The sequence below is a fragment of the Leptosomus discolor genome, chromosome 2 (genome assembly GCF_034619465.1).
Source record: "Leptosomus discolor isolate bLepDis1 chromosome 2, bLepDis1.hap2, whole genome shotgun sequence".
Classification (NCBI taxonomy): domain Eukaryota; kingdom Metazoa; phylum Chordata; class Aves; order Leptosomiformes; family Leptosomidae; genus Leptosomus; species Leptosomus discolor.
Window position 1 is genome coordinate 25704530 of NC_141392.1, and position 144179 is coordinate 25848708.

The following is a 144179-nucleotide window of genomic DNA, read 5'->3' on the forward strand; positions in this document are numbered from 1 at the left end:
TCGCCACACGGTGCCAGGCCCTGAGAGGAAACCCGAGGCAGGCCTGCAGGCCGCCGCACCGCTTCCCGCCGTTCGCCTTTTGGAAGACCCACAGGGCGATTCCGAAGCGCAGCCTGAGGTGAAGCCCCTTTGTTCTGCGGAGGTGAAAGAGGAGGAGGAAGGTCTCAGGCGGCTGATACGTGTGTACGTAAGGAGGTGCCGGCGGGGGCCTGCAGAGCGCAGCCTGGCCTGCCCGCCCCGTCCCAGCCCTCAGCGCACCAGCCGGCAGCCGGCCCCCGCCGCTGGGCGGCCGCTGGGCGGCGGCTTCACGGCTGTGTGCGGGCGCCACCTGCCGGCCCCGCCGCCGCCTTGCCCGCGCGTAGAGGGGCTACCGGCGGCCCGTAGTCGGTCTTCGCGCCCGGGCTTTGTTTCGGAGTGAGGCGAGAGGCCGTGTCGGGCTTTCCTGGCCCCGGCCCCTCCGAGAGCGCTGGCGGGCGGTGGCGGGCCTGTGCGCCTTCAAGGACTCGGAGCCCTTTGGGGAATACACCGAGGGCGAATCGTGAGGAGACCCGGTCGGGAAAGGAGCAAACGTGAGCGCTGTTCAGTCAAGGACACTGGGGCGGGCTTGAGGTGATTTGAAATTCTGGTGACCTGACCGATTCTGTCTTATATGCCACACATGTTTGTCCCACATTATAGTTTAAGTTTCTCAAAGGGAGAGCCAAACTTTCAGCCTCAGATGAAAATGTTAGCTGTATGAGGCTGTCCTCTGTGCTTTCTGTGAAGAATTTCTCTCAGGTGTGATGCCCAGTCATCTTCCACTGTCTCTAATTGAGTTAATGCAGGCAATGATTTCATTTAAGGGAACCTGCTTGCCATTAGCAGCTTTACTGTTACCCCCAAACAGGGCTGAACTGTCAGTACTCACAGTGTTTGGTTTGTGGTGCTAGGATTCACACGCTATTTGAACTCTTTCTGATGGGAACATCTTTTCCTAAGCTGGAAGAAAGGCCTGGACTTGCCCTATCTAACTTGAGGGTAGCTCTAGCCCTGTGGCCACAGCTGGCGTGGACTAGGTAGCCTCTCAGCCCTCTGTCCCCAAGGGCCGTGTGCTGGGGGTGCATCCAGAGGGCTCTTGGAGAGTTGAGCCATCTTCTTTCAGGGCCACTCTCTCATGGAGCACATAGAATGACCACCTCCCTGCGAGCACAGTCAGGTAGGTGGCAAAAACTAAGGATGGTTAAGTCTGGGTCAGCATTTCTAATGAAAGCCAGGCATAAAGAAAGTTTAATCTGTATTTGACTGAAACAGGGAGGAATATAGCTCTTGGCTCCTCGTTACATCATATTTTATTGGTTATTTTGTTTCTAATTTCTGTAACTTCATTGCTAAGTCATATTAGTGTTATTTTTTAAAATGGCAATTAATAACTCAGTTTTTGTGTTTTGTTTTGCCTTTTTTTTTTTTAAATAAATATTTACTAAACAACAAATTCACGAAATTCACTAAGCTGACTGAAGTCACTCCACTGCTGAGTTCTTCACTTCTCATGCAGTACCTCTCACGGGCAGCTGAGGCTGCTATGCAATTGTTTTCATTTTGGGGGAGTGCTACATGAGGGACTGTCCCTTCCTTCCTAAATACTCACTGAGGACTCTCACAAGCTAGATCTCTGCTGTCTCTCAATAAATCGTTAGGCTGCCTTCGTGACTCAGTGTGTGTGAAGCTCTGGGGAACAACAGTCCCATATCCTATCCAGCAGGCACCTAGCTTTCAGCCAGTGCTCCTTGCCGTGTCCAAGCTGAATTTTCATAGTTTCCCTGTTTGTAAGGTTCCGAGGAGAGGGCACCCCAGGAAAGCATGATAATAGGAGTTCAGTTTGGAGCTTAGGCATATAGGAATGAAAAGCACTGGAGGTGCTATGGGCAATCATGTCAGCTCCCGTTGTTGAAGAGATTGCAATATTCTACAGTTCTGTTATGTTAACAGCCCTGAATTCCTGGGTGGCAGCCTTAACCTCAGTGTGGGTGCTTCCAGCTTCAATGGCGGAGGGTTTTGCAAACTTTTCTTTCTGTTGCAGTCCTTGCTATAGTTACCCCTGCCTGGGTCCTTCTAGACTGGATTACTATAAAGCAGAGTAACAGAGGGCCGTTTACCTTTGAGGACTGCTCGGGACCTTTAGGTGATGCTGAAGATGACCACCAATTCTATAGGCTGATACTAGCACTGTGTACCGATGCTTCCCTTTTCAGCGCTGGCTGTCATGTCGCTGACTTGGGCACACTGAAACTTTGGTTTCCATTTAGAGAGTGCTGAACTGGCTGAAAGTCATCTGCCTCAAGGACTGCCTTGCCCCTCTTCTGCTAAAACATCCTTGCCTCCCTGAGATGCTCCTGCTGTTTTTACCATAACATTAAGCTTGTAGATATTACAATAAAGCACTGTCAGCTGAAATCCCTGGCTCCACAACTGACTCCTCAATTTGTAGTCTGGCCTTAAGCATTTGCTTATGCTAAGGTTATTTAGGTTGTTTTGCAAGTATATGGTTTAGTGACATCACCAGATTTCTGTCTAATAAAGAACTTTCCAGAAGCAAACAATAAATGTCAGCAAAGCATATTCTTGAAGTAGGTTTGGGTACAAAAGCCTGAGCCTTAGCGCATCTGTCTCTTCAGTAATGTGATAAAAAGAACAGAATCAGCCTTTAGGATCAAAAATATATCTCCTTGTTCTACATGTAACACATGGTACAGGAAGATGATACATAGCGAACAGCACACCTGACACTGTCTGTGGGTGAGTGTCACCATAACGAAAATCGCTGTCTCCAGGCAGAACTCATTTGTACCTTTGTAAATCCAAAAGAAGATCAGGTAGTTAGTGCAATGTCTTGTCCTGAGAAAGGGCATCTAGTTACAAGAGACCAAAATGTTGTTTTTGTTTTTCTCCAAGGGAATATATTGAATGAACTATATTATTCTCTAGATAATGGGCGAAAACATTCTCCTTTATGAAAACTGTATGCTTTTTCATAAGTGTTAATAATGCTGGGGGTGTGTAGGTGGGAGAGCAGGTGGGTAGAAATGATAAATGGAAAAGCAAAATGGGATAGCTATGCGTCTATAATTTCTTATGAAATATTTCTCCATACAATAAGTCTTTCCTTTAGAACATTTTTATAAAAGGGAAATACTTTTAATTTCCTGCAGTCTTCAGGTTTTTACTGCTCTTTGTAGTGCAGTACTTCTGAAAGGCAATGAGAAGGGGATGGCATAGGAAAGCCTTTATTTATCCAGATGATGTACAGTACTAACAGCAATGGAGAATTCCTCATGCTCTGGGTCAGTGAATCATGTCTAAAATTCGTCTCTGGGGCTCAGAGCATTATTCCTCTCCAGTGCTTTTTTATTCTCCAACAACTCTCCCAAGCCTACCAAGATGGGACAAAGTTGCTTGCTCTTCTGAAAAAGTTTTGCAGGTCTTTAGAAATTGGGTGGGTTTCCCTCATTATCTTCTTCAGAGGTCACCAAGTGACAGTAACAACAGTAGCTGCTGCACACATGGATGGATTCAGGTGGATTCCTGGGGTGAGGTCCACGTCAGTGAACCAGGAATCCTTCCACCTTATGTTTGCCTGGAAAATTCTGTCATTAAATCCGATTCCTACATTATAGCAACCAAATATTTCAGCTTCAGAGTTCTGTCTCAGTGTGGCAGCAATGGCCCTGGATTTTTTTTTTCCTCTATCAACCAGTTTGCCTTACTATTGCTATTGTAAAATCTTCCTCACAGTAGTAAAGGTTTAGGATTGACCTGCTAGTGAGAATTACCATTCAGGGTCCAGAAAACTTTTTTAAACACAGTTCGTTCTTCCATGGCATGTACAGAAATGCTTTTCTGAAGTGATCAATTGCATTTTGATTGAAACTTGTCTTTGTAGTTGTACACTTTTTTTAATGGCTGAAAGTAAAATGCAATGAGCTTGAAATATCGCTATGTAGATCTCACTAGCTAGCTTCTCTTTAAATTAAAGAAATATTCCATTTTAAAGAATAATAAAAAAATTAATTAACACAAGAATGGATATTTGCAGCCCTATTAGTCAGAAGTGAATGATGTAATGAGCAGGATTAAAATCGGTTCTGGCCTTTCCTGTTAGAAGTTTATGGGTATTTTATTAATTTAAATGGAAAAAAAGAATCTAATAATTGAATTATTAGTAAGGACTTTATTCAGCAGGGTTTGAGTCATTTCTATTGGCTTTCACTGCTCTCCCCTTTCTTCGTCACCTCGACCTGTGTGCTGGAAATGTTAGATCTGTATTTATTTATGTAATAAGGAAGACATGAGAAGCATGCTACTGGTTTCATTCATTTGAAGCATGTAGCTAGCACCAAAAGACAGGTTAGAATGGGTAGCAGCTGCTCAGAGGCTTCTGCGGCCAGCTAGAGTTAAGATATGAGCAGAAAAGGCATTTGAAAGAGTAACTGAATCAGGCTGGATAGATGCTTTTGTCCCTCTGTGCTTACAAGTTCAGTTGTAATGCTTGACAATTATGTGGGGACATGCGAAAAAAAGAGATTCTTAGAGGAAACTCTACCTGGGCAATTTGCATTGGTCCATAAAGGAAGATGGAGAACAGCAGAGTGAAGAGAGTCTCAGCCTGCATATCTATCAGGGAAAATGCTGCAATATGAATTAATTTTCATTATAAAGGTGTGCGAAACAGCAGGAGGACAAACTGAAACTCTCTGCAGATGGAGAGGGCAGTGGTAGGAAAGCATCAGCAGGGAGACCCTGTGCTGCAAATTGCTTCTGTGGAGAAAAGGCAAATGCATTTACCCTGTCAGCTGAGGGAGGTTTCTCTTTATTGTAGGCTGTGTATGACAGCTAGTGTATGTGGGTGCTTATGGCTTTGGGAATTTTTGGTTTGATTTTAGTACCTGAAAACACTTGAAAACTATTGGAAAAAAACTAACAACTGTGAGTTACCCCCGCACTTGGTCTGACATCCCTGCAGAGCTGTGGCCTGCAAAAAAACCCAGAAGGAACTTTTCCCTTCTCAAAAAGGTCAGTCTGCTAGCCACAAAAACAACAGATGTTGAAAGGAAGTAATTTAAACTGTAAGATTTAAATTGGCAGCAGGGGAAGATAAGTTGCCAAACTGTGTCTTTGTTTTGTGTTTCTGAAAGCCTCAATTCCTCCTAATGGAAGGCTTCCATGTTTGGCCCCCACACAGCTATACTTGCACTACATCTAACCCGCTGTGGCGCAATCAGAAGGCTCCGGCTTAAAAAAAAAAAAAAAAAAAAAAAAAAAAAAAGCCAATGAAGCGGGTTCAGAGCAGTGGGCCTATGGCAAGCTTTGTAGTGCTCGGGTTTTAGCACTTACGGTAGTAGAAGTGGTGATTTTTGAGGCATATCGGTGAAGGCTGCAATCGCTGGGAGCCAGGTGAGGGTACTTCCACCTGGGAAGAAGCGATAGGGGTTTGGTCCCTGGAACTGCCCAAATCCACCTTTTGTGTCTGCATGTGAGCACTTCAGTCCCGAGGTAACAGCGGCCCCAGTGGTTTTCCTGCAGAGCTTTGCCTTGCTTCTGGTGCGGCATAGCTGTTGTAGGATTGAAGTTACTGCACAGAATCCACCTGTGCATGAGCAAAGTTTAAGAAAAAGAGATTATGTTAACAGGGGTCTGTGGAAATCAACTAAAAAGGCAGAATTTTAAGGTGAGTAAGAAAGCAGTTGTGATTTCTCCTTGACTGTACAGGACGGTTCAGAAGCTCTATAATTACTTTGTTATAAGTTGTACAGATTCCTTTTTAATTATTACACTTATGTGCAAAGAAATAAGAAGCATTTTGTAAACGTAGTGGCCAGGGAAGGAGAGTAATTGAAATGTTAGTTCTAAACATATGCTATGCTCAGGCATTGATTTTTAAATCCATGTTATCCATTAATTAGTTAATGCCTATAAAGTGCATTGAAGATAGAAAATGCTATAAATTACTATGTACTATTGTTACTATTGTTATCACTAGGTTTAATTAGTTCTTGTACATTTTAATTGGATTATTAAGATGTAAACTTAGAGAATATGATTTTGGACCAAATGCTGTCCTCAGAATCCTGGTGAAGTGAGCAGCTGCAGTGCCTGTACATACAAATAAGACGACTAGCTTGTTTATGCGCATTGATACATACAACTTTCTGTATTTGTCCTACATGAACATGTGCATCTGAAGGCTTCCCTCGTCCCTCAAGTTATCCTTGTCTAAGACTAGGCCGGGACACATTCAGCCTGGCCTAGTGATGGTATTTCTACAGAAGAATGTGTCACAGTGCTAAGCAGTGATTTATGGCCCTATAAGACTAGAGGAAAGGAGCTTATAGGACAAAGATGAGAAGATTCTCAGTTTCCCTGTGGGGCCAGCACATTTCTGTCACCCTTTGAAGAAGAGGGGATGGCTCTAAACCAATAGTATCTTTACCAGTATCTGGTTGTAGGTTTTTGTTTTGGTTTGTTGTTTTTTTTTTTTTCTTTCCGTGTTTATAACAATGAAACCTGCTGACCTTGCCCTTCATTCTTGCCTGTGGTTCAGAAGGATGTATGGAAAATAACTGTTTCTATTCAGCCTTTATTTATTTATTTATTTAGAAATAACTGCTTTGGAGGGAAGTATCAACATCTGATCCTTTTAGAAGAAAACCTTTGGGAGGTTTTTGTTTCAATTTGGTCCAAACTGCTTCCCCCCACCCCCCAAGATCAGGGACTTTCTGGGTTTGTGTAAAGTTGTAGATGGTCTAGTTCCAGAGCGTGCTTTATTTCCAAATCCCTAATTGGGCAACTGGCAAATCTTCCCATGTCTGCTTGTAACAAGGCTCTGCGTTCTGCGTTTTTTCAGAATGTTTTGGGTTTAGTGCTTGTAAGACCCCTCGCTTAAAAATCCCCTCTGGAAAAAAAAAAAAAGTGTTACAGTGGAACAAGGAATACATTTGCTCTTATTCTAAAAGACATTTATCAAAGTTAGATCAGCTGGGATTTTCTGATACGTGGCTGACTTGCAGAATTCTCTTCAACATCTTTGCATTTTTGGCAATGTAAGGAAGAACTTAGCACTTGGATGACTGGGACTGTAAGGAGGTCCCAGTTGACAAGAGAAAAAAGTAGGCAATGTGATTTTTGTTTTTTGTTTTTGTTTTTTTCTTAATTTGTTTTTTGTTAGCTATTTCCCTCTTCTAATTTTTTTTCTGTCATTTTCTCTGTGCAAATGTCAGACTGCTTCTAATAAGAAACCAGCAGTAAGGGCAATAGGTAACTGAGCAGGGTGGCAACCTAGTACTGCTTGCAAATAATGGAAAGTCACCTATTGAAGCCAGTGAGTTTTGGACAAATTCTAAAACATCCAATAGCTGTCTGTTTTGATAATACTGAGCTCCTGATAAAAATATATTGAGGTTTGTCCCTTTTTTTAGTCATAGCTTTCAGTTCTGGGGTATTATGCAATGGCATCTTATCCTTGGTTCTTCAGACTTCATAGGAATGAACCAAATTGTCCCTATCTTCAGATATTAGGAAGTTAAAATCTTTTATTTAACCTTTGATGATGTTTGCTACGTCATTCTAGGAAATCAGGTTTCTGGATTAGATCCTCTTTTATTTCACGTGGTGATGCAGTTGCAAGAATACCCTATGCAGTGATCTTGCTCTGTGCACACTGTTTAGCTAATGTTACAAACAGCAAATGCTCATCACTTGAAGATCGAGGTTTTCTTTTTGGCCTCTAATATTTCTTTGTCGGAAGCAATTGTTTCAACTGCAGCCTATCAGTTTATCTTCAGAAACACTTGCCCTTGGCAATTGTCATACCTCAGCTGTGACAAAATGTACAGCAATTTGATTCTTTCCTTTCCTCTCCCTGTATATTCCAAACGTTACGGTCTATGTCATCCTTAATTGCTGGGAATTGACTGAAGTCGGCAAGATTTTGCTGGCAGTTCTTAAGCAATGGTGCTGTACTTAGGTTAAATGTTATTTCTCAGAATCACTGAGTTGCTCTTCTCTCCTTTTTATCTCTGTTTCATTCAGTTTAAAATGTCCACTATGGTCTGTCGTGCCTATGGCTATGCAAGCCACATACAGAGGTTTTCTCTACCAATAAATTCCCACTCCACTTAAAAACCCAAAAAAATGCCTCACCTCAATGCCCATCTATTAGTGCACCAGCAGTTTCCAGAGTTCATGCATCTCCTCTTGAATTGATTAAATAATAATAACTGAAAGGAGCATGCTTAGATTAGAAATCCTGATTTGGGTGTTCATTTTCTTTTTGCTTTTACTGTTCAGAAGCAAACAGAACAAAATCTTCAATAATGTGCATATCATTGCAACACTGTGTTGTGCAGAATGTTATCATACAGCATGTAATGTTAAGCTAACACTGGATAGAATAGTTCGCTTACCTAATACATTGAACACAGCTTAATTAAATATTTAATGGATTTTTCCTGCTGAGAGGAATCAGCAGAATAACTAAAGAGTTGTTCACGGAGATGAAAGTTGCAGAGGAAGGTGATCTGTGGGGATCACTGTTCATTCAATAATCTTGAGAACTGCCTTTCCAATTACTGTATACCTTTCTTCCAAGTGTGGTATTGCATGCATTCATATGTATATGCATGTTGCAGTGGCCCCAAACCAGTAAAGAATTTAAAGTGTTATTGCATGATAGTAAATATTAAGTTGATTACTATTTGCTGAACTGACAATATAGTTGGAAGCCAATACATCGTCTGAACACAAACAAGGAGTCGAAACAGAACATGGAGTGAAGATGATTGTAGCAGTGATATGGAAGCAGAACAGATGCCTGCAAGCATGGGATTCACAGGCCGCTCTCTGCACATATAAAACCGCTGCAAGCAGCAGAAATGCTGTTAGGAAATCCCAGACCAATGCACAGTGTCACTGACAAGGCCACCTCTGGCATCACTGCACCAACTAAACAGTCACTTGAACCAGACTGAGTGAACCGATGTGAGAACACTGCCTGTTTGAAGACAGTCATTTCTCCCCTGCAATCTCTACAGACCCTGTGGTCTCAGCTTCTAAAGGCTGCTGCCATTTGGGACAGCAGGCCATTCTCCTCTCAACCATTTCACATCAGCAAATCTCCCTGTCATTGCCCAGGTTGAGGCATACTCGCAGAAGAACCACTCTTGCTTCAAGGACTTTAATACTTAAATACTTTTGTCATTTTCCCTGTTACAGGTCAATGCCTCGTGTCCACAGTGTTTCTAAGATTTTCATAAAAATCATCTGCCCAGGCATTTTGAGGTAGCTTTTTGGTTTTCCTATCATGGACTTCATAATCTTTTTCAGGTTACATTACTGGGTTTGTAAATGTTTGACATAATTCTCACTAATAGACTCCTTAGATGACTTCTTTGTCTCTTAATACCCATTTTTCTTCTCATTGCAAACTTTAGAATCCTTCTGTTTGACTTTTGATACTTTTTTAGTTTGATTTGTTCCTTCGTGAGTTTAGTGTGTGGGTGGGTTTACAGTGAAAAATCACTGTATATTAAATGGGACAGTCTTATTTGACTAGTTCTGCCTCTTCTCCTGCACTTTGCAGGAACCAGAGGTCTAAGGTGTAGCTTTTAAATTCTAGGAGCATTGTCTTTTTATGTACTATACTAAGGACAGTCTTCTCATTTTGTGGTTCTGTAACTCCAACTCAAAGGTGGTCATACTCCATAGCTAGAGGTCTCAGATGCCATTGCAATACAAATAAATAAATAATGCTGAAGATGACTAAGTATGATACAGTCTTTATTCCATCCTGGATGGCATTGTCAGAACTGATAATTAATTGCTAGAATTGCTAGAGCCAGTGGTATCTGTATAAGGCTTGAGCTAGTGAAAAGTTTATCTTTTAGCAGGCAGCTTCCTTCTACATTCATGTAACTTCTAACTGATGTGAAGGCAATGACTGTATAAAACTGCTTCAGTTCCAGCTTAAGCTTGCAACTTCACTAAGCATTGTGATAGTTTCACTGACATATCATTAACTCTTCTTTCTTCTCCAAGGATTTTCCTTTTCTCATAAATAATTTTGAATAACATTTTTTTAAAAAAATGACAAAAGGTGTCTGCTGTCCCATGTTGCTTTCACTGGACAAAATGAGAACCAATTGAGGTTTTGAACAAGCCCAAAGGGCTCTGAATGCCAGCTTCTTCATCCGTATTATTATTAGCATGTTCCACCAGACCACTGTGAGGAATTACCAGTGAAGTGGACCCTGAGCTTTTGATCAGATGTGTCATATACTCTAAAAAGTATCACAATAGCTTTTAAACTGCTGTAGCAACACAGGGAGTGCATTCTGTAGGAAGTATTGCTTTCTGTTAGATAGGCTCAGAATGCTTCACTTCATGGGAGCCCAGACACTGAAGGTTGTTTGGGTTTGTTTGTTTGGTTGGTTGGTTGGTTTAATAAAAAAGGAATGGGGAAAAAAAAAGCTCAATCCTAAAGAATAGGAAGAAGGAAACAGGAATTATCAGAGATGCTGCTGGTATAAGGGAAGTGAATGTTATCACAGCCACATCTGTTAGAGAGGTTGTGTTACTCTTGCTGCTTTTTATTAGATAAAAGTTGAAAGGTTTTGGTCTTGGAATTCCATCTTGCAGGCCGGCAATGCAACATTGCAGGTTAACTGAAAAATACTGATTAGGAAATTAACTGTTCCTAAGTTGCTATGAAAAGCAGCACTGTAGATGTTATGGTCTGGCCATTGGCTTTGAGAAGTGCTGTAGGTGAACTCAGAGTTGCACTGAGGGCATGAAACTGATGCAGACTGATGTGTGAATGTCTTCAGTGTGGATTCCTTGGTTTTATGCTTTGCTTTCATTACTAGGTTTCCAATTTTATACTCAAGAACCAATGCTTGCCTCGAAAGAATAGTTTTGTTTGTTTTTAAGCTTAGGTAGTAGTTAAATTGAGTCTAGGGGAATCTTCAAAAGAATCTTATTTTGCTTCTCTGTAAATAGGTAATCCTAGTAAAGACGTGAACACCTCAGAATGGGAAGTTGAGAAGTTAGAAGTCTCTGGAATTGTTTCCCACAGAGCTCCACTATGGAAGCCATCGCTGTGAAGCAGGAAGAGATAGGGAGAAATCAGCTTCGGCCAGCATCTCTCTGACAGAGAGGTAAGTGGTGGATAAATAACCAAGGATTTCACAAAAGCCCACCTTATTGAAGACAACTGAATTTTGGGGAGATTTGTTGAAACTGCAGTCTATTTACAAAATACTGTCCTACCAAGGAAGGAGTTTGGTATAAAAGGCCATCATGTGGCAGTCAGAATGAATGGGTGGTGATTGATTCAAATATTTTGGGATAAAGGAAGGTGGTTCTAAATGAAAGATACTGTGTTACAAACCATTGGGGATCTGTCCCATATACTCCTGTTGTAGATTAGTTTTATTTAAGCGTACATAGCTTTATAAAAAAACAGTTAATATTTTTCATAAAAAGGTTTTGTTTAGAAGTAACAATAATGCCACTGAAGAGACAGACTAAAAAGAAGTTTTAGATTGAAAATACAGTCTTTTGCCTTGTAGATTCAGGGAAATGATAATAGAGTATGGAGACTTTCCTCTTCATTAGATAGCTGGTTTGGATCATGGTTCTTAGGTCTGTTTGCTATGACAGCTTATGTGAATGGACATGAAGTCTGCGAGTACTGTTTTTAGTATAGTTCTCAAGGAACCCATTGTTCCAGTTAATTTGCGTCAGTTTTCATTCATGATACCAGAGCTTAAACTTGAAAAAAAAGACATAGGAAGGAAGAGAGGAGGAGGGGGAAAGAGCTCACGTAAGGTGTTCAGTGTCCATCAGGGCAAGGGATTTTGACATGTTCCTCCTTCTAGACAGTGGTGCCTATCTTCCTGACATGGTATTGCTTAATTTTCAAAACTTTTAATTTTTTTTTCCAAGGACTTATCCTACCTTAATCTCATTCTAATGCTTGTGCTTACTAAGTATGTTGTAAATGCTTAAAGGTATACTTTACTACAGTTAGTTGATGTCTCAGAGGAGGACAGAAGATCCCCATCTTCATCCCTGTGGATACTGTGCCAGTATTTGCCACTCTTACAGGGCTGGGGAAGCAAAGGATTATGCTGTAGGGCATCCACCTTTTCTCACTTCCTGCCACATAGTCATCTACTTTACTTCCATCAGCAGTAGTGGAAAGAATCATCTGGCCCCTTATTAACTCACTAATCAAATGTGAACACAAAACCAAGTTCAGTGTTACCCGAACGATGAACAGGAGTACAATTAAAACAAACCCACAGATGCTCTTGTTATGCATCTATGTTGGATCCCAGCCAGAACAAACTGTTAGCTGTGCATAAAAGTTGCCAAGTTCTTAACGATAAAATCAACCCCATAAAAATGTTGTAATTAACGATTTCGTTGTAACATCTTTGGATGCCTTTAAGTTATTGTTTCAGGTATGTTTCTGCTAAGTTGGAAAGGTGCCTGTTTCTATATTTTGTCTCTAAGGATCAGTCATCTAACCACTTGTTTAACCTTGAGCAGTTATAAAGCATGTTCATTTACATGTACCTCACTGAAAGTAACAAACGGGTTTAGGAGTATTGGCCAAAGCTTGCGAAAGCAACTTCTGATTCAGTTTGAGTGGCAGTACCTTTTCCAGGCACCTCCTGTGAGTAATCCATGACCTGGGGATCCCAGGTTTGTCCTGGAGGAGGGCCACAGAAGTCTCCAATCGGTTTTCCAATTGAAATAAAAACATGAGCTTTCAGGATTTTTAATTCTTTTATAGATTCCAAGTCAAATCTGCAAGTCTGGCTGAGCCACAGCCACCACATGTGCTCAAGCAGGAAGTGCTAATTGTTCTTTACCCCTCTTGCCTGGGGCGTCTTTGGTGGCTATCCTGGAGGCTCCCTGTCATGGTGTGTTTAATCTGCTCTGAATGCAGGCTGCCATCTACAGGGCTGGTCTTGCTCCACCTCCATCCCTGGGGTTGTGTGTTCCCTCCACCTCCCTTGCATCCAATATAGATACTGTGAGCTGGTTCAGTGCAATCATCCCCTGAAAAACCAGTCATTATTTTTGAGTGGTTGATATTTTTTTTTTTCCCTTGACTCATGAGGCTGATCCAGCTCATGACACGGTTGCATGATAGCTAGATCATAAGAAATGTGTAGGTGGCAGTAGGAGGAAGTTCATAGCAAACTTTGTTTTGTGTGAAATTCTTAATTTTGAAAAAAGGAGATAAACTTTCCCACAATTTTAAGAAGAAAAAAAAAGTTTTTATTTGTTTTTTTTTTTTCTTACAGAATAAATAGAAGCTATTTATCATAGGTAAATAAAGGATTTAGAGTTGAAACCTTCTGAAGTTTTAAAAAGCCCAATGACTAACTCAAGCTGAGCTTTTTTCCCCCCTACAGATTGTTAATTTCAAAACTTTTTTTTTCTGGATTTCTATTACATTGTCTTGTAGCTGGGAGTACATAAACCTTTTTCTCTCTCAAAAATATTTCTGGGATAAGAAAACTGCATGTTACCTAGTTTAAAAAAATGCTCAGAGTTGCACTGGAAATTGTATTTGTGGAATTGTTTGTCATTGAGGTTGCAATAAAGCTGAACCATCAGCAAGAGGGTTTTAAGAATTGCACAGTGGTCCCTCATGGAGCCAGCCTTGTCCTGAAGTCTGCAGTCTCTGCTATTTCCACTCTGTTTTCACTCTCTGCAGCTGTTAGTGGTGCGTCGGCTTTGCCGTGGCGCAGTGCTTGGGAGGGAGTTCATGGAACCCTGTCAAAGTAAGAGAATGGTGAGAAGCATTCTGAAATGCCAAGGGCATGTGGGCACAAGAGCTTTGGAAAACCAACTGATATTCTGAGTCACTTTGACATAACATACTGTCTTTCATCTCATTTAAAGCTGAAAAGTGTGCTGGTGTACCTATGCCTGTTATAGATTTATTAAGAAATACGGTATAACTAAACCACACCTAAACAATGGGTTTAAGCCAGAGAATCATAGAACAATTTTGATTGGAAGAGACCGAAGAATGTGAGTATAGTTCACATTGGGTTGTGAAGGTAATGACATTTGGGTTTGTTTAAAGTTGGCTGTTTACTTTTACCTAGTGTAAAGTCAGGAGCAAAAGATGATGATTCTATCTGTAAATGTTTTGAATACGAAGGTGTCTGTAATAAAGGATCTTGTTTCTGGCCGGCTTTAGTTAGATGGCATTATCCCTAATATCCCTTGTGTGACGGAAGTGGCACATGCAATGAAGTAGAAAATATTATATGGACTGCCTAGTATCAGTCTATTAATTTTTATAGGTACTAACGCTCTATGAACACTGTATGAGACTCCATTAGGAAAAGTTTTTCTATATTGTATTGTAAAATATTCTTATGTGAATGCATTAATCTAATTTATACTGGTATAGTGAATAAAGGAGGGGCAGCGGAGGTCTGTGCTTGTAAGGTTGGAAAAAGAAGACCCCTATGATGGTGAAAGGGCTTAAGGAGGAGTGGATAGATCCTGTGGTCAATGAGTGCTTGTACAGCTGGTGTTGACAATAGGGATTTGGCTTTTATGACCATGGGACCCTCTTTGAGTGTCAAGGGCTGTTAGGAAGAGATGGGATCCACCTGACCAAATCAGCCAAAACCATTTTTGCCAACATGCTGGCAAACCTGATGAGGAGAACTTTAACCTAGGAATGGAGAGGGAAGAGCTGATGACAGACAGACAAGTGAGGAAATAGTGGATCGGATTGGTAAGTGAGGGATGCAGAGTGATGTGGATGAGAGAGACATCAGAAGTTACACACAGGACTGAAGGGTGTCCACCTCAAGCATATGCACTTAAATGAGGTGCTGAAAGGACAGCACTGCAGGGGAAGCTCTACCGCTTTTCCTGGGAAATCAGCACAACTGGGTGCCTCTTTGAAATGCCTATACACTAATGCAGACAGCATGGGGAACAGACAGGAGCAGTTAGAGATCTGTGGGCAGTTGCAGGCCTATGATCTCATTGGGGTCATGGAGGCACGGTGGGATAGCTCACATGAGTGGGATGCTGCCATGGATGGATAGAGGCTCTTTAGGAAGGACAGGATGGGAAGGTGAGGAGGGGGAGTCATCTTTTTTGTTAGCAATGGGAAGGTATATGGAGTTCTGCCTAAGGACAGGTGATGAGCTAGCAGAGAACTAAAGGGCTAGGATTAGAGAGCAGCCAGTGTGAGTGATGCTGTGTTGGGTGTCAGCTACAGACACATGAATGATGGGTAGAACATCTAGAAGCAACTATAACTAAAATTACTTGAACTTTTCATTTTTAAAGCTCTTTCCACTTCCTTCCAATTTGGGAATGACATTTTTCAAGTCTGAACTCTTCTCAAAAGTATTTTTGGAAAGTCTGAACAAAAACAGTTTAGCCATCTTTGTGTAAAATGACTGCTATGAAAGTATTCATTTGTTATGACACATTTTTGGCAGACAGCTACTGAACAGCTTTAGGGCCTCACTGTAAATGTCCAAAAATGTTTCTAAAATCGTTGTATAATTATTATTGGTTATAATAATGCTTAGAGACTCCGCCCAGCAATTGGCGACTTAAAGCACTAGACAGTCTGCAAGTGGCAATGAAAAGCCAGCGCTAGCCCTCAAGGACTTGCAAGAGAATTTGCCAGTGACAATGGCTGCGTATCCAGGGTGGGCAGTACACAGCTGTGAAAATGTTACCGAGTTGGCAAACCATGGTCAGCTGTGGAGATTTAATTCGGTGCAGGTCCACATTGCTGCTAGCATTTGGCACGTGGTGCGCAAGAATTGCAAGGCGGGGGACTGCTGTTCCCCTTGCCACTGGACAGAGGCTGTGGCGACCCCAGTGCTGCAGTCCCCAAGCTCGTTTGCCCAGTCTTTCCGCTTCAGCCTGTGAATGAGAATTATTCAGAGGAGTAAGACAGTATTGCAAGAAATCAGCTTTGATGTGAAAAAGGATGTGTTTGTTTCGGGGCAACTGTTGCTGTCACCACGGGTGGTAACAGCCAGGCATAGGGAAGTACTTGGCATTTGAGCCAATACGGTGGGCTATCTGAAAGTGAAGTTTTAAAATTGCCAGGAGATAGGAATAATTATGTCGCACTTCCCACTCTCGTTTTGATCTTGCTACACAAGCGTGAGTGAATGTGAAATTAGATCCTCTCCTTATAGAAATGTTCCAGATTAGTTTCACTTGATATGTTTTTGGTTCCATTATTAGAGCTACATTTGTTCCAAACTTTTGAAGTTTGACTTTATTAAACTATTTCTAATGGCCATACTACATGAATTCTCCTGTCACATTTGTGTCTATACAATCAAGCTGTGCCTCCTGAAGACACAAATGTGGAGGCGTTTCATATTGGTGGAGAACGCAGTGTTCCCTGAAGCTGTTCATCTCAGATCCCTGCGTTCCATGGCACCCCATGATCAAAAGCTGTGAAATGCTACTCCTGACAAACACTGTTAACGTTGAGGCGAGTGGACGTTCTTTCCTGAAGCTTTTAGATTAAAAATTTTCAGACATTTTTCAGTCAACTGTTTATTTCATGGAAAGAAATACATTTGAACTTTAAAATAATCTAACATCATATGACCTTTCAACTAATATACTGCTGAATAAGAAGAGTAAGAAAAGCCTTTATTTATTGCTGCTTTTTCCCCAAGCTGTTCTTTTTTAGTTGCATTAAAATGGAATATATTTGGGCATAAAGATGATAGCTCCTTTTTATGGCCTTTTACCATATTTTTGCTGTGGCTGGTCAGATGCTTTTATCTAAAGCTTTGTTCTTTACAGTGGAAAAATTTTCAGAGGATTTAAGAGAGCAATAGGAGAGTTTTTGGAGAAGATAAAATTTTCACACAATACTTAGTGCTGATCAGGAAATGGGATTTTGTGATGGCAAAGCTCATGCTTTGTCGAAACTCTTGTTGACAGTGATGGACTTCAGGGTTCATATTGCAGCTCGGCAAACATGCCCATCCTTTTGCGCTTCGCTCTGCGGCTCAGGTACTGCCTGTGGTAGGAGTGGTGGGTAATTCTCCTGTGTCCTGAGTAGCAGCCTGTACCTGTGGTAGCAGTGCAAGTGTGATTCCCATGCTGGGACTTTGGCAAGTGGTTGTTATGGGAGGAAGCTGGTGTGGGCTGCCCTTGCTGGGTCATCCTGGGACCCGGCTGGATGGAACCAGAGGGTCTGGCATGTCAGTGGGAAACGGGAGGTACATGAAAAATGGATCAGCTGAAAGAATATCTCTGAATAGCGCTTGGGAAGGGAAAACATGTAGGAATTTTTGGCATGGTGAAAATGCAAAGTGTAGCCCAAGATGGATAGGAGCAGGAGAACTTTTATTATGTCCAAGTGACAGCTGATAAGTTCAAGGAGAAGATCAGCAATAAGAACAAAGGAATAGCATTTGATTTAACTGTTCTTGTGGCAACTTTTAAATAGGACCAGAGCAGGAAAGATTCCTTGGCTAGTCTGGTCCTGTGGCAGCAGGCAGGGCAAAGAGTTGCCAGAGGCAGCAAAACACCAAGGGAGCCAGCTGGGACAGTGACCGTGGGACGGGCAGGTCATGTGTTCTGCAGCTGCCTTCTGCAGAGCCAGCTCTGCTCATGGGGCTACAGCCTCATGATCTGCCAGTGCTGCTATTAAGTACTTTAAATTTTCCCCTCAAGAATCAGAAATCTTCTTTAACGCTAAGTAATTATAAAATTGAAAACTTGGAGGTAGTAAGGACCTATTAAGTGAGGCACCTTCCTCTGCCTGCAGGGGATTGTTCAGGGGGAACTAGGTGATTTAAAAATGGGAATTCAACCAATTATTCACCTAATAGTTTCGCTTCCTTCACTTGTGCCACTGAGACCTATCGTATCACCTTATTTGTAAGGGGCATGAACGGCTTATCAAATTTCATTCTCAAACCATCTGCAAGGCAGATTTATGTAGAGTGTTTGTATCTCTAAGCAAGCTGGGAAATGTAAGCCTCTTGCAACACCGCAATGGAATATTCTGAAGGAAGAAATATGACTATCCCAATCTTAATTCCTGTGGGGAGCTCACTTCATGGCATGCAACCTTCGGCTCGAGTGAAGAGTTGCAGTAAGGAACTGTGTCCAGTTCTGCTTGATGACTGCTCTGTAACGCTTAAGCACTCTCGCTGTACATGAGATGAGGTGAAAGCTGAGGCAGTGCTGGCTTTTGGTGACGTAACGCCACCTCTCGCAAGCCGCCCCGGTACAGGGACCAGCCCGAGATTGGCGGGGGGGTGTCGGTACCTTTATTTCCAAACGTGAAGCTGCTCACCGAAGGGCCCCCCCAGACGGCGGGCTACAGACGCAGGGCCGCGGACCCCTCGGGTGTGCCTAGGGGCGGGGCCCTCACCACGGGCGTTCCCGCGCACGCCGGCGAAGCAGCAGCAGCCGGCGGGACGCGAACCGGCGGTGACCGCCGAGCCTCCCCCTGCCCCGCCCCGGGGCAGCCCCTGCCGGGCTGGCGGGCAGCGCGCGGCAGGTGGCGCCCGCGAGCCGCGCGGGGACAGCGCCGCCCTCCCTCGCTTCGACCATTCAGCAGCCCCCGCCCGCCCGCGCGGGCCCGCACGTGGCGCGCGCCCCGGTGAAAAGCCGCGAGCCGCCCCGCGCCCGCCACTGGCGCCGGCAGCGCTCGCCCGGCCCGCTCTTCCCGCTGCGGCGGAGCCGGGCCGCCCGCCGCGCATCCCGGCCCCACCGACCCTCCCTCCGCCCGCCATGGTGCGTCGGCTCGGGACTTCGCATCCTGCCCGCTCGGCGCGCCTGCATCCCTCCGCCGAGGAGCGGCGGTTACCGTGAAAGGCACCGTTTCCAGGGCCGGGCAGCCCTGACGCCGCAGCGGGGACCAGGCGAACGCCGCTGACCTGTTGCAAGAGCCAGGCTTGTTGGGGCTTCCTTTGTCTTGGTGGTTGTTTTTTTGTTTTGTTTTGTTTTTTCTTCTCGACGGGGGAAGTTTGCTCCTTAGACTGTGGCCCGGCTTCCTCCACACCCTTTCCTCCTCCTCTTCCTCATTTTTTCCAGGATCCGCTGCCTGGGGCCACCAGTGGTTTCCCTCGCAACCCCCAGCCCCGACCCCAGCCCGGCCCAGCGCTGGAGCTGGGGCCACCCCCGTCCTCCCGCAGGAGCTGCCCGCCGGCTCCGGGTTCGCCCTCTCCCCGGCGGTGGGGCGGCTCCGGGAGGGCTGTAGCCCCTCGGCGGCGGGGTGCCCCCTCCGCGGGCGCTGCCGGGCCGCCACCATGTCGAAAGTGGCGACGGAAAGTTGCGGAGCGGCGCCGGCCGAGGACTTGTCCAAGGTGTCGGACGAGGAGCTGCTCAAGTGGAGCAAGGAGGAGCTGATCCGTAGCCTCCGCCGCGCCGAGGCCGAGAAGATGAGCGCGATGCTGGACCACAGCAACCTCATCCGCGAGGTGAACCGCCGCCTCCAGCTCCACCTCGGCGAGATCCGCGGCTTGAAGGTAGCTGGGTGCGCGGGGTGGGAGCCCTGAAGTTTCTGCCTTGTCTCCGTGTGCCCCCGCCCCTCCCGCCGGGAGCGATCTCGTCAGGTGGATGGTCTGGGAGGAGTCGTTACGCGAATCGCACGAAAACTGAACGAGGACTGGAGGGAATAGCGTTTGATCCCGCTTAGAAATCGAGATGACCAAATACTCGGCAGGCTGTGGAGCACAGCTGTTGTATGCTCTGCCCCAGTATGCTTTGGGGTGGTGAAAACACTTGAGTCTTGTCACTTTTGTGTTAGACTTAGTCGTTTTTTAGTAAGGTTAACTGATCCTGTTTGAAGTGCGTGTGAAAGAGTAGTGTGCAGACCTGTAGACGTTCGAAAGGTTTTGTGTAGCTTATGCTGTTTCCTGTCACTATTTTAAGATGACTTACTCATCCGGCAGGCAGTCTGCTGGGCTGCTGGAGAGAGTTGGTCATGTCCAGGATGCAGTGCAGCGCATGGCAGGTGATGGCAAACCCTTGGGCTCACTGTCGGTGTGATCAGAACCGGTCCCTAGTTTATCATCTGGAAAAGATGTCTGATAATGCATCTCGGAATGAACTGTTTTCAATTGGATGCTTGTGCAGACCACAGTCAGAGGCAGACCAAGTCTGTAATGACTTAGCCCTTCTTAATTTCACTCATGTTGCATGAGAAGCATAGTTCCTAATGTTTCCTTCTCAATTCTGAGGATTGGGAAGATAGTGTGACTGTTTACAGGTAACTACCCTAATGTAGCATGTACACTTGTATTATAGACCTAGAAAATTACCTCAAAGCAGGCATGACTACAAAACATTTTATGTCTTCTTGCTTTGAGAAAGGATATTGTTTTTAGGAAATTCCTTCAGTGGGGTGAGGTTGGAGGGAAGGAGAGGAGAGGCAGAGATGCAGTGTGGGCTTTTGAATTATTCCATGGGAGTACATCAGAAGAGAGTTCTTTGCTTGTAGAATGGCCTTAAATTCTTGAGAAAGCGCCTTTAAGTGTGGCACAAAATAAACACCATGTGAGGGAAGATTGTTCCTGTCTCCCAAGTCTTGCTGTTCTGCAAAGTATGAGGGTGTGTGTCCTCCCTCTTTTTGACAATATATGGTGTCTGGGGGTAAAAAAGACCCACTCATGATAGTATTTCAGTAAAAATAAAGCTTACATTGTAAATGTAAGTTAAATTACAACAGTAGTTTCTTCCAGTTATGTGCAAAGGTGTGACATTATAGGGATTTGTGCATCTTCCAGATAAGTACAAACCACACCAAGATGTGTAGGAAGGAGCGACAAATTCCTCTCTCGGTTCCAAACTCCTCAAATGATGTTTAACTTCCGCCTTTTGTTCAGGTGCCTCAGCTGGAACTTTCGAAAGGAACTTGGGAGAACGAGGTTTCAAGCCCTGTTGGTGGCTGGACGGCTACCTCCTTTGCCCTGTGTGAAATAACTGGTGCATGAGTAAGAATGTCCAGCTGTGCCTGGTTTTGGTGGATAGGTGCCTCCTGCTTCTGATGGATCAGTTGTGGGCTTCCACAACTTTTTAATTCCACCATGGGGTCATTTTAAGTACTTCTCACCAGCACAGATTTTTAAGGATACCTTATAGCCTCACTGAGAATTTTCCTTTGTCAAATACGGGTTGGAATTGGTCAAGCTCAAAGTCATTTTGAGGCAAAGATCAGACAAACGCATGCGTGTGCACAAATCCAGTGGAGTTACAAAAGCTTCCTTTTCTTAAGAAACAGTGCTAAAATGGTCTTTCCATAAGGCTAGATTTTTAACAATTGTGGCTAATCTCTGCTTCTAATACCATACATTAGAATGAATGGGAGAAATATAAATATGGTCACAAGCCCGTTTAGTAAAACTAGGAGGATGAAAACACTGAAAATAGTTTCTTTGTCATACTGTTCTGCTGTAGTAATAGCTTGAACATTTTTGCTTCATAGCATTTGCTTCAGATTGTTGCTCACTTAGAGGAGGGCATGGAATCATGTACTTACTTTTGTTAGGAGTGAAAAATCTATTAAAGCAGATTATTTCATTTCAGAGTGGTTGAAGCAATTCTGATTAAGTGATGACTGACGAGGTTCTTTTATGCAAATCTGAAATAAAATCAAACAAAATCCCAATTTTTAAAATCTCTAAAATGTTCATCTTTATATATTAATATACTTTATGGAATACAGAGTATAAAAGTTACTAATTATTTAAGTGACATTACAATTTCTGATGTACCTTGCAGTATTATTCAGCAATAACTTGCAGGTGAACATTTCTCAAGGGACTGAGATCATCATGAGAGTGCTTACGATCTTTGCCGTGTTTAGGAGCTAAATTACGCTGATATTTAGCATGCAGATTAATTAAGCACCTGAAACTTTTATACTCAGAAGTTAGTCTTTGAACCCTTCAAGACTAGCTCCATGTTGTAGGCACTTTCTACTGGACAGCAGCTTTGTTTGTTTGAAGCATGATGCTGTTATAATGTGCCAGATCTACACACACAGTTATTGATGCCTCACCTGAGTGCTTAGATGATGGGTTTCTAGCAGTGCTGTTCACTGGCTTGCATAACGGTAATGGTATAATGTAAATTCTTTGAGACACTTCTCTGTCATGATAATCTTTCTTTTAAAGGATATCAACCAGAAGCTGCAAGAAGATAACCAAGAACTGAGAGACCTTTGCTGCTTTCTGGATGATGACAGGCAGAAAGGCAAGAAGGTATCCCGTGAATGGCAGAGACTGGGCAGATACAGTGCTAGTGTTATGCACAAAGAGGTTGCCTTATACTTACAGAAGCTGAAAGAGCTGGAAGTGAGACAAGAAGAAGTGGTTAAGGAAAACCTGGAGCTGAAAGAATTATGTGTGTTGCTGGATGAGGAGAAGAGTGGTGGAGCAGGCAGCCGGAGCTCTATTGACAGCCAAATCAGCCTGTGCCAGTTAACTGCGACGAGTACTTATATACGAGATGTTGGTGATGGGAGTAGTACTTCTAGCACGGGAAGTACAGACAGTCCAGACCATCATAAACATCATCCAAGTACTAGTCCAGAGCATCTTCAAAAAACTCGGGGTGAAGGAAGTCCTGAGCACCAGAAACACAGGAGTATCAGCCCAGAGCACCTGCAGAAGCCTAGGAGTTCTGGCAGTCCTGATCATCACCTGAAAGGACCAAGTCCGGAACATCACAAAACCATTGTCAAAGCACCTGAACAACAAAAGCACAGCAGCAGCAGTCCAGAAACTATCCCAAAACATGTTTTGAGTAGTAGCCCTGAACACTTTCAAAAGCAGAGGCCTGGTAGTAGCCCTGAGCATCAAAAGCACAGCAGTGGCAGCCCAGATCATCTTCAAAAGCACACGCCGAGTGGAAGTACAGAACATCTCCACAAAGTGAGGGGTACGAGCCCTGAGCATCTCAAACAACACTATGGAGGGAGCCCAGAGCATCTCAAACATCTCAGTGGAGGCAGCAGAGAAGGTACCCTCAGGAGACAAGTAACAGATGACCTATCACCTCACCACAGAAGTATATACAATGGAATGAATGGTGGGTCAATACATTTAGTGGAAACTCACTTTGAAAATTACTAGGGTAGTTTTAGTGCTATTTCAACTATTTCTGGGAAAGGACTAATGTTTTGTGTGAAATGAAATGTTATAAGTCTGGTGGTAGCATTATTCCTTTAGCAAGTGAATTAACTGTTTGTCCATCCGGCAGGTGTTGGGTAGATTAAAAAACTAGAGGAAAAGTGTGTCTTGAGTATTGGTGTAAGGTATCAAGAAGCAGCTCTTGGCCTTGGTCCTGCTCTGTGGTTGGTAGATGTAAACCGTTTGTCCCTAGGTAGATTTTTGTTTACATCAGAAAGGAATTGCGCATGTTTCTTGTCCTGTGTGTATTTGAGTCAGCAGAATGGAGGTGAATGTCTTGAATTTCATTTCCACTTTCCTAACCTACCCTGTGTGTAGCTTAAAAGATTCTAAAATTTCCTGTTTATTGATGGAAGGCTCCTTTGCATCGTTTTCCATAACTCTGGAGAAGACCTCAGATGAAGAGCAAGGCTCAGTATAAATGAATCTGATAGCTCCTAAAGCTTTTCAAAGCCTTGAGTTTGCATATGTTTAATTTATAACAAATTAAAAATTAAGGAAGCTCTTAAGGGGTGTTTTTTTGTGTTGTTATTGCTGCATTTTAGAAATGCAGCCAATAAACATGCCTAGCTTTTAAGAGTTGTGTATCCTCATTGATTGAAATTAATTACTCTTTTTTTAAGATAGTCACAGTTTAAGTATTTTGTTATGTTGAAAGACAGGCAGTTACAATCATATTGAAATGAATGGAATACAGCAAATTAAATGATCAAAACCTAAGTTCAAACATCCTACTATGCTGTAGAAGTAACTTTTTATAGACTTAGCATTTCTATAGTCTGTTCCATTTTGTTTCTTCTATGTGCTTTGAGATGTTTTTGTGAAGGAAATTAGCATCATAGATTAAAGGTCTAAGAAATGGTTTTCAATTTAGATTTGAAGCCAAGCTCTGTGGAAAGTGAGAATTTTGCCTTAGTAAATTGTCTTGGATGGAGTTCATGTGTTTCCATTTTATAAGCAGCTATGAGAGTTGTATTGACATCAGTGGAACTGACCACTTGTTGTTGGATCTGCTTGTGAGATGGAGGAAGCAGCGAGCTCTGTGCTGGGTGCTGTCCTCATCATTTATCACATCGCGCTCTCACATCGGTCCATTGACCTGTCGTGATCACTTTACAGAATGCCTTCAGTTAAGATAAGCTGCTCTGTAGGGGTAAATCCAGATTACTTTCAGTGAAATTCATATACTTGACAGGGCTGACGAACCCCAAAGTGGTAAGTGTAGAGACTTCTCTTTTTAATGATTTTGAAATGATTAGTAAGATGAGTGTATGACAACTGTGTGAAGATGTGTAATACATGAGTTATGAAAGTTGATCTTGCAAAACTTTCATTAAATATGTATTTCTTTCTCCATTCAGTTATTTCTGTTTAAAATTGACCTGGTTGTAAGTAGCAGGAAGTATGGAACCAGACTTCCTAAAAGTGGCTTTTTACTTGCACTCATGATGTTCAGCAATCCAGCAACTGGTTATGTAGAAAGGTGATCTAAGGCTTTAAGTATATATTCTTAAAACTCGTGCACAGAGATATGGTTTTTCTGCTCCCAACATGATGGGCTTTCTGATTATTTTTTTTTTTGTCCAAATAGTCTTGCTAAGAACTCAGCCATACTATTAACCATGCAATGAAAGCAGTTGTTACTTTAAACCTGAGTTGACCGGCGTCGTTTGTGCAGAGTATTTCAACTATCTACAACTTGGACTGAAGCCACAAAATGCTGGAGAGGGCAGCTGGTGATTTGGGAGTCTGTTTATTGACTTTAATCAGAGCTTTGCCTGTCCTATGCTTTATGTAATCAGAGTGTGCAGAGGACTTCTCTCACCCGTAAGTTGTCAAACCTCTCTTCTTTTGTATTTATACAATTTGATGCAAGCATGAGGTTTAATTCTGACATTTGTCTGACCTTGGTCAGTGGTAAAACTCTTGAGAGCTTTGCTCTGAGGAAGAGGCCTTAAACCCCAGGAAAATACTTGGTCTTTGCAGCAGGGCTGAATTGTTTTGGGTCTCTGGTGTTTAGATTTTGTCAGCTACTGTAAAGTTGTGGAGGAGAACAGTGAATCTGGAAGTGGTAAAAGTGCTGACCACTATCACTTGTTATTGTGAAAGTAATGTGTAAATCTTTATTTGCACGGTCTTTGTGTACCTATATATGTGAACCTGCCAGTTGAGTATAGATGGGGAATTGTGCATTGAGCTGTAATGAAAATCCTCATCTTTTGTGTCTGTTATAAGGAATGCTGAAACTGAAAACATGAGTTAGAAAGTGGCATGGAAACCTGGCCCTAAGCTCTAATGAGCAGTATAAAAGGGTGCTGGTTTTGATTCTTATCACAAAATCATGTAGTAAGTATACTATGTCATGTTGGTAGAACCTGGTTTGTTTTAAAATTTGGAGTATATCTAGCTAATAGATGTTTGATTGCACATCTGTGTGATTATTTTGCAGGGCACTTTTAATCTTATTGCAGTACTTGGTGACTTTCATTTGAGCAGCAAGAATGAAGTGCTTGTCATCCTAGGTGACAAATAGCAAAGACTAATGTCTTTTGACTCCTCTGTAAATAAAGGAGTAAATAATATATTTTAACTGTGTAATCAGAACTTACCAGGCTCAGTACAAGCCTGTCCCATCTTCCTTGGTCTTAACTGGATTCTGAATCAGGTCTGAGAGGAGAAGGTATTCCTCTGCATGTCAGACCTCATTCTAAAAAGTACCATTTACTATCTACCTGGAATTGCTGTTCCTAGTTGGAAAGCATGTTCGCAAACAGCCTGGCTATTCCTGTTGAAATGAGAGCTTCTGTATGCTGCAGCAGCTCCTGTTTACCCAGAATTCTGGTCTTGTCAGCACTTGTGTGACCATAGGGCAGCAATGTGTTCGCTTATCTATAGCAGAACTTAGACTGTATGTAAAGATGTGGGGAACAGAGTTAGAGTATTTGCAGGTTTCTGACAAACTCTTAAGCTAAACTTAAGGCAGTGGCAATATAATACTACAATGCCATCAGAAATATGATGTGTAGCTGTAGTCTGCTTTACAGGATATGGTATATGCATTAATCATTTGGGCTTCATTCAAATTTTAAGCTGTCATGAAGTATGCGGGAAGTTACTTCAGTCTGAAGCTATCCTTGGTCCATGGGCACAGCTGAAGGAATAAAGGATGAGATGATAACATTTCCTTTCATAATTCTTCTCATTTTCTATGCTCAAAGGTTTGATCTTGGTATTTTTTCTTGTATGATATGTTAGCTTTCATTATACGATTTATAAAACTTAAAAAAAAATTACTTCTGTGTTCTCCTATATACTTTTCTGAAATGGGTGTCCTCAACCTTTGGAGTGACAGAAAATGGGATGAGAGCACTAAAATTGTCTTGAGGTGTGTTAATTGAAAACATATGTATTTCATTTTAAAGGCTTTAACCAAATAAAACATAACAATCTGTTGCTGTGATCACACCTAAATGTTCTGGATAATGATCACAGAGGTATTTGGGATAGAAAGATTGCTGACATTAGAAGAGAAAATACCAGTGGTGGAAACATTTTGAAGAGAACATTTATGCAACCTAGAATAATATATGACAGTTTAACTCTGACAGAAATATGTGGGGTATAAGTGCCTCTATACAAACTAATGTGCTTTCAGCATTTGCAATCTAAGTGGTATTTTTTATTCTAAGCAATTTATTGTAAACTTTCTATTTTAAGAAGTCCTTTGTTTTACTCTGGGCTTTGACTTTTGTGTGAAAGGAAGCTATCAGAAGGCTTTCATATGTGCTTTTTGCTTCCTGCTGAGGTTATTAATGAAGAGAAGTAAAGAGTCTGACTAACACCATATATACTGCTGGAGGTGTGAGGATTCTTACAGAACAAATTCAACAGCATCCCTCCTTGAGCAAAGGTGTTTGTAGGCGAAATGGAGACTCAGTTTAAATTTTGAACAATTTCTGCTATAAATGTACTTCTTATAAGGAAAATAAAATCAGAAAATACTGTGCTGAGTGAAAAGGGGAAACGGCAGTATGACTTCAGAGAGAAAATGTGACTGAGTTAACTGATATCCTCTCTGTGGAAATAGCTCACTTCTTGCTGGCTGAATAGATGATGTCATGTTTCAATGTAGGTTTGCTTACATGTTACATTTCTTAAAGTTGAAATGGAAATAATTTGCCTGTCATTAATAGCAGCGTACAGTACTTAGTGTGTGACTTGAGCCTTCCTGGTGGAACCCACCAATGTACATCTGCCATTGGGAGCCTGATACAGCATTACTTACTCTTGAGAGTAACCTGTTGTATAAATAAAGGCTACAGGACTGGTAGAAGTTTTTGCTTGCCAGTATGAAGTAATCTACTATTTATTTTGGAAGTTTATTGTTCAAAGTGTAGAGCTCTGAAACTTTATATCAACTGGAGTCTTCCAATTGAATTCTGTAGGTTTTATGTCAAACTTGTAAATTAGTTGTAGCTGTTACACACTGTAAGAGAACTGGGGAATGATAGGTGAATATGTATGTGACTAGAGTGTGCTGTATTTATTACCAAATAATTTATGCATCTTGTGCATCTTATGGTGGAGTGATTTATCAAACTGAAAATGTGACTTGTAATATCAAAACAATGACCCTACTAGAAACTCGTGTTGTAGGGCTTTTGGGAGAAGTTTACACTTACATCTCCTTAACTTCACTGACAAAACCAGTTTGGGTTTGAATGTTTTAGTATAAAGTGGATCATCCTTCCAGCAAAACTATTGATACGTTAATGGGAAGAGAGATGCCTCTCCTTATAAAGAAACTTGCCTAGTTTCAAACAGCTACATGGATGTTCCAGCACTCTGATTACTGAAATGTTCAGGGGATGATCAAAGTGGCAAACAGACTGGTGCTGATCGCAGAGGTTTGCTTCTATCCCTGTCTATTTGATGACAGACAGGCAGTGGTACTGCAGGATACAGTGGGAAATATAGGAAGCATTCAGGACGCAGCACTTTCTGTCAAGTCGCTACTTTCAAGTTTTATACTTTTTGCTTTTTCCCTTAGGTTGCATATCCTGTTACACAGATGACTTTGTTTTGCAGTAGACTCTCGATGCTAGTTCAGCCTTTCTTTGATGGAAGCAAGAATCAGAGTAGGGAATATAGGTATATTATCTTTAAACCACCACTGGTATATCATGTATCTTTTAGAACAAGGTCTATGTTAGCCTGTGATGAGTGTGTGTGTATGTTAATAAGGTTGGAGTTGGTGCTGACTATACAGCTTCTGCTGACGAGTTAGTTGCTTGTGCCCCGTTCACGTGGTCTAGCACAGTTACACGTTCAGTAACTCTCCCTTCAGACTTGTGAATAGTGCCCTTATCTTCCAAGCATTTAACCAGTATGAAGTGGAGGTTAGCAGCTGTGCTGGCTGCCTAATTAATTTGAGATGTGTGGCCATATCTCTTGTTTTGAGTGTCTGTTGGAACTTCACTGACGTTTGACCACAGACCTCTAGAAGGAAAGGCTAACAATAAATCACATTGCCATTATTGACGGTGTCTTGACAAACACTCTGCCAGCCAGCGCTTGTGCACATCCCTGACTTTACTAGTGTTACACCTGGGATGGATCTGACATACTGATTTTTCTTTTGTTTTGTTTACTTCATTGTATGTTTTTAAAAATAATTTATTTTCTGAGTAGTGTGTGGGAGTTTGTTTTGCTATGTACTGAAGACAATAGAAAAGCTTATTTATTTTTTATGGTGATTGGGTCAAGATGCAAGACATCTGCCTTTACCTCTGAGAGCTCACCAGGAGCTTGCACAGCTGTTAGTGTTGTCTGCCTGAAATATGTGGGCAGATTTTTATTTTATTCTATTTTTTTTTAGTGCCAGAATGGAGAGTCCTCACATTAAAGCCTTGTCTGAGTCCTTGCTTGGAGAGAATACCTTTAACCTGAGGACAGGACCTCCTGTAACATAGTCCTTTGCACAGCTTTCTGAGTTATAGTGTTATGATTTTATAGTAGTAAAATGTTTTTAGAAATATTACAGTGATTAAGTTGTCAAATTCTCTGAACTCTGGCAGTTATAATGCAGAGTTAGAATATTATAATAACTCTTGGTAAGTGCTGCTTGCTTAAGAACTTCAGCCTTGTGGGTTATATTATATGTGTTAATCAAAGAGTGTCCTGTCTTTTTTGCCCTATCCATGGAAATTTTTTTTTTTGAGGCTTTTAAAATTTTATTAGGAAATTAATAATGGAGAGTTGCTGCCAGTTGTACAGGGATTGGAGATGAATGGGTTAACAATTAGGGAAGAGCATAGCAGTCAGTATAGCGTGGGGTTAAAATTTCGTACTACCATTCACACACAAAGTGCATAGCTGTTGACAGGAGTCAAGGACAGTGAGGCATTCCAAATTACAGGATATCTAACTAGATATAATAAAGCTTTGTGTACATAAGAAAATGACTCTAGCAATGAAAATTCATTTGCTTCTGAGCTAGTAAGTCATGTCTTAATTAGTAAACTGAAGCTCAGCTTAACTTAGGTCTTATTGTCATATACACAGATACATAGTTACTGAGAGAGCATTGAGAATTATCTTCAAGTAGTGATCTTGATATAAATCTTGTCTGCATGTGCTTCTTGAGTAGTTAAAGGGTGGTCTCTGTTAAGAGAATCAGCTAGGACTGAAACACTGAGCTTTGAATTTTGCTTAATACAGAAAGAAATACTCCTTAATATACCACATCCATACTTGTGAAAAGATTAAAACCAAATTATACGGTGCTTGTGGTATGATTGGTTTTACCACAACCTTATACTTAAATCTGTAGAAGAGTCTACTGTGTAACCATCAGTGTTCTTGATCTGAAGATAACTGCCATATTAAGCCTTAGTAAAGAAAAAGGGATAGAGCACTGCACAGGGAATTTGGAGAAGTATCTTGATAGGATGCTCAGCTCTAACTAACTCTTAAGCCACACTAGCAGATTTAGCCAGACCCTCATTGCTGTGAAATGGCGCAGAGCCCAAAAATGGTTGTTGAAGTTCTGAGAAATATCATATGTTCCTTTGGATAATACAAAATGAAAGATAATACGGGAATCAATGGTGTTTGGGAGAAGAGATCAGATTCATTTGGTCTAAGGTAAACATCAGCTTAGTAATGTAATAGTAAGTTAGAAAGTAATAGAAACTCAGGGTGAATTTCACTTTGGTGTGGTGTTCGGTTGCTGTTAATGGCAGAAGTTTTTGTGTGCCTCTATCTAAAACAGCTGGTTCCAGTCCCTGTTGGGATGGAGCGGGAGAAGATAAAATACTAATTCCATTGGTCTGACCCAGTGTGGCAGTTTCTAATTTCTGGTTCTTTGGGTCATTGTTCCTTTGTATGTGGATGCAATTTTTTCCACACACGTTCTCCAGCTGTGGCTCGTAATATTCCTTGGGGACTTAATAATATGGTCTTCACCATTAGTGCAAACTTGAAGGACTGTGAAGGGGCTTAGTAATGTTCTTCGGTTCCTTTAGGTACCTGAATTAAGAATCTTCTATAATCTGTGGGGCATTCACAATCAAGAAATCTGAAAGCATATTTAAGTGAACAAGGAGAAAAATCCACCCTTCTGTCTTTCCCCATTTTGTGCTATTTCGAGTTCTTCTTTTGAAATCTGATCGCTTGTGATGGAATTTTTAGACAGTGTCATAACAGAAAGATACCAAACGAATGAGAAAAGGGAAGGATTAGCCTGGAAGAGGCCTTGGACAGTGGGACTGAAAGCACAGTGAGATACACTAGTAGTAACAGCAACCTATTTCAGAGGAAATGAATTATACAAGTATAAATGGGGAGAAGGATATATACTAAAGTTGTCTTTAATAAAATAACTACACTGATGATTCTAGTCTGTGCGTATTTAGTAGTTTTGTAAATCTTTTTTTTTTTTCTTTGGTGCTTTCAATTCTGCAAGATACACAAAAAAGAGTGAGGATTGTGGTTTGAGATCTATCCATGAGCATTTGGTACACAGCATGTAAATGCTGCAAATTTATTGATTGTGAATGGGAAAGCTGCTATCTTGAGCTAGGCTGTCTTAAAAGATGAACAGTTATGTGAAGACTATGAATAACAAATAGCCTTAGTTCAACTTGTCAGTTCTGCTATAAAACTTTTGGCATATTTGCATTGTTTCTGTACCTTCTTGGAAGAGGAAGAACTCAGTAGTTCTGCACCTTTACTTCAGCAAGTACAGGTTTCTTCAACACTTTATTTTTCATTTGCGTGATATGTGTGAAATTTGCACTGAATTATTACAAATATTATGTCAGGTTAGAGAAGGGGAAAAAGGATGACAGGGTTTGAAATATTGATTTGTAAAAGTCCATATAATAATTTAAGTGGTTATTTAGACTAATCAAACCCAGTAGTGTTCAAGCACTGTCAAGCATAAAACATATGTTACAGCTGAAAAAGCACAGTGAGCCATGTGATAAGCAGCAATGTTGAATGTCTTCTAAAGGTCTCTATTTTGGTACTTCCTCAAGGTTACCCAAATTATTCCAGAGCTTTTATGCCTGTAATATCAAACTTCTCTAATTTGATCAGTAGTGAGATACCTCCTTCAAATGTTTGACCTGAAAACTCACTAGATTTCTTTCATAGCATCTCTTTTAAGTTCCTCTGAATTGTGAAATTTGCCTTGATCAGCACTTGCTGTAGGCTTTTGGAGCATGTACTTGTAGCTTAGATTCAAAGAAAAGATATATATATGCTTTTTACAAAGGTTACAGGGCTGATTCATCACTATGTGGCTCGTGTTTGTGTGAAGTTCAGATAAGCCTGGAGAAAAGCATTGATAGGTGACCCACATCCCCTCTTGGTTTCTGAGACTATTTTTGTTTTACAGCGAATGAATCCTAATGATAAAAATCCATCTTATGATTTTTGTGGTCTGAAAACATTACCAATGACATTAAGATGGGTCTCTAAAAGTGTTTGATTGAGAGAGAAAGAATGTTTCACTGACGGCAGCTGAATATGACAAGCACAAGCACATGAATGCTATGAGGTAGAACCAGAAAATTGGCTTAGATCCTTCAAAGTATTTGAGCACTCCACTCCTAGTTGGCACCTGACTTGCACTGAAATTGGATGCCCAGACAGAAGCAAGATACTTAAATATCCATGCTTTTGCAGTGCTCTGAATGAAGTCACATGTCTGTTACTGTCATTCATCTTGCTTGCTTGTGTCCATTTTAGAATTTTTTGTAACCTGAAGTTAGATTTTGAATTTCAGATTTTTGCAATATCATTAAGTCCATAAAGAAAACATGAAAGCAAAGCATTCCAACAATGTTTTTTTTCCTAACCAGCTCTCCAACCACCAAGACCAAAGGCTCTGCAGTCTTAACTAAACAGCAGAAGATACCAGATCTTCTCCAGGTACAGGTGCTAAGAACTTTTTGATTTATTCCTTGTTATTGGAACTTGACACCTGGTCTACACTCCAGTCAGTAATGCTGAATGCTACATTCTGACCGCTTGCAACCATAGCATGCGCAAATACTTTTGAGAACTAGGAGGACAAAAGCATCCTGAGTATATTAAAACAAATCCTTATTTCTGCATTAAGCCATTGGTAGTTGCGTGTTTTACCTTCTCTGTGAACGTAATAAAATGGAAGGATTTCTTGACCTTTTAGAGTACACTGAAAAGTTTTATTCAGACTGATAAAAACTAATTGCTGGATTGCCTGACAGCATGGAAGTGACTGATCAGACTATCTTGGAAGCTTGATTCTCAGAGTTTTATCCTCTTGAGTCACTCCATCACCCTGGTTTTGTCAAGTATGAGTTGGATAGCGCTAACTCCTTGTATTGATCACGCTACTGCAAGTACATCCAGTTGTAGACCCATGGAACACTGAAAAGATACTTGGGGAAGTCCAAAAAGAGATGTAGTGCAAAAAGAATTGCTTGACCCTCTTTGATGATAAATCTACAACAATCCAAATTAAACAAAGTGTATTGTACTTAAGTGACAAGTCAATGCTTATCAACTGCCACCTGGAAATGTGTACTTCAGGCACTGAAGCAAAGAGTTGGTTTCCTGGGCAACATATTCTATTCCACCTCTATTGCTGGATGGTGTTTTGTTTTGTTTTTCTACCTAACAAAATCGACAGAGTTGATTCTGATATCAATTTGGGAAAAGGACATTTGAAGGATTAGTGAAGAACGTTTGGATGAGAAATATTTTTTGTTTGCTTTAAGAGCAAAATATCTGTTGAATTTATTAATTTGAAAAGATCTATACTTTAAATGTAGCAAACCTTGGCTCTGTCTACTTTGTGTGTGGTAGAGGTGCACTTAGCAGATGTATTTTTCAGTAAATTGAGGTTAGATACTAATCCGACGTGTCATTTAAACCCAGTGTGCCATTTTTGGATATTCATTGTCCTTGTTACAGGAGAAACAGGCTGTTGACTGCAAAGATGCAGTCAGGTGACCCTTGATCTCAAATTTAACATTTTAAATTAAGTGCTTTTAATACTCCCAAAATTTTGTTAGATTTTAATTGATTTGTTCTTGCAGTGCTGCTCAGAAATACATCATGATGCATAGGAAGCAAGAGGCTCTTGAAACTCCTGGGAAAGGATCTGTAATGGAAGATGAAAGTGATTAGTAGATTTTCACTGCCCAGAGTGACAAAAATCGAGATGATGTTTGTATTCTGTTTATTAGGAAATGCTGTTTCTCAGGGAACCAGGAGCATCTTAATTCCAAACACTGGTCTGTGTTTTTACCCATCAGTGTAGTATTCCAGTGCCTTAGCAGTGTGAATAGTTGTGCTAGCTAGATGATAGGTAAACTGGCAAGTTGGTTTGCTCATCTAGCTGGCATGACTGTTGATACAGTGTTAAGTACTAAATTCGTGTCCCATCATGTCTGGTGAAACACAGTGGGAAAGAGTCTTTGAGACAATTTTCGTCACTGCTCCAGAAGTCTGATCAGGAATCTGGAGAGGATAAAGCTGAGAATATTCTCAGTTTTAGCCACATCCAGAGAGATCTGTTGCATGTGCACAGAGACATATTTCAACAAATGTAGATATCTCTGGTATAATGGTGTAGATCAGAAGTGTCTCTTTGACCTACAGATTGCAGGCCCGGTTCTCTTCTGTATGTAAATGCCATCCTTTTAGCAATTGAAATGTATTTGTAATTCAGGGCCTAAGTCAGGTGCAGATCTGTGAAGGTCCAGGGATGGATGAGTGTAGATCTTGGCTTGGCAAGATGCTGACTAAGCTGTAATCTGTGGGCCTATCTGCATTGAGCTCCATTGGTGCTTGTCCTCCACACCGTGCAAGATGTGGCCTAGTAGCTGCAAACCAGTCAGCTGGGCTAGAGGCTGACTCTGTGGAGGCGTGAGATTTTAGTGATAGGTAGTCAGATAAGGCTCGGTATCAGTTTCATTGCATGCAAGTTTGCTGATGCCTGTTCCCATAGCATGGGGAGTGTTCTCAGATCTGAGCGTCCTCTGCCCTCCTCAAAACCAAGGTGTGCTCGCTTCACCTTCTGGTACGGCATCACTGCAGCGGAGTCATTGGATCCTGTATCCTGTTTACCTTGCTCTGTTTTTGTGAACACATGTTTTTAATTGTGTATTGTGCAGAAAAGCCTTAAAAACACAAAGCCAAACTCTGAAAAACCCAACCCCAAATATATATTAAATCTGAAATCCAGCAAAATAAATGTTCAGATGCCTGTTTTGTGTGTCTGTGGTGTGTTTAAATTTTGCTGAATTCGTGATCATCTGGCAGAGAGAAAGACTGAAAATCTGTTACATGTTGGCCAGCAGACTAATGATGCTTCTGGAAATTGCCATAGCAGTATGTCTGTTTTTTTCAGGCCCAGTCGGTTGGACCAAAAATTTTTGCTCTGGTTCGTGCTGCAAAAGCTTGCTTCTGTGTTTCAGCGAGTCTTGTGAGCTTCTGAAAGGTCCAAAGCAAGTCTGTGATCTCAGGGGTGGGCGGACTGTGGTACCAGCCAGGAGTGCTAGAGGAGAGGAGGACATTGCTGTTTTTCTTTGCTCACTTGGTTGCTGTGGAAAGCCATCAGGAAGTCCTCTCCTTGCTCCAGCTTCTAACTGTGGAGTTTGAGCCTGCAGAGGCTTGTGGACCAGTCTTGCATGACTGTTAGGGGATAAAGCAGCTGACTAGCGCACTTTGGCTTTTCAGCTGGAAATGGATTAACTCATGGTGGTTCTAGCCCTGGAGATCTCTTGTGTGTTGACCAGGATAACATCAATCCGTGGAACCTGATTTGAGTTACATGTGTGAATGCTTCCCTGATTGTAGCTAAAGAATCAGTTGCACAAAGTCAGAAAAAATGGCTTTGTGAAGTTGAGACCTTCACATGTATAAAGCGCTGTTAACCTGAGTAAACTCTTACGCCTATTAACAGTGCCTGGTTATTACTTCGCTTTTTATCAGTAGTTGTCAAAACAATTTACCAGAGAAGCAAACATTGTGATCATCATCCTGGGTATGAAGAACCTTGAGCTAAACAAACGACAAGACAGGATTAATCAGCCACCAACTAAACCTTAAATCCAGATTTCCTGACTTTTAGCTACTGATTCCATTGCATCATACCACTTTTCTAACAGCTTTTTTCTTAGATTAGTCTGTTTTGAGTGTGGTGTAAAAAGTGGGGCTGAGGTTACTCACATGCCTAGAAAACACCTTTATGGACAATCATGATACAAACATTTTCAATGTGTTTCCTTTCAAAATCAACTTTTAAGGCAATGTTTCCTTCCTTCCTGAATTTCTTGAATTATGCTAACCAGGCCATCTGGGGAACAAAGGTATTTTTAATTATTTTTTGTGTATGAGTGCAGCAGGCATATTAGAAGATGTTAATGTACCCTTTTGCATTTACAGCGGTGCTTAAAAGTGTCCTTGCACATAGAGAAAGTGATTTACAATGAATCCAAACTTGAAGTTCTTTGATAGCTTTACTAGAGGAAGCTGTGTTTTTCTGTCCTGTTTCTTGTGGCCTGTTTTTGCAGAATAGTTGTGTAGCTGTAGTTGTCTTCATTTGCGAAATCAAGATGCTGCTATGAATCAGAGGCATGGTCAGCTATCAGCTGAGGACTTCAGATTACAAACTGATACAATCAAAAGGAGTATTTATCTTTCATCAGAATAAACTTTGAAAATGAAAGCTGTTATACACTAAAAAAAAATGAGAACAGAGTATTTTGGCAAGGTGGTCATTTGGCCCTCAATATCAATCAATCCTTAGTGTGGCATCTCGTGAATGTGCTAGGGAAGAGGGGAAGTGGTACTTAGCAGATATAAATCTCCACGACGAGTCTCAGTCTGAACATCTGTGTAACTTGGCAGATGTGGAAGATAGGAACTTAGTGAACTAGTGTATTTTGAGAATTTTTTTGGCTGAATGCTGGTAGACTAATTTCTGGCAGGTAGGTGGTTGCTGCTACTGTCTATCAAATACTGCAGTCTGAAATGTTTACTTAAAGCCATGTGAAACCGTGGCTGTATTTGAGGGAAGACTGGGTAAAAGTTCTCGCTGTCTGCCAAAAGGTACAGGTTTCCTATACAAAGTAACTGTAGCAGAGTCATTGCTAAAAACGTTTATGAATGGCACCGATCAGAACTCAGTCCAGGATTTTAAAGCTCCGTAGTAATGTACACTCATCAGGGAATCAGGCTTTGACGTTCAAAAATGACAGCCTAAACATTTCCAGTCAGTGATATGTGATGACAGGACTACAGTAACAATTCTTGTTATGAGTAGAAAGTTACTGCAATTACAGCAGCTTCCTGCCATGCTAAGTAGTGGGTTTTTAATGGCACTTCTTAGGAGGAAATGTGCTCTGAGTGCAATTTAATGTTTCAAACCAGTGCAGAGATTAAAGAGACGTTGGTACTGTTACTATTTTAATCTTACTTATAAACTAGAGTGAACACCAGGTTGTGTGTCCTGAGCATGATTTAGCAACCTGTTGGTATTTTAATCATCTTCTTCCTAATCATATTGGTCTGAGTATTTGGTACTTGAAATAAGTACATATTTTTAAGTTCTTGGGGCAGCAGCTTTGGAAAAAAATCATTGCTTTTCATTTTACAGGCATTTTGTCTTTCATGCTGGGAACATATGGTGCTACTTCTGATGTAGCACTTGTCTAAATATCTTTGCTTGTAAAATTTTCTGCAGAGCCATATAATTTTCTCCTGTAAAAACATGCCGAATGTATTTAACCAATTTTATAACTACATCATGGGATTATCAAGTTTTTGTCGTTGTAAACTTTTACTGGATGTAGGTCAAGAAATTAAACTGTGAACCTCGAATAAGAAAAATGAACAGTAAGTAGTTAGAAATCCAAAAGAGACTAGTAAGAAATATAATAGTGATAATTGCATAAAAAATAAAATAGGTTATCAAAACATTTCCCAGATATTTTGAAAGGGTTGAAATAGTAATTTTTTTTTTAAGCTGAACTCTTGGGGTGTCACCGATAGTCAGTAGACACAGAGTCCTCTAATACGTTGTCCAGAACACTCACATGGTAACTGTTTCACCTTGTGTTTTTGTGTTCAGTCTGGCGAACACTCTTTCCAAGTGATGTTTTTTCTTCTGCCTGAGCCACGTGAAGCTTGAGTCATGAGCATGCTTTAAAAAATGTAAAATAGCAACACATTCATCTATACACAGTGAAGGGAAGCTGAAAATGTTCCTGAAACTGAAGAGTTTGGCATAGCTGGCAAAGTTAGAGGGGTAGAATAACCAGAACACTTTTGTATAGTTTTGTCTACATTGCTAGACTGTTATCCAGCATGAGAGATGATTAGCAGGAGGCTAACTGGCCTGTTAAATAAACTTCTTTAGAAATGAGCAAAAATATTTCTCTTGGGTAATGATGCAGATCTAAAACTACTCTTCTTACCTAGTGGTGGGAAAGGAAGGGTTCTGATTATTGTGGTCCTCCTGAAGTAAAGTAGGTTGCCAAGACATGGGTATGCAATGAGCATCACCTGTATTCCCTCCCACTCTAGGAAATGCTCTGAGGTATAGGACTGGTGCCAGACTGATGATGGGGACTTGTGCTGCCTTGTTGCTTCCCAGCAGCTATATTATCCAGGAGCTACCAGCTTGAGTGCATATAAGGATGGAATTGGGCAGACTTTGAAAGACAAGCTGCCAGAAAATATCCTAGCACGCCTTCTAGGAGTATGGGCAGGTTGTATTAAACCAACACCTGAAGCACCTCTTGCTACTTAGAATAAATGACCACTTGCCTGTTCTAGACTCTTGTGTACTGTGCTATAGAAATACATGTGTGTGCGGATATGTGTGCTGTAATCTTGCTGCTTCTGAAAACAAAATGACTTGCCATGTTGGAGATAGTGATCTAGCTAATGAAATCATTTAGGGTTTGATACTGCTTCTGTTTATGCAGGTGGCTGACTTCATACACTTGCACATTCCCACTGAGTTCACAGGCTTTTAGAAGCAGGGAGGGTTTTTTTGAGTGGTGTCATGGAAATATGAGCTGGGACTTGGAGATTTATTCCAGGGAAAGCAGGCAGCAATCCCTTTTTGCCCATAATGTTCTGATCTGAAAGAAATCTTGCAACTTTTCTTTCAAGAAGTTCTGTTCTTCCACTGTCCGCTTTCGGTAGGATTGATACTTGACATGTAGACTCTCAGTCCAGGTTTGAATAGAGTAAAAAAAATCTCTGTGGCCTTTCTCTCCCTGGGGCGCTGCCTCATTGATCACCTCAGGGCTGGGCTCGTGCCCTTGCTGAAGGTGCAGCAGGAGCTGCCTCTGCAGCTTTTAGTAGCAGGGAAGCATGTGAGGCTTCCTCTTGGCTTCACTGGAAACAATGAACTGAGTACAGAGCTCTTGACAACTCATATACCTTGTAAAACCCTACAAGGGATGAAGCATCTTCGGTCTCCAGGAAAGGAGAGAGCGAGCAGCTCCACCAGTCATGCCTGGGGGGCTGGAGTGGGAAGGCAGAGATCTGTCTTCCCTAGAGGGATTGCAGATGGAGTAGCAAGTGCACAATTGCTGGAAGTGGAAAGGAAAGAGCAGGATGAACTGAACAGGATCTCCTTTCTCTGCTCTCCTGAAACTGGGTTCAGAAGCTGATTGCCATCTCTAGGGAAACATGTGAAGATGTGAAGGTAGTGTTGTAGCTGTAATGGGAGCAGGCTGTGTTTGATGCTGAAGGTTTGAGTCACACCCTAGTGAGCACAGGCAATAAAGTTGCTCAGAAGGGAATCTGTAGTTTCTGAGGGTTTTTTTTGAGGAAAAGAAGCTAGATGAGGTTAGACAGATTCAGAGTTATATTAAGGAGTGCATAGATTGTAAAGTGAAGGACTCTGAAGAAAAGAAAATGTCAAAGTGGAGGACTGCAAAGAAGGGAAAATGTCATAATCCAGTTAGCCAAAGTTGGATTATGGTGAATTTGTTTTTTAAAAGTATCCCTGCTTCCAGAAAATGGAGGTGCAGTAGAGCAGAATTAAATTATAGGGGCAACCAGAGCTCCAGCATTTCCGAATTTGAAATGGTAGGAAATGATGTAGGTAATGACCACTTATATATCACTTTTTTTTTGTGAGTGATAAAAAGAATAATTTAAGGATTTTATTAATTACCATGGAGTTTCTTAGTCATTTGTAGATACCGGGTTGATAATCCTGTCCCCCTTGTTCTACTATCAGATGAAAAATAGGAGATTTATTACACGATCTGCCAGCCACGGTGTAGCTGCTATCATGGTAGTGCTGATCCTGACCGACTCACGGTGGACACTCAGGATTTTTACTTCTGTAGCGTCTCGTGAGTAACCCATGGCTTTTGCGGTCTTGAGTGCTTGAAGGTGCCTGCCACAAGTTTTCTCTTGTGATTGAGATTGGAGAAGTGGAGCTACTTTAGCAATCCTAGCAGTTGATATTGTAGAAATGTGAATTTCTCTTCATATACCCTCTACTCCTCTACCAGAGTTTTCTCTAAAGAAGGATTCTCCCCCTGCATATTGGAAGGCAGAAAAGTTTCATTATGAAACATTTAATTTTTCACACAATTGCTGCCATGACATTGGTGAAAAATCTGTGTTTGTTGAACTCTGCTGCTAAAGCTGAGCTTTCCTGTTTAAGAAGGAGAAAGCAAAATATGTTTTCTATCCACTTTTTACTAAATTAATAACGATTTGTGAAAGTCATTACTATGAGTCCTTTGATTGTTACTGCTGTTGAAAAAGCAATTACATTGGAAGATCAACTAAAAGTCTAACATGAGATTAAAAACTAGAGTGCTAATTTATCAGTTATATGGGGCAGAGATGGTCTTGCTGCCTTGTATAAACATGGTTTAGACTATCTGCAGACAAGAACAGAAGTAATCCAATTATTTGGATTTTCAGTTTTGCTATTATATAGCTAAGTTCTTATCTTTTTGTATTTGTTGCTGCAACAATATATATTCTTAAAAATTAATTTGTCAGCCATCTCTCTTCAAAGTGTAAAATCCATTGCACCTGTTTTAACCTGGTGGGGTTTGACTGAAGATTCAGTGATGAAATTGGACAGATTCAGCACTGTGGCAAAAGAAGTACAGAAGGATCTAATGAAGATTTTCAGTGGACAATCCAGGTGGCTTTCACTACATTGTTCTTTCAGCATGTAGAGCTGCTTAAAAGCTTAGTGATGTGCATGTAAGCATAAAGGGAATGATCCATCGGGCCAGGGACAATGCAGATTACTCTGAAATAAAAAAATAGCGTGGTAGATAGGTTTGGTTGCAGTCACTTCTTAATGCATTGAAGTTGTGATTCCAATGTGTAGGGCTGTATAGATTTGGCCCTGAATTGCGGTCATTTACAAACAGCTCTAACCTAATGTGCTAGTGATGCTGTTGTCTTCTGTGAGCTTTTCCATGTGTTTTAAGTACAACCACAGCATTTGTGGATTTGAGGAGTTGGTCTTTTAAAGGGCAAAGCATTCTTCGTTAAACTTGGCAATGCAAGAAATCATGTGGTTCAGGGAGTCTATTACACGCTTAAAGTTCAGACCATGTTGATAAGTAAACTTTAATTAAATCTATGTTTGAAAACTGTGCTTTGGGCATTGCAAAAGAAATGTTACGTAGATCAAAGTCATAGATTTTGTTGACCAGAATCCTTGAAAAGAAGAATGGTCTAGCCTTCTTTTCTTAAACAACACAAACCCAGCTGAGTTTGGTGTGAGAGTACTGTCTGTCCTTGTAAAACACTGCATCATCCTCAGAGTGCTGCTTTAATGCAGCACTTAATTGATGTTTTCTATTTGGTTTTTGTTTTGTTGCCTTTTATACATTAGGTGCAGTATAGTAAGAAATAGGCTTAATTTCTTTTGCATATTGGTAAAAGGTGAGTGCATGTGTGTTCTACCTCTGTATAATGCAGCTTGTCAAACTTGGGACCATACCCAGACCTGACGTAATTTTTGTAGTTTCAACAGCACTGTTCCCTGTTCAGAAGCCTGTTCCCATATGGCCAGCTTTCACCTGTACCAACACTGAGATGTATCACTGCAAGTCTGCTAGCGACTAAAAAGATAAGACTCTTCTAAAATGTTTTTCTTGATTTATTTTTGGTAGTGGGTGATGTATTATTCATCTCGGAGTGAGACAGGGATGCAGGAATTCCTCCTGGTTTCTCTTGTTAGTCCTTGTCTAGCAGCTGTTTAAGTGATAGAGTGCCTGCTGCCTGATTAATATGGCAGAATGAAGTTTATGGCAGTATGAAGTTCCTATAGGTGCCTGTGCTTTAGCACTTGGAAAAAAATCTCAGATTAACTGAATGGGGAAGCAATCTGATGATTCATTTCATGTGTCTGCATACATGGTAGCATTTATTAATTTAGGGGGTACTTGCCTCATTTTAAATCAAATAGAAAATGTTCATGCAACTGCACAAATAGGACTATCCATCTGTATACCTATTATCATATCAGATTAATTAAAGTAAAAGCAGTGAATTAGCTTCAGTTACAAAGGTTGCTCTGTGTTGCTTGATAATAATTTAATTGTATGTTACATAAATATAAGGCACCATATAACATGTTAAACTACAATTTTTTGGAACAATCATTACGAGGTTTGTTTTGTTTTCAAGATTATCAAGAAACTTAGTTAAATAGATTTACAGAGGTGGTAGGTTTGAAAACTTTCTTGAATAACTTTTAATGCTTAGTTTTAGCATTACGACTATTTTAACTATAGCTTTAAGTAGCTTTAATCTCTCAGTTTGTCTAAATAGTAATTATGATAAATTTAACATGAGCCAAAGGTACTGTGGGATTGAAAACATTCCTGGAAGGTCACTGAGAAGAGAAATAGATATTTTTTTTATTATTATTTATTTGTTTTTTAATTGTACAGAACTAACATGAAATTGCCTTTCTGTTCCAAAAAAGTGCAATCTCTGTCTGAGGCAAAGAAAGCAGAGAGTAATCCAATGCAGGTGCCTGGATAGTGGCATCCCACTGCTGGGGTATTTGGTGAGAAACCAAAATGTTTATCAGAGAGGATTTTTATATTTCCAATTTCATTGTAAGGTAATACGTGCTTTTCAGAAAAATACAAAATTGTGGGCTACATTCATGCGCATGCACACCCACCCACCCCCTGCCTTCCTTCCATGCAGCATGTATGATTTTGTACAAAACTCCAGGTAGGATGTGAACCTATTTGTGGGTAATTCTAAATCTGTTTGAAAAGTATAGGTCAAACTCAAGAAAGTACACAGTGCAGTAACATACAGGTTATATTTAGCCATACAAATAAACTCAATATTCAAATATACAGGCTGTCTGAGATTCAGCAAGAGAGAAAGTAGAATTAATACAAGTGTTGCTAATCTATTACTGTACTGATGGCAGGAAATGAGGCCTGCTCTCTGCAATAAATTAATATTGTGAAAGTCTGTGAGACGTGCTTGCTGTACGCCAGGCTGTATCTAATGCTTCAAAAGAAGAACTATACGAGTAGCATTTGAGCAGTTATGTCACGAACTATGATTACGTTTCTGGAGATTGGAATAATTTTTTGCCTCTTTCCTTTTGACATTGCTTTGGTGACAGCTAAGGGCCAGCAGCGCTTGCTTGCTAAGCAGATAATGGTAGATTGATAAGATGACTGTTCTTGACGAAATGCAGATTTTAGTCATTGGTACATTGAAAGTCACAATTACTGTGAATGTGATTTTGGCTATGGTTTGGGCCTTCTTCCTCTTAAGTCAAGGAATTGCATGAAGTATTTCACTGCTTTTTGGGAAACTAGAACTAGATGGGGAAAGGCAGTGGTGATGATTGTTGAAGTTGTGGAGAGAGAGAAGTACGGGATTGTGCAGCCTTTGGATGAGGTTCTGCTATGTGGCAGTTATTCCTTTATTCCTGTCATCACTTTAGGTGAAGTTAAAGTCAGTGGAAAGACTCACATTTCTCCTGTTTCTGACAGTTGGCCTGTGAACAGGCATACGGAGAAAGCCATATGAGCCGGACTTACCTAGCAGTGCAGAGTAAAAGCAAACAGAAATTTGTGGTAGGTACAAAGCTTTATAACTCCATGGAGATGAAAAAGGTCTTTCTAAATTTATCAGAGACATTTCTTTTGAAAACTTTGTTTTCTTAATATCTCAGATTGGGGGGAGGCAGGGGTGGGGGGGAAGCCAGGAGAGTTGTCTTGGGTATGCTTTGGTAGCTTCTGACTGTCAGTGTGATGAGCATTTCAGATCCCAGTGCTGTGACCCTGTGTTCATCACAGTAACGGACATGATGAAATGATAAGCCCAGAATCTTGAGGGTAAATCAGAACACTGTGAATTCATTGAACGTATCTTAACATAAGATGTTCCTGTCCTTAAGAATCTTGAATGAAGTGAGCATAATATGCTTTTTCAGTCACCCCTGTCACTAAAGATGTAAGAAAAAAAAAAAAGAAATCCATATACAAGTGTATCTATGTTATTTCTTATACACACGCAAGAGAGAGAGATTCAAAGTAGAATCAGTAAGATACTGAAGTAGGATTGTTGGGCCTGTTGTCTTGCCAAACAGCAGAGTCCTTGAAGCAGGAATAAGATGATCGTCAGGAGCAATAGTTGACCTCACAACACTTGGGGTGTGATGATATGGTAGTTCCAAAGTACCATTTCTAACCTGTTCAACCCAATTTGATTTTTAAGAAAAATGACACATCATAAGGAGAGAGGAAGTTTATCTTGCTGTAAAGAACTGGTCACACAAGAATTCTCTTTTGATTTTATTTTCGTGGGAACATGTTTCATACTTGATAGTCAACTCTTTCCCTAAATCTTTGCTTCCCACAGTAGTTAAAGTATGAAAAATCAATATAAAAATAGTGAATGGGTGGGGTTGGAATAAAGCCTTGGCACAGTTGGCCACATGCAATACGTCCTTTAGACCATAAGCAGAAGAGAAAATTTCATTTCCTCAAAAAAAGAATGGCCAGTAAACCATGGAGAGAAGGGACAGAGGGATTTGGAAAATGCTTAAATTGCTTTAATTTCATTTTTGGTGGGAAGAGAAATGAATTTGAATGAGAAATTGATCATACATGGTTTGATCCTCTTGTAGAAATATTGCCATTGATTTCTAGAGGAACAAAATACAGCCACGTTGTTTGCCCGTGACTGTGTTTTTCTGTTGGTATAGACTAATTCACTGACACTCACAAAAAACCCTAACCCAAACAAAAAAAGCCTCACTACAAATGAACAAACAAAATCTACCTGACTGCATGGAGACTAAATTAACTTTTTAATATGTAATACGATTGTTATGCCTGAGCCATGGGGACGGAGGAGAGATTTTCCTTGAACTTTTAGTCTTCAGACTAACCACATGCTTGCTGAGTAGTTCAGTAGTTGGAATTGTTAAGTCGTTTTCTAAAAATCACGTAGATATGTGAAGCTGAGACTTTCTGGTTTATTTTGACCTCTGAGGAATACAATGTGAAAACCTATTCAGGTTCTGGTAGCTGGCCAGAGACTGCAGTCAGTTTAATAAAACACGGCTAAATTTACCATAACAAAGCTCTGCTTCATGCATGAAATAGATGCTGTGGTCCTGTGCTGGTGATTGATGATTTATTACTTTTAAAACTGTAGAACCAATATGCAGAATTAATTTTCTGTGGATTATTCATGTTAGCACTTGTTTGTACCCCCTGGAATCTTATTTGATTGATAAACATCACTTAAAAAAAAAACAAACTCAAAATATGAGAGATTTTACCATTGTGCTATTCACAACAATACCCCTCTTTTCCCCATGAGATGTTTTACAAGCCTAATCTAGCAGCAGTTTATGCTGCAAAAGATAGTTATAGCTTGCTTTATTCTAGTTCCTTATCAAATTACTGGTCTTATTCTTTAAAGCTCTCAGGGGATTGACTTCAGCTGAAGTGAATAGATCATCGCTCTCTGCCTGGTTCCTTCTTGCCCACGGCAGTTTCTGGGCTCAACTCAGCTCTCAGGCCTCAGTTTGAAACCCCAGGCAGTGGGAGACCAGTCATTGTGAAATGGTCACATCAGGGCTTGCTCAGCTAGGGGAATTTTTAGCTCTAAGTTTTGTACCTGGTTTTACCCTGTAACTTCTGGGGAGAAAAACCTGTTTAGGCATAGGATTAGCAAAAACTAGAAAACTGAGAGGAGAATCTATCCAACAGAAGATGGAGAGGGAAGAGGTATGTTAGAAGCATCCTTTCTTAAAGAAAATAATCAGCTGTGGTATTGTGTTAACTCTCAGGAGGGCAAGCACCAAATGGCACAGTATTTTGGGGTTTCTCCTGGTGCAAACAAGACTTGGGTTTGACTCTGGCAGGGTGGGGATTTGAAAATAGCCATACTGCTTCCTGAGTGGGTTCCTTAAACTCAGAGCTATAGGAATGTATACAGCTAGCCTGCATGGGAAGTCTCACTTTAGTAATCTTGACTGTATAAAATGAGCTGATGACATGCATGGGATCCTGTAGGTGAGCAGTGCGTGTTACAGAGTCCTGCTGGAGCGAAGAGCAGCTCAGCTAGTGAACAGCTCGGGCAGCATCAGGCTTCAGGGTTATACGTGTCTGCTGGTGGAAGTATCGGCATCGACCACACTTCATAAATCCATGGAGTTAGGCAGTGTAGGATATGTGCTCTGCCAGTCTCAGTAACACCTAAATATTGGACTTCGGTGGAATTTTTTCAGGTGCTTAGTGGTTTTGGTCCTTGCCCTCAGAGATCAGGTGAACCCCATGACTCTGCGTTGTTCAGAGGTGGTTTCGTAATCCTCCTTTATACCTAGGCTCTTGTGCAGTCCCACAGTGACTGAAGGGCTCAGCAGTCTTAGCTAACAAAAGCAAAGACTCAGTGTTTTATTTAATTCTTTATTTATTTAAAAGAAAAGAAGCTGTACTTTTGCAAGCAAGACTCTTCCCAGCATTTGTAAGCTGAGCAGGGTCAGTCTGGGTCATTACCTGGATTTTTAACCTCTGGAAAGAACACAAGTGTATTAGTGATGGAAAAACCATTATCTTTTGAGGCAGGCATAAATACTGTGAGGGTAAAGGTTGAAATATCAAGCTGAGATGAGATTCTTTCTACTTGTTATTTGAAGTCCCAAAGACCAAGAGCTTTAAAGTTTTTCCAAGGCTCTCTGCAAACATCAGTGGTAGAATGTATTATCATTCACTTCTTGTCAGAAACTGCTGTATGATGCTGCGGTGTGCTGCTAAGCAAACACAGCCCCCTGTGCCCGTCTGCTGCGAGTCCTGAAGCAGATTCACTTTCTCTTCTTTCATCATAGCACTTCTTTATTCTCTTTATCACAACCATCTTTTGTCTTATACGGTCTCTTTGCCCCTTGTCCCTGCCACTCTTCAGTGTTATATTTTTGGGAGATAAAATAGATTTAATTATAAGCAAAAAATGCCTGCTGAGGATGGAAATGGTCCAGGACTATGTCAAGAAGAAATCATTCCCATTCTGGGGAAAAACCTCCCTTCTCTGACCTGTTTTCTTTCTTGGAAGTGCTGTTTCCCTGCATATCTTCAGAAAATTCAGTGCTAGAGAATTTTAAAATATAGAAGCCAGATTTCTGGCTTTCATGCCTGGTAAAGTAAATAACTATCAGGTGACTGTGCAATCCCCCATACTCTCATTCCATATGAACTGCAGTGCCCTCTGACTCTGAGCTGCTCACACCTGTTTACTATACATTGCAGATACCAAGGCCCATGTGCAGCAACCCGGCGAATATTCTGTTTGGTAAAAAGCAATCATGGCTATTCTTTCTACATCTCCCTGTTTTATTATCTGTCATCTTGGATTTATCAGAGTGATCAGTGTTTGGACTTTCATACTTCCATCTGGCTTGACTGTCTGATGAACAACTGCAGATATGAAAGAGACAGTTTCCTTAAAGGGCTGTTGGCATCTCAGTCTTCACCCTTGGAAAAACTGTAAAAAGTGAATGAATGTTGATGTTGCAGCAGACATGGGGCTGTTTTCAAGGACTAAGCTTTATGCTCAGTGTAGTCATAAAGCAATGATTTCAAATTATTGACTTGTGGAATGTGAAGTCATCAAATTTCTGTAATGGAAAAATCTTTTTATATTAGAGAAATGTGTCTTAGGTCAAAAATAGTTTTATTTGTCTTCCTCAGCAGCCAGACCTGAGAGCTGTGGGCTCTTTATGAGCTCTCAGAAATGATCCTGACTTGGCTGTACTGGTACTGTATGGTCTGAACATAGAACAAACCTGGCCAAATCTGAGATCTGTTTGCTGTTCTCCCTAGTATAAGCTTCCCTTATTTCCTATAGGTGTACTGCCTTATCATTCAGGATGCTCAAGGCATGAACTCTTTCAGAACCTCTCAGCCTTGGCTTTGCTCTCAGTGATAGAATATGTTTTACTGTTTTCTTTTGCAAGTACTACTTCAGTTTCTCTTCTGTCTCCATGGTGTGCTCCTCGCTTTCTTGACAACATAAGGAATAATAATAATAATTAAAAATGTTTTATTATTTGTTATTATGATGATAACTAATAGGGGAAATTCTCTAATTTGGAATCGCATCTTAAGTTTAAAATACCTTATGGCTGCTAACTAAAGAGATGCTAAAATCTGTTACTATCCTTTAGACAGGATCCTATGATCACTCTATCAAAGTCTAGATGGGTGATGATCAAACTAGCTCACTTTTGCAGGAAGTGTTAGGTGTGGCAGATTGAACAGATGGCAAATTGGGATTAAGTTTTATGTAAGACAAGAAAGATAGTGTGTATTTCAATGCTGGTAAAAGTGTTCCTTTGGACATTTTAGCATCAGATTTAGGACATCAAAACAGAAATGGTTCTGTGGGCCACATAGGTAGAAAAAGGGGTAAAAAAGCCTTTGGCCAAGAACAGTATATGTATGCATGAAAAATGTCACTTTTTGGAATATAAATAATTAGTAGAATTAAAACTTATAAAAAGCTAAAAGTGTTGTCAGACAGCAAGAAATGAGAGACAATCTTGAAACAGGATAAAACTTTGGAATAGAAAACAATGAGGGACTAATAGACTGGTCTTTAGCTGCCTGTGAGCGCAGGGAAAGGAGGTTGATTAGAGCCATGCACTGGATCATATGAAGTGTTGTATTTCCAAAAGGCACTGGTATCGTTCCAGCTTCTGGTTCTGGCAATTCAGACAACTTGAGCATTACACTTCTTTGCGATCTTGATCAAATGTCAACAAAGTTCTCTTTCTCTTAGATACTTGCAGAAGCTTTATGCTTGCATCCCAAGGCAGAATTTGGATTTGATGCCCACCTGAGGATATATTGCACTTTGTAGCACGTGTCTGCTTCGCACTAGAGGCTTCAATTTAGCTTTTCCCAGTTGAATGACAAAGGAATGGCAAAAATGCAGTGAAGAAGGAATGAATGTCTGTCTTGTATTGGAAATCCAAAACAAATGCGGAACAACTCCCTTGGTGTGCATGAAGTCATACTGCCTCTGTGCCCTCTGAGGCTGTTGCACCCAGTAGTGGAAGTTTGGGGTCTTATTCTGGAGTGAGCAGAAATAGAGCTCTTGTACTTGAAGCATCGCAAAACATTTGCCTGCCTAAAGGCAAGTAAAGCAATTGATTTGATCGAGTGGGGTTTCTTTTCTTGCATATTCTTTTCCTTAGAGAAACCAAAACAAAATCCTTCCCACAGCTGAGATTTCCCAGGTAGGCAGTGTCAGCAGGAATCATAAAAGCCTCTGAAGGGCAGAATGATAGTGATGAAGTGGAACATATGGTTTATAGGCAGTACTCTTCACACATAATGCAATGAGTGGTTAAAATAATGAGCAGATTTGGTGTCAAATTTTGGAGCTACTGTACTAGATCCAAGACAAGGGGAGAGACCTGGGAAGCACTGGGATGTGCTGAGGGTGATTTTTTTTTTTTTTCTAGAGAGAAGACAAATGTAGCTGTTTCAAAGATAAACAGAGGTTGCAGAACACCGGAACTTTAATCTGCTGGTTGAAATTCATATCAGGGCTGCTCTGAGTTATGCTGAATGTGCAGGACCTGGAAGCACGTCCTGTGTCAGAGTGTAGAAGATCAGTGTTCTCTTCAAAAGTCAAATTCTCATGCGGAGTACCAGTCTGTGGGGATTACTCAGGGAAAGACGTTCAATCACAGTAACTCAGTAATTGCTGCAACGTCAGATGCTGAATGCCACAGTCTGATACTAAGCTTTAGTGATGTTCTGGATGTCATGTCAAAAGGGATAAATCATAAGGGAAGTGTCCGGGAATATGTTGCAGTGCAAGTAGTCTTGGTGCCGATGCTATTTTTGGAATCTTTTCACTTGCCTAGGCAGCATCTTGATGAAATCAAGTAAGACTGAATATGTTTAAGGTTTTGGAGTGGAAAGAGAATAATGATGATGCTTTTCTTCAGGCCAATGCTTATCTCGCAGCCATTTCTTCACGTCTCCTTTCTCCAGTAAGAGGTGGGTCTCATTACAGGAGCTAGTTTAATCTTATTTAGTAATGGCTAAAAAACAGAGATTTTTTTTTTTTTGGTTTACTTATTTGTGCATCTTAACACATCTTGCTGCTTTCACTTTCTTTCTCTTTTCTTCCCAAGAGTTTTAACAAATGTAATGAGGAGGGAAGAAAATGATTCCTGACTAAAGAGCCGTGTAAATTAAATATCTCATTTCCTTTAGCAGTAGTAAGAGAAGGACCTTGTGAACTTGATGCCAGCCAGCCAGCCCCCTGCAGCCATAAGGACTGGATACCAGTTTGTGGTGGTGATCCAAATCACCCAATAAAAGTTTAAAATTTAAAGGCATGAGATGCCAAATCCTTAGCTGATGTAAGGTGGCATAGTGCAACAGACTTCTGACTGATTGAGAATTTGGCTTAGATTTTCAGATCTTCAAGCCATTTCATACATTACATCAAATAATGACAGCTCTTCTGAAAGCTGCAAAGATTTGGATAGTGGCCATCCCAGTGATGCATAAGTTGGGGTTTTTTTTACATCTTCCTTCCATACTCTGACTTTACTGCTTAATAAAATAAAAAAAGTGAATTTTAACTGGTAAACTCAGCCAGTGTAATTCGTGATAGAGACTTTACTAAAGCTGTGTTATACGCAGTAGATCTGGTTGCAAGGTGAGGCATTATGTATCCATAACTCGTCTGTCACTGCAGTCAAAAGCATAACTGCCTTAACCTCCATCTGAAAGCAGACCAGTGCTGAATTTTTTTTTTTTTTAAGGAATCCGATTTACGTAACATGGATCTTGTTAAATTTCCAATGCCTTTTTTTAAACCACGTCATTCCATTACCATGGCACCTGGTATACATAGTTGACCCCATACTTCTTGCTTTTCTGCTTATGCAAAAAATATAGTTTTGTGGGTGTCTCAATAGTACTGTAGCTTTGAATGCCCTCCCTTTAATGAGCTGACAGCTTAAGCAGGGCCACATGTGTATTTTATAGTCTGATTCATGAGGAAGGTCTGATAGCAAATTCAAAGGTGATTGATGCTACAGCAGAACTTTAAAAAAAAAAAAAGAATTAAACTGTGGATAGACTTTTCTGGGTTTGACCATTCAGGTTTGGGGTTCAAAGCGAAGGAAATAATCTCCATACAACACCTCATAGGTTCTTTTATTTATAAGTAAGCAGCTCAGCTGGGATCTTTTTAGCCTGACTTGAAATTCTAGCTTGATGATTTTCTGATAAATAATCTGTCTCCTGGCCTTTTCTGAAGCTTTAGGAAGAAATGCAAGCTGCATGTAAAGTTGCAAGAAGAATAAGCTGTATTTCATTTTTACAGGGATTTTTATCAGCTGATATTTTTATTGTGCTTATATATTAACACTGTTAATTTTCAGGTTTTTTCCTTAAAGGTTTAAAACTAAAGCTGACTAAAAGATGACAGATTTTTCAGTATCTCTTGGGAATGATAAAGGAAAATTTCAGTGAAGGAGCATCAGTACTGGGTTAAAATAGAATATCCAGCATTTTACAGCTTGTGGGCTAAGTGCGTTGCTTATATTCGAGCATCTCTCTCAGCAGCAGCTTGGACTTCATAGGGGTCTGGATGGGAAGACCGGCTACGTGTTAACTTCCAAACAGGTGAGGGCGTGATGTGGGTGCCATAGTGCGGTTAAACAGCAGGACCCATCTCTTTCTTAGAACAGCATCTGTATTACTGTGCATTTGATTTGCACCTGAAAGTATATCTAACAGATACAGGTACATGAACTTTATATAACCTTGCTGGCAGGATGGTTCTTACTTTCATTTTGGAACATTTTAGGTTACAGAAAGGGAGGCAAATACCATCATATCTATATAGACTAAATGTTTTTTCCTTTAGTTTCATCATTTTACATTTTGCTATTCACTAACATAAGGCTGGCCTGTGAATTGCAAGAGCAGGTCTCCCAGCTGGCGTCTGCTCCTTGGGGTCACTGGATTTTGCTATACAAGGTGCTGGAGCAACCAGGGAAATAACTACCTGCAAAATCACACAGAATGCTTTTTTCTGTCAACAAAATATTGACCTTGCAGGTGAATGGGAGCTGCTTTTGATTCCTTGCTGGCGTGTGCTCCTAGTGATTAGTTGCCTGTTGTGAACTTGAGTGTAAAACCAGAGAAAGCATTGGCATTCCAACTGAGGAGAAATACTGTTCCTTGCCTGGACTTGACCAAAGTCTGCCACCTGAAAATCTGGTATTTATAGTGTATGCACCCATGCAGAAAGTGCTGCTGTTGTATTTGGGACACTTTAGTGCTATATTTAACACTGTTACTCTAGTAAAAAAACCCTTAGCTTTAGCTTGTTAATTTTTCTTAGCTTGCTCTAAGCTCATGCCACGTGTCACTTCTTTCTGCCTCTAGATGACTACTGCCACATGTCTGTAGGTTCCTAAACAAGAAGAATAAAAGGACTTTGAGGCAAGTGATGAGATAAAATTGACACAGTATAGGACTGGAAGTGAAAATGTTAGACTACTGCTATGCCTTCAAATGCCCTTTTACCAAGTAAGAAAAACTGTCTTTAAATAAGTGGTTGGGACATGAAGAGAGAGTAACATTTAAAAGAGAACAAAGGGAGCACCTGCAGAAGTCACGACCAAGATGTGAGTGAGTACAGGAAGAAAATCCCAGTAAAGTAGCAATTGAACAAAGATTTTCCCCAGAGGTGGTCTCAAATATTTGTCCTTCTGTGACTTTTTTAGAAAAAGATTTTAATGTCTTTGGGAGTAAAAACACATTGTGGACAGCGTTTGCTTAATATGTGTGCTGTGCCTGGAAAAACAAACTTACTCGAGATGCGTTCCATGGCAAAACAAACTGATTCAAGATCAACTTACTTGAATACCATAAAATTGTCCAGTTCTACTAGGATTTGATGTAAAGTCATTGTATTGTGTCAGCCTAAGGATTTAAAAATAAGATATTCTGTCTTGTTCTCTGTCTTGCTGGTATTAACAACCCTCTTCCATTTTTATGTAATTTTTTCCTTAGTGGTGGGAGTCTTTTCCTGTTACTTGGATTCATGAGGCTTAAGAGCACACAGGCCACTGTTTGTGTCCCCAGTATGACCACTGTACTGTCCAGCTAGGATGAATTTAATAGGGATGTGAGATAACTAAGGAACTTTTCCCAGTGCTACAATGACGGCATTATCAATACCGGTATTGAACCTGGGCATTACAGCTGAAAGGAGGTCCTGTGCATGTGCAGCTTTGGTTGGAAAAAGCAAAGATGATGCTAGGTCAGTTGGGGTTCACAACCGGGCATGTGGTATTCTCTGTATATTTTGTGCAAGCTTTATTGTAAATAATAAGTGAAGTTTGGTCACCTCTGTCTTGGGGACAAAAAGGAATTGATTGGTGAAGGACGATTGGAAAAGGCTTTTTAATCTCTGAGGAGGAGAGAGGGAGAAAAATATTGAAAATATAGAAATGATGATTAACTGTGGAAGACAGATTGAAGCTTTATTTTACTTCTAGGAAATGTAGGAGATACTCTATGAAATACAATAGCAGGAAATTAAAAATCAGTGAAAGAAATGAACATGTTTAAATATATAAATAAATTTTACAAACAAAAGAGGTGGTTGATACTTAAAAAGGTATTTATCATTGAAAAAGACTGAAATGTGGCTATTGGGAATGTTCAGGGTCATCATAATTGACTGGAACAAACTGTGTTCCTCAATAATTACATCTGAAGATTCTATTTACTCCGTCTACTGAAGAATAGGGTGTGTTCCCTACTAGGAGGGACACATTGACCTGTGTCAGCCCGCAGCGGGGTGTTTGCCTGTTTCTCTCCAGTGTCTTGAACTAATCACTGAGAGACTAGTCTGACTTCTGATCAGTGGGGCAATGCCTATGTTGCTGAAACAGCAAGTTGATTTGTCCACTTAAAGTTTGTATTTACCCTTTTATGCTGAAGCTTCATTTCATACTTCAGTCCCATTCCATCAATTGTTTTTGCATTACTTATTTTTTTAATAGATCTCTTCAGTGCAGAGAGACGTGCTCATTTGGGGGGAACCTTCTGCAAAGAGTCTGCCTGTATTTGCAGTATAGATACAGCTGATATGCATCATTTGACTTGCACTGGAAGTGAGCTCATCCTGAGGATGCTGTGATTTTTAAGTCTCTGAGCATTAAATACTGTAGCTTATTTTAGTGTGAGTGGATGGTTATAATTAAGGGAATTTGCAAGTAGAAACTTTGTTTAGGCTATGCGTACAGAAATAACATTGTACGGATTGAATTCTAAAGATATACGCAAACTTTTATATGAAAATGTGGCTGAACAGTTAGGAAAGAGGTTGAATAGATATAAACATGAAACAAGGGAGAAGCCCTCCAGCAGTATCTGCAAATAAGAGAAAAGGCATTACTTACTATGTATTAAGCAGGACCAAGCAGGGAAGAAGCCACAGGACCAAAAAGGAAGAGGTGCACAGTACAAGAAGTGCTTGGATGGAATTTTACCTGCTCCATCCCCTCAGTTCTGTACACCAGCAATGTGATGGGGACCACTCTGCATTGTGGTATGCCCAGCAGCTCCCCTTGGCAGCTTGGCTACAACCCCATCTGTTTTTACAAAAGGCAGGTATTTTTCTGGGATTCTGCCTGGCACCAGGTGGGAGAAGGTCAAAACATCAATAGGGACTATTTTATCACCATTAGGAGTCAAAACGTATGATAACTTCAAATTACATCTCCTTGACCCCATGCCCTCTGCTTTCCTGGCCCTGTTTCTGATGTAGTCACACCTTATTCTGGGTTAAGCCTTAAGAGCAATACCCAAATCTGTTCAAGAACAGAGAAGACTTAACTAAGTCAGTTTGTACTTTCATCTGCTGCAGCAAATGTTGGTTGCTGTCCTTCTGCAGCTTTCTCTCTTGGCCCTCCCTGCTGTGTCTCACACTAGCCTCGTAGGTTCACTGGGGGAGACTGCAGCCGCATCCCTAATGTGCCTAGCAATGTGAAAACACAATATTGTCCTTTCCACAAGGACTATATATATAGACACTAGAAAAACAATGAGAGAAGAAAGGAATGCAAAGAGCGCTACACTAGGCAGCTATAATGATCAGTGTGGTGATCAATAAATTGTTTATTGTTTATATATTTTCATATATTTTTCTGTACATTCTGCATGCATGACTAAACAGAATAAACTCCCTTCCTTTTTTCATGAATTCACCCATTCATCTTCCACTCCCCTAGCTGCTTACCAGCTTCGGTTTGTTTTGTTTACCTAGAAGTGAATAAATTTAAATAAAAAAATAAATTAAAAGAGTCTAAGTACATGATTTTGACTTCTGGTTTCCTGTAGGGTACAGAATTGGGTCACTTGAAGGAATTTAAATCCGTGAATAGAAACAAGTGAAAGGTTGGTGTTTGCTTTCAGTTGTCATTTTGCTCAAAGTGTAATAAACTCTAGGTAACAGACTAGGATGTTATTGTTCTCAGGTTGATAAAGTCTGTATGGAAAGTACTGTTCAATTCTTTTAAATTACAGAACTGCCAAATTACAAACAAACTCAGTGGAACACAAGAAGTTCTTATGAATTTTATCTCTTTCATTTTATGGTGCACAATATCCTGCCCTTTATTAAACCACCTAGAGGACTGACAGGGAGAATCAAGAATTCTGTTACTGTTCCCAGGGGCCTACTCTAGCCCTCAGTTATTTGACTTCTCATTTTTACTAAAACTAGTATCTCTCATCTAGAAATGCTGTCATGCTGTCAGACACACGCCCGCCTGCAGGGAGATGAGATGGTAGCTCCTCTGGGGTGACAGTGGGTACGGTATGCAGAGCGTGGCCCCTTTCCTGTCTTTTTGGGGATATGGTGAAAACCGTATTGCTGTGTAGCACAAGGGTTATTTCTGCCTATTAGCAGAATTGTTGTTTTCTAGCAATATATTGTTTTCTGCCTATTAGTTCATGTACATGAGAGAAATCTGGCCAGGGGACTTCACCACAGGAGAGTGCAGGAGGCCATGAAAAGATGAGCAGCACTTTGGAATAGATTCTAGGTCACAGGGTTTTTTTATTTTATTTTACTTAAGATACAAATTTAGAAACTCATTAAAGCTTTGTCCTTATGGATTAGACATACTTAAAACAACTACAGGATTTTCTCTGAAGGATATGATAGAATTTGTTGACAAGATTAAGGACAGGTGAAGGGTGTTGTCCAAAGCCCGCAGAAGTCAGTGAGGAGCTTCGCTGACTGTTCAGGGCTTTGGATCTGGCCTTCAGAATTTTTTTTGGGGAAGCTTATTTTACTTATTTGGATAAGTAATAATTCATTACTACTTCCTAATAGAAACCATGGGCATCGATTTGCCATAGATTTATGTGTGGTGGTTTATAAGACTAATTTTTATAAATGGTTTCTGTTTGCAGATGTAAGCAATCTCTTACTGCACTGTCTGTACAACTACTATTAAGCAAATGGTTGTTATTAGCAGGTACTTTTTTAAGCTTAGTTTTGTTTAAGCATTAATTTTTTTTTAAATCCAAGTATCTGTAAAATTGCAAAATGGGAAAAAAAAATCCACATCTAGTTCAGATGGCTGAGAAATCTTTGAGAAAATCGGTTTAGAAAGCATCTTAAAAAGATGGACACAGCTCTACAGTTTTGACTATGTAATTCTAAATACAATTCTAAATCCTATTAGTTCTAAATATAATTGCATGAGAAGAAAAGGAAGGTCAGGGAGAAATATAACTGCATGGAATAAATGGATCTCTTAAATACATCTGCATTCTGCATTGAACTTACTTGCCCTGAAACCTTATTTTTAATCTTACCTGAGGTAATAGATCTCTCTCTAGCAGTTTCTTTTTAGAGTAACGCCAAGGGAATGTGAAAATTATAATATTGAAGTCCTATTTCTGGAGGGTTGTAACTCAAATACTGAAACATTTACTCTCAGGTGAAAGCTGCTGTGTGAGGTCGCTGGTGTCCTGGAAGGGGAGTTTTGCTGTTCCATTAGCTGCTCCTTGGGCTGTATGAGCTCCTCAGAGGTGGCTTTTCTGAATTCATTTTTGTGTGGGACAGCAGTAGGGGAGGGCGACTGAATGGTGTGCCAGTGATCCTGTTGCTGCTCAGGCTTTTCACCGGTAGGATCTCAGCTGTTACAGATGGGAAATGCAGAATGCAGTTACAGATGGGAAATGCTCTGGCTGTTGAGGGCTCAGTATTCTGGTCTGAAGAATACTTTCTGAAATGCAGAGATGTCTGTCCACCTTGTGTACTTTAAAGCTGTGGCTGGTTTCCGATGTCACTTCTTCCCCACTGTATTTTGTAATGTAGCCTGTTGTCATGATTTACAGCAGGCAGCAGTTGCTGAGAGCTATTGCACCCAAGTAACTCTTGAGTCAGCAAGTGTCTCGCTGCATTTTAAGTGCCCTTCATTTACCTCATGCAAGAAGTTATTTTAGTAATAATTATTTCTTAGATTCTTAGAACTGTTACCTTTGCCTGGAGGGCAAGGAAGTCCTGTTAGTTCTCTGTGAATTGCAGCTGCTGATTTCTGCTCTTGTAAGTGCTGAAAGGGTTCTGGAGCCTGACAGAGGCTGCTGTTCTCACCCGTACTTCTTTTGGAGATACCTTTTTCATTGACCCAAATGTTACGGGATCTAGCTCTTGGACTTAGCTAAACAGCTAGGTACTGAGGATTACCTGTGCTAATGATTGGATGGGAGATACGTTTGAAATAAACTGGGATTTCTTGAGGATATGGGCTTTGTCCTGGGAGCTGTGATACACGGCTAAACCTTTGTACTCTTAATGTCAACTTTGAACGTATGTGCAGGATCAGGTCCTGAGTAAAATGGGCTGAGCATGAGTAAAGGTAGCAGTTCTGATCCTTCCTTATGTTTGACAAAACAGCTACTCTAAGTTGCCCTTAAGGAAACTGGATATATGGTAGTTACTGCTGTAAACGCATTATAAACTGAGAGACTGTTTTGTGAAAATAAAAATTATTTCCTGCGAGTACTTTACTGTTTACTACACTTTCAGTTAAGAGTTTTAAAACATGTATGTGATGCTATTTTCATGAACCTTATTATTTATTTAAGGTATCTATTAATCTCTTCTTAATTATTCATGTCATTTAAATTTTACCTGTTACTGCCACAGGATATAGCTACCTTTTCAGAAAGAAACATTGTACTGTCATGTATTACACTTCAGGGCAAGGTTAAGACTGCATTATATCTGGATTTAAGGAACAGAAGAGTCATGAATCTCAATTCTCTCTCTCTCTCTCTCTCTCTCTTTGATGTGAAATACCTGCAAACTGCAAAATTTGGTCTGATGTAAATTTAAAGATTTATTTAAGCAGTTTATGTTTATAAACTCATTTTGTTTCATTAAGCTTTTATATCTCCATATAATTAAGAATTTTTAGAAGTCTTGCTTTTTCATCTGACTACTGAAATCAAGAGAGATTTTTCCCAGTGGCTTCAGTGGGAACAGAGCTGGCACTTGACTGCCTTTGAAAATCAGACCTATAATTTATTAAACAACAAATCACTGTCAGCATTTACAGTGGATTTACAGGGGATGTCAGCATTTACTGTGGGTATATACAGCATTTACACTATAAATATACCCATTAGATTAATCATTACAAAAGTGGAAGAGTTACTGTTAGCTTCAGCTGGGACACTGCTTGGCTGCCAGCCAAGGCCAGGCTGTTCAGTTTTGGCTAGTTGCAGACGGCTTTTTCTGAGGGAATTTGTCTCGGTGACGTGTGGCTTGTTCACTGTCTGTATATCAGACCAGACACTAGTGTTGCTCTGCTGGCACAGGCAGTATGCAGACATGTAGTGCAAGGCAGTCCCTTTCACTGAAGTGGTTGCCTCTGAGAGAGGGAAAGAGAAACAAAGAGGTCCTGTGGTTTACAAAGAAGGCCGTGTCTCAACCCAGGATTAGCACCCATGTTTCCTGATGCTGGCGGCAGTTTATGGACTGTTCTTGGGGCCAGCTCTCCTGTCACTTCAGGGAGGCTGTGATTCCTCACACAAGCTAGAGTTCCTCTTGTAGCGCCTGCAGCAATTACTAATACAGTAGTTTTGTAGGAAAATGCAAATACATGTACGTATTTTGTATGGTATCTGTATAGCTTGAAGTGAAAACCAAACTTTTATGCTTTCACAGAGCTGAATGCAGGTGTTCTGATAGTGGAAAGAACCACAGAGAAAAGCAGCAGATGTGCTGTAGCAGGGCTACACTGAATGTGCTATTGTGTAAAACAGCTATTCTGTGCTGGTGGAATTCACTTCTTAGTATTCTGTCTACTTGGGGAGCATTTAGAGAAGGTCAGTGCATTTAGAGAAAAGTGTATAGGTTAGGATATAGTACCTGAGTTCCACCTAAATCCTGCTATAGGTGTCTAAATCTGTTTTAAATCTAACTTGAAACCATAGGCACATGTAGGTGGTAGAGGCACACTGTGGAAGACACATGTACGTCTCTCTTAAAAAGCATCACTTGGTGCTTCAAGGGCAAATCTGTCAGGTCCAGATCCTCAGGAAGAGCTGCGGCCCCTCTCTGTTCTCGTGTGTCAGCAGCCCAGTGGCTGTGGGCAAGACTTGTTTTCAGATTGCTGACAACTTTGGTGCAGCTGCAACCAAATCCTTAACTGACAACGTGTCCTCTAGGATGGCTTCGTGGACAGTCTCCCATCATTTCAGTCACTGACTTCACATCTGCTGTAATTTAAAGAAGCTTTTAGTTTGTTTTTCTTTCTGAAAGGGAAGGTAGAAAGCTTTTATGATTTTCTGACACATGAAGCTAGAGACAGAAAATAAAGAATATGGAGCTTTTCCTGTATTTTTAGGGAAAATTGCTTCTCTGCACACCTGCTTGCACTTAATAATTCAAGTAAACAAATCAGGACCAAATTTTCACTCAGCTTCTGCACATTAATAATCTTATCCATTTGGCTTCCCATCATGGCTTTTTTAGGATGGGGACATTGTTTGAACTGTTTTATTACAGGAAATATGTCATGAACATATGTATCATCGTATTCATTACATTTATGACACTATCAGAATTAGAAGCTTTTAAAAGAAAATGCCATAAGAACTTTCTTCCCATGGAGGTAAGTCAGTGAGTGAATAATCTTTGAAATGAACTAAGTAACTAGACATTTTCTCTCTTGAGATGGGAAGAAACCCCAGGAATAAATATGGGCAATTCCCATTTTGAAAGGAGCATTTAAAGGAGAAGGATCTGTTCTGGGTCCCCGTGCCTATAGCTCAGCCTACCTACATGGTGTGTGTGGGACAGAGGGATGTGGTGGTGCTGGGCAGATATTACCAATTCCTTGAACTGCAGTAAAGGACACCCTTCATGACTTTGTTCTCCTTTTATTCCTTCCACGCTATATACACCAAGAGCAACAAGTTCTTCTGACTCCCATTTGGAAGGGTTATGACTCACTCCTGTAACAAAACAGGCATGGTAGGAGCAGATACCTGTGAAGACAATAGCTGAAAATACCCCTGCAAAGCTCACAGATGTTGATGTTTGAACAGCGCACGTGCCTGATGCGCAGTGACGTGGTTTTCAAGCTAAAACGTCTGAGTCAGGCAGAACTTCAGTCTGAGAAACAACTCGTGGGTCCATGGCTGGCTGCAAAGGGGGGTGCAGAGAAACAGTTGAAATGGCAAAAGTACAAATGACGGGTCAGACAGATAACAGAAGTGACAAACCACATTATGGCCAAATATAGCCCCTTCTTATGCTAGTATTAATTTGAAGAAATAGCAGCAAAATTAAGCCTTCAGAATGAAAAGGCATGCAAAGGAGATCTTTAAATCAATCTTGGCTCAAATTACCTTAGTTTTACTAGAATCATTCATCCACCCTTGAATGTCCTAAATTTACAGCCATGTGACAAGTTTCACATGCGAGAGAAAACTGTTGGTTGAAAATGAAAGCGCGGGGAAAAACACTGGGATGGCAGTACTGGTGTGCAGGTGGGTGTTAACTGCTCCGTAACCGCTCTCCATACGCACTGCCCCGCGTGGTAAGCTGCATGTTGTGGGATTGAGCTTCGCATAAAAGAACATCTTGTGCAGAAATTCAGGATGCTCTGCTGAAATCTCTGTATTCAATGTTAAATAGTTCATCTTCCAATACTGTTGTAAAGTGCTGGACTAATTAATGGGAATTGACAGTAGAGCTGTTCTCAAAGCAAATACAAGATCTGCAGCATACTGATATTAAATGGTACATGTTTTTTAGAGCTTAAATATAGCTATATAAGCATTCAAAAAGTTTCTGTCTGTATGCTAGCACTTTGAAAAAGGCCCTAGGTGACACACTTGAAAATGGACTTTTTTCATGCCTTTGAAACTTGTCCTCTGACTTTTCTTTGCAACGGGATCTAACTTCATTTGAATGTTATTTTTTAAAAAATTATTTAAAAAAATTATTTTGCTTAAATAAATCTTAATCTTAAATCTTCATTCATATAGCCTCGACCTTGCTGTCTTTTTCAAAGTATATTTGTCTTCTGTGGGTTCTCCAGCTGCAAAAATATGCAATGTGAATGTCTGCCCCAGGGTCAAAATGATGCTTCTGTGTGTGAAATTTGACGATGTGCATATTTATTTGGCTGATAAACATGTCAAATATAAGAGACGTGTTTGACAAGACGGGAAGCAAAATTTTGAGGACGTGGAGGCATATGTCCACTCCTACTGCTTTCCATGGGCTTTCAGGGATTTTTGTTGGCGTACGTCTGTGTTCAAGGTAATAGTTATGGTGATGGATGATATGAAGAAGCAAGGAAGTTGCAGTGTAAGGGAAATACTTACTTATTAATTCTCAGTCTCGGAAATTGTCAGATAATGACAGTAGTGAGAATGGGATAAAATCTGAATATGTTGTGATCCTTAGTGAGAGTTTCTTCAATTAAACAGAATAAAACTGAGAAAGAACTTAGGAGTTTGCTAATTATGATTGCCTTCATGAAGAGAGAAGTCATGTTTAAAAATGTGCACGCATCATTTGTTCTAGTATAATAAGCAGAAATTATATAAAAGTAATTTTATTGGGGGGAAACAGTAATTAACCTATCCTGTTACCATGAAACAGATTTTTTTACTGGAGTGAGTTCTGCTGGGGATAGCAATCTTACCTTTGATTATGTGCTATTACATGATGTAACCTGCAGTTCAGTCAAGTTCATCTTTCATTCAACAGATTTTCAGTTTAATGTGGTATGAGCTTATTGAGCTTAAAATTGGTATGAAGATTGCTAGAGGTGACATTTCAAATAAACATAATTTTTCTGCAATCTTTTCACAGAGAAGCTAGAACAAGTGAATGACTGATGTGAAATAATCTTACAGTTAAGAAATATGACTTGAAAAATTCCCGTGTTTTGAGTAATAGCATCCCTAATTTCTTTTACACTTGATTAACTTTTATATTGTGGTGCACAGGGCCAGGAAGACTTAATTATAGTATGAAGTGACCCACCATGCTCTGTTAGGCTTAGTTCTTGGTAAGAAATGTTTAAGGTTTCTTAAAAGTCTGTAGCAGCAAGAGCAGCAGATGAAAGCCAATTACTGGTGAAAATGTAAACTTAACAGTTAGCAGGTAAAGAATAGTGATTGTGAAATGACTCTCAGCATGATAACTATATATACCAACCCAATAACATTGATTCCAGATTGCTGGCAAAGGAAAGGAAAATGTCCTGGGAGAGCTGCCCCAGCCCTGCTCTGAGGCTGCAGCTCACACTATGAAGCTTTTTTTACAACTGGGCGGGGGCTGAGGGGAGTGGCCAAATTTGTCCTTAGTTTTGGTCCCTGCTTTGATATTTAAATTGACTAATCTGTAAATTCTGCAAATGAAGAGTCATGCCTCCCCTGGGCCTTATGCAGCCCATCATGTTAGGGGCAGCATTGCTGCAGAGAGCAGTTGAACTTCTGCCAAGTTGCAGAGAGGGGGTGCAACGGCCCGCCTGAAGAATATGTATCAATATACATCAAAAATTAAAATATCAGAAGTATATAAATATACTATTTATCCACCTGTCTCTGCCCAGGAGTACAATTAAACCTTGAGCAGGTCACATGCCCCTTTGCCGGTTGCGCTGTGTTCTTCTGGATGTGTGTTCCAACACAGGCTAGCTCCTTCCTTTCTGCCTTGGCGTCGTCCGAGCAGCAGGCTTGGCCAGACTCGTGGGTTGTGCCTGGTTACGCTGCCTCTTAGTTTGTGTTTGCTCCGATATCAGTCATCTCCAAAGTTCTATGATCCATTTTACTGCACTGTAAAAACGGAAACGATTATGGCAATACACCCTGCCAGGGGTGGCAAAGCAGCCTATCACAAAGATACACATCAGCAAAGGGAAGCAGAATTTAAACTCCCTTTTAATTTCTGCTGAGACATTAACTGGGAATTATGAACCAGCACTATTTAATGAAATAAGTGGTCTTTAATAGATTTGGGGGTGGGGTGGGATGTGCTTAACGTGTAGGACAAAGTAAGTGGTGTGGCAGATTTACTCTAGTGTATGACACTGATTTTTTTAAATTTATTTTTTAAAATATTTTTCAGATCGAAGTGACTTTAGCTTCACCTGTGGTCTGTTCAATACACTAAATGAACTGTAGGTTGTATGGGTCTGACCTATTATTTCAACAGGGAAAGGAATTTAATTTGAGAAGAGTCACAACATACAGTATGAGAAATTACCTTTTTTACAGTGTGGGAAAGATTTTTCTGATGTGAAATTTCCTCAGATATGATCCCCAAGCAGTAAATAATAACTTGCAAAGACATTTCCCCAGAGTATCAGCACTTACTACGTAATTTGTGAAAACTTGTGGGTTTTGTGTTATTTTCTAAACCAGAGTCCAAAGGACAAGTACTCTTTTTCCTGTAAAGACATTTGTCTGAATCAGCAGTTTTGACTGAATGTTCTTACAACGTGAAGATAAGAGACTGTATAATTAGTTAAGCGTGTGCTGAATTTAATCTGGCGGTTGTGGGAAGAGCATCTTCTGACTTCATGACAATTTTTAAAATTGAAAGTCAAATTGCAAGTGTCCTGCATTAGTCCTGGGTAGGTGTGTTGAACTTGTAAACAGCAATATGTCTCTGATTAGAGATTAGGGAAACTGATCTGGATCTTAAAGCAGTGCATGTCTATGATGGGTTGTCCTGTACCTAGGAAATCCCTGTGAGATGAGTAGGATCTGAACACACCTGGGGATTATGGGCAGAGGCATCTTTATAAAATTCATAGAAATGGACATTTCTACACATTGAGATATCAGCTCTAGGCACAGTCACTCCAGGCAGCCTTATGGCATGTTTGCTTGTGGTTACTGTACTGCTGTAGAGTTGAGCAGGAACATTTACTGATGTTCTCTGGAGAGAAACAGTTTGTTTTCAGTTAGAACAGTCAGTTCTACTGGTAGTTTTGCTTATATGGGTGAACATTTATGTAGATAGAAGTGGGGAAAAATGGTTTGCAGATGAAATTTCTGTATTGATCAAAACACCAGAGATTAGATCTGGCCAATGCTTACTGTAAACACATTGTGCAGTTGCAGAGTATATACTTTTTTTTTTTGAGCTTTCTATGTGTTATCTTGAGAACTCAGATAATGATAGGAGAGTTGCCGGCTTCCGGTTTTGGCACTGTTGACTAGAGTTGTTAAATATCTTGTGTGCTAACACAAATATTTTTAATAAAACAGAGTGAAATGTCACTGTTGGCAGTGCTGCAATGATTGTTGCAGTAAATATGTTACTAAACAAATGTGCAATCATAAGAGTTTTCAACAAAAAGCATTTTCGACTTATTTTAATGTATTTATTTTATGGTTCTGAAATGTACTCAGTTGACAGCTGAAGAAAGAACCAGCACCAGCAGTGGATATTATTTGGTCTTTGACAAGTGCTAGTAGAGAAAAGTAGGAATTGACTTTGCATAGTGAGTGTGTCTGAAACACAACTGGCTATTGCCAGTATTTAATGTTCAGTGCTTTGATGCTCAAGGGATTGTAGACTTTCTTTAGAGGTAATGGATGACTTGAAGAAAACTGTCTAGAAAAAAAAAAAATCACTTCTTTTCAAGTTTAAAGGGAATTCTTTACCATAACAGAAAAAACATTGTGTTCATGTTAAGAATAAGGCAGTAAAGATAAGGTGATTTTCTGAAAATAAGTTTACTGATTATTACTTACTTCCTCTGATTTTACTATTCCAAACAGGTCTGCATTCCTCTGACTTCCACAATAAGAGATTTGTCTCACTTGTTAGTTCAAACTGAGGTCAAGCTTCCTTTCTCTGACTCTGCCTCCCTCTTTCTCTTTTCCATTCTGAAAACTTCAAATCCAAGTGTGAGTCTATCCTGCAATCTTTTTCTAACCAAAAGATCCAATCCTTTAGAGACCCGACCCTTTAATCATCTATTCTTTGAAGACAGAGCAATGACTTGCATGTTCATGCTTAACACAGGTATAAGCATTTTCATTGAAATATAAAATGTCCTTGGTAAGGATGGTAATCAACAAGCAAATCTGGAAGTTGACAAAAGGCTCTTTTTGTTACTGGTATTTCTTGTAAGGAAAGCTGGTGCCTCTTCAGTGACCAGTCTGAAATAAAAGGATGGTCTTTGATAATTTATTGCCCTGGAGCACTGTCCTGGTTGCAAGATCGTCACTGTATTTGGTGTGCATGGTCAAAATTTTTGTGTGAGGCCAAAACCAGTTGAAGCTCGGGGCAGATCATTCTTAGAGGAAATGGTATTGCTGCATGTTGTGCCTCTTCATTCAACTGGAAGTGGTGCCCTCAAGTGCAACAGCACTCAGTGGTGTTTAGACGACTTTTAGGTAACACTCTTGATGTTTAGGTGACAATGATAAATGTTTCATTAAAATGTTGCCCAGGCAGCTCTAATTATTTTTTACTTACAGACTCCAGCGTGGTTACCAACGTCATACACCTGGGTAAGCCTGGTGTAACACTGTTGTTGAATCTTGGGGTTTTCCTTTTTCTGTGCTCATGGGAAGCAGCCCTTGAAGTCAGGGTTCCTGGGAGTGTGAGTATTACTGAGAAATGCAAAGTTTGCCTCTTACAGCAATTTGAGTTAGTTTATAGAAAACCGAAGCAGTGATATTGAGAGCTCTCTCTGCCTGTTGTAAGAGCAGGTAACAATTCCCTTTGTGGGGAATACAGAAACCAAATCCTTCTGCCCATCTCCAGTATCAAATGTCAGCTTGGAGCTCTGTCCAGTGAAGTTAACCCTTCATAGCATCCTTGTGTCATTTACTAAAGGAAGTACTTCACTCCAGCCAGAAAAGAAACCATAGCCTTTTAATACCCTCTCTCTAGTCACCAAGTATCTTCTGCAACCGTAGCACTTTTTTTGCTGTCCTATACGCTGTAAATTGTTCCTACGTGCTCCCTGTAGAGCCAGGCTCTGGTGACGATATAACAAATACTCTCAGCAAAATGCAGCCAGCTATGTCAACTGCCCCTGCAAGCATTCCATTAACAAAGAGTGAAAATGAAACCTGGGAATATTGTGAGTTATTGAAGTGGAACGGCTTTATCCACAGACTGAGGTGTGGGAACAGGAAAGACTGAGGTGGAAGAAATGTCAACTCACTACCACCTTCCAGCCTATGAAGTGGTTTAGAGATGTGTTAACTGCCTTTTTTCTTCCACCTGTTTGTAACAGTGGGACAAAACCCCAAAAAACACAAACAAAGAAACCCCCACAAACCCCAAACAAAAACACTCCCAAAGAACAAAGCAGGCAGTTCCCATTCCTACTCTTTTAGCTCCGTTTGCTGCCCAAGTGTTGTCTGATGAGAAATAATGGAACTTGCCACTCCGCTGGAAGAGTTCAGTTCCTGCCAACATTGGATCCCAAGTACTCAAGAAAAGGTTATTTCAGCTGTCTGAGAAAATGCTGTTTTCCTTGGAAAGTGCAGGCTGGCCCAGCTGTGCTGGCGGCTGTCAGCAGAGAGGCATGTGGTATTCAGTGGCTGCTCTGCCTGATAATTCTGCTGCTGCTGTTGTTGTGGAGCCTCATTGAAATGTGTTTGTGCTACAGGAAAGGCAAGTTTATAATTTTCCTGAGCTCCTGGCACGTTTCCAGGAAGGTGTTGTTTTGTTTGTCAGCTGTTTCTGGAGTCAGTGTGTTGTAATTGCTGCTATTAGAAGAATGGGAGGAAAGGAGAATCTCTAATCCCATGTCTTGAGATTTTTCTTATAGTCTTCATTAAGACTAGAAGTTTCTGTTGTTTGTGAGCAATGGTCTAGCTAAGGACAGTTCTCTGGTAAACTCTGGTGGAGGCCAGATAGTTGTTACCATCTAGGAAATACCAGTGGGTTGCTGGGGGCTATCTTCTGTGTCAGATTTCTCGCCATACTTAGTGACTTTGTCATGCTACAGTGAAGTGTTACCAAACAGTGCCATGGTACCTGTTCTGGTACCCCTGGAGAAGCAGGTGGATGGAGGAAACATCGCCAGATGTCCTCTGGCAGGAAGTTTGCCAACTGGGGCGAATGGGTTTCCTTCTTGTGTGCAACGTGATGTAAACAAAGCAATGGCAGGTAAGAGATGTAGGTTTTCTCATGCTGTTTCCGTAGGGTAACATGAAAGCAGAGTTGCCCTGATAAATGGCAGGAGGTAATGCAGATGGATTGAAACTGGTTGTCAGGCTTCAGAGAACCCACAGAAAAGGAGATTATAATCCTCCTCCAATAATTTATTACTACAGATCTTATGTTTGTGTCCTAAGTCACATGAAAAATGTTTTTCATAAACTTAATTTTGGTCCAATTGTTTTTCCATTTTTGCCAAAGTTTTCTGTAGAGGAAAAGGCCTACAGCCTTCTTTTGACCGTATCCACTTCCAGCAGCAAAAAGGAAACCACGCGTTCCTGGAATTACTATCAAAATTCCTTTGTCTCTGCAGGGCAGGAAGCCAGACTGCATTGTTTTAATGGCATTTTTCTAGCCTTAAACCTCTGAGGCTGTCTATATTTCTCGGTTTTCTTCAGAAATTTCAGGATGCTGTCTGCATTTTGTTACAGCAGCTACCCTGGCAGCTCATTTATACACTTACTGTACCTTCCTGGCTCTCAGCACTGGAGTATCTCAGCTCATCCCTGTGTAATAAAATAGTAGATAGTCTGGTTTTGTTGTCTTTTTAACATGACTTGCGGTGGTCATATGTGTGTAGTATAATCTGATTTGTAATTCCCCCTGACTGTTTTACTTGTAGTTTTCCTTCAGTTTGTAGTTAAAGTCACGTCTGTCTCTTATTGCCCAGAACTCTGGGAATAATTATGTCTTTTTGTCTTCATTCTAGAAAGTCTCAGGAGATATAGCACTAATTTGCAGCTGCTGGGAGAGCAAAATGTCGGTATTTTTTATTTTACTAGAATTTTATTATATTTCACAACATTATTATATTTCAGTTTCAGTATTAGTATTAATCAGATAGACATGGTAACTGTGACTGTACCATACCGCCTGCTCAGGAAATGCTCAGCTAAGGAGCAAAAATCTCTCTTCTGTCTTTTTGCCTGCTGAAGGAGCAAATTTTTAGTCCATGTAATCCTATAAAAGATGCCTTCAGAATGTGGCCAGAATTAAATCCTCATAGCTCCAGGGCAGGTAGTAAATGAAAAGACTCTCACCTCACATGCATGTATGCGCACAAACACGTGCGGTCTTGGTTTTTGAGGTCTGTCTCTTTATTCTGTGTGCTGGCGTAAGAGGGACCTGATGCTGAACCGGGCAGGCGAGGGGCTTTGGGAGGTCACGCAGCCCCTCTCCTTGTGCTGGGGGCAGAAGGATTAGTAGTGAAGTGCTCTGTGTAAATCTCAGCGTGAAGGACATGACAGTTTCCAACAGCCTTTGTAACCAAAAGCCTTTCTCAATTATTTGTATGTTTAGGGAGAGGAAATACGTAAATTGCTTTCCCATTAGTGAAGTAACCAGGAAATAAACAGAGGAGACCTTGTTTAAAATATTTGGTTTGTTCCGATGATGTAGATAAGCAGCTGTGAGAGCTCTCAAGTTTGACTGCTCTGTGAGTCATTCTAAGCTTTGTCTGGATGTTGAAGCCCCTTGTGCAACTCAACAAAGTACTATATCTCTGATATACAAAGAAATGCAGATGATTAAAGAATTATTTAAAGAAGATTTATTATTATTATTTATTATTTAAATAAGATGTTTTGCAGAATTATAGCAACTGTTTATTTACCATTTTCAGGTTCTAAAGTACTTCCTATATTTGACTGGTTTCATCCCTGTTGAATTAAATGGTACTTGAAATATAAAAGGAGAAGGTGCAGAGGCAGCCAACAGCAGCGTAGCATTGTTTCATGTGTTTAAGAATGACAGCTTAGAGTGAGATGTGCAGATTCAGAAATGGCCTTTCTGGGTTGTTGCTGGCAGTGTTGACAGCAAAGGTGTATGGGAGGTTCTGCAGACTTACTGCCCTTTATTTAGGGCTGCTTGGAGATATATTTGAATCTTTTTGGAAGTGTAGTAAAGTGAAAGCACTTTGTTAACCTCTTTGATTAGGAAGAGGACCACATCATAATAAAGCCCAAGAATTAGCTTCACTGATACTGGTAAAAAGCCCCATCAGTGGAGGGGCTGCCAGCAGGACATGCAGTAGCATCCTAAGGGAGCTGATACATCTTCTGTCCCAGGACCTACGCAACCTATATGGGATCACTGGAGAAATCTGTTATGCTGACCAGGAAATGGGCAGCTGGTTATTGAACGCACTGACTTGGAAATCTTGGCTGGTTTTGCTACTAAGACGTTGCAGATTCCCTTTCTGCTAGCAGTGTGAGAGAGCCCAAGGGGCTCAGCTGCCATTTGCTGGGTCTGGGAGGTGTATCGCTATACAATCGTTAGGTTGTTAGCTTTAAAGCAGATAAATGAGTATAGTGCAGCCTGTCAGTAATGAGATGTGCTGTACTGTGTTACCTATGTTTGAGATTACTTTTTAATTATTAATGTCTTAGTCAGCATTGTGTTAATATAATAGCAGCCTATTATGATTGCAGAGAAGTAACTGAGAAAAGGGACTGAGAAACCAGAAAACTGTGTTTGTGATGCATTTGGTTTCCTCTGAAGCCCTGGTAAAACATAGGTACCCATGTTTTATGCCTCTCACAAGTGTTATTGTTCTGAATTACTTAATGACGTAGTTTTATATCTGTATACTTTCACAAAATAAAATGCAGTCTTTTAGTAGTTCTAAGGCCCAGCAGCAGCAGCATAGGATACAGCCATAGGGATCTCAGGGAAGGCAGGAAGGGTAACGGGGCAGGGAAAAATGTGGGCTTGGGGTAGAGAGAACCATATGTCTGACCACATGAATGGAGAAATGTGCAAAATATGCCTAAACCCTGTCCCTGGGAGAGCTTGGATGCCTAAAAATGGGATGTGGCAGAGTTCGGCATGCAGTGCCAGAGTGCCCTTTGTGTGGCAGTCACTGTCTCAGCTGTGTCTTGGAAGAAGCAATGGCTGCTGAGAGTCTTACTGGAATAATCGGATAATGTCAGCATCATATCAGGACCCCAGAGATAGTGGGTCAGATCTCCAATAATTAAGGAAATAAAGATGTGAAGCTGGGGCAGGATCCTGTCTGGTGTGCTCTGGTACAGGCATCTCTATGCCCCTGAGGTTAGGTTTGTTTGAGGTATCTAGAACATGCAGGAGACATCTGCGAAGTTTTCCAGAGTGCTGAAGTAGTGTAGTAAGGTGCTGATTTCAGCTGGAGCTGGACATTTAGGCTGATTCCTGATCTCTGAGATCCCTCTTGAGGCTTTCCCCTCCTAGGGTTTTTATCTGGACTTATGGATGCTCCAGATGAGGAGGAAGCAGTCCAGTCTCTCCTGTTATGTGGCCTGGCAGACAGGCTGTTGGAGATGTGAATACCTACAGATAGTGACATACTTGAACTGACAGATCTTTGGCTTAAAAGCCATGTCACTTGAATACTTCTTTTTGTTACTCCCTTCCTCAATCAGCCCAAAAAAGTCTTACAGAAGACATGGAGGCTATACAGGCAGCCTTCTCCTCTGCCATCATGTAGCTGCCAGCATGAAATGGATAATTAATTTTTCCTCCGTATTAGGTTCTGTGCTAAGATTGCCGGTGCAGTAATTTTACAAAATGGTCATCTTTCCTGCTTCAAATGTGACCAGGCTCAGTGGGACAGGAAGGCATTGTTATATGACGAATCTTTAATGGGCTGTGGGAAGCAAGAGGGTGGTTTCGGTCTCCAGGACATATTTAATCTTCCAACAACTTTTACTATGTTTAATAGCCTGTTCTACATCTTAATCACTGCGTAGAGAAATTAATCCAAAAGACCCTTTTGTCCTGATAATTTTAAATCTTCATTGTGTTTGCCCACATTAGCCTGTCTTCCTCTGGCAGTTCCCCAGCTTCTGCTCTTGCCTTATCATGAGAGTGCTCCTCATTGCTCATCCACAGAGATGGATAATTGCATAAATCTACCTTCTCTTTCACTTGGAGACCTGCTGTTTCCGTAGTTTTCCCTGTTGTGTTTCCCAGTAAATACCCATACTGTGATAAGCCACTCCGGCTTTTGGGGAGCACATTCTGCCACTTCTTTTTGGGTAGGCAAAGTGTCCTGGTGCTGTGGTGGTGACCTGCTGTAGTTCGTGCCTCCTTGCTGATGCTCTGCCTCTGGGAGGAGATGCTGCACTGCTGCCCAGTGCTCACTGCTGCAGGGACAGGCTGCTCAGATGGATATCTCTGCCACTTAGGCAGCCTGCCCTGGGCTAGAGGATGCCTGCAGCCATGTGGAAATGCTGGCTGTTTTGATGCCTTTGTTTCTAGAGGCGAGAGGTGTGGGTGTCCCCCCTTGCCCTCTCTTTCCACTTACGGATGAGGTCCGGCAGGCGCTGTGTGTGGCCGCAGGTTCTGTAAATGCCTTCCTGTCGAGTGCTACCGGGCATGCCTTCTGCACGAGGCAGGGGTGTGTAGCTGCAGGGAGACTGATGGAGAGGTCTGAAGTTCAAAATTAGATCTCATGCTTGTTAGAAACTATGACTCATTACTCCAATATGAAATAATATATTGGCAGAGCTTTTAACACATCCAGTAAGATATTCTGAGTTTAAAGAGTGAACATAAGAGATTCCTGACCTTCTCAGCAGCCTTTCCTGTACCCCTGAGGCATCAGAGTCTCACAGATAACAGCTGAATTAAATCCTGCTATCTTCTTGGGTTGTTACTATGTGATACTTTTCCCCTGAAGACTGGGTGCGCTGGCATTGTTTTGCACATGGGAGATGCTGTCACCACACTGGCTCTCTGGCAGGGTTTACGCAAGGCTTCGTGCCACTGTCTGCATGGTGCAGTTCACTGTGAAATGCTTCTATTGCAGAGAACAGAGCAGCGGCAGGATCAGAAGTGAGCCAAGCAACTAGAAACAGAGCCTGAGAGAGTGGCCTTACTGCCTGTCTTGCTTTCGTGGCACTACTTGCTGCCCAAATATCTCTTGTAGCTGTGATCGTATGGTTGTCTAGGTTCTCACAGGTGAGACTACCTCACCGGAGGCCTCTCCGAGCGGGGAGAGATGTAAGGGGTCAGGAAAGGACTCCCGGACACAATGTGCTGTGTGCCGTGGTGTGCAGCCTATAGACAGTAGAATGCAGTTTGCGGCTGTATGCTTGCAGTCTGTGGTGTCCAATTTATTTAATGGTGTATGAAGCCACAGGATCCTTCCCAGCCTTTGCCTTTCCATCCAAACTTGCCCCACATAAACTCAGAACGTGAACTGTTGGTTTCACTTGCACAAGGAGATACCTTACCAAGGAGGAAGAGTGTGGGTTGGTTGTTCCTCCACATGTTCATGTGGCTATTGATCTTTGTTGTGAGTTTTGGCCTCTGTTTTGAAGTTGTAGCAAGAAAAAGTGTTTGTGCTGTTGTTCAGTGGCTTCAGTAACGTGAAAGCTTCTATTTCTGCTGTCTCAGGAACACCGTTTAACTTTGGTTTTGAGCCACACTAATAGTAACCCATGAAAAGGGAGTTTACAGGTTGGATAACTACCTCCTGACAAGGCAGTAGATGCACACAAAAATGATTCATAGGCTTGATCTGATTCAGGATTCCTGTAGATGTAGTTTTCAGTTTTGGCTTCCATTGCAGTCTTCCAAGTGGAAGCCAATGTAGTTATTGACTAGAGCTGCTTGCTGTACCAATACTAAAATTCTCAACCAAACTAGCTTTTCTACACTATATTTCTTCAACATCTGATTATTGGGGCCTGTGAAATAGAATTTCTATGCGATGAGAAAGGTGGCTCTGAGCATCTGTGGGGAGTTGCAAGGGTGATGAGGGACCTTTAGTGCACATATTTGGCACCTCAGTCAGTTTGACCCTCTGGTCCTCTGCTTTTTGCACTAGTATTGCTGTTGCTGGGAAGCTTTGTATTTTCATTTATTGGTTTGTTGTTGTTTTTTTGTTTTGTTTTGCTATACTAAAAATGGTCATTTAACATGGGCACAGCAGAACTGGGATAAGCTGGAGGTGGCTCTGTGGCTACATGAGACCATGTGGGTGTGCATGTTTTCACACTGGCCGTGTATTTGCATGGGACCCATGGCCTTTTCAGCAAGGGAGCACTTAACAGATGCAAATCAACGTGCTCAGGAGGCACTAGTGTAAGGTCAAAATGTCTTTTTTGTAGATTTCTTTCTATGTACCAGTAGTGAAATCCTCCCTTATTTATCTCTCCGAGACAGTGCCCTCATCTACCTTCGTTCCCTAAGCAAAGCTATTCTCAGGTTTGCCTTTTCCAGTCTTTCAGTTGGTTTTGCACAGGAGCCCACTGAACACCCTCCTCTCCTGCTGCTGCGCTTCCAGCCTGGGGCATGTGCCTGCAGTTGGGGGATACTCCTAATGGGCAAATGAGAGTGTGGTGGCATAGGGACAAACCCAAGCAGTTAAGTAAGTGGAGCCAATAAGGATTTTACCAATCATAAACCACAGAAAATCAATACCAGAACAAGCTAACAGCCAGTGGGAAAGGTTTTAGGAATAACATAATGGGTTTGATTTTCTCAGTTTTCATCAATAACGTGACAAATGCATTTAGCACAGGCTGAAGTGGAGCTAACAGGATATCAAGCAGGCCAGCAAGAAAAGCTTTGCCATTGTCACCTCTAGTGCCAAAACACCCCAAACAAACCAAAGTTAGTGTCACAGCAGACCATTAGCGTGACAGTGTTATCCAGCTGTTAGCAAGAGTGTTATGGATAGCTTCAGAGAAGTGGGACACAAAAGCTTACCTCAGCTGACATCTGATACCATTTTTAGGTGCTCCTGTAGCTGAATCCTTTTTCTCTGTGAGAGTTTTTTAAAGTTTTTCTTAAGCTTCTTTTTTTTTTTTTCAGCTGGAAATTTTGTTCCGCCCTAAAGCTAAACATGCAACAAAACCTCCAACAAATGCCAGCCTAAATCTTAAGTGGAAGCCAACCGTATATTTTTAGTAGGTTGTGTCACAGGCAGCATTTGGGTGACCTCGGGCATTCCTTGAGTGACCTCAGCAAGAGTGAACCCCCCGGGGTGCTGCTGCAGCAGAGCGATGCCCGTGCCTCGCCACGGGGAAGCATGTGCTCGGCAGCCTGGTCAGCCCAGACCGGTTCTCTACAACTGCATCATCCACAGTGTCAGAGGGGCACATAAGTCCAGACAAATGCAAACGCATTGGCAATCTGAGTCAGTCAGCATCGATGAATTGTTAAAGGCATGGCTAGGGCTGTCTCAAGACAATGAGAAGTATTTTTTCTTGTAATAAATAGATAATTTGTGATTAAAAGCTGCTGCAACTGAGAAAACACTATTTTTATATGAAATTTGTGTTAAAATGTCTGATTACAGCAATAACGTATTAGCACATGTCTCTGTGTAATGTGTGCTGAAAAGGGGAAACATGATATATGTTGCCTGAGAAATAAAACTGAGTGGCAGGGATAACGTTACATTCTGGATGTTTGAATTAGCATATGTAAGCTTTTCCCTTTGCTAGCATTCAGGTTTGAAATACTCAGTGAACTAGCTAAGCTTAGTTAATTATATTTTTAATTACAGGGAGAAGTGAAGAAGTGCTGGATTCGTAATCACAAGAAATCTCAGCTTGGGGTGGGAGAATTTCAAACAACAGCAGTACTGAGAAATGCAAGCCCTATCTTAGTTCTAATGCTACGGTGTTCGCCGTCCCAAAACTCCCTGGGAATATGTGCCTTAGTGGTAAATAGCTCCTAAACATTCTGGTGAGCTTAATAAAGTTTTGCCTTAGGCAAATGTCCTTCTGTCTACATGATAGCACTAATCCTAATGTCGCTGCGTTACAGGGGAATTCAGCTGCACTTTAATGAGAAGTTCTCGAGCACTTACTCAATAGGAGTGTTATGTAAGATGTGCAACCATAATAGAAAATCATAGAAGACAGGGCTAAAAATGACCTTCAGAGGTTGTCTGATCCTGCTGCTGGGAGGCTGGACACTGCCAGTGTAAACACTGAGCAGCTTCACCAGTTCAGTGATGCAGGCGGTGTAAATTTGCGTTAATGTAAATCCAGCATTGTGCTTTCTTTTTTGTTGTTCTTATATTCAAACAAGGTAGCTTAAAGGGAATGGATTATGGTAATAACGTGGTTTAGTTATGAATATTAATATTGAAGTAATTAAATCAGATTACTAGGAATTATAGGACAGGGAGATACTTTGCGTGTCATTGAATCTGCTCCCCAGTTAGCATAAACTCTTCCATAAACGTATGGAGCTGTCAGTTAATTACAGGAGGGTTTAAAGTAGCCCTTGCGCAGCCTTGTTTTTCATCTTCCATTTATTGAAAGATTATTTAGTTTTCATTGCAGGATGCTAGTTGTGGATTTGAATGACCGAAATCCGATTTGATATGGAATTATTATATTCCTGCCAACACAGTGCAGGAAGAGCAGCATAACAAATGATTTTCCTAGTTGAAGTTGAATATACCTTAACTGAACCTTCATTGCCATACATCAAAGCATCACTACACATAACATGCTAAATTCTTTGGTGAGGTAAATTGTTGGCAGTTTCCCTCATTTATACTGTTAAGTGTTTAAAATACCTGTATTGGGCTGTGACAGCTCTCCAGGTTCTGCTGACCTCTTTTAGGAACATGAATACCAATAGAGCTGAGCCAGTGGAAGCAGAAAATGTTGATGTTAACAGAACAAAGGTAATGTTTGCATTATCATGAAATCGTGTTTTCCATTTTCCAGCCATGAGAATATAGGGACCGGCTGCTGCTACTTCAGAGCAGGCTTCTGTCCAGTGTGGCATCTTCTCTTCATGCTGGCCATAAGTTAATGGCTAGGGATCAAGGCAAACTGTATTACTCTTTTCTCCTAATGCCCCCAGCCCTGAAGTATTTTTATCTTGGAGGATTTTGCTCTGCTTCCTCTGGGATGTCTGGTTTGCTTATCCACTATACTACCGGTTTTCTCCAAAATTGAAAGATTCTGTACATTTTTTTTTTAACTTCCATGAAGCAAGTAGCATCTTTTTCATTGATGGATTTGTCCTTTAAATTTAGTCAAAAGGAGGTCTGTGGACTCCACATGCTCAGTTTTTGAAGAAAACTTACAATTTGGAATCAGTGTTTTTTGAAAATGCATAGAAATGGAATTTTAGCCATTGAGTTAAAGCACTTCTTGTGTGTTACTTTCTGAGTTTATATTAGTACTAGAGGTGTTGCATCTCCTGTTCATTCTTTACCTCAAATACTCCTCTGGTCATTATATAAAATCCCTTCCACCTGCCATATTGCGCTTGTTACTCAAGCTCCTTTGAAGAAGTGTAGGTTGAACCCTTGAGTTTTTGCTTTCTGTGGAGTTCTGATCTATTTGCTTTGGAGGGAGCTAATAGGCAGGTAGAGGACCTCAGTCTTTAAGAAGCTCTCCAGTGCAATCCCACAGCTGCCTGTAAGTTGTAAACCTCCAGTCTGCAAAAAAATAAACCCAGGAAAAAAAAAAGGAAAGTATCAGGATTTAACATGACATCCTCAACCATTCTAAAATAGCAGAGGATAATCTAGCTTAAAGGACATAGTAAATTACTTGATAGACTGAGATCAGGCACAATCACACAAAAATGGATAAAGCCAAGGCACAAATACACCTTTGGCAGCAATGTAAGCATCTCATAAAGTTTGACATAACCCCAAAGTACCTACTAGCTTCAAGAGTGTGGATGTCAAAATGGATCAGCTACGTAAATACTGATGTTCTCTAATAACATGTTAGTGATGGATGTGGATAAAGGGTGGATTGTCACTGAATTTCCCTAAAAGGAAGATATTACTGCCTTTCTAGTAATTTCCGAAAGAATTTTTAGCTTCAGCTCTGGAATGAAGCACCGGATAGTGATCCCATTTTCAATTATGCTAAGAGCATGGGAAGCTCATTTGGTAGGGATCCATTCCTGAGAATAGGAATTGTTCAAAATTGTTGCTCCTGTAGAAGTGTGTAATGAAGATGGGAAGGAGTGGAAATAATGTGACCCAGAAGCCTACAGGTGTTGAAACTTGTAGTTTGGCTACCGCAGTGTCATGTCTCTGTGGTCAGATCTTGCTTAAATGTGGGCCCAAATGAATTGTTTTCATTTGAGTATGTGTTTGAGCTCAACATAGTTAACAGTTTCTGAGCTATTACCTAGAGCATAGTAGTTGAGCTTTTATGCTGTTAATATAGATGTATTATTTCCCTGGTTGTGTTCTTGGGGAGAGGAAGCTCAATGGATTTTTGTTTGGGTGTTTATCTATAAGCAGTCCACAACTCAAGTTTAAGATTCTGCAAATAAGGGAGGGCTTTTCTGTGTATTTGCAGCTCTGTGAAAATGAGCAATGTGAGATAGATCTGTTTGGGGAAGGATAAAACACAAAAAAGGTTTTATGACTAATGACATCAGGATTGTCTTGTTTGCACAGGTTATGTTTCAGAGCAGTGGTTGCCTGATGCATTGTAGCATCTTATTAAATGCTTTGTTATAAGACAACGGTAATGTTGTCGAAATGATGCCCGGTTTCTGTACTGCTTTCCCTTTGGGAGACATTTGTTTTCAGCTCAGACACTGATGCTGAAGCATTGCTATTGTCAGTTCATTCTGCTTCCGTTTTCGTTTGCTTAATTGTCTTGTGACAATTTGCCTGGAATGACAATGGGAGTGGTATCAGGTAACTATTTTCTGGATGCATTTTAAGATTTGCTCTCTATTTAGAGCTCCTTATTGGTCTTCAGGCTGATTAAGAATAGGTGGATCATATAGGCCTTCTCATAAATATTTTTAAGATGAAACTTTTTCTTTTTTTTTCTTTTTAAGTTTGATGTCAGTGTTTCACTGTGTATTTTCCTCCATCTCTCATGTCCTTGACTGGCTTTTCTGCTCATTTTTTCCTCTAAGCTCGTAGCATCACAGCATAAATATATTAACAGATACTGAAATATATATGCATCTAGTCTGTGTGTCAAGAAGACTCACATAAGTAAGGATTTGCTAGATCAAGCCTTTGGTTGATGACCTAATTTTCCATTTTAATCAGATTACAAAAGGAGATTTAAATAACTATTTCACACTTTGGAAGGGTTAACAGGTGCAGAAATTTCAGACCAAATCCTCAGCTGGTGTGAACTGGTGTTGGGAAGCTGTGAACTGATAGCAGGGTTGTGTGATTTGAAGCAGCAGAGATCTCAGCTCTGGACTCCCAACATATAAGTGAAGAAAAAAGACTGAGAGGCAAACTTTGCCAAGAGGTATACATCATATGAGGAGCTAATAAATGGTAAACCAGAAAATTACAAAAGAACCAGAGCTGAATTGACAGAAGGAAGCTTGCATGAAGTGGGCTGGTGGGCACAGGTGGGAAGTTGGACTGAAGCAGAAGTCCGAGCCCAAGCCAACATAGCAGTGGCCTTGTAACCAATGAATTTAGAGATGGCTCGTGCTAAAGAAAGCACCTACCTCAGTCCCTCTGAAAAGGTGGCTCCACAGAAACCATCTTATGTAGAAAACAACAGAGAGAAGAGATGAGTAGTGCTGGGAACTGTTGCCTATGCTAATGGACATAATGGGAGAGAGCTTCTGGGACTCCTCCCAAAAGTGCTGCTGCTGGGAAGAAAGCTGATTTGATGGGAGGGACCCTGTCGTATATAGTTAATTGAATAAGCTGTTCATCTTCTAAGTGCTCATCTGAGCTAGGCTTAGCAGCTCTCCAGAGATGCACCCATCACTAGATATGAAAATCCTTACGCAGCAGAGCACACAGAACCTCAGATTACCTCTTTCCCTTTTATTGTACAATGCTATTTTTAATCCAGTGCCTTGCTGTGTATTAATCATTTTTGACAAATTACTGTGTGTTGTCTTCATTCATTACAGGTAGTGTAAATTCCCCTGCACTATCTGTGCATGTTTTAGCCTATTGCAGTCTCAGACACCTCATTTCCCATCACCTTTATTTTATGGGCAGGCTGGCATGGTGATTAGGTATCAGAGGAAACTGGTGCACAAATTAATCTGTCAATTTAAACCAGTTAACAGCTCTGTTGTCAATTCAGCTTTGCAGCGTTCTATCAACTGACAGTACTGCCCTGATACCCATGGATTCTGTACCATTAATCATCAGAGAGATAATTTTACTAATTATGTGGTAGCATGAGTAGAAATACGTTACTGGAATTGACATCTTGGAGAAAGTCAAGTGGATCATTGAGTTGGGAGCAAGTACATGCTGGACTTCCATTTACATATAAGGAGGCACAAGTCACAGCATTGTTTCTGCCCTGGGAAGATATTTTTTCTCTTTACTTTCTCAGGCATGAGATACAGGACTTTAATAGCACAAATTCTGTGTGACCCAAGACGTGCATGGTGATAAAGCTCTCAGATGCTTTCAGAGATGGGTCATGGATCTACTCTTCTTACATAAAGTTCTTGGGAACAGAGCAGACTAGGTGTGACTCATATTCTCCATAATCAACCAAATTATTTTATGAAGGTCAGTGAGGTTACTTGTGAATAGAGTGGGCTGGATTTTGCTCTCCAACCAAGCCCGTGTAGCAGAGTGGTGCTGTGAGACCATGTCCTGGTACGGTACTGCCGTGGCATGCGGGCATGCGTGGGGTGAGGTATGTGCGCTGTGAGCAGTGCCCTGCCCTGGGCTGTCATGCTGTCAGCCAGGCTCCAAACCCTTTCAGGGCCCTGGGGACACACATCTGGTTTGTACAGGCTCGAGCCGTGACAACATGTCCCTAGCAGAAACTGAGGCTTGAGCCTCAGTGCCGGCAAGCTGCTCTGTTCCTCGCAGGTGAGATGATGGCCTGTGGGGGGAGGCTACGTGTGTGCCACCAGAACTCCACAGGCCTCTGTGGAGGAGCTTCTTTGACTGCATCTTCCTACAGAAGATCATCTTCTCTTTCTGGGCTTTTCAGTGGTGACTTGGTGGGATAATGCATTACTCTTGTGGAGTATTTACAAAATACAGTACAAGATCACAGAGCTCAGGGGCTGGGTTGGAAGAACTCAAGTCTGTGTTGCCTTTCTGTAAGATACTTTATGTTTGAGAAGGGACCACCTTAAAGCATGGCAGTTTAGAATCACAAGCAACAAGGAATTGGATTAATTCTAGTATCAGCATTATTTGCACTGCCCTTGAGATGGGCAGAACTGAATGTTTAATGGACATTTGAGAGAAGCAATCTGCTGTGAGTACAAGTCAGAATGTGGCACAGGCTCTGACACTAGTAAACACGAGCGGATCTTTGTGGATAATGTGAGTTTTTTTTCTTTTTGATTTTTAGAATCAACCTTGTCCTATGTTAGGCAGCTGGAGGCAAGAGTAAGACAGCTGGAGGAGGAAAATCGCATGCTGCCCCAGGTGGGTGACTTCTGTTGGTGGGAACAGTAGCCAGCAGGTAGACAGCAACGCTCGAGTCTTTGTGCTTGAGATAAAACCAGTATTACTTGTCATTTGACGTTACTGCATTGGAACTCTCAGGCTGATCATTTGGATAATCAAAGGCACTCACATCTGTTTGTTCATCATGCTCGTGATTGAGTGGGGTATTTATTTAAGACTATGACAACGCTTTCATTAATTTCTCTCCTTTGCAGGTGTTGATACTTTGCTAAGAAAAATTCACTGGAAGCTGCTACTTATGATTAATTAATTGAAAATCATGGTGAACTGACCCATTACATTCCAAGAGCTTCTTGTTATTGAAATATCAAGTACTTCTTATAGTTAACCAAAATATTTTGCTTTAAAAATGCAGATGTTTTAAGTAATAATAATTGGGTTACATTATTTTTAATATTTTGAGGAATATATTAGGTATGTAACAGCAAGACTGAAATTAAATTGAATAAATAAGAAAATATGAGGTTGAACGTTTTCCAAATACGTTTTTAAGAATGAAAAATTTTGAGGTTCATTAAGAATGAAACAAAGACACTTGTATTTTTTTTACATATACACATACAAATGAGTGCATATTTCTATTGTATTTCGTTAAGTAGTCCTTAGGAAAATCCATAAAGTTGCCAAATGAAGTTGCCCACTGGAAGAAAAAAGAACTTGCATTTTGTTTAAATCAAACACTAGTTTAAATGAAGATGTTGGTTTGAAGAAGAAAAGTGCTTTTTATTGAACACAGTACTGTTTGAATGTAAAATCCAAGATAGCAGTGAAATGTAGTAAGAAGTAAAAATCATTGGCTCCAGTTTATTCATTTGTTTAAGCCAAGATTAGCTAGAAGATCTCAGTCCCAGGTTAACAATTTCTTTTCTTAAGGCAGATTTTAAATAAAGTGTGGTGGGGTTTTTTTTCACCTATGATATGACAGTTGGAAGGGCCTCCATAGCTCTTGTTTAGCTTCAGACTTGCTAGTTGACCTTGAGCAATTTCTGTAACTTCTCTGTACCCTATTTTTTTGATCTGGAAAAGGACAGCAAGAATGGTTAAATGTCTGTCCATTACCACGTATACAGTCTTCAACAGGAAAGGCAAAGGTTGATCTTCAGTGTTAAAGAATATTATTTTCTTGTCAAGAACAGCGTTCAGGGCAAATGTTAACAAACCTGCCTTAAAAATACCATTGTGGTTTGTCTTGGGTCTGGAACAACACTGGAGGATAAATCGTGCAGAACGTTCTTTGTGGGCAAAATCTTTAGAAGTGGCCATACGTTTTATTTGTCTAGGGTTTGAAATGCCCAGGTGGAGACTCATGAAATGCATTACCAGATCTTGCCAAAGACTGGAACACCCACATTGTGGATGTTGAGTTCATTGAAAATATCTTAGATGAGGTGCCAAAACCACAGAATAGTGCTTGTGAAAGTAGCACCTACGCCTATAGCTGTTCCAAAAGTGATTGTAACAAAATATGCTGATTGTGGGGTTTTGAAGGGTAAGAACTAGGTGAGCAAGCCTGCAAATTGCTTTTTGTTTCTAAATACACAGGTCAGAGTTTGTCTTATGTTTGGTTTTGTTGGCACAAGGATCTGTAGTAGAGTTCTGAAAAACCTCCTGCTATCTCTGGATACTTTATTATAAGAAATAGTGAGAAACAAGGGTTCATGTTTCCTGGCATATTTTACTCATCTTTCCTCCTGAAGAAAGTTTTGGCTTTGGGGAGAGGAAGGAAATGTAGACACCAAGCTTATTCCGACCTTGCATTTGATTACCTCAGCATTCCATTTGCGTGAGTTTGTTTTGGGGGTTTGTTGTTCTTGCAAGTAACGCCCTGAACGTGCTATCAGTGGTGATCGGGGCCCCTTCACAAACACAAGGATGCAGGATGGAAATGCATAAGCTCCTGGCACCAGTTTGATTCCATTTAATGGGAAGAATCGGAGTTTGGGCGTTAAGCCAAACCAAGTGCTTTTGACAAATCAGCTGAAAATACACGACGAGCTCCACAACTGATGAAGGGTTTTGGCACAGCTTTTGCTCAGTTACAGTGTTGTGCCTTGAAATTTCACCAGTGCTTCAGTAAGAGAGCACCTTTTGGTTTTTGCATAGACCTCTTTGGTGGGGTACTAGAGCACTGGAGGGTTTGGGAGCTGCAGGGCTGCACTTAATGTGAGAGAGGTGGTGACTTGCACTCCTGAGTGTGACGCCTCTGCTAGGTCTTTACTGAGGAGTCCTTGCCTTGCTTTCTGAGGCTTTTTTCTCTCCTCTGCCACGCTTTTCTTCTTTTTTCCTCTCTGCTTTAAATATCCTTTATTTTCCCCCTTTTCTTCATATGTGTCACTCATGAAAATGCACTGGCACATTTGTTGACACCCTCTTCAGATAAATCACTCCTTTCATCTATCATTTAGGTGTGGTTCTTTTCCAATTTCTTTTGCTTTGCTTGTCTCCCACCATACATATTAATTTGCTTTTCAAAAACCCCACAGACCTCTGCTGTAAAGGTTTTATTAATATTTGGTGGCAAGAACATTTCCATCTGCCATCGCTGTTCAAATGGAATCTGAATTTTAGTTCACTCTGCTGTACTTAAGCGCTTCTTTATCAGGGGAAATGCTGTACCACCACTGAGTCAATATTTTAGTTTGATCAGGTAATAGAAAAGGTATAAAAACGCGCATTTTCACTTAAACCTGTTAATGACTCTTCCTGTGCTGCACAGTTGTTTTGGTCACAGTTTATAGGATTGTAGTGGGATTAAGAGTTATGAGAAGCCATAGATGGGTTGTGGGTTGGCTGTGTTGGCTGTTTGGGAGGGGGTTTTCTTGGGGTTTTTTCCTTCTTTCAAATAGCACATAACAAGATATGACCCAGACCCTTTCAGTTTCTGGCCACAAATAGGATTTTTGTGCAAGAAGGCAGATACCTTCCAAGATTTATCATATGCAGCTGGGTCTTCTGGTGAGAATGCCAAAGTGTGCCAGCTGCGCCTGGGACAAGGAATGTGCAGCTTGCGCTGCTGCTTCTCAAACGCTCATGTAGGTAAGAGTGTGTGACAGCAGTGTGTAGAGGCAAAAGGATTTGAGTGAGAACATTTCTGTTTTGCTGGATGGATGTCAGGCCACAGTAGTTCCCTTGTGGGGCTGGGGCAGGAAAGCCTTTGCAGCACATGGGCTCTGACAGTGCCACTGCCTTCTGCTTCCTCAAAGTGTACCTGAAACTACAGCATCACTGTGGATTGAGTTTTGCTGCTAACATGATAGTATGGCCAGTGCTCTAGCCAGAACATAGTGTCTGTGCATATTGTAATGGAGATACTCAGCAATAATTAGGAAAATATGTAGGGACCAAACAATGGATTTAGATCCCAGTTACAGTTTCCTGGACTGTGACAGATCTGTTATGTCAGTGAGTAACTTCAGCTAACTGAAAACAGGAGTGTCCTCCCAGACTTGATGTGGTATGTAACTTGTCTCTGTGCCTTATGCTGGGGGAAGCAAGATCAGGATCTGGTATCCACATGTCAACTAACTGAAGTTATCCCTGAATTTTTGTAGGGGTAATATTTCAGGGCTGATAAGCTCAGCTGCAATGTTATGGAAATGTGGACATCTGTCATATAATGACAGTGAATGCATTTTCAAAAGATATACTTGGCAAGCCACCCAATTTAAATTGCTTCAGTTTTTATTTGTTTCCTGGGAGGAGGGAGCAAGAGGCAGAGATGGAGAATCGTCAGACATTTCCCCTTCTAACTCTTTGTCCTTGTAATTTAGCTTTACCTTTTAATGAAGGGGAAAGGAAGTATTGCCAGGATGCTGCTTGGAGAACGAACAAACTGCATGGATCAGTGGGGCCAGAGGCTGGATGCGGGGAGCTGAGCTCCTGCCTTCCACAGTGTGCAGCACCAAAGCCATGAGGCAGGCGTGGTGCAGGGCTGAGCCGGAGCCCTTCTGCTCCCTCTCACGTGGGCTTTTCTGCCTCCGTTTCCTCATTCTTTCATTTACAAGTCTTCTGGTCCTTTTCCATCTCTTCTTCTTGTATCTCTTTCATTTCCACTGTTGCTTCAGGCACGTTTTTTTTTGGTTTCTGCATCCTTGCTAGCCTTTTCCAGTCCTGTACATTTAAGTGTGAAATGGTAGACATGACCCTTAGGCGCACACACCAGTTTATTTTTAAGCTCTTCCAACACTTTCCATTTCTCTGTCTTCCCTTTTCTGTTAGTTTTTCACGTTTTATTTCAACCCATTTCCAAATCATTCCAAAACCTTTTTGCTAAGATCTGTGTTTTTTATTTTCCCTCTGCATGGCATGGTTTTAGTTATAAATCTAATTAGAAGATTTGGAACTGTTTGTTTAGGGTTTGGGTTTTTTTTTGTAAAATCTGTGTCATTCACAGTCCGATACTTTTTATCTCCTTGCTTCCATAGCATGTAGAATAGAGAATCCTTCAACCAAAATCTAATTAAAACCCATTGAACAAACCCATGTTACCTAATCATGTCATCAAATATTTGCTGAAAGTAAATCAGCAGCATCCACCCACCCAATTCTTTCATGTGCTCTCATTCGCAGTTTAAATGAATAGGTCATTAATGGAGTGACTTCAGTTTACAACAGCTGAGGTTCTGACCGGGGTCTTTTGTCTCAGGATGTCCAAAGCATAGTGCTTCCATCTTGGTGGGCATGGGCAGACGGTATCGCAAGAGCTTACAAGCTTGATGTTACCAAGAAAGAAATTCAGGAAAAGCCTGGTGTACAAAAAGAGTTGCAGTTCAGAGAGAAGGACAGATATTTTATTTTTCCAGGGTAATTTCCAAAAGTCTGGAGTTACTTTGTACTCGTGATTTTTCTAGTAGAGTTTGAGTCCACTCAATCTTCCAGATTTTAAATAGTGTTGGTCTTTATATGTGTGGCCTCCAAGATTTGGAGGTACTACAGTCCAGGGCCTTTTTCTTACAAGTTCGTTAGCAGAAGAGGTTTATGAAGGGCCTGCTGAAAATGGTTGTTTCTGAAAGTGTGTAGCGAGCAATGGTTTTGGCCACTCAGAAATTTGAATGTGCTTCAAGTATTATGTATGGATATGTGGATTTCAGCAGCAATATGGAGAAGTAGAGGTTTTCGCTGAGGTCTTTGAGAACAGGAATTATGGTGAATAACTTCAGCATTTAAAAATTGTCTATTTTAATTGACAGGAATGTTCCCTAAAAGAATTGTTGCATTTTGTTTAGTGTGCTATTAATCCAGCAGAACAACATACTGCAGTTTATTGCTTTCTGGTTTTCCTTTCTGCCCGTTTGAAACAAGCTGACAAACACAGCCTGTGTTTTCTTTGAGCTAACGGGGAAATTGAGGGCTGGGGAAATCAGAAAAAAGCTTTGAAAAACAGGTAGTGATTGAACTGCTGTGGCAGTTACCCAGCAGGAAGGATATATACTTCCCAGTAAACCACTTGCCTCTGGGATAAAAGGCTACTGGAGAATGAGGTCTTGTGTGCTTGCTGAGGTTGGTCTCCAATGGTAAGTGAACAGAGCAGTGCTCACTGGACAGGAAAATCGTGTTCTCTCAGAAGCTTTGGTGAGGTGACTGCAAGTGTCCTTGGGGCAGAGATGGACTGTGTTTTTTCCTCCTCAGCTATCGCTGCGTGCCGTGGGGAGGTTGCGAGTCAGGCAGCAAGTGGCATGCTTCCTCCGGAGGGGCTGGCAGATAAACTGCCTCTGACTTGAGCTATACAGTGTGCTTTGCACAACAGTGGCTTTCATTCATGACTGTCCTTATCAACAGTACGGATTGAAAAAATGGTGTTTTCTACTGGCTCAAGTAGAAAGGCTCATGATGAGTTCTGTCCCTCAAAGAATACCCTGTTCTACACAGGGGTCTTTATTCTGACCACGACCAGGGTACAGTACAGGGTTTGCTTCTGGCACTATGGGAGACTGGCCTGAGTATCCTTAACATTTTGCAGTCAATGTGAGGGAGATGCTAAATTTCCATTCATCTAATTTTTTGTTATGTAATATTATGGGGTTGAGTCAGATTTGCTGTGCTTTCTATTCACTAGAGTCGCATGTTGGCGTTAGCTGTTTTGTAGATTTACTGCCAACAGGAAATGGATCTGCACATTTAGTGATTGCACTCTCTTATCTTTGTGGCAAAATGTACATGGGATATTATGTGGGTTTTACCTGCTCCAGACAGTGTGCTTTCTGCAGCAGTGTGATCTGCATAGAGTGCACATTAGACTCAAAGGAGGCAACATGCAAACTGTGCTGTAGCTTGGGCACAAGGGCTGGGCAGAGGCAGTAGGGAAGGTTGGCAGTGTAGGATGAGCAAAAAAGTAAGTTGTTTCTCAGACGTTGATGTTGTGCAGCACTGTTTATTCAAAATTACTCAAGATATTTAAAGTTAATACAGATTTCAGCACTATGGAGCCATGACTTCATCCCTTCTGTCTCATTTGGTTCCACTTCCACAGCTTTGTTACTGGATAATAAGTGAAAAGGTCTGTCCCAAACATGTGGACATATGGGATGCTTACTTTGAGTGGCTGAATGCAAGTGCTGTGTGTGGAGCTAGAGAAGAGGAGGAAGGGAACAGGATGTCTCCTCCCATTCTCAAGATACTACTCAGGATCTGGTTGTAATCTGGGTTGGGCAGTGGCAGAGAAAGGACTCGGTGCAAGGAAACTCAGGTCAGGTTTTGGTGGAAGGTTAAACATTGCCATGTTCCCCACTGGCAAGCAGCAGCTGTGATGACAGGTCTGGAAAGCACACTTTTCTGGTCTCCTAAGGCACCTTGTTTTCACACTGCCACTTTGGCAAAATGCCTTTTCCTCTTGTTTTGCTTTGCTGCCTCAGAAACTTGTAATGCAGTCAGTAGTGCTGAAGTGTCTTCAGGCTCACAGGACTTGCCGAGGAACAGGAGACTCATGTTCAGGCTGGTCCTATCCCTGTCAACTGCTGGAATAAGCTTCCTCCAAAGAAGGGGGGAGCTGTACTGCCTCTGTGGAGTGGCCTCATGTGAGATGAGACATCCCTGAGCTGGAGGATGTGGCTTCAGGGCTGCAAAACCTGCCTTATTTTTTAAGAAAAGGTTATGTCTCTTATCAAGTACAGAGGGAGGAGGGAGAAGGATGTCCACAAAGGAAATACTAATTTTCCATCTCCTACCAATGTGTGTTGAGAATGCTGTCTGCTTAAAGGAGTGCGTTCACAAGTTTCTCATTCTCATGAAGTGAGACAAAAATGTGCTGCGTATGGCACAAAGAGGCTGTGGAGGACAGCTGCCTGAAGGAAGGCCTAGACTCTGACAGCAGTGCAATTCACAGGACTTTCTGTTTTTTCTCATGTTCAGGAGGCTTTAGATGTACAATCTGTACTAATTTTCCCAGCCTTTTAATAGCAATATTTATATTTTACCATTCAAAACTGACAAAAACCTTTGCTGGCCCTGGAGTCCATAAAGAAACAGAATATTTTGACTTATAAAAAACACAAAGCTGACTGAGGGAATTTATCCTAAACCACAATTGCTCCAACCCGCTTTATTACTCCTTTTCCTTCCTCTTTCATTTCCTTTCCCAAAGTACAGCATTAAGTCTGCCCAGTCACTAACAGAGCTATCAGTCCTTCCCAAAGAAAAATAAGTCTTAAACCTCCCTCCATACATCACAACAAATTGATAATAGTCATTGCTGTGGAGAATTGTAGGATGATACACTGCGTGCTGCCCTAAGTGTGTGCTGGTATTGCAGCCTAGTTATAAGACCCATTAGTGCCCACTGTTGCGGTTTGCACTGCATCTGTTGCTTGGCAGGAGGGCGGCACTGGAAGACAAGTTTGTGTACCTAATGGGGTTTCATATTCAGACTCAAAGTACCTTTTCCTTGGCTTAGCGTATGCAGCATTCTCTCTCTCTTTCTCTCTCAGTTATTTTTAGGGTTCAGTCCTGCAGATGATTGCTGGGGTCAAGTCTAACATGTTCAGTAGCTGCAAGGGTTCTCTCTGCGATATGCCAGCAGTGTTGGTTACAAAGGCCTGGACATACCCTGATGAAGTCATGCACAGCAGATAAACTTGCTTTGGACTGGGGTGCTTTTCAGTCAAACATTTTCAGGCAGACTGGATCTGTGAAGTAAAGCCTCCTGTCATCTCTCTGTGCCCTTTTTCTCCCACACCCACCTTCATCTTTCCTACTGTTTAGATTGTAGACACTCCCCAAAAGACTGCAGTGTGCTGTGTGCTTGCTCAGCGGGCAGATTAGTGCACATCGGGGCACAGATTCTGATCAGGGGCTCTTTCCACTGTCATTATTTTTCCTTCAGAAATGCATTTCCCACATGTTCTGCCACATTATTTCTTAATGTTTGCAACAGTGTTTTTTACTCTGTAAGAAAGGAACTTTTCATCTCTCAACCTTTGAAACATTTTTCTTCTTTATATTTCTCGTTTGTTTTTTTTTTTTTTAAACAAGATTCTGCATGAAGAATGACAGTGAAGAGCAGGTGAGGTTGAAAGCACCTCGGAAGTGTCTACTCAGGCTCTCTCTGTCGCTGCAGCTATCACATTGCTGTCCATGAATGCAGCAGGGGTATTTTTAGCACTCCTCTGTAGCAGGCTGCTTGCTCAGGTTACCTTGGCACTGCATTTGCTCTGGGAGCTGCTTTACATCCTGCAAAGTCTGAGGTGATAGGGCTGTGAGAGCTTAGGTAGCTTGCATTAGTTTGGCAGTGTCCTGAAGAGCCCTTCCAGGTGTTCACTGGGAGGAAAAAGCCCCTGAGGTTGTCACTTTTGGGTATAAATTGACATCTCACCCGCAAGCAGGGTACATGCCCTTGTACCAGAGCAGCCAGAGGCGGGGAAGGAGTGAGCTGGCAGCCTGGAGCTCCTGGCTCCTTCCCTGGTTGGCTGCAGCTAAGGTTGTGTTGCAAACCTTGCAGGAACGTTTAAAAATGTGACTTTTGTTGAAGGGACAACCTGCAAAATTAGTGCAATAAAATGAGACGTTCTCAAAACCTTCCTCTGGAGTTGAAATCCTCTCTCTGAACATCACAGCACTTTTGTGAGGCAACATACATAAGAAATTTTATTACTATGTCCTGATTTTCCAGATAGACACTCTTGAGGACCAAAATGTTGCGTGATGCTCAACAGTAGCATGTGAGCTGCCTCATGTGGATCTTGGTTACTGTGGCACAGAAAGAGGGGGACTTTGGAGTAAAACATGCCTTCAGTGCTTCTCGGCCTTTTTAAAAAGAACAATAAATAATTTAAATCTGTTTTAATTAGTTACAAACCCTTGTCTTTATTAAATAGTTTTTAATTTTTTGCGAAGGATCCCATTAGGATGCCAGGAGGGGCGGAGGGGAATTACTGCTCTGCAAACGAGCCAGCTAGCGTCAGTGGACATGGCTCAGCCTCTCAGCAGTCTGACTCAGTGGTAAATGCTCTGAAGGTAATGCTCTCCGGTACAGTCCATGCAGAACATCGTGTCTGTTACTCAACACGTGTTGTATTGTCCTGGCAACATTCCTGTGGACACCACTGGGATGTTGCTGTCATGAGCGGGATTGTTTTTCTGTTTGTCACTCATTGTATCTGTGTTTCTCAGGGCAGGGATTTGGCCCTTACAATGGTGGTGATGCCAGCTGTAGCTGCTCTCCAAATGACTTGTACAGTTTTTCTTCTAAGCTGAAAGTGTGTTTTTCTGAATAAGGAAGTCTTTCTACTTCATCCAGGATGCATATTTGTTCTCCAGTGGAATATAACGGATTCCTGTAACCCATGCAGAGAGAAATACTTTAATGCAAAGATAAAGTCAATGCGCATGGTGTATTCATAATAAAAATAGCAGAACTTTGGGCTGAAGACCATGCATCATGATCCCAAGGTCAGTGTTGAAACTTCTTTGAGAGCAGGTGTGATTTACTCTGGAGTCAGGGTTGGATTACAAAGACCTGTGTTGCATTGATTAACAGTGATCGACAAAAGCAATCAGAGGGGCAAATTTGTAAGTTCTTACCTATATCAACAGGGAAACTCTTGCAATTAATGAGAAAGCTGTTACAAGATGCAGCGGTTTATCAGATGATCTGAATCACTAAGTGGCTGAGTTTGCTGCAGTACGGGGGTCAGCTGTGTCCATGCTCCTCTGGAGAGGATTAAAAACTGATGGTGAGCTGAGCAGGGAGCAGGTACTCCATATTCATGTCTCCTAATGCTGGCTTTGACGTGATTGTTTTGTGGTGCTTTGTGCACCTCTTCTCTCCTGTATTTCACTCATCAGCTAAACTGCTTTAATACTCATTGGGTTAACTGGGTGTCATTCCCCACCTATACAGATGTTGCAGGGACGTACTGGTTACTTGGAGGGAGTAGGTTTGCACTCCTTCAGGGAGGAACTGAAAGGGACTTTTGTGGATGTTTGCTCTGTTTTTGAGCTTTGTGGAGATGCACAGTAAGAGCTCAGTAGTGCTGTTGACTTGCCTGGACATCTGAGTTTATGTGCAGGGTGATGATCTTCCACATGGCTGGGTGGCATTGACTTCTCCTCCATGAAGCCTGAGGAAATAGGTTTATGCAAGTGAACTACGCACAAATTACAGCAATTGGATCCCTTCCTGTAACATAAACCCCAGACGCAGCACTTCACCGCAGCCACCTCGCCTGTTTTTCTGGCAAACGAAGTGGGGCGGAAGCAGCGGCAGAGTGCTTGAGTCCCTCTCCACATGCACGCAATTTCGGGTCCCGTCTGTAATGGCCACCCCCAACCACATCCCCAGCAGCAGCAGTCTGCCTGTGAGTGCGCTGGTCTTGCCCTTGTACAGGAGAGGTATGATGAACCACTGTTCCCAGCTGCCAAGAGGTGCCTGGTTCAGCAGTGCTCACGGTCCTGTGTGCATCTTCCATATATTTCACCTGCTGCTGCCTAGAAAATAAAGCTATGCCAAGTAATTTTGTCAAGACATCATGCATAATTATCAAAAAAAGCCTTTTGTAGTTCTCTTAAAATACCCATTGGCAAAGATGCTTCCCTGAATGGAACATTTAACGACATGCTTTTGACAACCTGTAATAGCTGGTTGGTGTAAATGAAATATTTGAACAATGGCTGATACCTTGGTTGCTGAAATGGATTGATAAGAAATACACAGAATTTAGTTGAATATGATGTGAAAGCTCAGCTTTTAGTTTGCTAGGAGGTATCGCAGCAGGCAGAAATAGATATAAATGATACTGTTATATTCGAAATGGAAAGTGAGCTGTCAGCTAAACAGATTGCCCAACCTTACCCATCCCCGGACAGGGAGGAGACCCTGCTGTTTCCCAGAGTGAAACATATGGGTTGGATCCTGCCTTTCTGGGGAATGCAGAGCTCCCACTTGCATCACTTAGCAGAATCAGATGCAGGAGGAAGAACAAGCCAAGGGAAGGGGGCTGCTGTTCTTTACAGATTTGGCAATTAGGAATTCCTGCAAAAAAGAAATAGTCTCTGTTACAAAACCTTATTGTTGGCACAATCCCCTTCTGCACAGCAAGAAATCTGAAGAGCTGGAATGTATTTTAAAGGGGCAGATCCATAAGAAAACAGAGGGAGGTCATTGCTAAAAATAGCACTGTTTTTTTCCTGAGTAATGAGGAGACTTTAAAAAAGAAAAAAAAATTGCCTGTGAATCTCCCACTGGTGGAGACAGCGGTGAGAGAGAAAGAGAGAAAAACTTTGCCATGCAGCTGGTCTGATAAAGGCTCTGCCATGACCAGACCCATCATGCAGAGTGGTTGAAAGAAGAAATTGCCATATGTGTGTCCCCATACCTGGGCCTTGGTGATCTTCCCCACCCTGCCAGAGCTTATGGGTTTATTCCCGATGTGCAGGTGGTATCACTAGGGATATACAAGTTGTTATTTCATATGGCAGGATGTGTTTGTTTCTTTTTGCAAGTTGTATATGACCGAGCTGCATGCTTGGGCATGGAGGGGTGCATATTCCACATAGGTTTGCTTTGCAGACCAGGGTTATGTTTATGGAATGATGATCGTTATCTAGTCCAACTGCCTCAATAACCAAGGGCACAGGCTTACCTGCGAAACTTGCATTGGATTGTCCTATCCTGAGTCCAGTGTCACCTACTGGAAACTCCACTGCACTATCTACAAATTAAATTGAAGTATGCTTTAACTGAAAACAAGGTCTGGGGATAAGTTTAGAAGTTGGTGCAGAAATGTAAGTGTTCTGTGGTGCACAGGAGGTCAGGCAAGAAGATTTAATGATCCCTCCTGCCCTGCAATTGAGAGTACTGTAATCAGTTTAATTATATTTAAATGCAATTGCTCTGTTATATATGTATGCTTATACTCAGGAAGGACCCCTGAAAGCTTAAATATACTACTGCTCTTATTTGTGCAAAACTAATTTGTAAAATAAAATTTCCTTTTTTTTTTTTTTTTTCCCCCTTTTTTAAACATACCCTTGTCTTGGAAGCTCAGGAACATAAAAATCAGCAGGCTGTTAAAGACTGTTAAGACTCTCACCATTACCTTAGTGAGACAGAAAAAGCTGTGGCTGGAGAAATGTGCAGTGTAAGTGTTTAAGGTGTTTAATTTTATATTCCATATTGAACCTGGAAACACCTGAAGATGCAAGGTATTTTTTGTTTAAATGCTGACAATATGTCTGTGAAGATTATATATAGAAATTAAGTCAATTACTGTTTCTGTAACACAATTACTGTTTTATCAGGAACACTAATTTTGACGTTAGTTAAAATTGGTTAGCATTGATCAGAAAAATCCATGTGTGATAATATATCTGGGATAAAGTACTGTGTGACTCAGCTGACCTGAATTTATCCATCATAAGAATAAAATTTGACAGGTATGATGAAGTCTGGCAGCCTCAGTTTCCCCATCTGTACAATGGCACCTGTGTATTTTCCTGCTTACAGTTTTCCTTTGCAATTTATGGATAAAAAAGCAGTTTCTAACTAATACATATTTAATAGTAATCCATAAAAGTTCTTGTGATGTAAGTAATGCCACTTCTAGAATGCTAATATAGTAAATTTGACATTATCAATTCATTTTTGTAAATCCTAAATATGTACTTGTATTCTGCCTTGTCTCTTTGTTCCCCAGCCATTCAAGCTCTGCTGCTGGCATTGAAATGCTACCTTTTAAAATCTTTGTCGGATTTGACTATTGATATATTATTATATTTCTGAAATAGTTGATTGTTTCCTTTCTGGTTTTACTTTTTCTTATATTCATCTAGTCCATGATAAAATACAGTGGATTTGTGATAAACTAATTATAATGTTTCTTTTCTTTTGCATTCCCATTGCAGTTGCTTCCAGTTTTTAGCTCACTGTTTTACTGCACCTTTATGCACTGTGGGTGTTTTACATGAAATGTTTACCCTGGCATCGTTTTGCCTGTGAAAACAGTGGAATTATGACAAATTTCACTTTGGGCTCTGTAATTTTGGTGCATAGTCTCGATTGCTACCAAAATGCAATTCGGATGTATAATTTGTGTTGTAGGAACTTTATGGTGTTACATGATCATGTTGGCATTTTATTAAGATGATGGGTGCGGGAATTCTCTCCTCAAGGTGTGCATATGGTATTGGTACCACCTCATCAACAACGTATTTGGGAATGTTTTTGCTTTGTATTTATATACTTGCATTGTCTTAGGAGAACACAGCAATACGTAGCAGCAGGATTAGAGGTAGTTTATCATGTATTAGTGAGCACAGAGGTATTTTCAAAGCATGGGAATGTTTGGATTAAGTCTGGAGACATGTTCTTCATGATCTTCCTCCAGCTACCGCTAAGTTTTGTTCACAGGGCTGCAGCACTTGGGCTGGGAGCCAAAGGGAAGATGGGATACACCATATGGTGGTGGATCAGTAGCTGGGCGAGAAGGGTCAGGGAACCTAGAGATCTCCACGAGTATTTCATGCTGCACATGAAGTACCATGGGCCTCGAATGCTATCACAGCTGGCCGGTGACGTAGCTGCATTAGGGTGCAGGTTTCTGCCTGACTTCCAGGGAGAAGAGTTCTCTGTTCTTTCACTCCAGTGTGTTGGAAGTAAGGTAGAAATGAATCGCCATGACTGTATCGTCAGCCACATAGCTGTCCTCTATTTGGTCAAGGTTTCTGCTGAAATTTTGAGTGAAGTTTTTGATACTGGGCTTTTTATTCTGTCATAACTATTTAAAACACATTCAGGAATGCTTAAGTATTCCATTTTCTTTTGAGTGCTTGTAAACGCAAAGTAATTCCATTAGTGCTGTCTGTGACAAGTCAGTGTTGAACTAGTGAACTGAGAAGAAACCCCTATATGCAAATCCAAAATGCATATACAATGCAGAGGGCCAAATAAATATGTGCGCAGACGGCAGCAGTACGTACAGCTCTCATGATTGTGCAAAGAACTGTACATATGCCAGCACAAAAGGAGAGTTTGGTGATGTCTGTAGAAATTTAGCCTATATCATCTTGTTTTCCTGAAAGGGTGGCAAATAACATTACTGTGGTGCCTTTGAGACCCAGGTATCTGTTGCATTGTATGCACAAGTAAAAGTGGTTGCTGGTAAAGATTTCTCCATTTCCCATGTGTAAAAATGGCAGGAGACTATTCCTTTTGACCCCACCTTGTCAATTCTGCTTAGGATGTCTGTCTTAGCTGTCTTGCGTGCGTTTGTGCCTTCCTAGCAATCAGGGGTCATTTATTCAGCTGGAAAGGACAGACTTTGGAAGTGTCACCTTTTAGTTTATTATTATGTTAACATTAGCTACTTGGTAAATATTGTCTAATGTTTATTGACCAGAAAAATTGTTGAAAGGCATGGGTAGGTACAATGTGCCTTCTCACAAAAGCCATCCAAGAGGCCTTTCTTTTTGATAATATTAAGTTAGGAAAATCAGCAACCAAACATTGGAAAGAAACACCTGTCTCGTCATATCAAGCCCTCCACCATTTCTGATGGCTCTGCCATAGACAGCTGATTTGGGAGGTTTCACTGAAACCCCATTTTAATGCTTTCACCATGGCACAGTGTTTCACAATACAGCAAACATACTAAAACATGTGCATATTTTTATGATGGTAACTTCTGGTTTCAGGCTGCAAAATTCTGGTCACATGGAAAGTTTTCAAGGTTTGAGTTGTGCCCACCCATTAGTATTAAAGACAGTTCCCTTTAAAGGACTTCAATTTGTTCGGCCCTATGTAGTGAGACTGGAGTGTTACTGCTTCCAGTTTTGGAGTACTTCTGGTTTTCATGCTTATACTCAGATTTTCTTCAGCAAAGGCTCAGAAGAACTGGTTTATTTTCCCATCTCTTGCACAGAACAACAGTAGGACCTTGGGGTCCTTCTGCCTTTACTCATCAGCTGTAGGAACTGTCTTTTCAGGCCGTTGACTTCCCAGAATCCAGCTGCTTTGTGTTTATTCAGTTCCAGCTAATGCAATCTCTGTTCACTCCTGGGCTTTAGGAACTGTTAAAATACAAATAATAAATACTGACAATGGAAAACAGTTTTTGCCTTTCTTGACAGTCACATGGTCCAGAGATTAATGAGTGGTTTAGTAGCAGTTATACTTCCGCTGGTGGCTAGTTGATTATTATTAAAGAGAAATAATCTTAAATTGCAATACATGGTATGGTTGTAATCACCACTCTTGCTTCTGGTGGCCCCTGGAAGAGGTGCCTGGTGATATAACACAAGCTGCTGATCCTTCTGCTTATAATCAGTCAATCTTTTTATAAATTATTATAAAATACTTTCCTAATTTTGGGGGGGTATGACTTCTGTGCATTTTTAATTCCATAATTGTAACATGGATGTTATGCAGTCATACATGTGTAGAATAGTGACTACATGCACAATTTCTCTGATCTCAGGGAAGAACAAATGCAATAAACACTTTTAATGTCTTGCTTGATTTTAAGGTAACAAGTAAACTCTTTGAAAAAGAGAACTGCACTGTGCTTTTTAAACTGGAAATGTTTAGACTCCTCTGATCTGAGCTTCGTGCTTCTGAATTCTGTTCTGCAAGAGATGTGGTTTGGGAAGTAGTTGAACAGTTTCAGTTGAGGCCTGTAAATGCCCTCAGTCTTGTATCTGAAACATAAAATACCCTGGTGATGCACGTGCTAGTTCATTTGTCTGTGGTTTTAATCATTTTTAGCTAGAAGCATGTGCTTTCTATGTTCAAAAGGAATGTTGTATCCCTTGAGAAATATTCTCCTCTCCTGTTGTGTGTCCCTCCCCTCTGTCCTTATCTGTGCTGCATGGTCTGCGTAATGAATGTGTGGCATTTCCAGATGCATGTCTATATGAATGCCAGCACATCTTAACTGGTGATAATGAGATCTCTTTCCATCCCTCCCTTTAGGTTGTGTGGAGGAAACTTGGAGATGCTGCAGGGTCGTGCCCTGGAATTAGACAACATTTGTCAGGAAATCAGTATAAAGGACCTATGTAAAAGGCCCTGATAGCAAGTCCTCTCTCTGAAGGGGAAGGGTTTGAACTGCCGATGAGAGAGAAAGAATTGACTGTGTCCACAGCGGCTTCCCAGCTGACGACAGGGTGTCTGTATGCACTACAAGAGACTTTGCTGGAAACTAGCAGAGGTTCTGCACAGAGGTCTGTCAGAGGAGCCGTGTTGGCAGTGTTCCCCAAATACTGCTGTTTCGTATCCTGGCTAGTGAAACACCGCCGCCGCATCATCACTTCAACACACCACATTTAGAAGCACTGAGGTATTTCCATCCTAACTAAAGGAAAACTGGGATTCTGCAGGAGTTACATAAAATAAGTTTTATTTTGGTTAGTTACAGTGAACCTCTAGTAAGTCAAACGAATTTTCCACGGGATTTAACAGAGGTTTTTCACCAGACTGGAGAGACATCGATAAACTGTGCCTTTGGTCTCCACAGTTTTGAGAAAGTCACTTCTTAATAACTCACACTTCAGTCTGTAAAATATTGGTTAATGGTGCTTAGGCAATTTCCAGATGATTTTTTTGCTTTGGTAGAATACCTGCCTTTGGAGGTGCTAAAAAACCATAAAGTCTCCTAACCAGCCAGTAGTGTAGCATAACTACAGTACTTGTAGTGAAACACAATTTCTTTCTAAATGAAAGTAAAGATAGCTTTCTTTTTGATTCACTTTGATGCACATCTTCTGAGGACGTGTACGATGTTCACAGCCCTTTAATGAACAGAGTACTTATGTATCACTATTACAGGTCTGAAATCAGAATTTCATCGGAGGTTTTTTTCGGAAAGTATTTTCCAATTGTCAGGATGCTAATTTCTACTGTTTAATTTAGAGACACGCTGGTTTATTTAACAAGACTCTAAGATTCTGAAAGATTGCACTGCATTATAAAAAAAGCTTTTCTTGCCACTGTAGCGTTCTTTCAAAGAAAAAGGTTTTATTATACTCAGAGCATGTCTTTCATTATTATGAGGCAGAAAGCTCTTGTTCAGATTGCCTGAGATTTGACCAGACGGCGCCCTAGATGTGCTTAGTTTATTTTTATCTATGTGTATGATACTAGTTGTGTGTATTGAATTGCAATGATAGGTATTTTGTGTATATCTAAAAGCAATGATAGTTTCATGTATGAATGTGCAACAGGCTTGTGACTGAATGCTGTTGCTTAACTTTTTACTATAGCTGAGCATCAAAAAGACTAATAAAAGTTTAAAAAAAATAAAATAGGAATGCAACAATTCCTGGGTTTCTGGTTTGTTCTTGGTTACTAAGATTTGAGCCAAAGTCAGAACCTCTGTTTTCTCTGAGCTTGCAACATGCTGTATTTGTGGGCTGTTTGCAGTGGAATGTAGCTCGGTTGCTGTACAATCTTTTGTTATATAGGAGTATGATGTAAATCTGCTAACTGTCTTCAGAAAAAGTGTGTTAATTTGCAGCAGTAGTTATATTGGTTTCTGTTGTTATTTTTACTTGGTACCATTTGATGTAAGGCCTCTGATCCAGCATTGCTTTCTCAGGCAAAACTCCTGTTCACTCCACCTCCTTGAGTTGGAAATGCAGAATCTGGCCTTCCACTTTGGAACATTGCATAATTTCATATATATATAACCCAGCCCAAACAGTTGTCTGTTACCTTTCCTTGTTGTTTTCTCCCATACATATTGTTTGCATAGTTAAACTTCAATTGTTGTATTCCTATATATCTCTCTCTATATATATGTATGAAAAAAAATGTAAAACATGTACTTGTGCCTGCAGTATGTATGTGCAGGGGCTAATTTGAGGGACGCTGGTCTTTTGACACTACACTTGTGTAAATTTTGATACTGTATTAAAACTATTTTTTTACAGTTCTGCATATGATTTGGTATCAAGTATCTGTGTTCATCTTAGCAACAGTAATAAATTATAGAATCTCACTGTTGTTTGCTTTCCTTTAATGACCAAAGCTGTGAGGTGCTTGGGCTCACAAGCAGTTTGCTATGAAGGAGCTGTTTGAAACTTTTCCTGGTTGGTTGAGAAATTAGCTGCACAATGCTGGATTTTTGTTCACTTTCTCTCCAAATGTCTTAAAAAAAATCCTAGATATGTGGACGTGCTTTCACCTTTTATGCTAAATAAGGTAGCACCTGTACATGGTATATATAGACAGTGTGGTGCCATGTGGCAGCTCCAGGTTGCCACCAGCTTTGTGCCCCAGGTGTGACTTGTTAAGCTCTCAGCTGTGCTGCAAGGGCAGCCCCCAGGGCAGGGTGCGGGGCCCTTCCTCCCCTCTTCTTGCACAGTGTGGCTTTGAGAAGAGGGCAAGGTGATGAGCTCCCGGAGCTGTTTTGCTCAGGTAAGAGATGCAGGCACGTTGGTGGTGCTGGGGGAGGCTGGTTGTGTCCTGCTGTGTGTGGTGGCCTCCTGTGCCCGCCCCATTTCTGCCCTGGGGCCCGGGCTCCCCCGCCCTGCTGTGGGCTGCATGTGTTGGGGGAAAATGCAGCAAAAGGGCAGCCTGTTACTGCTTGTGCCAGTGAGCAGAAGACTTGCACTAAATTTTCTGGAAAAAAAAAATACTTAGTACAATCAATATCTTGAAGCTAATAAATCCTGTGGGGGCTCCTAAAAATACAGCTTTCTAAGAGGAGAAAGTGAGCAGTGTATGGAGAAGAGGGTCACTGCTCTTGACGGGTCCTGTAGCCTGCTGAGGTGTCTCTGCACTAATGAATAAAAATTGCTGTGGTAGTTATGGACCTTCATCTCATCTGTCTTGCTCTCTGCCCACATGGTTAGGTGTTTTTCAGTAACATGTAATTGCACAAAGCCTCATGGATTCCTCATTCAGTTGTTTTTAGTATAATTCTGCTTCAGTCAAAAATTTGCACATGTTACGGGGCCATTCCCACCTTCTGAGCTGAGCATAAATAAGATGTGAAATTGACTATGTGAGTGAATTTTAAATAGCACTCGCATAGCGGTGTAGAGAGTGGATTTTACATTCTGAAGTGGAGAAAAGCTGCTTTGCTGAAGGGTTAGCAGGTAAAGAATGGCAGTTTGTTTTTCAGCAAGTGAGTGGTTTCAGTAGAGCCTGTTCCCCAAAGGTTGCCTTTGATAGACATGTTTATGAACATGGCATGAAGCCAGTGTGCCCTTTTTAATGTTTTGAGCACAGACAGCCCAAACAGCCTCTGCAGTGTTGGGACAGGACCCAGTCCCCTGCTCCTTTGTGCTGCCTGAACCTTACAAACACCAAATGCCCCACAGGCTTCCCATGTTGCTGTCAGGTACCTCTCCAAGAAATACTACTCTTGCCAGGACACCAGTTCATTTAAGTCTTTATACATTTTTTAAGTAAGTCACAGAGTGATGTGAATTCTTTATCCTGATCTCACCAGTTTGATACAGAAGAAAGTGGCTTGCCACTTTCAGGGTGGGAAAAAAATCTTGACGAGACTGCCCTTTATTTTGAAGTCCTGCGGAATGGACTAGCAAATGCAGCTGCCAGGTATATAATGCCAAGACCTCCTTATATCTCCACGCTTGTATTTTCTAGGCTCGGGTGAACCATGTACACAGGGACCCCAGCCATGAATGTCCCCAAGCTAACAGTGAGCTCTGCAGCTCTGGTCATCCAAAAAACCTTCAGGTAAGAACAGCTGATTCCATAGCAACTCTGCCCAGATTTAACAAACAGAGGTTCTGCATGATTTAATCAACCAGCGAACTGGCATTTGCTGGACTGCCTCGTGGTTATGGTACTCTGTAGCACATGCAGTCAGGCCTGGAAGTGAATCATGAGATGGTGTTTGCCAGAGCTGGAAACTCACGTCTGATGTGTGCAGTACTGGGAGTGAGGGGGAAGGAGAAACTGCAAAAGGAGGAAAGGGCAAGTAATCTTCTTGCTAGTCATTACTCTGTTGTTGGTTTTGTTTTTTGGTTTTGGTTTTGGTTTTTTTTTAAAAAAAAAAGAATGTCCTTCCCCTCCTCCTTGGTGACTCCAGACTCTTCATGGCTTTTTTTAATCCCAGAAATAGCATGGTGTGGCTGACATTTTCAGTATGTGGAAGAGAAACTTTAGTTGTTATGAAAAGCGAAATACCAAGGCCACTTCACAAAAAAGATCAGAGAGGAGCAGGAGGCTTAGTGAGACTACATGGGATGCTCCTGGGCACTCCTGCTGATTTTGGTGAAGGGTCAGGCAACCCAAAAATGTGTGAATGAAAATAAAATTTTAAATAGTCTTAGAGAAATAAAATTTTTGTTATGTTTTAAAAACTTAAGAGATAATATGGACCAGAGACATAAACCTTACTTGAATCTTTATTTACGGAGAAAGCTCAGACACTTCCATGGGAGTAATTGGAAAACTATGAAATATTCATGGGGGATGATGAAAAATAAATAAAACCATAGCATCTTCTGATGTTGATATGAGGTCTTTGCTGGCCATGCTGGAGCCAGGCTCTGGATAGCTCCAGCCTTGTCCCAAGCGTTAGCGGTGGTTCTCATGCTACTGGCTGGTGGGGAAGGACCCTGGGGACTTCATTACATGCTTCTGTCTGAAACTGCTTCCTAAACACCTGGTTCACAAAGAAGTGCCAAAATAATAATAATGAATTATTTAATATGTTTGTTAGAACATGATAATTACTCTCTGCTAGAGTAAGAATTTGTTATAATTATCTCTTCAATGCAGTGGCCGTGGCCCTGAAGTTTGAAGATTCTTTTGTGGGTTTTTCCCCACTGCTGTGAATAGGTTGAAGTAAATTTTTAAGTCTTCAGATTAAAAACTAAAGGAAAAAATAACATTGGGAACCCATCCTCAGACTCTGGAAAGAAAGAGGACAAAGGGATGGGGGCCTGTCTTACCAGGATCCAGGCTGCAGGTGAATCTTCTGCAGTGCTTAGGTGACTAGTGGTGCAACTGATGTGCTACGCAACTCACCTGTGTGTGTGGCAGTCATAGAGGCCTGAAGGAAAGGCTGTGTGAGAAAGGACGTGGTTTAAGATGTTCACATGTAACTTTATTTTTTATTTTTTTTTAAGCATTGCTTTTGATAAATGCTGGGGCAGGGGAACAGGGTTGGCCCATGAGCAGTAGTGTTCCCTGGGCCTGAACACCTCAGCTGTAGAGGCAGGAGGGAGTTGATGGCATGTGTTTTTCAAGAAGCTTTGAAAGTCCCTAGTAACAAGGACACGTTGGCTCAGGTGAGAGTGCTGAGCCCTGTTAAACTGTAGCATCACCCATGGCTTAAGCATAAAGGTTGGAGAGTGAAAAGAAAACACTCTTGTGTTTTGAGGTGGCCTTTCAAAATAGGATCCATCAGGGTGGTGGGAATTGGCCTGAACATCAATACACAATCTAAACATACGTTATTTTTCTTCCCCTGCTGAAGGGGAAGCGTTCGCAAACTGCTGCACGTGCCCATTTAGAAAGCCCCAGAGCACCCCTGAGCCCACCCTACACAACCTTGAAAATCCCAGGAAAAGCACACATTGAAACATGGAAACGTTTCCATGGGAACTGTTCCTCTACTCCTGCTAATAAAACAGACCTATAACACAAATGATACCAGGTCCCAATTTCTGCACCAAACTACAAACAGTGAATGCTACAAAGGGAACTGGTAAAGAGCAGAAGAGTAAATCAACCAAACTGTTAAATAGGTATGTGTGTGCCTCTCCACGAAAAAACACAGGCATATAAACAAAGCACTCGGGTGGGAAAAAAAAAAAGATCATTTTAATTATAGCACATCCAGCCAACATAAACCCCATGGATTGTGTGAAATCAGGTTTGTTCTTCTGATACGCAGCAGGAAACCCTGTAGCAGATCAAATACATTCAGGGAGGCTGTCATGCTAATTGCTACTCCTAGCTGAGCCAAAGCAAACTATTTAGACAAAAGAGAGAATTCACTTTTTATTTAGTATTAATTATGAAATAGCATGTCTGGATGGGCTTCACAATAACACTACATTTCCTGGGGAAAACAAAAAAAAAGTAGTTTTAATCCTGTGAAATAATTGGAGAATTAACCCCTTGCTTCAGGCTGGAACCCCAGCATGTGCTTACAATTAAGTGCAAGATGAATGATGTGTTGAATAAGGCCTTTCCTTCCATCACAGCAGATTATGGTATTCATTTCAACGCCTTCCGTACAAGCATTCTTGTATGTTGTCACCCTACACTGATGTTAAAGCAATGCATTCTTTTCTTTCTGTTGGGACTTTCACACTTCCTCTTGGTTTTTATATTTAAGCCTGTTGTTATGGCCATTTTGCAGCATCCCTTGGGCTCTCACTAAAGATTCTGGAGTTTTGCACTGGGTATTTTGGGGCTTGGATGTGTAACTTAGGTGCTCTCACTTTGTGCTGCCAAGAGCCACCAAACATTGACTGAAGGTTTTATTTTCCTCCTACGCTTTTCTCCTGCAGCATGTAAGTGGTGTCTCAGAGCAGCGTAGCTGAATATTAGCATTTGTCGCTATGGTCAAATAAAGTGTCAGGGAAGAAGTTGTGATACTGAATGCCAGAAGCAAGTTCTCAGAGTTAATTAACCACCGTCCACACTTGGGCAGCAGGACTGGGGTCAGTGCTGTTTGGGCCAGGTGGTTGCGTGGCCCTAATAGAAAAGAGAAGTCATGACGAACATAAGTATGTGCGGCCAAGTTTGTAGGAAGTGAATGAGAAGATGGGAGTAGGAATTGGCTGGGGTTGAAGGCTGCTTCTTACTGTTGTGTAACAGGTCCTAGCAATTGCTCTGGTTTAGCTTTCTTTTACATCAAGCTTTGAATATGCGTAACTGAAAAACCTGCTTCTTGGAGGCCTTCTGCTCTGGGTGGTCCCATCTAGAAAGACAAATCTTCCACAGCATGAGGAGAAATCTTCTCTCCAACACATCACAAATAACATGAGGACCTCTAAATCACAGGCTTTGTGGTTCAGTTTCTGTCTCACTGAGCCATGATCCCCTCTGCCCTTGCTTAGCTGCCTCCCGGCACCCCTGTCCAGCAGCTCCCTGCAGAAATGTTAGTCTGTTGGTGTGCACATGTCGCCTTTCTGTGCCAGGGCAGTGCGCCTCGCTGGCAGGACTGCCATCAGCCTTAAATGGCCAATAGGTCTTTAGGGCTGGAAGGGAGAGCATATGTTAGATGCCTTTTAATGCAGAAAACACTTTTTTTAAAAAAAAAGCACATCATAGCCATTGAGGCTTTCATAATGATGCATGAATTAAGAGCTGCTACTGAAATTATGCACAGTATAGTAAAAGAATAGTATATTATTATTAGCTTCCTAGTTGTCAGGATCAATACGTAGCATGGTACAGCCTCTGTTTTGCTCAGGTGCTCACACACACTCTGTGGGTCTGCATGCAGGTATGCATATGCACACACCAGGCTTTATTTGAAGGTCACTGAAACAAAGAGGACTTAGTTTAGCTTATGATCTGGTGCGTGGTGCAGTTAGAGGATGTTGAAGATGCGATCTTGCGCTCTTCTGAGCACAGTCTGTTCTCTGCTATAATTCCCAAAAGGCAGCATATTTCTCTTGATAAGGCTCCCAACACAGTTTCTCAGCTTTCCTGATCAGGATACTGGTACCAAACAGTTAAAAGGAGAACGCAAAGTAAAATCAAAAAGGTCTGTGACCAAACCAGTTATTTCTATCTTGGCATTCAGTGGCATCTGAATGAGTAATTTCAGAGTAAAACATGCTCTTTTGGGATGGTCTGCTCCCTGCAGACAGGTAGAGCACCTCATATCTGGATGAGGTAACCTGTAGCTAAGAGGACTACAAAGCTTCTTCATTTAATCACAGTAAATAAATTATGTGTATATGTCAAACAAAACCAAAGGTTTTGCCTCCCAGGGATTAATTATAGCTAGAAAATTTTGCTAAAGTGTTCATCTTAATGGTTTTGTGAATAACTTTAAAAGGAGGGAGAAAAGGTAAAATAACGATGAATGATTAAACCTCGTGTCCATAAATCCCATTAATAACATTAGGGGGAAAATGAAATAGATGTTGAAGGCTGTACACTCAGAGATGGCTTCACTAGAAGAGCAAAGATACATAATTAGCACAGTACTGTTTGTTTCTGTACAGGAAAACAGCCACTTTGTATGTGCAGGTGCCACAGACCATCAAGAAGGGCCAGCAGTCCTCATAGTTCATCTGCACCCTTGCCGTGTCCCCTGGGGAGAGCCTGGCCAGCTTGTCCCCAGACCAAGGGTTCTATGTAGCAAGCAGAGCTGCCACCATTCTTCACCCACTTGGAAAGGGCTGTATGGGCTTGATGCACCTCATGTGTTTTGCAGCCATGTGCGTAACTGGGCAGACAGGGAGAAAGGCAGGAAGGCACCAGTATATTTCTGTAATCATAAATTATGCCATGGCGTTACCTGGTGTTCAGTCCCTAAATTCTGCCTTGACCCCAATAGCATGTGGCTGTAATTAAGCTGTCCCCCAAAGTGGGTCTGCCTGGTGATTACACATCGGGGCCTGACTGCATGTGAGAGCGGAAGGATTAGGCACCCGAGGACCTTGACGAGCCGCTTGTGAACAGACAAGCTTTTACCACAATTTAATCAGGCTTTGGAAAACATGCTGAAACAATTCATAACAAATAAACAGGATAGGAGTGGCCTGCAATCATCTCCAGAGGAAGCTGTTGCCGTTGGCCGTGGCACGTGCCAGAGGCTGAGTGTCAGCGGGTAGCTGCATGGACCAGACTCTTGGGCTAGATCATACCAGATGTGCAGGGTTCATCCCTGTGCATTGGTCACCCCTCACCAATTGCACCGTTGCTCTGTGTTTGATCCTGCTGGATCATCCTTATCATGAAAAATTTTCCCTATACCTGCCCAGAATTTCCTGCATTCCCATTTGTCTCTCATCCTTTCACTGGGCGCCTCTGGGGAAGAGTCACATGCCTTGTACTCCAGCCCCTGGCCATCCTGGTGGCCTCCATGAACTCATTCCAGTATGTCCATGTCCATCTGGGAAGCCTGAAACTGGACCCAGCACTCTGGATGTCTCACCACTGCTAACTAGAGGGGAAGGATCACCTTCAGCCCTATTTTAATAAGCCCTATAATGCTGCAGTGACAAAGGCTATGTTGGTACCCTGACAGAATGGAAACTACAGGAATATTCCTATGTAGCATCCATAATCCATATGTGCTTATGTTAAGTAATAACTTTTGTGTCCAGCAAAGTGTTTCTGCAAGTGCTAATGGAAAATTGAGATTGATGTAAAAGCAGCTATGTGCCAGCAATGTACAATAAACATGCTGCTCTAGAGTAATTTTGGAGAAACTTTCAGGTTAAAAAAAAGATAAAGCAGTTGCCTCAACAAAAAAAAAAAAGGTGACTACTTCAGACTATCTGCGTAGCTTCCTTCGGCCCTTTGAAGCTCTTCCTTTTCTCAGATGAAAGGTCCATGTGACCATATACTTGACTTTTTCCCTGCTAATATCCCTGCCTTAGCAGGAAGAAGGAACAATAGAAAGAAGATGGCTTTTGATAACATTCAGACAGTGATCTGGTCTGCTACTGAGTATTGTTGAGACTCGAGCAGATAAGGTTTTATCTTTGATCTTGATGAAATAATTAATGCTCAGCACCCTTCGGCGATGCTCACATGTCAGTGGAAAATTTCCTCGTCTGTTTTCATTCTGTGCTGTTGACAAAGGGACCGAGGGGCTTGTTCCTGCCCCCATCTCAGTCCCAGGGAGTTGTTAGCAGGCCCAGAGGACTCTCGCTTCCCAGGGTCAGTGCTGCGGGATGGAGGTTTTGTGTCTTGATCTGATCACATCAGGGCACCTGCACGGCTGGTCACTGTGTCACCACGTGGCATAATCTGACGTGCCAGCTCTGACCTGCCCATGCTGGGTTTTATCTCTTGTCCTTTGTATGTCAGAACTGGGGAGGACAGGAAGGGGGGGGGGGGGGGGGGCAGTCCTCTCCCCTCCAGTCTCACAGGGCTGATTCTCACATTTTTCCCCCCTCACACCTCACTGCTCGGTGCCATTTTGTCTGCTCTTAAACCCGCTCCCACTGAGGCGCCTCTGGCGAGCCTGAGGGGCTGGGTGGTGCCCTGGGCTGGGGTGGCTGGAACCGGCTGGAACTGGCCAGAACCGGCTGTGGGCAGCTCCCACATCTCCTCACAGAGTGGCCAGTGCCTGGCACCCACACCTGATACAGGTACTCCTCTGATACATATAACAATCTCACCTGAATTTTCACACTAAGGGGTAGATGGAGGCTCACAACAAGCTCTGTGTTTTCCAGGTGGGGCTGAAATACCTTCCTGTCCCCTGAAAGGCAGGCATGGAGGACATGACGCGCGGCCTGTCTTGTGGGCAGAGCCAGCTCCCACCTCCCCAAGCTGTCCCCCTTTGCGAGTATTTCTCCAAGGTTAAGATTTGGGAGGTGCTGAAACCTCTGAAACTCTGTGCATTTGAGGGCACAACCTGCCCCCCCCCCCCCCCCCGCCCCAGCTGAGCTGTGCAAGTCTGAAGGGGAAAAAAATGGTTCGAATTTGCAGATTTCCAGTCATTTTTTGTCTCAGAGGGAAAAGACTGCTTCCTTGGGCAGAACAGTATCTGCATAAATAATTTGTTCTTCCACTTATTGTCCCTGGCTAAATGTGCATGCTCAGCAGCAATCAGTATCAAAGATTGAGGAAAACTTTTTGAACGCACGTTAAAAAAAAAGTGGTCTAAGTCATATTTGCTGCGTTTTAGTTTTCTGTCATTGTAGAAACTATATAAACAGCAAAGTCCATAAATCAGAGTGATTGTAAGAGAGAAAGATATTTAGTCTGATTATCCCATGCTATTCATTTGGATGGGGAGGAAATATTAGGCAGACTGTTTCGTTGTTTTGGTTTTTTCCTAGGAGTAATTAAATATATTCCCTAAAAGGTTCTGACTAAACTGCCTATTAACCACACTTGCAGTTCTTATTTCACACGTTATTAGGCTCTGAATTCTGGTGGCCTGAACAAGAGGAGCTAAAATTATGTAAATTAAGGGATGGTATTAGAAGAGAGCTCTATAACCAATCCAAAATAATGCTCTGGCTTTGTTTCTGTTCAGATGTGTCCTGTAAGTTTTCATTCTTTACAGAGAAATAAAGATGACCAAAGGCAGAAAAAATATGACTGCAATGCTGGAGTCTTAGCTGAACTATAACTGCACACAAAACCAGTTTTTTATTCTGTTTTCAATTACCTGAGCAATCCATAGACTATTTAAACCCACCTGGAAAGGTAGTGCCAGTTTAGCTGGGTGGATATTCACTTAAAAGAAGGGACCTGATTCCCTTCACATTTCTATTGCTGCTTTATGGACACAGTCCTGTTAACTGGGATTTCATGGGTATAAATGACTGGAAAATTATCTCAAAATGATGCATTTTCTATTCTTGTTTTGGTGTGTCTGTTGCAGTTTCCTGAGGAGAAGGTAAATTACATGGGAATTGTCAAATTTAGTAATTAAAAAGGTTTAAAATTCAATTTAACCTTGCAAGTCCTTTCTTGTGGTGAGGACACCTGAAATGGGTTTTATCTTGAAGCAATGGTTACCACAATTGGCGGAAATGACATGTCAGTCATTTGTGACTATTGGTAAATCGCCACCATTAGCTGCTGCTGGGAATGGCCTAAGGCCCAGGAAGGGAACCAGAGATTGTAAGCCTGTGACTATGGTAAAAATGATATGCATGTTGAAAGCAAGTGACAAAGCTATTCCAATAAAAGATAAATACACTAGGTCAGCTCCTGAAGTAATGCCATTTGATATACCTCAGCTGTAAGTGAATTTCCCCCCTCTGTACCTCCTAGGAAAATTTGGTCCATAAAGTAGAAATCTAACTGTTGTGATCAAAACCAGTTGTACTTTGTAGGTGCTCCTGCTCTCATACTACAGTAGAGCTTAGTAGAACAATTAGTTATTTATCAAAGGGATACAGCTATGGTGCTTGACAAACCACAATTCTAGTTGAATTACAACAAAATACTACTGGGTGAAGTGCAGGGATTTATACTTTGTAATTAAAAATCAGCTTAAAAGAGTTTAAAAAGATGTTTTCCTCATTTTGAAACTTAGTTTTTCAAAGGGCTTCAGGGAATTTACAGGATCTATCAGATCTCTCCTATTCCTGTTCACTCTTGTGTAACTAATTTATGCAGCTCAGAACAACTCAATGAGGGAGCAGAGGTGCAACAGGGATAGTTTTATATGAGTAAGGCACCAGGCTGGACAAGGTGTTCCTCTTCTTGTGAGAACTTATATTCATCTTTGTTGGTCTGTGGTTTACTGGATGCTTAGCTAAAACTTCTTGTTAGAGGGGAATCCGTCAGATAGGATGTGTTAATGCTTTGAAGGGTAACCCTGTGAACACACTCAGTGATGGCGCTTTGTAAACTGTTGGTAGAGTCAGGTAAGTCTGTATGGGATTTACTCTGGGTTTGTGGAGTCTGGTGCTAAAATGTATGCTTAGTTTATTTGGTCTTAGCTTAGTGTTTATCTTAGTATGTGATGTGGTGTCATTTTCTATGGTACCACTGGGAGAGATGTGTGAGTGCCTGATGGCTTTTCCTTGGGAACACTGCTCAGAAAAATACTCCTTTTTGAGCTCTGCTCCTGGGGGAGGGTCCCTCCAATCCATCTCTGACTTCATCCCTATTCCTTCAAAATAATTTTGGAAAAGAAAGGCAGATCCCAAACAGCCTTATTAACACCATCATTATTAACATATATTTTTATTTCTAGATTCCAACAGACACCTGCAGGCTTTTTTAAGTCAATGCAAAGTATTTATTTACATGAAGAAATGCTGTCATCTATTTGAGACACATTTGGTTTGCACATGTTACTGCTGTGCACAGGAACATTTGCTGCTGATTAGAGGGGTACAGCTCAGTTTGCAAAGCAAAGAGCTTGTACAAACAGATTTCTCCCCTTCGCCTTCTGGTCTCCCTTCCTTGAGTTTTTCAGGTGCAGAATGGTCTTCACTTAGAGAAAAGAGCATCTGCGTTTTGATGCTCAGAGGAATAAAACTTTGCAGATGAGAGCTGATTTCAGTCCTTCTCCTTTCCTGCCTGGACGCTGGAGTTGGTTTCGTGGCTGTGCCAAGCAAATTGGCAGAGTCTGCCGAGCCTTGCAAAGTCGTGCTGATCTGTGACCAGAGTGGCTCTCCACTCCTTTTATCTGGTTTTGTGTATGAATTTCAGTCTGTCAGAGAAATACCATTTATCCTGCAGATGGTGACAATAAAACTGATGCTTTAGCTCTAAGTCAAAGGGACCACTTGCCAGCCACTGCCGTCAGTGTGGCTTCTCTGATCAATTCAAAACTGGGGGACGGAGAGAAATAATGCACAAAGGAGGAGAATTTTCCGAACGCCTTTGCTAATGCCACTTTAGTGGGCGCTGCGAAACTCCTCGTGATGTAATTGCAGAGGTGGCTTTGATCACTATGTGTGGTACAGCCCTGTGAACGTATGTATGCGTGTCCCCCTCCTGGCCATGGAGCTTGTAGCAACCAAACGAGGTTTCCCTCAAAATTTAGAAATGCCTGTTTGTTGGCAGGAGGAATGAATAACGACTGAAGTGTAACACCTCAGAAACAGCATCTGGGAGATTTTGGTATTGGGCAGTTCACAGCTCTGTAATACGGAGTACCACTGTAAAACCGATACTTGTATGTTTTTTGCAGTGTCTAATTACTTGCCTTGTGAACAGGAGAGCTTATATTTCTGTGTTGTAAACCTGCCCTAATTCTCTGATACCTCGTTCTTAATCAGGAATGCTTCCCCTGAAGGCCACAGTGCTGCGCCAGAGGAGCAATACACCCAGGCGTTGTCGCTGCTCCGGTTTGCTGGCCTGTCGGCACAAGCAAAAGTGAGTAGCAATTTCCCAAACGCTTGAGCAGATTTCCTTTTGCAAAAGCAGCTCCCAGCTCGGGGGCAGCGAGGAGGCTCCTGCCCGGGGCTGACTGCCCTGGTGCATCTGCAAGTGGTAGGTGGCAGAGTTCCTCAGCCACTGATATGCTTAAAAAATATATGTAATTTAATTTAAAAAAATGCTGCTGCTTATCTGATGGTTTGTACAATATATCAATTGTTTGCATAAATAGATTTTTACCTACTCCAAGACTTGCTATTAATTTTATCGTGGCACAGGGTTTAACAAATTATAGGAGACAATAATAAAGTCCAACCTTTGACCAGAGCAGAAAGGAAGGGTATTGATGTGGAACTTTTTTTTCCTCTCTGTAATGAATGTACAATATTTTTCTCCATTACTAGCTGTTGGCTGTGGAAGCGAAACTATAGAGGCTGGTGACCCAAGGCCATAGAAATGAAGAAATACAGTACATAAAACAGTTTGCACTAAAATATTAAATTTGTCCTGGAGATAAATAGTGCTGTTTGTTAGTAGCAGTAGGAGAGTGATGGTTTGCTATCAGCCCTCATAATTTATCCCATGTAGAGTGTTGCCTGTGGACTGAGGGCTTGATAGATGCTCTCAGCCATCCTGGTGTAGCAGGAATCAAGATTTTGTGTTTCATGCTTAACTCAGTGGATCAAGAAAGAGAAGCCAAAAAGCAGAATTGATTATTAATTTGCTGAGTGTGCAGGTTAATACTGCTGAAATCCGTATGGCTTAGTCCACTTCAGGATCATGTGGTCTTTAAGGGACTAATGGCATGTGCTGCAGCACTTGTGCCTGCTTGCTCCAGAGAAGCTGGTATGTTTAAAAAAGAAATGAAAAAAATCTATATTTGCAAATTCTGCAACTGTTTCCTGCCTCAGATGCACAAGCTGAGGGCATAACCTGGTACCAACCTGCTCCCATCTTTGTACTGACTTTTCCTTTCTTAATGTGGACGTTTAGAGCTGATGGTGCAACCACAGGTTGTTAAACAATTTTAAGCAGACCTGTTTTGAACCTTGTAAAACTAACACTTAATGAAGTGAAACACGGATCAATGGTAAATTTTGAGCAGTGGCTCAGTCGTATTGATCACAAGGTTCAAAGACTTTCAGCATGGACCTGTTAAACATCCATAATGTTAGGGTTGAAATGATGCTTTGCAAATGCTAACAAGGTTGAAAAGGCAGTGTGGGTGCGTGCTTCTTGCTTTCAAATAATCTGCTGCTTTTCAGTCAGTAAGGAGGGGCGGGAACTGGTTGGTCACACAGGAGATGCTCCTGGATCAGTTTTATTGGGTTGCGAAGAAAAGGAAAGAATTCTGTGCTGGTGCAGTGGCAAACGCACCGCTGCAGCAGTTGTGGCTGCTGAATATGGAGCTGTCGGTGCTCTTGCTCAACACTTGCATTGTGCAACACTTGTCTTTTGCTTCCCGAGGTGATTTGGGCTGTTACATGGGTGCATGCGCTTGTACAAGGGCTAAACCTGATCTGAGCATGACAGACAGTGAACAGGGTCTCCCTCCTGCAGCGCGGCCCCTCCATGCTTTGTGCATGTGGGAGTGCGGATGGCCGCGCAAGGTGGCCATGGCCACGGGGCGAGGACCTGCTGGAGACTGCATCTGCCACAGTGGCTGTTTGGTAAAGCAGATGAGAGTATAATTTAGCTGTATTTGGCTTTGGCACACTAAAAGGTGGATCCTGGCTACAGTCTGGCCCCTAGTGAGAGGTCTGTAATTTGTAACCACTCAAGGATGCCGGCGGCTTTTTCTCTGCTACACAGATATATGCCGTGCTCTGCAGTCTCAGCTGAATCCTGCCCAGCAGCGGGGTGGAAATGGGAAGATGTATGATCAGGGAGACAGTGCTGTAAAAATAAAATCAATACAGATCAACCGAAGAGTTTTAATCTTGCCTCGTAATAACTCTGTATCTATCCATCCCCCATATACTTTACAAATGTGGCATCATTGAGCACTGCTCGCTCACAAATCAAAATATCACAATGCGATATAGTATGTATAAATATGTATACACACATCAAAATGCACCCCTTTCTGTGCGAATGGCTGTGCACGTGCGCAGAAGCAAAACCAACCAACTTTCATGGCAACTGTAGCAGTGTAGTGCCTTAGGCAAGTAACAGGGTTTAGGTGCTGTGTTTGACCTGACAGCCTGTGTTCCCATTAACTAGTAGGATGACAGTCACACCTTAACACCTGGGTGTAAAGAGTTCTTTATTTCATAAAACAGCAGCTACCTCTCCCGCATGTATTCTGACAACAGCAATTAAAAACATAGCAGCACACTGGGGAACTGCTAAATATAGCATGGCCTGAAGTTACAAGCTTATGTTTCCTGGTTTTTTTGTTATTATTTCTTTTTTCCCCCCTTACGGATCATGCAGAAGAATTTAAAGGTCAGGTGAGCAAAGCAGCAGTGGAGCACGGGCAGGAAGAGAGGGATCCCTACCTCTGCCACTGTGGCATAAAGAATAGGATTAGAAATAAGGAAAATCCATAAGGAAATGAAGGACCATTGATTCAAAATGAGTTTTTGCTAGCCTGTGGTAGATAAAGCTCCTGCCAGTTCTGGGATAAGGAGGAGAAAGTAGTGCTGAACTAAGAATGTGTTGGGGCATTGGCCCCACACTGGGAGCTCAGAGCTGGGTGGCTCAGCTGAAGCTCAGCCCTGGCAAGCACCCTCCGGCTGGGCACACAGTGCTCCAGGACATTGCAGCTCCTGTACAAGAAATGTTGCCTTTAGGAAATTCTTTCACTTTAGAAAACACACAAAGAGGGAGAGCTTTAATTCTGGAAGGTCTTAATTCAGAATGACTTCTTGTCAGTGCTGCAATAACACAAATTTTGCTTGTGCATAATATATTATTTATTTTACGGAGGCTGAATGAAGGAGGGAGCTCCCTCACTCTGTGGTATGCAAACGTTTATGGATGGTTTGGCACTTGGTTTAACAGCTTATGCTTTTAAAGACTTGACATCTTGTTTGTATTACCTAAATAGATATATGCTATTTCCGGGAGCTGTTACTACTGCTGGGCTTTTACAACAGTTTTTATACACAGTTTAATTTTTAGTGTGGGAGAGGTCACTGCATTTTGCTAACTCAAATTACCTGACACCGACAAGAGAAAACAAATTTCATTAAATAAAAAAGGGGTCAGCACTGTACAGGCTGATTATTTATAAATAGTGCTGCCGGTCAATACCTGATGGTTATTGAACTTAATGAAACTCCTGGTAGCCAAATGTGTATTTTAAGAAGGCATTTGACCTTGGGCATCTCTGCTGCTGGGGGGATGCTGTCTGCTCTGTCAGTGGTTCAAAATCAATAACCTCCAGCACTGCCCTGTTGAGGGCTCTTGTATTTAAGGGTGATATTGTAAAATGTGACAATATTCTGCTGACGAATGGCTCGATATTGATATCCCTGTGGGGAAGGGTGGGCAGGGTTATGTGGTGACTCTAAAAATGCACTGATAATGAATGAGGAAAAAAACTGCTGGGGATGCCATTTTATCCATTTAGCGCTTGGGTCGGCTGCCCTTGCATCAACCTTTACTGACACGATCTGTGGGAGCCTGAGCGAAATCTGCCTGTTGTGTTTCACAAATTTCGTAAGATTGTTAGGGCTGTGAAGTTCATACTCTGTTATTCTCCTGCTTTTAGTAGTGTTAGCAGAGTGAAGACTCCTATGTGCGGAAATGATTCTTGTCTGACTTGTACACAAAACTGAAGCTGTAGCCCAAAAATCAGGGCCCAAGTCTCACTTTTAGAGCTGGCTGAACGTTTTATGCTGTTGTGTGTAAACAGATTGAGGGTGAACACCAGGGAGGGAGAAGAGCTGTCTGGTGTAGGAGAAAATGGGCATAAACTAGCAGTGGCTGCATTTATTGTATCAATTGGAAGAGGGCTTCAAGCTAGCAAAAGTGTCTTCCTATAGAGAGTGAAGCACAAAGTTGAATTTGTTTTTAAGACTGACAATTAGTTCACATGAGGGGATGGTAGACAGGCGATTTGGTTCGTTGACTTGCAAAGCGCTTTTTCTGTGCCTTAAGTGTTTAAGGCCCCAGACTAACCAAGATACTGCACATAGAGGAGCTTCAGTACACGGCATCGTTTTGAGGTTGTTGGCACTGTTCATGGCTTAGATTGAACACGGATTTTCTGGGTTCCTGGTTTTGGAACTGGGATATATATCAAAGTTGAGATGCTGTATAAACTTAATATGAAATAGTTTGACAAATCCACTTATGCCAAACAGCTGCTCTGTAACTTGCGTTTTAAAATTTATAGCCTTTTGGAAAAATAATACTGTGACTTTCTTGTAAGCGTGCCTATAATGGCTCCAAATGTCCATCTGTGTAAACAGACTCCTGTGTCTTTATCTTGATGCAGACTGACAGTAAGAGAAGCAATAAATGGAAGTGTACAAATAGATGTGTAATTGCAAATTTCCAAAATAACTTTTCTAATAACATCTTTTAAATGCTTTATGTACTAAAGGGCTCAGCAGGTCTCTTCATAATATACAGTGTGATTAATTCAAATGAGAAAAAACAGTCATGCAGACAGGCTTTACAGCTAATGAACAGGATGCGTAAAATATGCTCTGCCTCACTAAGGTATTATTGTCATCTGATGTTTTTGCAAACTCCCATGGAATTTATTTTGCATAACTTCTGGTAGTGCTGATGGAGTTGGTGAGTTATTGCCTCTTTGTCTGGAGGCTCGAACTAATTCTCTGTGCAGATTTTTAGAAGTTTCTTTTGCGTAATTATGGGTTATGCACAGTATTAAGAGAATTGCACATAGGAAAGTTTATCCCAGCATCATAGGCAGTGGAGTGGACAGTCAATGGCATTCCTACATCATTGTTAATTAAGTTGTCAATTACATGCAAGGACAGCAAAACTGAAAGTCCCGTTTTTTCTGCTAACGAGTCTTAGAAATGTTGCCTGTTTTAGTCCCTTATAGATTACCTGTGCAATGTGTTTTTAAATATAAATCCTGGACCTTGACAAAGGGAGCTGGTTGCCTCACCTGAAGGAACCTCATTGAGACACTTCTAGATGGTGAGTGGTAGGGACTTTCTGATGATCAATAGCTGCCTTCTGGTAGAGGCTGCGGTGGTATCTCCAACAAGAAGGCATCCCAAAACATTGCCTGTTCGTAGAAGCATGGGTGCTTTGGCCTTTCAAAGTAAGATCTTCATGCATGAAGAAGAATTGAGTCTCCTTTGCTTTTCTATGTGCTTTAAGTAACCTCTCACTTAGCACATTTTTGGTAACTGTGAATGGTTCTTGACCTGCCTGAGTATTTCCCAGGACTTGGGTATGTAATCAGAACCAGTGTCCCTTCGTCTGCTTCAGACATTTGATATAAAGAAGTCCATTGCTGTGCTGAAGTAATAGACCACAAGCTATATTTAGCATATGTAAAAATCTGACTCGCTCCCCAGTCCGAAAAATAAACATTGTTGGGAAAATATCTTGAAGGGAAATCCCCTTAGTAAAGCCTAGTATGTGGTTTTCTTTAATGATCTTTGACATTGTTTGAATATGTGCCTACCTTGGACCATGTGCAGGCACCTCCCAGTATTCTCTGCCTGAAACTTCAGTAAACTCATTTAGCAGGGAGCACTTCGTTTCCTTTGCTCAATCAAAAAGCATTTTTTGCTCTCTAGCTTCTAAAGTCATCCTTTTACAGAAAAGATTTGGTACCCTGAAAAAAAACAAACAGATAGAAGAAAACAGAAGAGAAGTTGCTAAAGAGATAAATGACAGACTCAGCCTTAAACCCTGCGCTTGCAATTTATTTGAAGAAAATGTTCAGGGAGTGCGAAGACAGGACATCTGTTTCGTGTTATTCCCAAAGCAACCTGCTTATTCAGCTGCAGATATCCCCACCTGCTCCTCTAATGAGCTCAAATCTCACAATATTCCCCGTTCACCCCTTTGAACCTGGACAATGCTGTCTGAAGCAGAGCACTTCCTAAAATTTAGCATAGGGTGAACCCTTTGCACACATGCTATTGGAATTTCTTTAACTCCCATGCTGCTGGAGTTGCGATGGCTAAACTAGGCATTGCTGTACATGGTCCTAGTGTAGGATGTTGTACGCAAAATTAGAGCAGTCTTGGGGCTGGTGAGGAGTTTGGGCTCTGGCCTTTGAGAGAGAATTTTTCAGTGTGATCCTTTTCTAATGCACCACTGGCGTTTGACATTTACAATCAACTGCTTACGCAAACAAAGGAATGGCAGAAAGAAACTGATCGTTTTTTTCTCCCTGTGCTTTAATTTTATAAAGTAAATATCACAAAGAAATGCTTTGCAGGTGCTTTTTATTACAGCGAGCATAACGCTTGGGGAATGCAGCTGAAATCCTTGGCCAAGGCTGCAGAGTCACTGTGTTTCAAAATTCACATGACTTTGGTGAAAACTCTGGACCAAGTACTCACAGCCTGCAGAGTTGCCCGCAGCAGTGGAGAAAGCGCTCCAAAATGTTGCAGTCATCTGGTCAGGCAGCCTTGTTTGTACCATGCAGAGAGAGGAAGGGAACGCCCTTGAAACTTTACAGAAGCGACAGATCCCGGTCTGAGCCCCCAGGTCTGAAGGTGTCCATGGCAGCACGGTGCCTGTGCTCCTTTGGAGACTGGTGATTGAAAAATGTATTCAATTGTACCTGAACACTCTGACCTGACTTCTCTTGACCTGTACAGCAGCATAGTAAATGGAGCAGCAGGCGAGACAAAAAATGTTTTTGTAGACTCCCAGGAAAAGATTCCTTCTTGGGCAAGGACATTCCTGAGAGCCTTTCTGTGTGTCCTTCCTTATACTATTTTTTTTCTCTCTGTACAGCCCGGATCACACTCTCAGATGCAGATCCTCTGATTCAAGGAGAAGGACCTTTGGTGTTTTCCTTATGCTAAACACTGCTATTAATTTGCCATTTACTTTGTGTCATGGTTTTGCTTTTTACCTGCCACTGTTTCCTGGTCTAGTCTTGACAGAAAAGGACACATCTCTTACAGATTCCCAGGATGGCTCAGTGCAGGATCCTGAGGATGTGGGCAATGATTAAGGAAATGAAGTGCAAACGTGATAGTCGTTGTGTTGGCACCTTCCAGTAAATATTCTCAAATAATTTAAAGAACATGATAAACTTAATATACCAGGCCTTCAACTGTCTTTCCGGCAACAAATGATGTCTTGTCTCCCAAAAGCCCTAGCGATTCAGATCTGTGTGGGGAGCAGTGGGCAGCCCCAGTCCATATAGGAGTTGATGCAGCTGCTTTGCTGTCATACATACAGTTTTGGTAGTGTAAAGGTGAGTTGTGTAGGAACTGTGAGATGGGATAGCTGTATCTGACAGCTCTGAAGGTCTTGTCTATAGTCACAGACCAAAAAGAGCATCTAGGGAATAGTGAAAATGGCTTCTCAGTGTCATCTAAAATATCACCAGCTGCGAAGGAGACTGATATACTCTCCTGATCAAATAACCTTCCTGGTTTTGTCATCCTGAACAAACAGAGACTCTTATTCCTTGTTGGTATTTCATTTCCTTTGCCGCTAATTTTTCAAGGGTCAGGGTAAATATCAGCAGTGCTTTTTGGTGCCAGCACAATCCTGGCTGTAAAACTGGGATGAGCTGTGGTGGTGGCTGCAGACCATCCTGGGTGATGGCTGGAGGCACTGGAGCTGCTTAACAGCTTTGCTGTGCTTCTGCCCCCCCTGCCAGGAAGCCTGCGTCATGTTAGTGGCCCCCTGCCACGTGCCGAAAGCAAGTTGCAGTGAGACTGTAAGCCCTAGGATCAGCTGTGATGTGAAATCCGATAGCTGTTGCAGAGGAGAGATAATTATCAGAAAGCTTTTATATAAATGCTGGGTTGAAGGGGTCTGTGGGATTCTCTGTAACAGGAAATTTTTTGTCTGCTTGTTGGACTTGGCTAGATGAAACTCAGCAGCGGTAATATTATGAAGGATATGTGAAAATGTGATCTGCAAAAAGCAACCAGAAATTGCATATGGTGAAAGGGGATCTGCAGGTAAGTGTTCCAATAAAGACCACTGTGAGAATCATCTTTTTTGTAATGGTGAAAGGCAGATCCTCTCTGCTGCTGTCTCCCAGGAACTGCACATCCAGACTACAGAGCTATGACTTTCTCTGTTGGAGTGAGCAGGAGCAAATAGCCGCTTTCTCCACAGGAAAAAAAAATTGGCATTTATTCGCCTGATGCACAGTGCTCAGTGTGGAGCACTTAGATTCTATCTAACTGCAGCGTTTCCATTTGTAAAAAAACATCTTATGGTAATTAGTTTTATTAGGCTTGGCCAAATGCCAGGTAAAAGGCTGGATGCTAAGGCAGATAATACATAGCTATTGGCATGGTGCTTCACAGGTCCAGATATGCTCCATTTCCAATAGCTTTTGGTGTCTTTAGTGACTTGTATTACATAGCCATTGCATATACTGAGTCAGTGTAGATAGCACAGTACATAGCTAAGTGTCTTCCAATGCCTAGTATTAAAATTTATGGTATTTAAGTTGATGTATGGATGAAATTAAGTATAATGGTTTTCTCTTTGTAATTAGGGTGGATATTTCCTGTTATTGGCAGTTAGACTTGTTGGGGCAGAAAAATAAATGAGAACAGGGAATTACAGAAGGTTGTAAACTCAGTTTAGCACCAACTATGTATAATTATACTTAAGAAATGGCAATAATAGCTGGAAACCATGGCATGGTAGAAAAAAATTGAATCCTCACTGGAAGAATGCCTTTGCTATTTGTAGCCAATTTCACACGCTTAGTAACTTAGTTATACATTGATTTTTGTAAACGGTACTTTAGTTCACAAGATGGTATTTAGCATATTGAATCAAGTAAAAAAGGAATATTGGACAAAGGGCTGTTGGACCACACAGGGCAGTCAGGGTTCTGTTCTCACTTAGGCGTCATTACTGGCAGTGATCAGATAACTCTTTACTAGGACCATGAGAAATGGGAGGCTATTACAAAAAAATCTGCACAACATAAAAACGACCTTCTTTTTTAGCAGAAAAGGCCGAAGCACAAACACTTCTCTTGAACCTGGAGATGGTCCCTTCAGCCTAGGACTGAGATGTGCGTCAAGGGGAGATTGTTAGGGAAGTATTTGTCACTGCTGTGTATATTGCACCTCTTCCACAAATAAGCAGACATCTTCTAGGCCCACTACTGTAGTTTTTCCTCCAGTGAAAAGTGATATATACACAGCAGACACTGAGACCCGTTAAAGCACTGATCCTCATGGTTGGGAGCACTAAAGAAAGATGAATAGCAAACTAACAGAGAGGTAGGTATGATGAGTTTTTTTCCTTCTTTCCTTTATTCACTCCTAATTCAGAAACAAGAACGAAAAGGGGGCATCTTCAAAAATGTTGTTACTGTTGAGGTTAACAGTGGCTTAGGAATAAGTTCCCTTGTGTTGCTCACTGACCTTGCCTGCAAATCTGACATTAATAATAATACATGGCTGCAGGATCTCACATGATAATAGCTGCAGGTTCACAGCATACATAACAGGTCAATACCGTGCACCATACAGCTAATATCCATCATGAACAAACCAAGTGAGGAAGATGCAAAAGATCCGCTTATGCCTATTGCCCACAGGACACACTGTAAAGTAACTTCATATCCCCACTTAAATTCTGTCCCATTTAATTCACTATCTCTATTACTTTCAGTAAAACAATTGATTAACTCTGTTGATATAGTTATGATTATCTCTACCAGTCAATATATTTGTCTCAATCTAGTCTTTCTTTAGGCACAAGACAGTTCTCAGTGCCTCAGTAGATTGTTTGCAGGTATCAGCTTTATCTAAGCATTGAGATTACTAGCTTTAATGGTCTGATTTTATTCCTCTAATATTCGTGTTGATAACAATAACTTTTGAGAAACCCATTAAAAGTCTGTGATGGTAATTTAAAAGAAAGGTCAGATGCACCGTTCCCCATTCAATTACAATCAAGTTAGTAACTTTTGATGGATACATTAAATGATGCTGTCATCCCTGGGCATATCACAGAATCAAAATTAGGCTCCTGTTTCATTCGGAGTGTAACACCTGCGATGAAATGATATTCTAGCTCAAGCAGGTGTTTTCAACAGAGGGAAGGTCTGCTGTTTTAAACTTGCATTCAGCCAATACTGTGGGTGTCTGCCAATAGACAGCAACCCATAATCTATATATAAATTAAACAAAACCCCTTCATGACAAGAATATTGTTAAAGCTGCAAAGTCAGACACTTGGAGGTGAAGAAATGCCAGCATCAAAGTTTCCTGGGTGACCTCAGTTTGTCCTCTCCTTCCATCGTGCACATGCATAATGATGCAGCTTATAATTACACAGCCAGAAGTCACTGCTTTTTTATGCCATATCCCTGTATTCAGTATCTGAAATCCCCTTGCTCTTGGGGCTATGCAATGCTGGAGGCTTTGCTCTGGACCATTATTACCTAAAGGAATAAGGTGGTTTATGGAATAACACCAGATTTCTGCCCTGGAAGGAGATGTGTTAGGGGTGTTGGGCTTTTGCTTCTACAGTAACTTAAATACCCTGTTAAAGTCAGAGTTGCCACATTGTGCATAAGGATGTGAGAATGGGGCTCCACACATGTACAAGTGCCATCAGAAATGGGCTTTGCATACAATGCTGTGAGCAAAACTACACTGGAAATCTTTCTGGAGTTTCCCCTGACGTTATGTGGCTCTGTGTCTGTGAACATATGTGTGTCTGGTGAGCCTGGTGGGATTTTTAAGCTCATTTAAAAATAATGCTTGTGCTTTATACAGAAATACATTTCTTGGGGAATTTGGAGCATCATTCTGGCAAGAACAAGCAGGACAAGTTTCACTGGTTGTCTGCTTCTGCATTTTAAACTTCTTTCTATATACTTCTGGTCCTAGGTAGTATGAAAGATTAATTTTTTTTAAATGCAATTTAAAAAAAAATTATTATGATTTTTACAGAACAGAAACAACAATATTTGCAGCTTCCAGAAAAAAATGTGTTAACGGGGTATGATTTTTTATGTCCTTTAAACGGACGTAGCAGCAATGCAGCCACGGTGACTGATGGTGGTTGCATATCTCACTGGCATCTGTTCCTCTGTGAGCTGCTACTTTTATGCCCAAATCCCTACCATGGTCATGGAGTGCTCTCAGCGTGGCTGGAAGGAGCTCAGCCTCTGCATCTGAGCATATGTAAGGGGACATCTCCATCGCCCAGGGGTACCTCAACTGGTTTTAATGTGCTTCTAAGTTTTTTGCTCTGTATTAGGCCTCTTCTAGCAGCAGAGCCAAAATGAAATTGGGACTGGTGTATATATATGTCTGCTGTGATCCAGTCAGAGCTTCCAGCAGTGTTGAGGGTATGAGACCAGCTATAGATCAAGGCTGTGCTGTGTCCCCAGCTTTTCATTTTATATCTTCTCATTTTTGTTTTGGGTCCCTATTTTCTCATTGTTAGATCTGAAGGTTGACTTTGTAACTGTCTTCCTATGGTTTGGGCCAGAGGGTGTCTCAGCATGTTGTGCTCATACAGGACCTACCTAACTGTGACACAGGGATTGGTGTTAGCAAGTGCTTTTCTGATCTCTGGGAAATAATAGTGCAGTATAGATATTTGAAAGCATGAGAGAAGAACTCAGGTCCAGAAAATTAATAGAAAATCAGTTTTTCAGTATTAGCTCTTCAGTTGCTATAACTCTGTTATGTTGCGTGTACATAGTTGTCTCTTGTTTGGATTTACTCATTGTAAGGACAACAAAAGGGAAAAAAATCCAGTCTTATTCAGCGTGATTTTTTGATAGAATTGTTAGAGATAATAGATTAAATTTAAATTTCTGGAACAAATGTGTATATTTACACATGAAAAGTTCAACTGTTTTGTTTTTAAAGAGAAGTTTTTGTTTAATACTTAAATTTACTCTTGCTTCAGAAGGCAAAGGACATCTTGGTATAGAGCCAGAGACAGGGAGTCATAACAGAAGTTAAACTGAAATTAGACATGAAAGATTTTTTTTAATCTTTTATTTCTGGACCCTGAGAGAGTGCTCTCTCTCCAGCAAAGGCATCACAAAAAGGGAAATTCAGCCTCATTGGAAAATGCTTTATTCCTCTGAGACAAAAAAGAAAGGTTGAGCAGAAATATTTTTAACAGTGTCAGTCTGTCTTTCTCTGGTCAGACTGTACAAACCCACCACTTCTAATTTGATTTGTGGGTTACTCTGCAGTTTTAAGCATCTGGCAACAGATGGCCCAAATATCAGCATGAGACTCCATCAAACCCAGGAAAATCACCCCTTGAAGACACAGGGAAGAATAAAAATTGTGTATATCTTTATTCGTTGAATAGTCCACGTGAAAGCACAATGACTCTAGCAAAGGTCAGATCCTGGCATGAGAAGTTTGCAGAAATGGCGCAAAAATGTTGGGTTACACTGGATCGCACAAGTAGACAAAGGATTTGCAGATCAAAGTGAGTGGCGTTCGCCTCCCAGGGCAGACTTGGCACAAGGGGGTCTGCTCTCTGCGATGGTTTTCCTCAGCATTTTGTGGCTCTGTGTGAATTATCCTTCAGATTGGTTTCTGGAAGGGAAATACCATTCCTGGAGGCAACATCAAGCTGCTAATGGTTGTTCAGCAAAAAAATACCACTGGTTTTATTTACAGAGACAAAACTTAGCCTGTGAGGTTTGTAGCATCAGCCTCAGTTTTCTTACCTATGGTAACAGCTGGAACCGGGGGTATACAGGTAGGATGAAAATACACTTGGGCTTGTGTTAGGGAGACCTGTGTGTTTACCATTTCGCTTTTATATTCTTCCATTGTGTTTGCTCACATAGGGCTGTAATCTGGTGAGCCTCTCTTTCAGGTAGTAATCTGAAGTGTGGAAGGACATGCCTAAATTGTATAGATCTGAAAACTCACGCAGAGGTTTGCTTCTCCAAACTAGAATATCATTAAACGCAGCAGAAAAGTGCTGCAAAGGTAGTGGAAGTGAAAGCCATGTCAGACTTGTGATGCAAAGGCTGTGTTTATGAGACAGATGTCTGAAAGACAACGAATATATGCAAGTCACACTTGCAGTTAAGGAACATCTTTATACCCTTGTAGAAAAGTTTGTCACCTTCCTAGGCTCAGAAGGTTGGTTGTTTTTTTTTTCCCTGGGTTGGGCTGGTGACTGAAGCTCACATGCTTGCAGTAGATTAGCTTGCTGTCATCTCGTTGGCATACTGGTTTGCCATTGGCAATTAAATGTAAATGTATATACATGCATTTCCCAAAGGACAAGAATCTGCTTGCAGTGAGCTTCCTGGATGACAAGAATCCAACTTCCCAACTCGTTCACTTTCTTTGACTTTATGAGCATGGAAAGTTACACGATGCACCAATCTGCAGGGATCTGCACGCTGCCTTTTAATTGTGCACTGTAATCAGCCGCTTGTTTGCAACCCTCTGCAATGACTTAGCTTTGTCCTCCAGCTGAGGGCACAACAGGAACCAACTCTGCAGGCAAAAGGCATGAAGGAAGCTGAAGTACTGCTGAAAGCCCCTGCTTCGATGCTGTGAGGCTGATTGGGGTTGCATGAGTGTAACTTTTTGTAAACTTTGGCTCTCAGCGTATACCTCAGCATGTATTTTATAATGTACTGATGGGCAAAGGGAGCATAAAACACTGCCTAAGCCCGTATTCTCTGTGGCAGTTTCCATTACCCAAGGCAAAAGTGGACCCAAAGGGCTGGGGTCCTAAAAAGCTTTAATTCCTCTATAAAGATATGACCCTGGATTAATTTGAAGTCAGGAGAAATAGGTGCCACTCAGCATTTCACTTGAGTTTGCAGGCTCACAGGAATGAACTCGTGATATACACCACAATAAACTTCTGCGGGGGTTAAACTGGGTAAAGTAGGAGAAGCAGTCATTGCATCATCCAAGGTAAAGGAGCTGCAAAGTTCTTCTTGTTTCCCAAAAAAAGGAAGAGTGAAGGGCCTGTTCTCTTGCCTTTGTTTTGCTTTGCATTAGTAAAAGTCTGTGGATAAGCTCCATAGAGAAATGGGGGTCTCAGAGTTGTGAGAAAACACATTTCACCCAACCAGCAATAAAAGTGGCCCGCTGCAGAAATGAAAAGCACTGGGTATGGTCCAAGAGGGATGTGACTTTGCTTGTTCAAGGTGTCCATGATTCAGATGCTCCTCTGCCTGGAGAACCAAAAATGTAAGGGCAGAAATGGCAAAATTACCGCAGCATTGAACCAAAGTGCAACGTGCTCAGAAGTTAGTTGAACAAGGTATTACGTGTTTGCACCCTGTAACCCTGAAATTATGCTTTTGGAAAGGCTGAAGCGGATAAGCTTATCCCAGAGGCTGCTTCAGCCTCACGCAGGAGTTGAGTCTATGCTGTGGGCAGGCTCTTTGGGTGCTTCCTGGAAGATCTAACTTCCAAAATCCTTTCTGGAGCTTTAGCCTTTCTCTTCTAAAACAATCATTCCCTGCATTGATTAAATCTCGTGAAATATAACCTGCATAAATATAGTTGCTGAGTTGCTGCATCCCTTTCTGGATTGAAACATATGCTGTTATGTCTTAGGACACCAAGAAACAGTTGTGTGTTTTTCTTCAAGGCAAAATTTGTTACATTCTTGACAGCTTTTTGAAAAAAAAAAAAAAAAAAAAAGTGTTGTACATGGAGTGCAAATCTTTGATGGGGAAGTGGAAGAGTGAAATAAATACAAGTTACACATTAGTTGTTTCGCTTTTTAAAGGTGAGGTCTTAAATTTCTAAAGTGGCTATCTAGATGCGAAAAGACATAACTTTTACTATTTATTACAGCACATTTTCTCCTTTATGTCCAATAAAACATTATAGATGTTCTTGACAATACACCTTTGTTGTCGCATGTAATATATACCTCAAATATATTCCCTCAAACCAGGATTCCACGGGGCTACGTTTGCTTTAGCTTGTTTTACTGGTCCATCTGATGGGCAGAAGTTGGAATAAGGTTTAAAAACTTGATGGATAGTGATGCCATTTCAACAAAATGGTAAAAAGATCATGTAATCTGTGTTTTCCTGCAGTGTTTAATTGGACTGTGTCACGGTTTGAGGCTGGGCCAGCCACTGACAAATGACAGACGCTCTCTACTAACTCCTCTCCCCTCCCAAAAGGGAAAAGGAAAGAGAGCAAGGGAGAGAGACTTTATGGTTTGGAAAAGAAAACTAAAACAGCTTTAATGAAACAGTAACAATAAAAGAAAAGATAATAAGAAGAATAAGGAAATAATGAAATATATACAATATGTACAAATATATACAAAACCAATACCGAACCCAACTCCCCCCACCCTGATGACAGTATGTCACCACCACACTGCAGGGCTGGCACTGGGGCAGTCCCAGGCTGAACTCGGCAGCAGACAGGGACGGGATACAGGAGCTGGACTCAGGCACTGGATTCAGGGATGCACGGATCGGGATCGACAACAGAAGAACAGACAGAGTCCTCCTCAGATGTTGGGCATTGAAGAAGAGAGCAAGAGAGCGAGACCCTCGTGATCTCTCAGCTTTATACTGAATATGATGTATATGGGATGGAATACTCTGTTGGTCAGGTTTGGGTCACCTGTCCAGTTCACTCCTCCCTGTAGGTGCGACCCTTTTCACACCCGGCACCCCAACATGGAGTACAAGATTTAGCAGTGACCTTGGTCGCTTAAGAACAAGTATAAGCAAAGGCCTCTCTGCATCCCATTTCTTGGTACGAACTATAAACATCAGGTCTTATCACTGCTAGGAGCAGTCACTGTCTGGAAAAACATGCTGCTGTTTCAGAAAATGCCGTTAGTTAGAGGAGACTTAACTGAAAAGTTAAAGCACTAAAACAGAATTCGTTCTGATTTAGCCCAAACCAGGACAGACTGAGTTCTAAACCACACCTGGCTTCCCGTGGGTTGTGCTTGACCAGGAAAATAGATCTATTCTGCAAATGAAGTTTTGTACGTTTTTTACTGTGGGGGAAACTGCATCTTGATATTGCGGAAGGAGTAAACCTGGAGAAACTCAAGGAGAACAAATGCAAATAAATGCAAAAAAAAAAAGAAGAGTCATGTGCAGTTCTCTGCCTGGGCAAGAAGAGGATGGTAAGCTGACAAACCAGACTGAGGAGTGATTGCTCCTCCTGCTGCCATGCTAGCTCTGTAAACTGGGTTTTAAAGCCAGGGACAACATTGCTTCTAGGAGTAATTCAAGCCACAGCTAACAGGTACAGGGAAGGAGCTTGGCTGTTTATCCCAGACCTGTTTATTGTGTGCTACTTACTCCTTGCTGCAGAGCAGATGGTTTCTGCAGGAGGTACTGACTTCAAAAGCAAATATGTTTGCAACCCAGGCAGAGTTTTGCCAGCTGTCAATATATTTGTTGTACACATGGTGAAAACTGGGCCAGATTATGAGAAGGGCGTGATTCTGTGCATGTCCCAATGAAAACAGCTATATCACTCAGCAAGAATAATTTGATGTACTTTTAGCAGTAATTTGTATTTTTAATAATTTGTGGTATTTCTATACAGCCTTACATTTCAAGGGGTTCAAATAAATCTGACTTAATTGCCTTCAAAGTGTGCAAGAAATAATCAGTGATTGGGCAAAGCACAGGCTGCACTGGTCGCCCGGTGATAGCACAGGGACTTGAGAAATACGTGTTTACAAGCTGAGAGCCTTGATACATCGGTTTGAGCCATACAATAAATCAGTAAGTAATTTCATTACCTACCATAAGGGAAAGCAATGTAACTTAGAAAGTATTGATGTTCAATTTCCTTACGTTTAAACATATATATATAAAATATGTGTATTATATACATAACACTTATATTTCATAACCACACATTCTTGTTTATATTAAATATAAAAACATATATAATGAATACATGATACAGTCAATAGTAAAATATATAACATATCTTATAGTAAAATATTTGCTATATTTGACTCACTACACTTTAGCTTATTAACATGAGTTTTAATTAAGTCTAGTGAAAATGTTATTTGTCTCCTGTAACAGTTCAGTAGAGAAGTAGGACAAATTCCATCAATAATTGAATTTAATCTCTTTAGGGAAAAGGAAAAAAAAAATAATTATGCTTTCTAGTGGTGAACATTAAGGAAAACGTCTTCGGAGAAGATCTAAGTTGGGTTGAAAAATGGACAATTATGTTGTTCCTAAATAAAGATAAAGTGATCCTGCATATATGTGCTTAACATTACACGAGACCGAATTATATTGGGCTACTCTCATACTTAGAATTAAATGTATAGACATTTTCATCAAAAAAATGAGGATAAAATGCCATAAAAATCAAATGTGTTTATTGCTCCATCTCCCCTCCTGTCACCTCTTCAGTGTTTGAAGCATTGCTTTGGCCATAACTAGCAACTAGTTTGTGGAATAAATTCCCTTTTGTAGATTGAAAATTAAGTTCTTCATAATGCTCTGCTTGAATTCCTACTTCAGTATCATAGTGTATTTTTGTCCCTATTTCACTGTTGTCTTGCATTTGAAAGTATCTCAATCTAATTGGATTTGAAAATAACTTTTCCCAAAGCTCAAGACTTTACTTGTTTACTGGTGTGAGACCAGCTTTTGCTCCTAGCCCCAGGTACAGTCCCAAGTGTACAAGCCGCCCATGGGCTGAACTGGTGGCTCAACTTTGGAGATAAATACTAGTGAAGGTGATGGTTTTAACTGCTAAGTAATAAAATCAGGTCATCAAAAATTATGGGAACAACCAAAGGAGCCAACTTTCAGAGTTTTTGTGCAGAGATAGTAGGACTTATTTTTCATTGGCTAGAATATCCTTGTAGGTGAATGTTAGGTGCTTGTATTTTGAATACATGTAAAAGAAACAACCAATTTATGAGCTGTACCATAGACGAATGAATTACAGAGTGACATTGGTTTCTATTTAAATGTCTGGAAGACTATGTGGAAATGCAGGTGATAATGTACTTGCTGGAGAGTGAATTGCTTCATTGAGTAGATAAGCAGCTGATAAAGGAAGGTATTCTGGACTCCAGATGCCCTATTGGTGGCATAACTATCCTGAATGTCTACAATTTCACTGACACACTTTGTGGTCATTATGAGGTATTTCTAAAGTGGATCTGGGATAAGGTAACTGTATGACAGGCACAAAAAGGATATTTCCCAAATGGTGGATATTTTTACTGGTGTAAATATTAGTAGCTCTGCCAAGGCAGCATGGTAGATGGCCCACATCTAAAGACCTTTCAATGTAATGGGAATTTTTCCATTGCTTTTTCTGGCATTTCATTCTGGGTCCTCTTTCCTAGAATTTGGCTGAGAAGCCTCACTAAACCTATACAAAATCTGGGGTTAGTCAAATGTTTATTTCCATTTCTGCTTAAGAAAATAAACGTGACCTGGAGTATAATATGTTTCTGGAGAAGGTTTAGTTCAGTTAAATTGTATTTTTTATCATGTCCACAGACCACTCCATCCTAGCCTGTGGATTTCTGCAGCATGACTGACTTATTGCTTTTGTCTAGAAATGAAGAATTGGATGGCTATTTCTGTCCTTTTCCTGTCAGACTGGCTTGTGAATGGCCCTGCTTCTGGGTGGTTCAGGTTAGCAGTGAATTCAGGCACCCTTCACAACTATCTAGCACCTTTACTTACTGAAACAGTTATGCTTTGTCTTAAATGGGATATTCGTGTAGCATGAATATGTATAGGAACATATTTGGAAGGCACAGAAGAAAGTGTTGGGTATGTTCATTTTTATTATTACTGAAGTCTTTGCAGAGACACAATGCCCAGCCAAAAGATGCATGATTAGTTTTGAAAGGACTCTCTGTGTTCTCACACTTTTACAAATCCCTTTTCTATATTAAGTCAGAGTATAAATGCTAGAAAAAAAAGTGAGTTATTGGTAAAATAGTGATTTTGCTGAAAAAAGTTCAACAAAAAGAAATGGCAAAACATTTCTCCCATCTGTCTCCTAAGCAGTATGAACTCTGTCTGGAGATATTGTTCATTGTTTTCATGCTTGGAGAGAACAGAGAGCCTGTGATTTTTTTTCTAAGAAAAGTAATAGATTTTCTTCTTTTAGTCTGGGTATAGCATCTGACACTTGGAAACACTATTGTGGTGCTTGCCTTCTCTTCTGTTTTCTTATCTCTTGAGCCTGCCAGTAAGTCACTGGAAGGTTTTTTTGTGTTGTGAAGGGATTTTTTCATTCCTTTCCATGTTATATGATGTCTTTATCATTTACATTCAAGGGAAGAATGAGGCCCTCTAAGAGTGTAAGGCCACACGCACACTTTTGGTATGCCTTTCATTTGTAGGTACTGAGATTTACATCTATTTTGAAGTATTTCTTTTGCAATAGTACAGAATAACCCTTACCATGAGACACAACTCTCTTGTGCTAGGTTTTGTAGAAACATAAACCAAGAATAAACATATTTTACTGCTTGTGGGTAGGGCTCCCTTCCAGTTACCTGTGAGGCACTCTGATCAACTGCTGAAGGTAGCCTGGATGTGAGTGTAGATGTATTAACGCTCTCCCTAAATGATCATGTCCTTGCTATTTCTGCAGCCACCTGAGGGTTTTGGGGTATATGTTGTGATTATTTGTGATCTACAATTTTTTTTTAGTTTCGTTGCACTGGTGGAGGGTATGATGGTGTCTTGCTGGCGAAGGATCCAGGACCCTCTCCAACTCAACTGCATTAACTTCAGAAAAAAAAAAAAAAGTTACCGCTTCCTGAGCAAAAGGAGAGTTTCAGACCTAGCTCTAATCTTTCAACATTAATGATACACTTTCAAACCCACAGTAAGGAGCATCCAGGTGGATGGGAGAAGGACTGGGATAAAACCTGGCTCACAGCCTGGGCTAACTGCACTGTGAGGATATACACAAAATGTCCCTCTGTGGCTCTTCTGCTCTTCTGACACTCTCCTGTCTTCCACTGCACTGCCAGGACAGCACTGCCTCTCTCCTCTCTCCCCTTGCAAAAATCCACATTGTCCTTTCTTGTCTTTCTCTTCCAACCCTTTATTGCTTTAGTAATACCAAAAGGATCTCCTGCTCAAGCTGTAAGAGACAGCTTGTAATAACAGAGGCAAGAAACCCGCACAAGAGATTTACTAGCTTGACTAGAGCTTTGTCTCCAGGAAATCTTCTGAGCCAAAGTGTGAGTACAAAGAAATACAGCAGCCTTGCAGCCTAACTAAAGCATAGAGCTAAAAAATCCCAACGACTCCAGCTCCACCCCCCAACAGAAGGAAGTCAAAGCATCAGTCAAATCTCTCCAGTAGCTATGTCATTTAAGGTACCAGCTTTTGGGTGATCACCCAGCCTCTTTGCTCTCTGCAAGCGTGTGCCACTGGCCTGTGCTGCCCTTGCTCCCATACGGTGCAGTGGCCAGTCATGGGACAAATGTCCCCTGACTTGCACCCTCTGAAAGCTGGTTTGTCTGCTGCTTTCAGCTGATTATCTGAGTGCAATTGCTGCGTGCGTAGCAGATGAAACTGTGGATATTGCTTTGCGAAGGGAAGCAATTGTGTTAGATGCTTTGGGAGAGGGCTGAGGAATGTCTTGCGTGGCCTTTCCAAAACAGCATGCTCCAGAGCTGTTCCTGAGCTTATTAGCAGTGAGCCCTATTAATTCAAAGAAGCTGCTCTAGGACCACTTGGGAGATAAGGGAAGGTTAAATAAAAGCGCATAAGTGCTTGAAGATGAATCCTTAATACCCCTGATGAAAGAAGGCTGGATTAAATGAGTGCTGCACCTCTGCCTCTGTTATCTTCATTTCAGTGCAGGGATAGCTGATCTCCTCCCTGGCTTCCTCCAGCTGCCACTGGAAATCAGCTGGCTTCAGGCTGGAGGAAAGTTCAAGCCATTTTGTCATTAAGCTAAAATATTTTCTGGAGGTCTACACTTAAAAAAAGTGGAAAGAGAGTTGTGTAAGGGACTGAGAGGTGTATTGATTGAGACTTTCAGTATCTGGTGGCAAAAGGATTGTTTAAAGGGTGGTATGAGTTTTATAAACTCACAAGTGGTGGGAAAATGATGAATTGGAAGAAAGCTCTGCTAAAGAATAGTCTTTGTTAAAAGAAGCTGCTTTCTAGAGGAAGGCGTATGTCTCAGAGTGCTAAAACACAGCAATAAAGTGTGAATGATAGGCCTAATTCTTCTATTGCACTTTGAAAAATAAGGACAGACCTTGCTCCATACATGGGCTCCTACAGCTGGCAGGCGGGGTGATCCTGTGCTGGGGGAGTTCACTCTTTCTCTGGGCTGGACTCCTGGCTTGGCTCCAGAGTTGTCCATAGGGATTTCACCTCTTGGAGGCATGCTGCAAAGATGGCTGGATGCCAACAGCTACTATAATGGTGGGGAGGTTAGAAGAAAACCAAGTGGATAATTTTTTTCTCTCAGAAAATCCTCATGGAAACAAGAAAATAACTTTACAGGCTGCTCTTGCCTCACATGCTGCAGCTGGCCCAGGGTGTCTAAGGAGATGCTGGCAGAAGATAATCGGTATATGAGGGAAGTGCACAGAAATTGCTCTTTTAAGAGTTTCTCATAATTAAATCTAAATACTGAACAAAGACGTGGCCTCTTCTCTTCCCCTTTTCAAGGGTATTTGCTGTTTGTTAGGTGGAATCTGGTTCTGATCTCACCTGTTTTGCACTGCTGCAACCGATGAATGCTCGTCTTTCACCAAAGGCTTTAACTGGCAAATCTGCCACTACTGGCAGTCTAGTGGAGCTTTGCCCACTTTTTGCCTATGATATTTGCAGCCTGCCTGTTAAAGTTTGTCTGGGAAGAGATTTGATAAATGTTTTGGCGTGGCCTTTTTCAGCAAAATGTTTTTGTGTTGGTTCTGTGAAACCAATTTACTTGGAAAAGCTTTTGGCAGGGAAGAGGAGCTGCAGCTCACCACTTTTAAAGGTATCCTTGTTGGAGCTCAAGGATTTTAGGGCAAGCAACGTGGTGGTTTTTTTTTTTTTCTTTTTCTCCTCAGAGGGGTTTTATGTCATTCTCCGTGAGAGCTATGAGGTTATAGAAACACCCTGAAGTCTGCCCTCAGCTGTCACTTTGGGGCCTGTTTTGAAACACAGTCGTGCCTTAGCTGGGATCAGTGCCCTGTTCTCTTGCATTGCCTTCCCTTGCAGTCCTCCCTGAAGTGCCATTAATGGGAAGACTAAGCAGTGTGTTGGCTTTGTTTGTGCTGGGTTTCTTGCATTGTCATACTTTAAACCTGGCAGCAACTGATGTATTAGCAGCCATTGAAAGCCATTATATTCCAAAGAGAAGGTGAATAGGCTGGGTGCAGCCCACCTGAAAGAAATTGGATCTATTGCACTGCACGCTCAGAAGGTTCCCACATGTTTTCAAGACCAGAAAGTGCATTAAGATAATGCCAGTGGTCTAAACCCACAGAAGCCAGGGATTTTGGACTTCAGGATGAAGCTCAGGTTTTTAAAATGCATCTGTGTGCCTCGGTAGTGCAGGCGCTGCTCCACAGGGAGTTCCCAGGGAAGTTTGTTTGAAGTTGCAGCAGATGGGCACAGCCGTACGCTGGGGATGGACTCTGTGCTGTACTGCTGAGTCGTCTTTGATGTCTTTCTGACTTGTGTTGTTATGCTGACTACTGTTACTGTCAAGGCAAAATGTAGGGATAGTGCAGTGAGATGAAAACACTGATCTGATTATAGTGACAGGCTATGAAAATAAACCTTTCTCTAAGAGTAGAGTTTTGACAGTTGACATTTTTTTTGTGCATTCTCAAAATGCAGGATATTATGATCTTTATTTTCTCAGTGTTCAAAGCAAAAGGTTACCTACATTAGGCATGCACAGATACGCAAAATTAAGTGCATTAATAAAACAATCAATAACTTTGAGCCAAATATATACTTCTTAAAAATCTGCTGAGTTTCTGACTTTTTCCCTTATGCTGACAGGCAATGGTAGAAACTACACTGTTGAGCACCACAGGGGGAACAATATGCTGGGCTGTCAGGATGGCAGTTCGGTGAAGCTTTGGGGTGTTCAAAAGACAGCTTCAGCTGCACTGGGCTCAGCTCAGGTTTGCACAGGCAGTTAAATGAGGAGTGGTTAGCTGAGCTGAGAGATAACAAAGCCTGATTGCTCATGGATTTGTACCTCGTAGTTTATTGTGGGCTTCAGCAAAGCCTTTTCTGCAGCACAGCCATTGATGGGGCACGAGGCTTGTAAGAAAGTCAGCTTGCAGTCATTAAAGAAGGGTATAAATATACCAATTAAATATGCAATCAGTTCTGCAGGTGAGACAGTGATGAGCTTTCTACAGAATTGTCTGTGGAAATCTTTTTTTCTTTTTTGGAAACAAAAAACGTGGAGAATACTTTGGGAAAAAAGGTCTTGACATTTTTGAGAGGCAAAAAAGAAAAATACTGTACAGTGTTTTTTTCCCCACAAACATTGAATCTGCAGTGCCTGGGCTCCATCTTTCTGTCAGCAATTTCTATTCCCCTCATATTTTTACAAGTGAATTTTACATGTGAATTTTGTTATTAACTGGGAAGCACAGGAATTGCCTTGTTTTACCCCAACCTGAATGCCCTTCTGTTAAGAGGTGCTGGGCAGTAAAGCACTTGGGTTTGGGCAACTGCCCTATGTGTTGTCCATTGAATAATGCACCTTGCAAGCAACACTGCTTGCAGCTGGGATGCCTCTCCCTGGCAAATGAGTGGCCAAAAGGATGGTCTAGTTTCTGAGCCTAGGTGAGGAGAAGAGGCTGTGATCCTGTTGACAGCCACTGTGGGTTGCTTTCCACTTGCTCCTCCTCCTCCTCCTTAGATCGCAGACTGGTGTGTCCATCCAGCACCAGCCGTACCTGGTGCTTTAGAGGAAGCTCCATAAAACTTGACTGTATGTGCCCATGTTGCAACTTGTTGGTGTGAGAGATGCCATCGGTGCAGACAGGCAGCAGCTGTACGAGGTACAGCTTTCTGTGCTGTACCTCATATTGCCTAACAGGACTCTGTAATTCTGAAAAGGCAGAAAAGCTGTTGAGCTGGAGGTGCCTGTGAGACCTGAGGCCAATGCACAGATTCACAGCAGCCAGGCAAACAAGCAGTGCCACATAAATGATCATACCCTGAACTGCACCTCCATGCCCAATTCCCTCATTCGCCTTTTGGCTCCAAATGCCTGTGAAAGTGCTTGCTTGTAGCCTCTCTGGATGGCAGCAAGCAGGCACTTTGAACCCCAGGCTGTGAGACCAGTTGTTGAATACATGCGTTATTTATCTCCAGGGGAGAAGTGCTGTGCTGTAGGGCAGCAGCTTTGGTACATGTGTGATGCAGCTATCAGATGAAATGATTTCTTGTTTCTACCAACTGCTGACCTCTGCTGTCTTGTCGAGTTGATTTTCAGAGGTCAATGAGGTTCTTTGGTGAAAGAAATGTTTTCTTTTGATTCTCCAGGAGCTGGTGTTTCATGCTGGCAAACTTGGATGGAGTTTTGCTTTGCATTGTAAACCAGCACCAGGCAGACAGGTCCACTGTGGTTGTTGGTGTGGCACTGGCTGGTGGGAGCAGGTCTGGGCTGGCTCCTGCCCTCCTGAGAGCAAACATACATGCTTGAACAGCCATGAAATCTTATTCTTTACTGAGGTGTCAGATATCGTAAACCGTGCCTTGATTTATGAGGATTATCTCTAGAGAGGCTGTTATCTAACAGAAAATAAAGAACATTTATTTGTATTCGTATTTAGTAAGCATGAGGCAAACTATAAACTGCATCAAATCAAATATGGATTCCCTGTTGGATAGTGGCAAATTGGTGGTGATTTATAAATATTTTACCTCCTTCTTTTTATACTATAGGGTGCTTCTTAAGATGGAGAGCGAAGGAAATTTGTATGATATTCCACCAAATGGCTAAATAACATTTGCACTGAAGAACAGCAAATGGATGCTTTTAAAATTGTGCATATTTATTTGAATGCAGGCATAAGATAGGTCTGTCTCCCTGAAATCTTCCTGTTATTATGAACTGCTTGTTAAAATGTCAGACCCATTTTTGTCAGTTAGAAGTTGCCTTTTTTGAGTGGAGGTGCTATGGAGGGACTGGTTGGATCATGCAGAGATGCTGCCTGCACACCCTGCTTTGGAGTGCCCAGGGTGCACTGAAGGAGGCAGGGATTTTCCCACAGATTTTTGTGGCTTTGGATCATCCTCTGCTCCTGTGCCCTGCTGTGACTCTTGGTGGTGTCAGCATGCTTGCAGGATTTGGTCACTGTAAACAGCAGATAACAGGACAATGTGTACGTAAGGGGGATCTCTGCACCAGCGTCCTATACTGTGCTTACATTGCTGTGTCAAGGAAGTGATCTTTGAAAATAAATACCAACTTTATATTTCTATCTGTGTCTGCGAGGGGCAGTGGGAGAAGGATGCTGCTTATTCCTGGCTGGTTGGATTATGTCACTCCTATTTCTCAGCAGAAATGTTCTCTCTTTGCAAGTGAAAAGAGGATGTCTCAAGGAAATCTATTTGCAGTGCTCTGACCTGCACTCCCTGGGCTAGCAGCATACCCAGTTTCCAGCTGTGAGGAGTGCAAGTGTGCTCTGCCAAGCTTTCCATGTCTCTGCCAATTTTTTCTCACAGTTGAGATGGTCCTTTATTAAGGCTTGTTATAGCACTTCTCTTTTTTTTAAGGCAAACCGATGCCATCAGCCTTGCATTTAAATGAATGCACTGCTCAGTTAGATACAACCAAGACCATAGGTAAGTAAGATTAGAGGTGATTTGGGGATTTTTCCATTCTTCAGGTGGGGAGGGTCAACCCCCTCCACGTACAAGCTAGGAGAGTATCTGACCTGATAAATCCTTTTGGGCACTACATACCAAAAAGCACATTTTGTAAATGGATTTTTACAAACCCTCTGAAGCTGTTGGCAGGCAGTGTGGTGGGTTGTAGGAAGTGATGTGGTGTTTGCATGAGATATGTGGCTTTGAAGTGATGGTCTTGAAGGGGACTACACACTTGCTGCTGTGAGGGAAGGGCCATGCTGGGGAGCAAAGAGCATCACCTTTGTAGCTGAAATCATTCAATACAACTATTGATACTTGTTCTTCCTGCAGATGATTGTATTTTAGATGTAACTGCTCTGCTTTTCCTGCTTGTGATTATGGAAATAGCATCTTCTACCTGAGAAAAGCACAGAAAGCCGGTGATTCCCAGGCTGGGGAATAGACCACAGTCTGTGAAAGCTGTGACTGTTTTCAAGTCAGAGATGATTAAATGCACTCGACAATGTAGCCTAATTTTACAGAGCATATCACAAAAACCATTTGATCTCCACACACTTGGCAACACAGCTATTGGAGGCAGAGCTCTGGCTGGATTCAGTAGCAGAGCAGACTCATGCCACAAAATGCAAACCAGGAGTCTGGAGCATGATGTGAGACCTGCACTGCTGCTCCACAGGGCTGCCTTGATGGGAGGACACTGGCCAGACCATCATGTAGGTGACCAGCTCATCACAAGGGGCCAGCAGGAGCTCCAACCCCTGTGTGCAATCCCTGCCCCTTTAGTTTACAGAAAGCCACAGTGAATCCTACTGAAAGGTGCTTTTGCAGAACTTGGTCATGGCTGAACTCCATCTGTGCTGTTTTTTCTTTATGTCCACAACTATGTCCTGAAACGGAGACAACCCTATGTGCATCCCGTCTCTTGTCAAGGTTGTAATAGTGCAACTGATATACACAAGTGGAAACTAACTTGTCCACATCTGCTAACTGCAGATCCAGCCCATGGATTTTTGACCATTTGTGATAAGTTTTTTTTCTTCTCATCATTCTTGGATGCACTACACTTGTAGTGCCTCTTGCTGTCAGACAGACAAAATTCATGGCACTTTGCCTTTTTTTTTCCACAGGAGAAAGATTGAAATGTTGTGCTCTATCAGTATTATCCAATTCTTTGTTACCATGCCATTGGGAAGCATCTCACTAATAGCTGAATGGTTGCGATAGATTTAGATCCTCCTCACTTTGATCTGGGGGTCTGCAGATGACTCGGAACGGTAGCAGCAGTGTACAAGTGTAGGAGGAAGGGTTGGAGTTGCTTTGTGTACTGAGTGATCACAACGTGGTTTTGTTTATGTGATTGTGCGGTTTGGTGATTGAGCCTAGCCTCTGTGCTACGACTGAGCACCACAAATTCATCTCCCACTGCATCTTCTCATAAGGAGAGCTTCTGCAGGCAGCGGAGTGCATTACTCTACAGCAGCAATCCGCTTGCCTTTGTCCTTGTATTTTCGTATTAATTGCTAACAAGCCTTTCTGATTAAGACTTTTGAAAACAGAAGAGGTAAACCAGAAAATTATAAGCTTGCAGAGGGTGGATACAGTGGTGCTGTTGGCAAGCCCTTCCGCTCATTGCTGGGGTCTGTCCTGGGCCGGAAAGGAGAACAGGGCTTCAAAGAAGTTCAATTCATTCCCCGTCCAATGCCAGTGGTGAGTTTCAGGGTGGAGCTGTGCGCCTGCACAGAGTATGAGCAGGGCTATTTGCACGAGCTTTTGCTCACGGGCTGTGAGAAGCATTATGTCTGCCCTTTATGGTGGAACTTTTCCCTTCTGTGGTTGAGAAAAAGATCTTCATTCCATTACAGACATGTAAATTTGAAGGGATAAAGACTCGGTCAGGCTCTTGTACAGAAAACTGAAAACATTGTGTCTCTATGTCACTGCATTTAGTGTGTGCATCCTGGGGAGCTGATGCACTAAATTACATGTGAGCAAAGCATGACCAGCTCTCACTCGTGCAAGGGCAGATCCCAGGCATGGGTCCCTAATCCTCCCCGACCATTGCCAGTGGCCAGTGCCACTTTTGAGGGACTTGCTGAAGTTCAGGAGCAACCATGTTACTGAGGTTGATTACCCTGTTTGCCGTGGAGCACTCTGAACTATCTCTGGCAAGGCAAAATCAGAGAGATTTGATTTACAATCAGTAAGGGAAATATTAGTGCTTATATTAAGCCATAGAGAGTTAAGGTACAATATACTTTATCATATTTTATGTCTGTAACATAAGCAGTGAAGGATTGTCCTTATATGAGTGCTTCCAAACAAGATTTTGATCATGCCTAGCAGATTGCTGTTCCGGTTGAGGGGGTAGGAAATCCAAGATAAAATGCTGAGATGAAATGACCTTCTCCTCTCTCTCCTTATAGATGATTTACATTTAAGCCCAGATGCAAACCTAGATTTCACGGCTGGTTTGTAGTGTAGACTAAACCAAAATCTTGGATTCAAAGCTTGGCAGTGTATAAAATGCAGTAAATTATATCATAGCTTATTCTCCTTGCTGGCATTAATGAACTAGAGTGAAGTTCTCGGACAGAACTCGGCATAAAGAAAGCTCTACAGAAATGCTGTGGTTCACTGGAATATGTAATTATTTTTTCTTCCATTTCTGGAAATCTAGATGAAATTCAAGGAAGGCAGAGGGTTTGTTCTTAATGACATTGTAATTAAACCAAAACTATTTAGCTTTTAAACAAAACCATTTAGAGTTTGACCACAGTTTGCAGAGGTTAGTTTTCTTCCTTTGTTACACTGCAGATATATTTCTGCTAAAACATTATGTGTTTAGCACTGACTTCCACTAAAAAGACATTAAGACTATAGGAAGATTTTTTTTTTCATGGCAATCAATTGCTAAGAAGAGCTGTATGTGAAATACCGGAGCTAAAAAGGTTGATCCAATGTTTGAGCAGTGTCAGGACTAGGCACGCAACACCTTTTGAAAGGGCGAAACTAATGGGATGGCTACAAGGCTGCTTCTTGTTTACTTGTTTGCTGCTTGGTGCTGCTGAACAAAGGGCTCTGCTTGTGCTGGGCCGAGGATTTTGCTGAAGACCTGGGGAAGGGAGTTACTCCCTGGCCAGGGCAAGGAGTGATTGCAAACATGGGGCTGATGGCCATTGCATGAAAGAAATTACATTAATTAACTCTCCACAGCTTGTATAGCAGTACTGGTGTGTAATATGTCCTGAAACCAGAAATGTAACATTTCTAGTGTTATGAAAGTTGTTGTGTCTATTATTCTTCCCTTCTTGCAAAACTCAGGAGAAGTCATAAGAGCTGCCTGGACAAAGGCAGAAATGTGGATATTTTCAGTGAAAACCCTTTGGCTTCAGATTTTATTTCTTCCACTACTCTTGAGGGTACGCAATAAATCTTCCCTAGTGATTTTCACTTGAGGCAGTGATGCACCAGAGTGATATGTTATAGCTTACACTGGTGCAACAAATATCTTCGGTTTACTTTTTTTACAAGCCTACTAATTTTTATGGATTTCCAGAACTGTTTATGAACTGAGGAACAGCTGTATGATGGAAAGAAAAATACACCCCACCCCCCACCCCCCCCCAAGCACGGTATCTTAAAAATATCTGTAGTAAAAAAGAAGAACAACAAATGCATTTGTATCTCAGAAGTGAGCGAGATCCTTCACAGCTGATCCTTCATTGGCTGCCAGTGGTACTGGATGGCATTGCTGTCTACACAAGCTTTCAGCTCCATGAGAAAAGACGTGCCCTAGACATTCCCAAAATGCTGCTTACAGTGGGCTCGATAACAGCTGGGACAACAGACGTGGGCACTGTATAGCAAAGCTCATCTTCAGTGTTGAAGAGATGTACACGTGGGAATTCACCTTGCTCGTGATGTGCTGCCATGCAATATGCAGCACTTTGGATTTTAACTATAATTTTGAGGAATGGGAGGTTTTCTGGACTTCAATTGACACCTCTGGTCCCTTGAGTGACTGGAAAACTTACCACAGCCTAGCACAGCTGCAGAGGACAGCGAAAGTGTCTGGGTGAGCGGCTTGTGCTGTCAAGACGGCCCAAACTTAGGCCACATCCAAAAGTTTTGTAGGTGACCAGTGGTCCCTGGGTGGTACTTTGTGTCCTCTAGTCTAGATTTGAGATTTTTGCTCCAAGACTTTTGAGTGAAAAGGAGATGAAATATGGCTTCTTTTTGCTCAAAGGGGCCTAAAGGTCTTGGAGAAAAATCAATTTACTTGACAGACTTGGCAAGGAGAGCTCTCAGCTGGTGGCTGGCTTCTGTCCAAGCTTTCTCCCTTACAGGGACAGGCAGGATAATTTAGCAGATATTGTTATAGAAGAATGGGATGCCATGTTCGTGAATGTCCAAGTGACTGAAGAGCTTAATGCGCAAGCACTTAGGAGCAAAAATGTTTGGCACTTGCTTTTTCCACCTGTTGAGCAAAGGAACATATTTGACCTTGTTGTGTGACAGGCATCGGTTAAAGTCACTTTGAAAAGGGGCAATGGAAAGTCAAAATGGTCTGCAAATGTTTGAACATTATGATTTCTCTCAAAATTACACAAGATTTCTCCTCAGTCCATGGATATACCATGACTGATTTGTTTTATCAACAGCTGGTTGCGTTTTCCATTTTTCATCAGCTTTTTTCTTACCACTTTAACTTTTTAACCTTCTTATCACCTCTAACTGGGTGTGTTTTGGGTGATTTCAGATGAAATTTCAACACCACTCTATTTCAAAAAAAGCATTCCTGTTATTTTAGCAGTCTTGAAGACGTGTAGTTATTACTGCTGTAACACAGCAGTGGAAAAATATGCCTTTATGTGACCCTGCTCTCTGTTTTTACTATCACTTGGAAGACTGAAGTCGTCTTGGGATTTAAGGATCTCTGAAAACCTTCCATCTGTACAGCCACTGGTAGGAGCCATTGCTCTGGTGTGGTGGATAAATGAGTTTTTCAGTTCTTTCCAAATCGAGTTAGTATCTGTGATATGAAACCCAAGAAGTGGGAAAGGGGAGAGGTTGGCACACACTCTTCTCACTCTCTAGCTCCAGCATGTCAGCCCCTCCCTTCAGCTTTGCAGTGTGAACATATTTTGTTGTAGTGTGAAAGTGTTGCACAAAGTAAAACCATTTGTTGGTATGAATATGCCTAGTGGTATTTTAAATGGAACCTGTGGTTTATGTTGCATTTGTAGGATGGAGGCTGGTTTAAATTCATTAGCCTTTCATTAAGAGTATTCCATGGGGCTTTTGTTCACTGTTGCCTTTAAGCTGTGAGGGACCAAAATAAATGAGAATCCTGGAATATCAAAAGAAGGTCAACACAAGGATTAAGCATTTCTGTGTTTTGCAGAGAAATGATAAAATCATTCTGAGAGTACGGGCAAAAAATTGCAGAATGCAAATTGTAAGTCCTAAATGTCTAGCCTCTTTCTAACCTGTATTTAGAGGAACCGTGTGGTTATCCTGCTTTGAAGTCTCAAACACCTAAAAATTACTGCTGCAAGGGAGTCCACTGCTGTCCTGCTCAGCTAGCACGAGGGCTGCACACAGTGAGTGTTAGCGAAAAAAAGAGTTATTCACAGGAGAGTTATTAAAGATCAGACTCTGGCATTGCAAATTTAAGGTCTGCTGTTTGGTTTTTCGGAACACTTTAGACAAATAATGTCAGGATTGATTTAGCAGAGCTGATCCTGCCTTGAGGAAGAGAAGGGAGTAACTGACCTTGTAGGATCTCTTCCCACTCTCCTTTCTATGATACTACAAATGATCTTATCATTCTGGTCGTCTGGGACCCAAAACTACGCAGCATTTTGCATCTCAAAGTCAGCCTGAGAGAAGGTTACTGAAGGCAAAACAGGTTCAACCAAGAGTATGGGAGATGCGTTTGCAAGAGTTACTGAAGTACTACTATTTGACATCATTAACTGGAGCTTTTAACCATAACAAACGTACCTGAAAAACTTCATGGCCTTTCTCTTCCCTGGTCAACAATGGCTTCAGGACATGCAAGAAAAATAACTCAATAAAGCCCTTTACCCCCATCTCTGTAACAGGTACAATAGGGTAACAGATTAACAATGTGACATGTACTTTATAGCCTCCCTTCACTTCGGACTGGCTGCCACGTGTTCCTCTGTCCCTGTGTCACATGGAGAGGACAGCCCTTAGCTGCCACCTCTCTGATTCTACCAGAGCTATGCCAGTTAAATAGAATTTTCTGTATTTATTATGGAAGAGTTACTTATACTTAGTGACATTTCTGCTGACTGCTGTTAAAATCCCCTCTGCTTTAAAGTCAGCAGCTGCATCTTAGAGTGACAAACAAAACTGTTACTGAAGAAAATGTCTCCTGAATTGTTGAATATAAAAGTGTTTAATGGTAAATAATACAGTCTGCGAAGTTATACTGGGAAA

The 144179-nt window shown here is 41.4% G+C and overlaps 1 protein-coding gene across 2 annotated transcripts; it reads left to right on the forward strand.

The window, feature by feature from the left end:
• Positions 1 to 19334: 19334 nt before the first annotated feature.
• On the forward strand, positions 19335 to 97861 carry CCDC85A (coiled-coil domain containing 85A). 2 transcript variants are annotated; one of them, XM_009948794.2, is made up of 5 exons: positions 19335 to 19553; positions 22203 to 23118; positions 81254 to 81330; positions 90700 to 90819; positions 97772 to 97861. In XM_009948794.2, exons 1-5 carry the CDS (start codon positions 19335 to 19337, stop codon positions 97859 to 97861), a joined length of 1422 nt encoding a protein of 473 aa, XP_009947096.2. The 2 variants fall into 2 exon arrangements, with proteins under 2 accessions (XP_009947096.2, XP_086316922.1); XM_086460796.1 differs by lacking the exon at positions 90700 to 90819.
• The last annotated feature ends 46318 nt before the right edge of the window (positions 97862 to 144179 follow it).

Bases quoted from the DNA above. Each gene is read 5' to 3' on its own strand.
- CCDC85A (XM_009948794.2), top strand. From the start codon at position 19,335: ATGTCGAAAGTGGCGACGGAAAGTTGCGGAGCGGCGCCGGCCGAGGAC. The intron at 81,331-90,699 runs GTGGGTGACTTC...TTTTTTGCGAAG, and splicing joins AAAATCGCATGCTGCCCCAG to GATCCCATTAGGATGCCAGG. The intron at 90,820-97,771 runs GTAATGCTCTCC...CCCTCCCTTTAG, and splicing joins CAGTGGTAAATGCTCTGAAG to GTTGTGTGGAGGAAACTTGG.